The sequence below is a fragment of the Lagenorhynchus albirostris genome, chromosome 10 (genome assembly GCF_949774975.1).
Source record: "Lagenorhynchus albirostris chromosome 10, mLagAlb1.1, whole genome shotgun sequence".
In the NCBI taxonomy this organism is placed as follows: Eukaryota; Metazoa; Chordata; class Mammalia; order Artiodactyla; family Delphinidae; genus Lagenorhynchus; species Lagenorhynchus albirostris.
In genome coordinates this window covers 36,407,128-36,529,023 of record NC_083104.1, presented here as the reverse complement: position 1 = coordinate 36,529,023, position 121,896 = coordinate 36,407,128, and the positions used below count along the sequence as shown (strand labels likewise).

General features: G+C 53.6%; 5 protein-coding genes and 1 pseudogene across 11 annotated transcripts; 2 read left to right on the top strand and 4 right to left on the bottom strand.

Annotated features, from left to right (window-relative positions):
- The first annotated feature begins 219 nt into the window (after positions 1–219).
- Positions 220–73,373, top strand: DNAH1 (dynein axonemal heavy chain 1). The gene is made up of 77 exons (XM_060163845.1): positions 220–558; positions 1,573–1,645; positions 3,878–4,052; positions 4,499–4,655; positions 5,589–5,721; positions 8,018–8,179; positions 8,749–9,001; positions 20,626–20,783; positions 22,069–22,280; positions 22,971–23,269; positions 24,669–24,819; positions 25,533–25,726; positions 25,822–26,047; positions 26,532–26,651; positions 27,032–27,114; positions 28,168–28,309; positions 28,954–29,109; positions 29,516–29,714; positions 29,794–30,047; positions 30,635–30,847; positions 32,391–32,555; positions 33,276–33,397; positions 33,556–33,661; positions 34,245–34,424; positions 35,070–35,210; positions 35,830–35,993; positions 36,223–36,336; positions 37,092–37,280; positions 37,564–37,669; positions 38,379–38,492; positions 38,954–39,103; positions 40,817–40,903; positions 40,996–41,182; positions 43,756–43,847; positions 44,226–44,380; positions 45,840–46,017; positions 46,812–47,006; positions 47,095–47,214; positions 47,435–47,593; positions 47,753–47,857; positions 48,971–49,111; positions 49,264–49,424; positions 49,827–49,984; positions 50,342–50,515; positions 51,318–51,356; positions 53,847–54,025; positions 55,029–55,259; positions 55,955–56,151; positions 56,588–56,723; positions 57,643–57,851; positions 58,062–58,233; positions 59,228–59,419; positions 59,810–59,920; positions 60,726–60,911; positions 61,349–61,540; positions 63,025–63,192; positions 63,282–63,473; positions 63,652–63,783; positions 64,259–64,384; positions 65,028–65,147; positions 65,270–65,419; positions 65,514–65,674; positions 66,506–66,731; positions 66,869–67,064; positions 67,373–67,524; positions 68,052–68,248; positions 68,496–68,640; positions 68,898–69,056; positions 69,140–69,271; positions 69,661–69,831; positions 69,921–70,100; positions 70,169–70,345; positions 70,973–71,143; positions 71,262–71,392; positions 71,741–72,092; positions 72,411–72,645; positions 73,206–73,373. Exons 1-77 carry the CDS (start codon positions 220–222, stop codon positions 73,325–73,327), a joined length of 12,801 nt encoding a protein of 4,266 aa, XP_060019828.1. The 3' UTR covers positions 73,328–73,373.
- Positions 14,501–14,983, bottom strand: LOC132527997 (peptidyl-prolyl cis-trans isomerase A-like; annotated as a pseudogene).
- A 1,054-nt stretch (positions 73,374–74,427) lies between the features above and the next one.
- On the bottom strand, positions 74,428–82,611 carry BAP1 (BRCA1 associated protein 1). 4 transcript variants are annotated; one of them, XM_060161665.1, is made up of 17 exons: positions 82,498–82,611; positions 82,370–82,399; positions 82,206–82,260; positions 81,082–81,214; positions 80,636–80,755; positions 80,103–80,164; positions 79,875–80,017; positions 79,529–79,607; positions 78,944–79,067; positions 78,485–78,632; positions 77,828–78,012; positions 77,251–77,384; positions 76,278–76,756; positions 76,004–76,164; positions 75,587–75,730; positions 75,432–75,504; positions 74,428–75,218 (listed from the first exon to the last, which is right to left on the bottom strand). In XM_060161665.1, the coding sequence occupies exons 1-17, from the start codon at positions 82,532–82,534 to the stop codon at positions 75,085–75,087; spliced, it is 2,241 nt and encodes a 746-aa protein (XP_060017648.1). In that variant the 5' UTR covers positions 82,535–82,611; the 3' UTR covers positions 74,428–75,084. The 4 variants fall into 4 exon arrangements, with proteins under 4 accessions (XP_060017648.1, XP_060017650.1, XP_060017649.1 ...); XM_060161667.1 differs by having other exon boundaries at positions 81,154–81,214; XM_060161666.1 differs by having other exon boundaries at positions 75,638–75,730; positions 82,498–82,610.
- Positions 82,612–82,860: 249 nt separating this feature from the next.
- Positions 82,861–94,787, top strand: PHF7 (PHD finger protein 7). The gene is made up of 11 exons (XM_060161664.1): positions 82,861–83,561; positions 84,740–84,843; positions 85,602–85,654; positions 86,054–86,145; positions 90,996–91,097; positions 91,473–91,597; positions 92,055–92,214; positions 92,782–92,888; positions 93,320–93,436; positions 93,861–93,985; positions 94,206–94,787. The coding sequence occupies exons 2-11, from the start codon at positions 84,800–84,802 to the stop codon at positions 94,322–94,324; spliced, it is 1,044 nt and encodes a 347-aa protein (XP_060017647.1). The 5' UTR covers positions 82,861–83,561; positions 84,740–84,799; the 3' UTR covers positions 94,325–94,787.
- LOC132527996 (translation machinery-associated protein 7-like) lies at positions 87,890–88,098 on the bottom strand. The gene has a single exon (XM_060164016.1). It carries the CDS (start codon positions 88,082–88,084, stop codon positions 87,890–87,892), a length of 195 nt encoding a protein of 64 aa, XP_060019999.1. The 5' UTR covers positions 88,085–88,098.
- A 2,768-nt stretch (positions 94,788–97,555) lies between the features above and the next one.
- SEMA3G (semaphorin 3G) lies at positions 97,556–114,283 on the bottom strand. Of its 4 annotated transcripts, none has more exons than XM_060161663.1 (16): positions 114,114–114,283; positions 112,174–112,334; positions 111,997–112,059; positions 111,686–111,805; positions 111,321–111,411; positions 111,083–111,199; positions 110,702–110,847; positions 110,387–110,501; positions 110,226–110,295; positions 109,802–109,946; positions 109,254–109,485; positions 109,068–109,159; positions 108,381–108,422; positions 107,417–107,645; positions 106,965–107,104; positions 97,556–97,762 (listed from the first exon to the last, which is right to left on the bottom strand). In XM_060161663.1, the coding sequence occupies exons 1-16, from the start codon at positions 114,220–114,222 to the stop codon at positions 97,616–97,618; spliced, it is 2,019 nt and encodes a 672-aa protein (XP_060017646.1). In that variant the 5' UTR covers positions 114,223–114,283; the 3' UTR covers positions 97,556–97,615. The 4 variants fall into 4 exon arrangements, with proteins under 4 accessions (XP_060017646.1, XP_060017643.1, XP_060017644.1 ...); XM_060161660.1 differs by lacking the exon at positions 97,556–97,762 and adding an exon at positions 102,917–105,645; XM_060161661.1 differs by lacking the exon at positions 97,556–97,762 and adding an exon at positions 102,917–105,642.
- Between the last annotated feature and the right edge of the window lie 7,613 nt (positions 114,284–121,896).

Genomic DNA, 121,896 nt, shown 5'->3' with positions numbered 1-121,896 from the left:
TCTCCTGGCAGGACCTTCCTGGCACTCTGTGTCTGTTCATATTAGAAGAGTACTCCCTCCCTCCGTTATCCATGCCTGGGGGCTGGGGCTTGTTGTGGGCTGGCAGACTAGGCATCTCTGTATCCTGGTGGCCCTGGGGGATGAGCAGAGGTTGGCAAGGGCCCAGTGACACCAGTATCTTCTAGGAGCTCTGGCTGGGACATCACCCTGAGAAGCAGCATGGAGCAGCAGCCTAACAGAGAAGGCCACAGCCCAGGAAGGACCCCTCAGGGCCCAGAGTGCAGCAGTACTCCTGTGGGCCAAGAGTGTAGTCTGAGAGACCTGGAGCATAACCTGGGGAGCATTCTTCAGGGACCAGATTCTGGGTCGGAGAAGCTTCCTCCAAGCCCTGACCCCAAGACCCCACCTTTGCACCTGACTGCAGCCCCATCCACATCCTCAGACTTGGGGCAGCCCCGGAAGTTGCCCCTGACGGGCACTGATAAGAAGTACCCGCTGATGAAGCAGCGTGGGTTCTACTCTGACATCCTCAGCCCTGGAAGCTTGGATAAACTTGGGGTGAGTGTGGCAGCCATACCCTACCAAGCCTGAGCCTTCCTTGTGGGTTCTTTTTGCCCTTTCTTCCTTTTATCCATCCATCCATCCACCAATCTGTCTAGCAATTTTCCACCCACTCACCCATCTGCCCATCCTTCTGCCCATCCATCTCTGTCCATTCATTCAAAAATTCATTACTGAGCACCTGCTATGTGACAGGCCTTGGGCTAAGCCCCGGTGACAATACACCAGGATTGTCATCCATATGCCTATTGTCATGGGGCAATGGCTTTGGTGGGGAAATACTCCCTCCCCCGGCCCCAGCTCTGGTTGGGGAGGGGGTCCTGGGACAAGGTGGTATACTGCTGAGATTTACAAGATAGGTATGAATTTGCTGGGTAAGATAGGGGCTGGGGGGAGTGTTCCAGGCAGGGGGAACAGAAGATACAGAGCCTTGAGATCCCTGACAGAGGCCATGGCCCACATGGAGGAGGAGAGTAGAAATAAGAGGAGAGAGATGGAGGGCAGGGGAAGACGGAGAAGGGATATAACTAGGGGAGAGTTCAAAGAGCCCTGTGCGTCCTGGACAGCCTTAGGATGGTTTTAGGCAGGGGAGGGGCCAATAGAGATAGGGCGAGGACCCATTGATACCCACTGTGCCAGAGGTCCCAGAGTGCCCTTGGCAGTGGAGGAATACACAGAGGCACCTGCAGGCCTTACAGTACCTCTGTCTTGTGGCTCAGCCCCTGGACACACACCAAGAGTGTTCTCAGAGTGAGGAGGGGGACTGTGCACGACCAGAATGGGGTTGGGCCAGGGGTGTCCCAGGTGGCCACAGCTTGTCACCTACTGTGGCCTCTGAATGAGGAATTGTGCAAATTCCTCTTCACTGATTCTTCCTCATCCCTGTCCCTGTGCACCCCTGGGATGCTCTCTGGTGGGCATGGGGGAGACACCTGGCCTTGGGGGCCCTACCAGATCCTGCCTGTCCTTGGGATGTTTACGCTCCCTCAGGGCTATGGGGTTTGGTTTCAGGAGGTGTGTCGTGGCCCCTGCACGAACCAGGACCTCCTGCGGCAGGCCAACCTTGACAAGTTCACCCCAAGAGGTCAGTGCCCAGGGGGCTGGGTGGGAGGGTGCCTTTAGAAGCAGGGCCTCTGGCCTTAGGGAGATTGTCTCCTCTTGGCTGAGGGTTTCAATCTCCTCAACTGTGAAATGGGGATAACAAGAAACAAGGTGCTTTGCAGGGTCCCAGCTCATGGTGAGTGCTCGGTGAAGCACAGCTGCTTAATTGTGACTCTCGGCAGAGCTGTGTGTGACAAGGGCACTGTGGTGTGGTGGGGCTGCTGAGGGCCAGGTCCCCAGTTCCCTCTGCCTGGCTGGGGACAGTAGGACATTGACATGTGTGTTTTCTGGTACGTGGAACGTGGGCTTGGAGGAGGTCAGGACTGTTGTTACCTGGCTCGGGCTGCAGCACCTAGAACAGGGCTTGGAGCAGGAAGGTACCCAGGATTTCATTGCCAAAGAGGGGAAGGAAGACGCTCCTCTCAGGCTCCATGATGAGTCTTGTAAGGTGTGGGGCAGGTCTGCATGGCACAGACCAGTCCCCAGTGGCAGAGGGGAGGAGAGGGTGGCTCCAAGAAAGGCAGCGAGCTGGTTGGGGCCCTGAGAGGCAGTGAGACCTTGGGGGCCCTCCTGGCTGGCCAGTGGACAGGACGCCCTTTCGATCAGGTCCAGAAGCTCCATGGTCCCAGCTGTCTGCCTTTCCACTCTACCCCCAGGAGAGGCCTGGCTCTGTGCTGGCACTGTCCAGATTTGTCTTCTTGAGACCCACAGTCCTCCTGGGGGCCTGTGAATCCCCAAAAGTGGCACAGGAAACATCACATGTACATGCCTCTGTGCAGTGACCTGAGGATCCAGCCTATTGTGGTCAGCAGTTTCACAAGTATCTGTGGCCCAGAAAATGGTTACAAACCACAGATCAAGGGCTGCGGGGGAGCTGGGAATGGGGCTCCTGCTATCCATGGCAGGGGCGGGGGGTAGGGCTGGTCAGCAGCTCTGCGGCCCCACCCAAGTGAGGAATAACAGCCCGGCAGGGTCACAGGGTGGCGGCAGTCAGGGCTCATGGCCGTCAGAGCTCTTGGCAGAAGGCTACGTGAAGGCCTGGGAAGCCTGCCTAGGGCTCCTGGACCAGCAGGGGCGGGGGCCAGGCTTTGCTGTCCTCACCCTGGCTCCTTCTTGGCTCCTGAGACGCAGGGCCAGGCCCAGGAATTCATGATCCTGGGTGTGGAATGTGTTATGGATCCATAGGCTCAAGAGCAGATGATTAGGGATCTGAAAACTGCCCCTGGGCCAGACTGTTCTGGTAGCGTGGGGTTCCCCGAGCACCTGACAGCTCTGGTAAGAGAGCCGACTTAGCGGCAGGTGGATGGCCTCTGCTCAGCCTCTGGAAGCTTCTGTAGAGCCCCAGTGGGTACCCCCAAGGTAGATCCTCCTCTGGTGTGACTGCATCTTGACCCCAGAGACGTGAGGCCCAAGGAGGGGGTTACTAGGGCCTCCCAGGGGAGTTGTTCGGAGCCATCACTGAGCTGTCCAGAGCCCACCCAGGCCCTGGGAAAGGTGGCTCATCCCCGAAGCACTTTCCTGCACTCCCGTCCCCACCACTATGGTCTTGGCTTGTCTGAGACTTTCCTTCCCATTTAACATCCTGAGTCCCAGGAAACTGGAATGTCACCCTATCAATGGGCCTCTCTTCACCAGTTCCCTTGCCCTCAGACCTGGAATGGAAGCCTGTCTAAGGAGGTGTGGCCATTTTGTGACTTGAGGGTCCCCTGGGGGTGGGGTGGTGGTGCCACCCACTCCTACAGTATCCAGGATGTCTTGAGTCTGGAAACAGTCCCAGTGAGTGAATGGCATTCAGACCCCGAGATGCTTGGGAGGGCCTCTGGGGTAGGGATGGCAGGAACCCATCCCAGACATGCAGGGAGCTACCGCTTCACCTTCCTATCCAGCTGTAATCCTCACTGGTAGTTTGATTCAGCATCTGGCTTGAGCAAAAGCCGCTGGCACCGGGGCTGTGGGCAGAAAGGAGGGGAATGGTCGAGCATGCTGGCTCTGGGCAGGGCGAGCAGGACCAAAACAGACCTTCTGGAGGCCCTTGTCCTCCAGGCTCGTGACCCCTTGGGAGCCCGGTGCACATCTGGCTTCTCACTGCCACAGGCCAGCTCTGAGCTTCCCATGCCCCAAAGCTGCATGCCTGGTACCTGCCTAGCACTGTGTTTTGGGGGTGTTGGGCCCCAGCCTGAGCCCCTGCAGCTCCTGCCCCTGCCCCTGCCCACAGTCAGAACCTTTGAGGTTCCTGAGGACTTCGAGGAGCGCCTGGAGCATCAGCACATCGGGTGTACCACCAAGCTGCTCACCCAGACTGACTTCCCGCTGCAGGCCTACGAGCCCAAGGTGCAGGTGCCCTACCTGGTGCTGCCGGGCCAGTGCCCCCGCAAGATTGAGATTGAGAGGTAGGTATGGTTGCGTGAGCAGTGGGAGGGCCTGCCCTCTGGGAGGTGGCATCCACCCACCTCAAAGAGTGAGGGATAGTAGACAACTAGGTGATCATCCTCATGGCAGAGGTTACTAAGATGGGTCTGTGTGCAAGTGTTCAAATCTTCTAGCCCTTTGGTTTCTTAATAGGAACGAGTTACTTTCCTTGCTGTGGAATCAGGGAGGGTGACATTTAAGTCAACGTGGTGAAACTGACAGGCAGGATGCAAGGGCAGTTGGAGCCCAGGACACCAGCCCCAGCCACCATTCCACTTCCTGATAAGTCCCAGAAGGGCAGAGGGCCCTGGAGGGGGTCACTGGGCCACACCCCTACTGCCTTAACTCCCTGGGCCCTTGCTGACCCCCATGGAGACACCTCACATGCGCCGAGCTGTCGTGAGATTTCCTTGTCTCCCTCGGCCAGGAGGAAGCGGCTGTACCTGAGCCTGGACATTGAGCAGCTGCTGGCCAGCGAGGGCATTGACTCCGACAAGCTCATGCCCAGGCACCCAGACCCCCACCACCCCCAGACCATTGAGCAGGGTCATGACCCGCTGTTCCCCATCTATCTCCCACTGAAGGTGAGTCCAGCTTCCACAGAGGGCCAGTGGTCAGGAGATGGGGGTGCAGGACTCCAGCGGAGGGATCAGACTCAAAAGGGGATCCCATGGCAATCACAAGCACTCACTTGTCAGACAGGACAACTGCATAGTCAGGGTGCTACCCCCACTCCTGGGGTTTCAGGCATCCTAGGCTGGGGCAGGAGGGGCCCCAGGACCCCTGGGACGCTGATTCCCTGCTTCTTCCCTGGGAGCCTGGGAACCCTGTGTACATGAGCTCTGTCCCCACCCCACCCACGGGCACCAAGAAGCAGCCCAGTTGGACTGTGGAGTAGTGTTCAGGCCTCCCTGACTACTGCGTCTGGTGTCACTGGGATGGGGAGACCTGTGGTGGAGGAAGGCACCATTGTAGCCCCTTTGGGGTACCAATGGGGAAACTGAGTCCAGAGGAGAAAGAGGGAGCATAGCCTGCCCTGGTTTTCACCCGCTTCCCTGCCCTTCCTCTCCATGGTCCTGAGTATCTCTTGCCTGGTGGTCCCTATGGGGAGACAGAGTTGCATATCACCCTACTAAAGATGGCCTTCTGACAACCTGAACTTGCATTGTTTCTGAGTCTGGGTGGGTGCTCAGGAAAATCCAAGGGCCACCACTTCCCTTGGACCTGAGCTGGGTGATCCTGGCCAGTGGTGGGGGAGAGCCCATATCCTGCTCTGAGTCCCCAGATACCCCTCTGCCTGAACCTCAGTGTGGCTTGGTTAGACAGGGTTTCATAGAGCCAGACTCCACAGACCCCTGTGAACAGCAGAGGAGGCACTCAGGCCCCTGGGCCCCAGTCTTCAGCTTCTGCATCTGGGGAGGAGCCTACTCAGGCACCCCTACCCTCTGGCATGCCCAGCCCACTTGGGTCCACCAGGGGTGAGCCGCCTGCTCCCAGCATCTACTGTTTTCTTCCAGGTATTTGACAATGAGGAGTTTGACTGCCGGACTCCCAGTGAGTGGATCAACATGGGCTTGGAGCCAGGGTCTCAGAACAGGAAACCTGTCCCCGGAAAAGCCCTCCTGCCCATCAATGACTTCCTGGGGCACGGTGAGCAGGGCCAGCAAGGGCAGGGGGACAGGATCTTGTCTGCACCATCCTGTCCTGGCAGCCCAGCCATAGACTCCTAGACTGCCCTGGGGCCTCAACCATGGGAGGTGGGGGCCCCACCTTTTGAGGCCTCGCAGCTGGGATACAGGCCAGCGGGCTGGCCGCATAGAAGGAAATGCAGGGACCAGGGATGACATGGGTGGGTGGGCTGAGGAAGGAACAGCTGGATGGTGTCTAATGTTAAAAAAAAATGCTTTGATTTATTGGCAATGAAAAATATGCAAGCTTATTAGACATGTTCAAATGTGTATAAGGGGCACAATTCAAGCGGTTCCATCCCGTGCCCCAGAAACCGCATTGCTCCACCTATAACTGTGGCCTCTTGGCTTTCACCTCTGCGTGGACAACACACACACTGTCACACACTCACACTCACATACTTGCTTTCAAACACACACGTTCATAAGCCCACTGTCACACTCACCCACCATCCCTCACACACACACACAGCTGTACTCATATGCAAATTTTAAGCACACAAACACACATGCCTACTGTCACCCATTCACAACCGCTATCACACCCACATACACATCCTCACACTGATGTTGCACAGACTTGCCAAATCTTGCCCTTGTCTGTGTCTGCCCCTCCTTTGGCCCCAGGTCTGCCCTGGGGGCTGTGGAAGCTCTCTCCAGTTTGTTGCTGTCTGCCAGGCTGACCTTCCACGGTCACCACCCTGGCCTGCCACCATGGCTGGCATGACTACTCTCTATGTAGGCATCCTAGGAAGGTCTGGGTTATGAGATTGGAGGTGGCTGTCCCCATGTGCAGGGCGAAGGCCTCTCTGCTCCCTGCCCAGTGCATGGAGATAGGATTGTGAGAGCCATGCTGGTTTTCAGACTGCTCAGCCTCCAGGGGGCCCACAGCGAGTCCGTTGTGCAAGCTGTAAGTTTATGTTTCAGTTTAAAAACATGTAAATGCTAGAATCAATTTCTTTGAACTAGGTAAGAAACCCAGAATGTTCCCTTTACTTTGGACTTAATTACAAAAATAATTTAACTCAATTGTTCCCAGATCTCCAATTCCTGGTGATAAAACCAGAAGGTTTGGGGCTGTATTAACCTTAAATGTACCAGGTAGTGGCTTCCCTGAAGTGCTTCTGCTTGCACTGCTTCATATGGGCCCTGGCCCTGGGTGGCAGCACTAATGGTGGAGCGTTTCTGCCAGACTCTGCTTTCTGCTAGGGGCTTCTTGTGACATCTTTTCCTTTAAGCTGAGTCAAGACAAGGTCAGCATTTTCAAAAAGGAAACTAATTAGGAAGAGGAGGGAAAAGCAAAACAGAGCCAAAGCTGGTGAGGTATATCCCACAGCAGCCTCCTTTACTTATATACCTGGCATCAGTCAGTGGGAGCATTTCTTTGGAATTCCAGCCTGGAGAAGATGCATACACAATATGACTTTAAGCTCTGTGAGACACACAAGCAAGGTAACAAATCAGAAAGTGCCTGGGGCAAAGGTGCTATTTTAGGCAGAGATGCTTCTACAAGGAGAAGCCGCTTGAGCAGGGAACAAGCCAGCATCGAGGTGACCTGGATGAAGACTGTTCCAGGCAGAGGGCACAGCCAATGCTAAGGCCCTGAGGCAGGAGCAAGCTACAAAGTCATAGGAATAGCCAGACATCCAGTGTGGCTGGAGAGGAATGAGTGAGGGAGGCAGTGGCAAGAGGTGAGCTGGAGTAGTCAAAGGCTTTCAGCCCAGGGAGAGGGTGGGAGGCCCATCCTGGCCAAACAGCCCCTGAGGCCCACTTTGAGGCCATTGCAGGGAAGCAGTCTTCTACCCTGCCCTGCCCTGATGGGAGCAGCCCGGGGGCTCAGCTGCCACATGCAGCCTAAGGGCTTCCCTCGGGCCTTGAAGAGGTCCAGTTCAGACGTGATGAGCTCTACACCTAGATCCTCAACAGGGCTAGGCAAACAAGGACTAAGCAAACAAGCCCCTGTTTGCTTGGGGCTTTCCTGCCTCCTGTCCCAGCCCTGCTGGCCTGTGTCTCTCTCTGCCCTGATGGAGTCATGCAGAGCATCAGGGCAGAGAGACCTGCCTGGTTCCCAAGAGTCAAGCTCAGCTGGAAGGAAGTAGGCTCCCCACTCTGCTGCAGCCAGAGGGTGGGGGTCAGCATGGTGGGAGAGAGGCCAGACTAGTGACCACTGAGACCTTTCCTAGCATCCACTGCCCACATGCAGGGGCCTTTTCCCACCCTATGGCAGGGAGCACTGATGGGCACCCCTCCTGTTTCAGAGGACCCCAAGAGTCAGAAGCTGACATACAAATGGTGCGATGTCGGCGTCCTGGACTATGACAAGGAGAAGAAGCTGTACCTAGTGCACAAGACGAATAAGGATGGTTTGGTGCGAGATGAGATGGGGAAGCCCATCCTGAATGGAGGGGTAACGGCCGAAGGTACGAGGTCTCTGCCCCTGCCTCAGGCAGACCCCCAGCTCAGGCCCGGCCTGGCCTGTGACTGAGGCCAACCCCTGCGCAGGGTATAGCCAGCTCGGGTCTGAATGCCCCCTTGCTCTGTTGTCCTGGGGCTGTCTGTCCCCCAACCAGTGAGAACCAGAGGACGCATCACTCAGAGACCCCAGGAAGGGCAATTGGCCATTATTTGATATGCCAACTCTGAGCAGCTGGCAGTGCTGCTTTCAGTGTCATCTTGAGAAGGAGCCTGAGGCCCAACAATTAAAGATGTCTGCCCTGGGTGTCGCATCAGGAATGGGCAATTGAATGGCCACCCCTGTATAACTCCTTGTCTGTACACAGCTTTTTACAGTTTACAAAGAACTTTCACATCCATCCATGACAACCTGTGACGTGGGCAGTTCAGGGAGTGTTGTCATACCCATTTCACAGATGTGATGGGGTCACTTGCTCAGAGCCACCATGCATCAGTGGCAGAGCCAGCCTGGAACCCAGTGCTCCTGCCCAGAGGGCCCCACTGCATGTTCCTTTCTCCCTCCACCCGACCCCAGGAAGGCCGCCCCTCCTGATCTGCCAGTACTGGGTGCCAAGGATCCAGCTTCTCTTCTGTGCTGAGGACCCACGTGTGTTCACACAACGTGTGGTCCAGGCCAACGCCCTGCGCAAGAACACAGAGGCGCTGCTGCTATACAACCTGTATGTGGACTGTATGCCCTCTGAGGGCCAGCGGCTCATCAGTGAGCAGAGCCTGAGCAAGATCAAGCAGTGGGCCATGAGCACACCTCGGATGCGCAAAGGGCCCTCGTGAGTACCTCCCCCAGACCCTTTCCCACACCAGAGCAGCACCTCCTCCAGGGAGCTGTCCAGTGGAAAAGTAGTGCTGCCCAGTGGGGGAGGGGGGATGCTCCCTCCATGCTCATCTGTTTGGGGCTGTCTTGCCCACTGCATTATGGATTTCTTGGGCCCCAAACAATTTCTTGTTCATCTCCAGATCTCTCATATCAATATGGACTCATGGATTCTTAATTTTATTCCAAGGGTTATAATCTGTTACTACCATTTTTAATTTTGATGATCAAATTGTCCCAGCTTTGGCCAGTGGGAGCCTCTTCAGGCTGATTCCTGTGTCCATTTGATATGTTCTTATTGTTCATTGAGTATGCTTTTACTTTCTGGCACAGCAAGAAGTTCCAGGCTCATCTTACTTTCCCAGACCCAGCCCTGAAATCAGCTGTTTTCCCAAGGAACCCTGGTTCCTCTTGGTGGGGAATGGTATTTAGAAGCTAAGATTTTGACATTAAGATGTGCTCATTGCTACTGGGAAATCAACACTTTGAAGTCCTTAGAGCAGATAGATCTAAGATATATACGTTATTTATTTATTTTATATCATATCATATATTCTTTAAACTTTTTTTAAAATTTATTTTTGGGGCTTCCCTGGTGGCACAGTGGTTGAGGGTCTGCCTGCCGATGCAGGGGACACGGGTTCGTGCCCCAGTCCAGGAGGATCCCACATGCCGCGGAGCGGCTAAGCCCGTGAGCCATGGCCGCTGAGCCTGTGCGTCCGGAGCCTGTGCTCCACAATGGGAGAGGCCACAACAGTGAGAGGCCCGCGTACCGCAAAAAAAAAAAAAAAAAAAAAAAAAATTTATTTTTGACTGCGTTGGGTCTTTGCTGCTATGCGCAGGCTTTCTCTAGTTGTGGCTAGCAGGGGCTACTCTTCATTGAGGAGCACAGGCTCTAGGCTCTCAGGCTTCAGTAGTTGCAGTGCGCGGGCTTCTCACTGCAGTGGTTTTTCTTGTTGCAGAGCACGGGCTCTAGGCACACAGGCTTCAGTAGTTGCGGCACATGGGCTTAGTCGTTGTGGCTTGCGGGCCATAGAGAGCAGGCTCAGTAGTTGTGGCACACGGGCTTAGTTGCTCCGCTGCATGTGGGATTTTCCTGGACCAGGGCTTGAACCCCTGTCCCCTGCATTGGCAGGCGGATTCTTAACCACTGCATCACCAGGGAAGCCCCTCATACCATATATTCTTATATTACATTATGTTACATATAACCTCCATGCACATGTCTTTATCTATTATATATCTATCTGTTAAAAAACATGAGTTCATACTGATATCTTCATATTGACTTCAAACCACAGGGCTCATTCGCACTTGTACATATTTGGTACTTCTTTTTCTAAAAGAAAATTGGCTTTTATTCCTCATAGTATATTTACTTATTTGCTCAGTCCTGGAATACACAGAAAGTAGTTTCAATTGCTTAATCCATACCCTTTGGAGGAAAAACTCTACAAAGTAATCTTTGATATTTGTTTAGTTTTCTTTTTCTCTTTAAAAAGAGAGGGGGTGCTTCCCTGGTGGTGCAGTGGTTGAGAGTCCGCCTGCCGATGCAGGGGACATGGATTCATGCCCTGGTCCGGGAAGATCCCACATGCCACGGAGCGGCTAGGCCCATGAGCCATGGCCACTGAGCCTGCGCGTCCGGAGCCTGTACTCCGCAATGGGAGAGGCCACAACAGTGAGAGGCCCGCGTACCGCAAAAAAGAAAAAAAAAAAAAAAAAAAAGAGAGGGAGTATATAGTCCAAATACTATGTTCAAAAGTTACTTGGTTTAGTTCTTCCCACCCTGCTCAGTGGGATATATTCATTTGATGAATATATATATAGCTTGGTCTGTTTGTTTTATAAATATATGTGTATATATATAGAAAATACATGTAAAGTATACATATAATATGTGTATTATATTGTAATATATACGTATATATTGTTATATATTACATTATATATAATATGTATGTATAAAATTTAGAGAGAATACATATACATATGTAAATATTTCTTTATGTGTATAATATATACACACATATATAAAACATACTCACTAATATATGTTACTCAAAAAGGTATACTCAGAGATTTGTCCCTCTTCACTCTCATTCATTCTATCCTATCCACATCTCCCATCTTTTCCACTCTGTTCCCACTCATAGGTAACCAATATCACTAGTTTCTGGTTTATTTTTTCTGTGTTTCTTTTTGCACAAATGATATTTTCATGTATATTTTCTTATCCCCCTTCTTACATGCAGGGTAGTACACTATAGATATTCTTTTTATTTTGCCTTTTTCATTTACAATACATCCTGGGAATCAATCCTTATCAGTTCATTGAGTCTTCCTTCATTCTTTTTTATAGCTGCATAGTAATCTATTGTGTGGATGTACCATGTATCATGGTTTATTCAACCATTCTCTAATACATAGGCATTTAGGTAATTTCCAGTAGTTTGCAATTACAAACAATGCTACAATGAATAATTTTGTGCACTTGTATATTCATATTGATGGAGGTATAGCTTTATATAGTGTATATTCTGAGAAGTGGAATTGCAAGGTCAAAAGATGAGTACTCACTGTACTTTTGTTAGGTATCACCACATTTTCCTCCATAAGGATTTTGCATGCCCACCAGCAATGTGTGAGAGTGCCTGTTTCCCTACCCCCTTGCCAAGAGTGCGTTGTTATACAATTTAATTTTTTGCCAGTCTGGAAGGTAAGTCTGTAAGTATTATAAATGAGGCTGAATGTCTTTTCAATCTTTTCATATGATTAAGGACAAGTTTTATATCTTTTTGTGACCTGTCCATATTTTTTGCCCATTTTTTTCTCTTAGGTTTTTGGGGTATTTTCCCTCTAATGTTATGAGTTCTTTATATATTAAGGATATTGGTTCTTTTAAAAATTAATTAATTAATTAATTAATTTTGGGCTGCGTTGGGTCTTCGTTACTGCCCGCAGGCTTTCTCTAGTTGTGGCGAGCGGGGTCTACTCTTTGTTGCGGTGTGTGGGCTTCTCACTGTGGTGGCTTCTCTTGTGGAGCACAGGCTCTAGGTGCGTGGGCCTCAGTAGTTGTGGCATATGGGATCAGTAGTTGTGGCTCACGGGCCCTAGAGCACAGGCTCAGTAGTTGTGGCGCACAGGCTTAGTCGCTCTGCGGCATGTGGGATCTTCCCAGACCAGGGATTGAACCATGTTCCTTGCATTGGCAGGTAGATTCTTAACCACTGCACAACCAGGGAAGTCCCAAGGATATTGGTTCATTATCTGTGATGTATGTTGTAAATGTTTTCTCCTGGTTTGTCAGTTGTATATTGACTTTTCTTATAGTAATCTTTGCAATATAACTTTAAAAGTATGTAAACAGTTTTATTAATCATTTCTTCTATTGCATCTGGATTTTGAGTCATAGTTAGAAAGTGCTTCCCTATATTGAGGTTTTCTTCTAGAACTTGTATGGTTTCATGTTTTTGCCTTTTATATCCTTGATTCATCCTTATGTATGGTATGTGGTATGGATCCAATTTTATCTTTTTCCAAATGGCTAACTAACATTTATTAAATGGTTTATTATTACCCATCAACATTTATTGAAACCTCCATCTATGACACAGATTTGAGAGGCCACCTTTATCATACACTAATTTCCATGTGTACTTGGGTCTATTTCTGGATTTTCTGTTCTATTCCATTGTTCTGTTTGTCCATTTATGCACTCGTACTACAGTTTTCTTTTCTATAATTTTTTAAATAGATTTATTTATTTTTATTTATTTATTTTTGGCTGCATTGGGTCTTCGTTGCTGTGTGTGGGCTTTCTCTAGTTGCAGTGAGTGGGGGCTACTCTTGCAGTGTGCGTGCTTCTCATTACAGTGGCTTGTGGAGCACGGGCTCTAGGCACGCAGGCTTCAGTAGTTGTGGCTCACGGTCTCAGTAGTTGTGGTGCACTGGCTTAGCTGCTCTGTGGCATGTGGGATCTTCCCAGACCAGGGATTGAACCCGTGTTGCCTGCATTGGCAGGCGGATTCTTTTTTTTTTTTTTTTGGCAGGTGGATTCTTAACCACTGCGCTGCCAGGGAAGTCCTCGTACTACAGTTTTTATTTATTTATTTATTTATTTATGGCTGCACGCGGGCTTTCTCTATTTGCGGTGAGCGGGGGCTACTCTTCATTACGGTGTGAGGGCTTCTCATTGCGGTGGCTTCTCTTGTTGTGGAGCACAGGCTCTAGACACGCAGGCTTCAGTACTGTAGTACGCGGGCTCAGTAGTTGTGGTGCGTGGGCTCTAGAGCACAGGCTCAGTAGTTGTGGTGCACGGGCTTAGTTGCTCCGTGGTATGTGGGATCTTTCCAGACCAGGGTTCGAACTCGTGTCCCCTGCATTGGCAGGCGGATTCTTAACCACTGCTCCACCTGGGACGTCCACTACAGTTTTTTTATTTTTATTTTTTTGCGGTACGCCGGCCTCTCACTGTTGTGGCCTCTCCCGTTGCGGAGCACAGGCTCTGGATGTGCAGGCTCAGTGGCCATGGCTCACGGGCCCAGCCGCTCCGTGCCATGTGGGATCTTCCTGGACCAGGGCACGAACCCTCGTCCCCTGCATCGGCTGGCGGACTCTCAACCACTGCGCTACCAGGGAAGCCCCTACAGTTTTAATTATAGATATTTTACAGTATATTTTAATCTCTTGTAGGGCCATTATGTATATGGTAAAATATACATAATATAAAATTCACCATTTTAACTATTTTTAAGTGTACAGCTCAGTGGCATTAAGTACATCCATATTGTTGTCCAACCATCACTACCATCTATCCATAGAATATTCATCATCCCAAAGTGAAACTTTGTACCAATTAAACTATAAGACCCATTCCCCTCTCCCCCAGCTCCTGGCAACCACCATTCTATTGTACTTTCTGAATTTGACTACCCTAAGTACCTCATATGAGTAGAATCATATATACTTATCCTTTTGCGAATCCTTTCTTCACTTAGCATAATGTCTTTCAGTATCATCCATGTTGTAGCACGTGTCAGAATTCTCTTCCTTTTTAAGGCTGAATAATATTCCATTGTACATATATACCACATTTTGTTTATCCATTCATCTGTTGATAGACACTTGATTGCTCCCATCTTTTGGCTATTATGAATAATACTGCTGTGAACATGGGTATACAAAGATAACTTCATGTCCCTGCTTTCTGTTCTTTTGGGTATAAACCCAGAAGCAGAATTATTAGATCATATGGTAATTCTATTTGTTGTTGTTTAGTTTTTGTTTCATAATCATAAACTTAACTCCGTAATCCAGCTAGACTTGGAAGGGGATAAGGAAAACTTGGAACCCAAAAAACTGCAGTGAGAACACAAAGATTATAGGCTATCATGAGCAAATGAGAGAAGGAATGGTCTGGTAGTTAAGATACAACACAAGTCAAATTTATTAGTTATCCACAGTCAGAAATGGTGAGCTTCTTGCTGGTCTTGCCAAACCTGGACCCAAAGCACTCCATGGTTTTCACAATATTCATGCCCTCTTTCACCTTGCTAAAGACCACGTGCTTGCCACCCAACCACCCAGTCTTGGTAGTGTAGATGAAAAACTGGGAACCATTTATGTGGGTCCACAATTTGCCATGTACAAGATGTGAAGACCCATATGCTTCAGAGTGATGCTTATTATCAAATTTCTCCTTGTAGATAACTTGCTGCCAGTGCCATTATGGCATGTGAAGTCACCACCCTGGTACATAAACCCTGGAATAGTTCTGTGAAAGTAGGGACCTTTATAACCAAATCCTTTCTCCTCAGTGCTCAGAACACTCAAGTTTTCTGCTGTCTATGGAACTTTGTCTGCAAACAGTTCAAATGAGACATGGTCCAAGGTGACATCAACAGTGAATGTCAAAGAACACTGTGGGGTTGACCATGGTGGGGTAGTGCAGGGTGGCTTCGGGTGGCATCGGCAAAGCCCTATTTTTAATTTTTTGAGAAACCACCAACATGTTTTCCATAGCAGCTGTACCATTTTACATTCCTAGCAGCAGGGCACAAGGGTTCAAATTTCTCCATATCCTCACTGACACTTTCTATTTTCTGTTTTTTTTTTTTCCTTAGAGTAGCCATCCTAAAGGATGTGAAGTGGTATCTCCTTGTGATTTTTATTTGCATTTTCCTAATGATTAGTGATGTTAAGCACTTCTTTTCATGCGCTTATCGGCTATTTGTATATTCTTCTTTGGAGAAATGTGTATTCAAATTCTTTTGCCTATATTCAAATCTAGTTGTATTTATTTATTTAGTTAGTTAGTTATTTAGTTATGGCTGTGTTGGGTCTTAGTTTTGGCACGTGGGATCTTTCGTTGCAGCGCATGGGCTTCTCTTTAGTTGTGGCACACGGCCTCTCTAGTTGTGGCGCACGGGCTTAGTTGCCCTGTGGCATGTGGGATCTTAGTTCCCTGACCAGGGATCTAACCCATGTCCCCTGCTTTGGAAGGTGGATTCTTAAGCACTGGACCCCCAGGGAAGTCCCCAGTTGTTTCTTTGTTGTTGCATTTTAGTTCTTTATATACTTTGGATATTAATCCCTTATCAGATATGTGATTTGAAGATATTTTCTCCCATTCCATGGGTTGCCTTTTTATTCTGTTGATAGTGTCCTTTGTGTAACTAGGACACAAAGGTTTTCATTTTGGTGACGTCCAATTTGTCTATTTTTCCTTATTGCTTGTGACTTTGTGTCATGTATAAGAAATCATTACCAAATCCAATGTTGTGAAGCTTTCTTCCATGTGTTCTTTTAAGAATTTTACAGTGTTAGATCTTATGTTCAGATCTTTGATCCATTTTGAGTTAAATTTTGCATATGGTCTTAGGTAAGGGTCCAAGTTCATTCTTTTGCATGTGAATATGCAGTTTTCCCAGGACAATGTGTTGAAAAGGCTGTCTTTTTCCCCATTGAATGATGTTGGCACCCTTGTTGAAAATCATTTGACTATATATATATGAGGTTTTATTTTTGGGTTGTCTTTTCTATTCCATTGGTCTCTCAGTCTGTCTTTATTCCAGTACCACATATTTTGATTACTGTAGGTTTGTAATTAGTTTTGAAACTGAAAAGTGTGAGTCTTCCCACTTTGTTCTTTTTCAAGTTTGTTTTGGCTATTTGGGGGTCCCTTGAGATTCCATATGAATTTTAGGATGAATTTTTCTCTTTCTGCAAAAAAAGTTGTTGGGATTTTGATAGGGATTTTGCACGCTTATTTCCTCATGTGAGCTTTAGTATCAACTTGTCTAGCTGTATTTTTAAAACGCTTGGTATTTTTATTGTGATAGCATTATATTTTTAAATTACCTTAGGTATAGCTGACATCTTTGGGATCCTGAATTGTACTATCCAAGAACAAGGAATGTTTGTCCATTTGTTCAAGTCTACTTCTGTATCTTTCAGTAGTGCTTTAAAGATTTTTTCATATAGGTTTTGCATATTTCTAAGTATTTTATCTTCTTTGTTGCTATTATAAATGGGCTTTCTCTACTTTTACATCTATTGATTGATTTCTTTATGCCAATTTACATCCTGTTACCTTCCTAAAATCATTTAATGTTTGAGTTTATCATTGATTCTCTGGGACTTTCTAAGTGCACACTATCTGTAGATAGAGATAGTTTTACTTATTATTTTCCAATTCTTATTCCTCTAATTACTTTCTCTTGTCTAATTGCATTTTCTAATACCTCCAGTACAATATTGAATAGTAGTGGAGACAGTAGGCTTCATTACCTTGTTCCTAAAATTAGTGGAAATACCTCTAGTGTTTATGCCTTAAGAAAAATGCTAGCTTTAGGGTTTTGTTTATTTAATAATGTAGCTGTTGATTTCTATTTTCTTAAATTTTTTTTTTGTCACAGGCTATTTAAGTACCCGTGGAGATAATCATATGTTTGTCTCCTTAGATCTATTCACATGGTGAATTATATTAATTGATTTGCTAATATTGAGACAACCTTGCAATCCTTTAATAAATCCCACTTAGCCATGGTGTATCATTTTTTTTAACATCTTTATTGGAGTATAATTGCTTTACAATGGTGTGTTAGTTTCTGTTTTATAACAAAGCGAATCAGTTATACATATACATATGTTCCCATATCTCTTCCCTCTTGCGTCTCCCTCCCACCCTCCCTATCCCACCCCTCTAGTGTATCATTTTTAATGTGGTATTAGATTTTGTCCATTAATATGCTATTTAGAACTTTATCATTGATATGTGATACTGGCTTGCAATTTTTTTTTGTATTTCTTTATACAGGTTTGAAGCAAAGTTATACTTGCTTCATATAAAGAATTTTGACATTTTCCATCTTTTTCAGTACTCTGGAGCAATTTATGTTGCATTGGGGCTGTGTGGTCATTCTTTTGTAAAACCATTTGGACATGGGGCTTTTCTAGTTTTTCTATAACTTTATTTTTCTACAGGTATTTGATCTTTTTAAGCTTTCTTTTTTCTAATGGAGTCAATTTTGGTACACTTTGTTTCTCTAGAAAATTATCCATGTTACCTAGTTTTAAAAATACATTTGCATAGACAACTCTTGTTGTCGTGCTTTGTATGTTGCTTTTGAGACATCTGATGTCAAAGTCCCCTTCTCTTGTAAGTTGTTTGATTTTTTTTTTTCTTGGAGACCTTGGAGATTTTTTTTTTTTTTCGTCTTTAAAGTCTAATCATTTTACTAGGGTATGTCCTAGAGTTGATCATTCTGATATTTTTTCCCAAGTACACAATGGGCCTTTTAAATGTATAAATTCAGATATTCTTTTATTTCTGGAAAATATTCTTGAATTGTAGTTTTAAATATTAGTTCTGTTCCATTGTTTTGTTTCTCTTCATCAGAGACTCCATACTATCTATCTATCCATTTATCTATCTGTTGTGTTGCTTCTTCTTTGTTTCTAATTCAACTACTTTCTGATCCTTTTCTGTTCTTTCTTTTTCTAATTTTCATTCTCTTGGTTTTATTCGTGACTTTCTTAAATGTATTTTATTAACTTTTTAATTTGACTGTATTATTCTATGGCCAACTTGTAATTTAGCTTTCCTTCATAAGATAATTTAGTTTCTTCCATTTTTTTCCCGAGTCCAATTAAATATCGTTTCTTTTCTTCCTGTTATTTGCCTATTTCTATGTTTTATTTTTCATATGCCCAAATACTTTGAAGAGATTTACTTTAGTTTGAAGTGTTGTGTTAGTTTTCTTCTCCTTTGTCTTTTTTTGCGGGGTGTGAGAATTTTCATCAATTAAGGTGTTTTCTTTCTTTTTCTTATAGTAACTTTATATAAATGTAGCCTTTCACCTACCTATTTCATTGATTTGTAAAGATTTACAAGATTTCTAGTCCCAGGGCGCCCTCCTCTGTTAGTATAGCAAACTGTTTTTATTTATTTATTTATTTTTTAATAAATGGCCATGTAGGGGGGCGGGTGTTGGGGAGAAGGGTCATGTGTCCTCCAAATTTTTTGTTCTCTCTTGCAGGACTCTACTTTTCACTTTTGTTTCTTTCTCCCTCACCCTCCAACCTCCAAAGGATTCCTATTCTTTCCTTTTACCTTCCCCCCTCATAAGTCATGCCTTTCAGAGAATCCTACCATGAACGCATGCAGCTAAATCCCTTCCTTTTAGTAAGTGCTGTGATTTACCAGGACTCTTGTTTTTGCAGTTAGGAGAGACTTTCTCTTTCTGGAAGGATTTTAGGTCCATATGGGGGCTACCATACACCACTCTTCTGCACAGTTTTTCCCAGACTGCCCTTGTTCTCCATGAAGGCTTGCAGCTGCAGTGTGAGTGAGAGTGCACTGGGAGTTGATGTTTATTTTTCTACTTGAAGATAATGTGAGTTTGGACATTCTCTTTATTCTAGTTATGCTAAAGGTGTACGTTTTGGGTAGTGCTATTTGTTTTTCTTGCTTTTCTTTTCCTCTTCTCTTTTTTTAAAAAGTGTGCTGGGAGAGTTGAATTGATGTGGCCATTGTTATCATGGTTGTCCAGAATTCCATTTCTTGAATTTTATATCATTTAGAGTATCTTTGGCTATAAATTACAAAGATGCTTGGCTCAGATTGGCTTAGAAAACAGGGAAATTCATTTCTTTACATGTAACAAGAAATCTGATGCAGGACATCTCAGGCTTGGACCTCAGGGCTCTGTCTGGTGTCTGCTGGCTTTGTTCTCAGGGAAGATGGCAGCAGCAGTTTCAGAAGCACAAGGTCCAGAGTCCATTGACTCCTGCTGTGGATTAGATTCCCTAGAAATAGAGCCTGTTTCAGGGATTCACGTACAAGTGATTTTTTGATGCAGTCCTCTCAGGAGAATCTACAAGCAAGTGAAGGAGGCAGGATAAGATGGAGGAAGCATCTAGGCAGAGGTGGGGTTTTAGGAGAAGCTAGCCTCTGATCCCACAGGGAATTCTGGAGCATGAATGACAACACAGAGTTTGTCTTGAGGGAGACAGGACAAGGGGGCTTGATTCTATATCTCTGCATCGGTCACTGGTCAGTCACAACTGGGTCCTGTAGCCACTCCTAAACAATTACAGTCGGGACCCAGCCCCACCAGGATTGACGTAGACTAGTTGAGATATACCCCTGGAGCTGGGGATGGTTCATCTTCCCCTGAGTCATGTGAGAAAGGAATAAATCTGGAGCAAAAGTGAGGTGCAGTTAGGAGGCAATGGATATCCCTCAGGCGGCCAGCCACGTGTGTGGCAGGTACCTATCTTGTGCCAGGACTGGGGCACAGTGGTGAGCGCCCCCAACAAAGGGCTCTCGGTCTAGCCAGGAAGACAGGCAGTGAGAAAGCTGGGTGTCTGGGTTCTGATGGGTACTGTGATGACAGAGCAAGGTAAGGGAATAGAGATGTCTTGGAGGGGCTGCTTTACATCAGGTGGTGAGGAAAGGCCTCGCTGGGGTGAACATTTGAGCTGAGGCCTGCAGTGCAAGGGGAGAAGAGAATTCTGGTTGAGGGAACAACGGTGTCGAAGCTGAGAGGTGGAGACACGTCTGGGGGATGTGAGGAGCAGTAGGGGGTTAATGCAGCCGGAGTGGACCAGAGAGGGTGCTGTAGCCTGGGAGACACTGGAGACGGAGGCCGGACGCCATGAGGCAGGCACAGGTGTTAAGAAGGAACGCGTTCACGGGCCTGCAGTGTGAGAGGAGTCAGGGAAGGGCTTTGAGCAGAGGACCGGCTTGACCATTTACATGTTTAAAATATCTTTTTTTTTCCTGCCAAGTGGAAAATGGGTTTTAAGGGGGCAAGAGGGGGAGGCAGAGAGGTCAGTGAAGAGTGGGAAGCAAAATGGGCAGACTCAGGGACTGATGTGATCCTGGGGGCGGGGGTGGCATAGAAGAGGCACGACGGGTGCTGGTGGCTGGGGGCCAGGTAGGAGGTGTGCCCAGGAATGCAGAAGGGATGCCCCAAACTCATGTCCCCAGAGCCTGGGGCCCAGCTGGCCCACAGTGCTGTGGTGGGGGGGTGGAGCCCTCCTGATTCCGCCTTCTCTGCTCCACATGGGCAGGGTTCTGGAGCACTTCAGCAATCTTTCGAGAGAAGTGAACCTGGACTACGAGCGCAGCATGAACAAGATCAACTTTGACAAAATCGTCTCCTCCAAGCCCAAGACGTTCTCCTATGTGACCCTGCCTGAGGAAGAGGAGGAGAAGGTGCCCAAGCAAGGTGACGCTGGCTAGACAGAGGCAGGCCCACAGCCACCCACGGCCAGAGCCCCTCCTGCCCCTCCCTCTGGGACCTCCCCTGTCCCCAGCATTCATCACCTTCTTTTCCTACCTGTCTGGAGAGCTGGGGGTTGGGGTTGTGGGGGTGGGGTAGAAGAAGGCTCTTTGATTTATTATTTTTTTAATTTTAATTTTAAAATATTTATTATTTATTTATTTATATGGGCTGTGCCCGGTCTTTTTTTTTTTTTTTTTTTTTTTTTTGGCGGTACGCGGGCCTCTCACTGGTGCGGCCTCTCCAGTTGTGGAGCACAGGCTCTGGACGTGCAGGCTCAGCAGCCATGGCTCACGGGCCCAGCCGCTCCGCAGCATGTGGGATCTTCCCGGACCGGGGCACGAACCTATGTCCCCTGCATCAGCAGGCGGACTCTCAACCACTGTGCCACCAGGGAAGCCCTGTGCCCGGTCTTAGTTGTAGCATGTGGGATCTTTTTAGTCGCGGCATGTGGACTTCTTAGTTGTGGCACGCATGTGGGATCTAGTTCCCCGACCAGGTATCGAACTTGGGCCCCCTGCAGTGGGAGCGCAGAATCTTACCCACTGGACCACCAGGGAAGTCCCCGAAGGCTCTTTTAAAAATAGTAGTCTGAGCAGTGCAGAAGTGGCAAGGTAAACATGGACTAGGAAAGCAATTGTCCAGAAGTGGATGAAAAGTGCTCTGATTTTCTGACCTAGGGACATGCAGTCCTTTTCTTCCTCCAGTAGCAAGAGTAGGTTGGCACTGCTGCAGCTCCATTTGACATGTGGCAGACCGAGTCTCAGAGCTCCTTGCTTGGAGCTCTCTGATCCCTGCCCCAGCTTCCATGTGTGTGAGGTACCCAGGAAACTGGGGTGGGGTGCAGACCATGGGCACTCCCAGGGGCCTGATGCCCACGTCTTCCTTTCTTGGTGCTCCAGGGCAGGCCCCAGATGGGCCCCAGGGGTTGTGTGCAGGTTGGCTGGGAGGGAGTGAGGAGGGAGCCCATGGTTCTCACCCACCTTCAAGGGGCCTGTGATCCAGAGTGACCTGGAGGGAATTGGTTTACCCACCCCAGAGTGGGCACTTCACTGTGGAGCCTTGGGGTCACCCATGTAGGCCATGGGGAAAGAGGGGTTCCAGGGACATGGGTGTCTCTTCCAGGGAGGAGGCAGGAGTTGTTCCCTCCATCAATACCTGGTAGATCTGCCCTGACCCCTGGTACATCCAAGGCCCATCTGACACTGGCCCTTGACCCCCATCCCTGCAGGACTGGTGAGTGTCCCCCAGTACCCATTCCAGGAACAGAAGGCAGACTTCACCTTCGTGTCCTTGCTCACACGGTCGGAGGTCATCACGGCCCTCAGCAAGGTGCGGGCCGAGTGCAGCAAGGTGACCGCTATGTCCCTCTTCCACTCAAGCCTCTCCAAGTACAGCCGCTTAGAGGAGTTCGAACAAATCCAGTCACAGACCTACTCCCAGGTGCGTGGGCATCCAGGGCACAGAGGGTGATAGCGGGCCAGGGCCTCGGAGCTGATGGGCACAGACAGGGGCCCTGGGAAGCCCGGAGTTGATCAGCCGAGAGCCCCTGCTTTCCTTAAAACCAGGCCTTGCCTCTTCCTAGACCTTGCAGGAAGCTGGGGCGGGTGCCAACCGGGTGTTTCATCTTAGAGAGAAAAGGAAAACCAGGCTGGGCTCCCTTTCTAGTCCTTTTCCATCCCAACACTGGTGGCCTCTGAAGCAGACTCCCAGTCTTGGAAAGGGGAGCAGGAACCCCATGCACCCCCATATCTACCTGAGCATGGGAGTGTGAGGGGGAGAGGTGTAGCCTCATGGGAGACAGGCACCAGTGGGCCCAGGAGGAAGGCTCCTTTCTGCTCCACTCTGTGCCTCGATCTCTCTCTCTCAGCCTCATTCTCTGTATCTCTGTGTCTCTCCCTTGGCTGGAGGGAAAGCCCTGCTTTTGCTGCCCCTCCCTCCCTCATCCCCCCACCTCCAGAAGCCCTGGTCCCTGGGGGTCATAGGGGGTGTTGGTTGGCAGGGCTTGGCAGTAAGTTGGGGTTGTGGGGAGATCCCTTCATGGTCATCTGAGTCTGGAGAGTGCCCGAGCATGGTGGCTGTGGGCAGTGCGCCCCGCAGGCAGCCGCATGATGCCACTTGTGGCCACCGCAGGTGCAGATGTTCCTCAAGGACAGCTGGATCACCACGCTCAAGGTGGTCATGCGCAGCAGCCTGCGTGACATGAGCAAGGGCTGGTACAACCTCTACGAGACCAACTGGGAGGTGTACCTCATGTCGAAGCTGCGCAGGCTGATGGAGCTGCTCAAGTACATGCTGCAGGACACACTGCGCTTCCTGGTGCAAAACTCTCTCGCCAGCTTCGCGCAGTTCATCAGCGATGCCTGCTGCAGCGTGCTCGACTGCGCCGATGACATGGTCTGGGGCGAAGACTTCATAAACAGCCCCTATAGGTGGGGCTCGGCTGGGCAGAGGCACCTGTCGACACCAGAGCTGTTCCTTGTCAGGCGCTGACGGCTAGGGCGGTAGGGTCAGGGGGCCAGGGCAGCCAGGGGCAGGGTGCCCAGCACTGCTGGGTCCTGGACACAAGGGTGGGCCTGGCTCCTGCCCTGGTTGCTGGGGAATGTCCCAGCAGCTCTGCCTGGCATGTCTTCTGGTGACTTCCATCTCTGTCACTGAGTTCCTCAGTTGAGAAATGTTTTTTGAGCACTTGCCATGAACCAGGTGGGGTTCTAAGGGAACAAGAGGGGTGCGGCCCCTGCTCTCACATGAGCACAGACAGCAATCAAAGAAATAAACAGATACAGTCATTGCTGATCTCGGCAGGGGCTCTGACATATCCAGGAGAGGGGACGTTGCCAAGGGGGTCAGGGATGAGGTGGCATCTGAACCAAGAACTGAGACAGAGGAAACCAGCCATGAGGGGATGGTGGGGAGGGGGCACCAGCTGGAGGGCCTGGAGGCACGGAGGGAAGAGAAAAGTTGGGGCCGTCATGGAAGGAAAGGCCAGTGGCTATGGCTGGAGAGGGAAAGGCAGGGGGGGTTGGTCAGGATGACTCGGGAGAGGTTGCGAGGACCAGGCCAGACCATGTAGAGCCTCCTGCGGTCATGGTTGGGGGCTGGATTTATTCCGATTGTGGTCAGCAGCCATCAGAGGGGAGTAACAATCCAAATTATATTCCAAAACCATGCTCTGGGTTTGTGAGGATGAGTGAGGCAGAAGAGAAGTGAGACCAAGGCTCTTACCATTGTCTAGAAAAGGGGTGATGGGGCTGGGTAGGGCAGATTTGGGGCAGTGAATAGGCTGTAGTGCTGGGGAGAGGATGTGTAGGAGGAAGAGGGCAGGGGAGGAGACCAGGCTGACTCCTGGGGTCCACTGAGCCCTGGTGGGAGTCAGGGAACATGGAATGTCTGAAATGCTCATTTGAGGTCAGGGTGGTTGGCAATCCAGAGTGCGGAGGAGGCTCGGCTGGGATCTAGGCTTGAAGGTCGTTGCATGTAGTGGGTGTCTGGAGCCAAGGATGGTGGGCTCCCAGGGAGAGCATGGACGCCACAAGTGCCCAGGGCCTCTCCAACCTTCCCTGATGACCTCAGGACCGCGTGGAGGTCGTTCTCCCTCTCCCTGGTGCCCATGGGCCTCTGGGCAAGTGGCAGGAATGGAGGAGCCTGTCTGGTTGGTGTGGGTCTTTCTCTCTGGTAACTTGGAGGTTTCTGGGAAGAGGGCAGAGGCAAGTCTCGTGCATGAAGAAGCTCCAGAGCCATAATGCCGGCAGCAAGGGCAGGGACTGGGCTTCCTGTGCGCAGCCCTCTTCAGGCCCCTGCCCACAATCCGCCCGACCACTGTCCCCGCAGGCCCCGCAAGAATCCCCTGTTCATCGTGGACCTGGTGCTGGACAGCTCAGGGGTGCACTACAGCACGCCGTTGGAGCAGTTCGAGACTTCTCTGCTCAACCTCTTTGACAAGGGCATCCTGGCCACCCACACGGTGCCCCAGCTGGAGAAGGTACAGTGGCACTTATGCCAGGGTGCTGCCACAGTGTCAGAGCAGTTCAACTTCATCATGGCTGGCAGTGTGCTCAGCCCTTTAATTCTTGAATAGCTCATTTAGTCCTCACCACAAGCTGAACTGGGTACCATTAACATCCCCATTTTGTAGATGAGGCTTGGAGAAGTTTTGCCCAAAGTCACATAGCTGCTAAGGGTCAGACCTGCGATTGGAACTAGGCTTGCTCACCCACTCCTGCCACAGCCACGTCTGACCCAGATCCCATCCAGCTCCTGACCTCTCTCTTCCACTCAAGATGTAGACAGAGACTGACCTCCACTCTCGGGACCCCTTCTCAAAGGTCCTCATTCGTCACCACAGCACAGCCTGCTACCCCAGGCCCCACAGCTGCTGTAACTCTAGTCCCCTCTTCTGTCCCTTGCTGGTCAGTCGGAGACATCAGTGACCTGGTTGTCCCATTGGCCTTGAGCTGAGCCAGGCAAGGCAGAGGAAGATGCTGTCCCTTGGTGGGCCACCTGGGCCTCCCGCCTTGTATTAGTCCACAGCCTCATCTAAGAGACGTGGCAGCAGACCCTCTGCCCTGCCCCCACCATGCTGTCTATGCTCGGCCACGCTGCCGCTCACTCAGTCTTTGGACCACACTCCAACCCTTCTGCCCGCCTGCCCTGTGGCTCATCCAGCTCTGTGCGCCTCCCCACCTTGCCCCACAGCTGGTGATGGAGGACATCTTCATCAGCGGTGACCCCCTGCTGGAGTCGGTGGGGCTTCATGAGCTGCTGGTGGAGGAGCTGCGGGCCGTCATCGCCAATGCTGTGTGCAAGGCCATAATCCCACTGCAGGCCTACGCCAAGGAGTACAGAAAGTACCTGGAACTGAACAACAATGATGTTGGCACCTTCCTCAAGTGCGTGGGTGCGTCAGAGTGTGTCTGCCTGTCTGTGTGACCCCCACTCACCCTCTCACCACCCTCTGCCCCTCGTGGGTGCCCGCTGTCCACAGGGCCTTCCAGACGCAATGCCCGTCGGCCGAGGAGGTGCGGGAGGTGGTGCTCACCCACCTGCAGGAGAAAGAGATCCTGGACAGCTCGTTGCCCAGCATCATCATCATCGGTCCCTTCTACGTCAACGTCAACAACGTCAAACAGAGCCTGTCCAAGAAGTGCAAGGCCCTGGCCACTTCCATGCTGGACATCCTGGCTAAGAACCTGCACAAGGAGGTGGATGATGTAGGTGCCCACCTGCCCGGCCCCAGAGACCGCACCAGCACACACACCGTGCATATGTAGTGAACTCCCATGAGTGAGGCTCAGGGGTGTCTGCAGACATCCAGGCCAATGGAAGGGTCTGGAAGTCACCCTGCCTCGACCCTGCCTGGGGTCATATGGGAGGTCCCAGGAAGTGGGGGCTTCTATCTTTTCCCCTGGACTTGTAAAGAGCTGGGAACCCCTCACAAAGAACACCCTGAGATGATCATTTCGCAGAGCTGAGGGTGTGCAGGTGCAGGCGGCTGGGGAGGGGGAAACGCACTGGGTGACCTTCAGCTCCCCAGTGTGCTGGAAGGGAGCACCTCTTTTCAGAATGCACCGTAGGATGTGGTGGGGTGGGGGCAGTTCCCTGTTGGGAGATACTGGGACCAAGAAGGAGGAGCAGGCCCCTGGGAAGGCAAGGGAGGGGCACACGGCCTCCCCAGCACCCTCCCCCTCCTGCCAGATCTGTGAAGAGTTCCGCAGCATCAGCCGCAAGATCTACGAGAAGCCCAACAGCATTGAGGAGCTGGCTGAGCTTCGTGAGTGGATGAAGGGCATCCCCGAGAAGCTGGTGGGGCTGGAGGTGAGGCGGGTACACGGGGGGCTGGGGGCTGGGGACAGGCAGGGGCTGGGAGAGCAGGAGCCGGGAGGCTGGGAGTGAGGTAGACACACAGAGGACAGTTGGCCTCGGAGGGTTATGAGGCTGGGTGCACGATGCAGATTCAGAGCTATGCTGTTTGGGCTGTCAGGAGGGCATGAGTGGGGGGCTGGAGTTTGGAGGTGTGGTGGCCCAGGCCCTTGGAGCCCTGAGCCCAATGCCAGCACCTCCTCCACCACCCTAGGCCTCCCCTCTCTGGAAGAGGGCACCCTCTCCCTAACACCCAGCCACTTTGGGGAGCCTGGTCCCAGTTACCCTCCCACCTCCCAGGTACACATAGTTCTCATCAATGCCTGTACATGCAGGATCGGATTGCGAAGGTCATGGATGACTACCAAGTCATGGACGAGTTCTTTTACAACCTCAGCACAGATGACTTCAATGACAAGTGAGTGTGAGGTCGGTCCTCACTCCAGGCAGGTGGTGGATAGCGGGAGGTGGGGGAGGAGGTGCTGAGCCATGGCGGCTGCAGGCTGTGCAGTCACACGTCTCCACGTGGGCCAGGGCCACGTGGCCAGTGGGGCAGAAGGAAATCATTTGGCCCTCTTGGTCTAGGGACCCTGCTGCCCCCCACTCTGTCTCCATTCTCTATCCCATCATTGGCCTGACACACACATGTTCACCGGGCCTGGGATCCCCTTGTTTGTGGTTGAGGCCCTTGGGGGTCCTTGGGAGCATGGCGAGAAGGCAAAGCCCAGCGTGGTGGGCGGTCCCTGGGGAGGAGCACTTGTCCCCACCCAGCTCGAGAGCCTCATAGGAAATAGCCTCAGGTTGGGACTGCCTTACTGAGGCCAAGAGACCCCTTGCCCAGCCTGTCTTATAGCCTGGGGCTGGCTCCAGGTTGCCAGCGTCTGGCAGAGACTAGCACTGTCTCCTGGGAACCCTGCCCAGGAGCCCTAAGTCACCTGCTTTATGGGACATCCTGGTGCTCAGGGTGGCCTCCCCCACGATCTGCAGCCCAAGGCCAACTGCAAGCAGAATCTCTGAAGCCCACAGGGTCACCAGGTCAGCCAGGCAGAGGGAGTTGATATGAAGGAAGCTGGTCTGGTGGCCCTGTCTGGTCACCAAGGAAATGCAGGCCAGAGGCTGTCACTTTGCCTCATCTGAGCTGAGGCCCTTTACAGACCTGGGGAACTCAGGATCGCTTCTCTCATTTTGGACACCATTCCCTTCTTGTCCTGTCACTGCGCTGGGCACATTGGGTGTGCATCTCCCTGGAAGCTGCCCACAATCCCAGGGCGGGGACTGCTTTCCCTGCCAGGCAGCCCCACACTGCAGTGGTGGCAGTGGCTGCCTCCAGGCTCACTTCTACCTCCCGGTTGCCCAGCCCCGGCTGCTCCAGCTGCCGCCTGGATCCCCCATTCTCCCCTTCACCCTGGCCTGCACACCCCATGATTTCAGTGTGACATTCCCCCCCATAACCCATCCCTTCCCCATCCAGATGGGCTGCCAGCAACTGGCCTGCTAAGATCCTCGGGCAGATAGAGATGGTACGGCAGCAACACATGGAAGATGAGGAGAAGTTCCGCAAAATCCACATCATGGATCAGAACAACTTCCAGGAGAAGCTGGAAGGGCTGCAGGTGGCGCTGGGTTGAGAACACACACACACACACACACACACACACACACACACACCACACACACACCATACACACACACATACCACACACCCACCACACACACACACACCACACACACACACCACACACACCCACCACACACACCCACCACACACACACCACACACACACACACACCCACCACACACACCCACACACACACACACACCCACACCACACACACACACACACACACACACACACACACACACACCACACAGCTCTCCAGGGCCAGGACTTGCCCCTTGCAGTCAGGAGGTGCTGTGTCAATGTTTGCTGGGCGAGTGAACAACTAGCTAAAAGAATGAACTGAAAGGCCAGAGAGGTGCCTGGGCAGCAAGTTCCAGGAAATTTCAGAGTAGCAAAGAGCCCCAACCCCTCTGTTGTGTCCTCATGGGCACTGTGTCTCCATCGGACCTTGCTGTGTTACCTTGGGGTGGTCAGCTGCCTGTGATAGGCCAGGAACCTCTCACTCCAGGAGAAAGTCCCCTCAGAACTGGGAGATGTTGATGCTCTGGGGACCTCAGTTTCCCTGGGTGTGCACAGGGATGCATGAGCATAGGTGGGCCCACAGAGGCCTCTGATCCCTTGCTCCTTGGCCTGCAGCTGGTGGTAGCTGGCTTCTCCAGCCACGTGGAGATTGCGCGAGCGCATGAGATTGCCAACGAGGTGCGCCGGGTCAAGAAGCAGCTGAAGGACTGCCAGCAGCTGGCGATGCTCTACAACAACCGCGAGCACATCTTTGGCTTGCCCATCACCAACGTAGGCCTCCTCTGGGTGCACTGCCCCCCAGCCCTGAGAAGGGCTTGAGGAGGAGCCCATGGCATTTGCGGCCACATCTGGAGCCAGCTGCCAAGTAGCAGGGCCCTGGCATTTGGGGGGGGTGCAGGACTGAGCAGGCTGCAGAGAAGAGCTTACCCCCGTCTCCTGGCCCCTAGGGCGAGGAGGCTGCCTGGACCCAAGCAGGAGGCTGGAGGCTCAGTGCAGGCCTTGCTCAGCCACTCAGAGCCCAGAGCCCATGGGGGGAAGGAAGAAGGGAGGCCAGGCCTGAGTCCATGGGGACAGGATCAGGGACAGCAGCCAGGAGCAAGGAGAGGCCCCAGAAGGAGCAGCGTGGAGAGAGACTGGGGAGCACCCCGACACAGCCCCAGCTTTTCTGCCCCTGCAGTATGACAAGCTCTCCAGGATGGTGAAGGAGTTCCAGCCCTACCTGGACCTCTGGACCACAGCCTCCGACTGGCTGCGCTGGTCAGAGAGCTGGATGAACGACCCCCTGTCAGCCATCGACGCAGAGCAGCTGGAGAAGAACGTCATCGAGTCGTTCAAGACCATGCACAAGTGCGTGAAGCAGTTCAAGGACATCCCAGGTAGGCAGCCCAGCCAGCCCGTCCCCTCCTTCCCTGCCTGTGCCAGCTGCCTCTCACCCCTGCCTGCCCTGCCCGGCAGCCTGCCAGGATGTGGCCTTAGACATCCAGGCCCGCATTGAGGAGTTCAAGCCGTACATCCCGCTGATCCAGGGGCTACGCAACCCTGGCATGAGGACCCACCACTGGGACATGCTGTCCAATGAGATCAACATTAATGTCAGGCCCAAGGCCAACCTGACCTTCGCCCGCTGCCTTGAGATGAACCTGCAGGACCACACTGAGAGCATCAGCAAGGTGGCCAAGGTGGCTGGCAAGGAGTACGCCATCGAGCAGGTGGGCCACCACCAGCAGGCCCGCCCTGCCCCACCCACATGCTGCCCAATGGTGTGGGAATGTGACAGTACTGGGCCCCATCCCTGGGGCCCCATTCACCAGGCCAAGAGGTTGAGGTGCATCCTATTAAGTGCGTTAATAATGCATATGAAGTGCTTGGCATGGTGTCTACCACCCCTATTATTATTCAGTTATTCCTCTCAAGTTATTCCTCTCTCAGGAAGGTGCTGATAGCATTACCTCATTTAACAGATGAGCAAATTAAGGCTCAGAGAGGTTCAGCAATTGGCCAAGGTGGCATAGCCAATAAGGGCTGGAACTGGGACCAGAGCTCCTAACCAGTGCCTTAGCTGCCTCCCAACATGCTTGTTCATGCATGTTGTACACATACACCACATGTGAGAGCGAGTCAGCCTTGGATTCCAATGAGGGTCCATGGGGGATTTGTTGACCAGACAAGCTGAGAGTTTGTTGAGGGGGCCTGAGTGAAGATCATGGCCGGGTAGAACCTGCCCTTCCCCGCCCAGTGCTGCTCAGTGTGGGCCGGCTCTTTCCCGGGACCCAGCCTTGACTCATTCCTACTCCAGGCGCTGGACAAGATGGAGAAGGAGTGGTCCACCATCCTGTTCAACGTGATGCCCTACAAGGAGACAGAGACCTACATCCTCAAGAGCCCAGATGAGGCCTCTCAACTGCTTGATGACCACATCGTCATGACCCAGAGCATGACCTTCTCGCCCTACAAGAAGCCCTTCGAGCAACGCATCAACTCCTGGGAGAACAAGCTGAAGCTGACCCAGGTGGGCCCTTCCTGTCCTCCCCTCCCCCATCCCCCCACCCTCGCAGCACCCTGTCCCAAGGCTGCTCTTTATGGTGTCTGGGTGGGGCTGGAAGTGCTGGAGTGCCTTGCTGAAGGTTTGCACAGCTCCTGGCTCTCTGCCAGTCCCCTCACAAAGAGGAGGGGGACTAGAATGGCGCTCTCCGTCTCAGGTTCGGCTGCTGGAGGAGGCAATTCAGAACGTGCCGGTGGGGCCAGTGTTTGGTCCAAAGCTGCAGCTGAGGAGGGGTGTGAGAGCTGCCAGCAGACCCCCAAAGTGATGCCTAGGCTTGGGACAGCTAGGACCTCCAGTCTCAGGACTTTCTGGGCTGGACACCACAAGGCCCTGAGGCTCCTCAAAGTCCCCTCCTACTCGGCCCTGAGCTTCTCACTCGCAGCTTCTCACTTGGAGCTGGCTTGGGGTAAGAGAGCCAGGGCACTAGGGACCGCTGCTCTTTGGGGCTCTCAAGGCCAGTGGCCGGCACTATCTGCAGAACCCTGAGGTCAGTGCCAGGGCCAGGCCTACTGGTATGATTCTGACAGCCCCTTTCTGGGAGCTGTTCAGAAACTTCCAGTGAAGGCCAGAAGCTGAGCGAGCAGGGCCTGCCTGTATGTTCCTTGGGTCACCCAGAGAGGCCTGAGCTCATCAGCATTGTCCCTGGGTCTCCGTCCTTTGCTCACACTGTCCTCTCTACCTGGAGTTCCATCTCCTCCAGGGCTCAGCATCGAGCGGCCCTCATTGATTCCCCCACACCTGCCTGCAAGGTATTCCCATCGAGGCCCTTGGTCGGTGCCTCTTACAGAACCCATCACACACACTGGGCCCTTGGTGATTCAGAGGCAGAACTGGCTGTTTAGAGGATTGTGGGCTCCTCAAGGGCAGGGACCACACCCTCCTCTGTTTCCTCTGGAGCCCACATGGACTTGACCTGGGCCTGACACAGGCTGGCCACAGCACACTGTCTCATGAAGAAGAGAATGAACGAATGAATGAATGGGTTTGCACTGATAGGAAATGGCAAGAGATAAATTTGGAAAGGGGAATCTGGAGGCAGAGGGGAAAGTGGCTTGAAGAGGTCTCACTCTTGGACTGATGTTTCACAGAGTATTTTAGGGGATCTCAAGCTCAAGTCCCAGTACACCTCAAAGAATCGAGGGGTCATAGACCCAAAGTCCTCCCAGGAGAGGAGACTGGTTTGGTCTTCCATGCACTGGGCTCTTTCCTTGTTACTTTAGGGTTTGCTGGTTGGGGCGTGGTTCTCTCATAAGAAGAGTGGCTCCCCTGGCTCTGTTGGAGGGTTGGGCATCCTGTGGGGGATTTGCGGTTTCTCTGGAGGGTAGACATCCATGCAGCCTCTTTGTTCCCTGGAGTACCGTGGCTGACAGCGCCATCTAGAAATTTTCCCGTGGACACTGGCTCTGGTGCCCAGTGCTCTGCCTAGAACTCTAGTGGGATAGAATGTCTAGGTCATGGGGGACAGGACCCAACTTGGACCCCAGGCCCTGACAGTCCATGCCCTGTTCAGGAGGTGCTAGAGGAGTGGCTGAACTGTCAGCGGGCTTGGCTCTACCTGGAACCCATCTTCAGCTCTGAAGACATCAACCGGCAGTTGCCGGTAGAGAGCAAGCGCTACCAGACCATGGAGCGGATCTGGAGGAAGATCATGAAGAATGCCTACGAGAACCGGGAGGCGAGCTCACCCGGGGATGGGAGGGGGAAGCTGGGACTACCGGGGAGCCTCGTGGTCTTGTCTCTACTGAACAAGAAAGACTGGAGGACAAGTCCAGGGCTTTGGTCTTGGCCCGTGTCCCCCTGGGTGGGCTCCCCAGTCTTGAGAGACATTCCTCAGAAACACAGCAGTTGATGATTTTCCCCTTGGAGATTTGCAGTCCACAGTAGTATTTTTATTATTTAATTAAATTAATTAATTAATTTTATTTGCGGTACGCGGGCCTCTCACTGCTGTGGCCTCTCCCGTTGCGGAGCACAGGCTCTGGACGTGCAGGCTCAGTGGCCATGGCTCACGGGCCTAGCCGCTCTGCGGCATGTGGGATCTTCCCGGACCGGGGCATGAACCCGTGTCCCCTGCATTGGCAGGCGGACTCTCAACCACTGCGCCACCAGGGAAGCCCCACATTAGTATTTTTAAAGACCCTGACAAGTCCTACAGCAAATCAAATTACTTGGTATTGGTTAACCCTATTTATTTTGATCATAGACTTCTTTTCTGTGGGGCTGACAGGGGTGATGGAGGCAGCCCCTGGCTCGGGGCAATTTTCCTGCCCCCATTTCTTCACGGGCCCCACTGAAGGTCTCTACGTGGCAGGCATGGATCCTCTCTGAGCCCACCTTGCTGTTTCCCAGTCAGACCGCTCTTACTTCCAGTTTCTCTCTGACCCGGGCCATCCAGGTGATCAATGTGTGCTCTGACCAGAGGCTGTTGGACAGCCTGCGGGACTGCAACAAGCTGCTGGACATGGTGCAGAAGGGCCTCAGCAAGTACTTGGAGACCAAGAGGAGCGCCTTCCCCAGGTGGGCACCACTGGCCCATGCCCACTGTGTCAGTGCCTGCCCACGAGGCTGGGGCCCCAGTGCCCCTCCAGGCTGGGGTGCAGGGATGTCAGTGGTACTGGGGCAGCTGGGACCCAGTGGCTGCCTGACCCACTCCCTCACCCCTGTTCCCCTGGCAGATTCTATTTCCTGTCTGACGATGAGCTACTCGAGATCTTGTCCCAGACGAAGGACCCCACAGCTGTGCAGCCCCACCTGCGCAAGTGCTTTGAGAACATCGCCCAGGTGGGTAACTGGGCCAAGGGCTCAGGGCCAGGAGCACTGGGGCACCTTCCCAGGGAGCACACCTCTTCTCTCACCTCAAGTCTCTTTAGCAGGAAATGAGGTGGCAAGTGAGATTCCTGGCTCTTAGAGACATACCTGGGGCCTGTGGGAGGAAGGTCAGCTGCAGAGCCCTTGGCTCAGGGTTGGGGGACCCTTGCTCCCAGCTCACCCAGGGGATCCCTGGCCCCTGCCATACACTGAGGTTCTGGCTAGGCTGAGAAACCCATGAGGCCAGAGGCTCCTGACTCTCCTTGCCCTCATCTTCGTCTACGAGGGAGGCCACACAGGCTTGCGCAGGAGGGGGACATGCAGGGCAGGCTTAGTCTCCTTCCCCAAGTGGGCTGTGCCACAGCTGGGGACAAGGCAGTCTCATCTTGCCCACAAGCAGTCAGGGAAGACCCAGCCAAGGTGGAGCTCTCTTCTAAATGTGAGAGCCACCTTCTGAAGGTGGAGGGCACAGGCGGGGTCAGCACTGGGGCTCTGGTGGGCAGGGCTTCTGGGCACACTGAGGGTAACCTCACTCTTAACTGCCCCCTGCCCACAGCTGCTCTTCCAGGAGGACCTGGAGATCACACATATGTACTCGGCAGAGGGTGAGGAGGTGCAGTTGTCCTTCTCCATCTACCCATCCAGCAACGTGGAGGACTGGCTGCGGGAGGTGGAACACAGCATGAAGGCCAGTGTGCGGGACATCATCGAGAGAGCCATCAAGGCCTACCCCACAGTGAGCCATGCCTCCCCTCCCAGCACAGTCTCCCAACCTACTCGTTCTTCCGTTTGCTCCTTTCTCAGTGCCTCTGTGCTCTATCACGGGGGCTGGGCTACCTGTCTACCTCATCCTCAGTCAGCCAGAGTGTCTCTGGGGGCAAAGGGTCCTTGGGGCCCACTCAGGGAGGAATCTGAAAACAACCTCTAAAAAGTGAGACTGGCTCCTAGTGATAATCAGTTGCTATGGTTATGTTTCATGCACTCACTGTGTGCCAGGCCCTGGGATGGGACTTCACCCCCATTACCTCTCTCAGCCCCACAATCAGTGGCTAGCCTGGGTGTTAAGCCTTATCCTACAAAGTAGCCGAGAGATGTTTCCTGCCCAAAGGGCATGTGGTTCATAGGTGGCAGTCAGGATTTGAACCCAGGACTGTGTGTTCCCCAGTCCTGGGCTCCCACCCCTCTGCTTCCAGGTCTCCTCTGCAGAGGAAGTAATGGCTCTGCCCAGCCCTGAGAGGCCCAGAGCTTAATGGCTTCTCTGCTTTCGAGGTGGAATTAACAACCTGAGACCAGAAGCACAGATGACATTTAAGGGAAAAACAGTGTGCAGGGTCGGGGCTGGCAGCTTCCTGGGTCAGCCCCATCTGTGTTATCGTCCCAGATACTCAGGACTCAGTGGGTTCTGAACTGGCCTGGCCAGGTGACCATAGCTGGGTGCCAGACCTACTGGACCATGGAGGTGGAAGAGGCTCTGGAGGCCAGCAACCTCAGTACCCAGCTGTTCCCCCAGCTTGCCCGGCAGGTGAGACTCAAGGGGGTCACCATCTGCTCCCCACAAACACCCTACACCCTGGGAGAGCCCAGGCCCTCCAGGAGCTTTGTTGTGTACTGATCCTGGAAGAGGCCTGTGGTTGGAGCCAAAGAGTAGAAAGTTAGACACCCTTGAAATGAGTGTCTCATGACCAGCCACAAGTGGGAGGTATTGGGGCTCTGAGGGGAGCTCTGAGGACAGGCAGATGCCCCTCTCCCGAAGGTCACAGTGGGAGCCTCCTCCTGGAGCCCTCCTGGGCTACCCCGCAGCCTGCGCTCACTCTGTGCACTAGCTCCTCACCACACTCCTTCCTCAAGCTCCTCGCCAGGCCCCACCACCTCACCTGGCCCTTGACACCATAAGCTGCAGGGAGGCAGATGCCATGCATGTGCCTCCGTTTTTATCACTTCCCTGCCAGACTTCCCATGTGACCAGTGCCCTGCCTGCCTTCCTCCTGCCTGGTCACTGCACCCCACCCATCCCAGACCATCAGAAGCCCCCAGAATAGAGGGGTTGTTCCTGGCGGAAGCCCACCCTCTCAACAAGGGAGGGGAAGCCTGCCTGCAGTGTGGCCCTGCCCATTCCTTATGGTGTCCCCTGACTCCTGCAGCTCAGTGACCTGGTTGCACTGGTGCGGGGGAAGCTGTCCCCCATGCAGCGAGCTGTGCTGTCAGCGCTAATCGTCATCGAGGTCCACGCCAAGGATGTGGTTAACAAGCTGATTCAGGAGAACGTGGTCAGTGTGAATGACTTCGAGTGGATCTCACAGCTGAGGTGAGGAGGCAGGTGGTGTGGCCACGTCCAGGGCCAGAGCAGCAGCAGGAGGGGTCAAGGGACGTGGGGAGTCAACTACAATAGGGTGGTCCCAGCCCTCGGGGCCCTGGGGCAAGTTGGGCGCCTAGATGACTTCACTCCCCAAAATAACTGCCTCTCCCCTACCACATACCCTGCACAATGGCCCGTGGTCCACATGGCCTGGGAACCTATCTCCCTGCAAAACCAGGTACTACTGGATGAATAACAACCTGTACACCCGGGCTGTGAATGCCAAGTTCATCTATGGCTACGAGTACCTAGGCAACAGTGGGAGGCTGGTGATCACGCCCCTCACAGACAGGTGAGTGCCCCCCTCCCCACGTACCCTCCCACACTGGGCCCCTCCCTCCAGTTCTGACTGGCCCAGGAGTCCAGGGCCCACAAGGCGCAGTCAGTCCATCAAAGGTTAGTAGCTCAGCTTTCGGGTTTAAAACTGGCTCTGCCTGTCATGGGCTGGGCGACCTTGGGCAGGTGGCTCAACGCCCCCTATGCCTCAGTTTCCTCTGCAGCTTCCTCAGGGTGGTTATGAGAGTTTTGTGAGCTGATGTGTAAAGCTCTTAGCACCTGTGTGGTGCTCAGTAAGCATCTAATGGGTGTGGGCTTTACTGATTTTATCAGTCAGATCCTCCTTTCAACACGAGAGAGGAATTGATCTTGAGAGAAACAATGGGCGAGTCCCTTTACAAAGTGAACACTTCTCTTCTAAAGCAATCAGTTGTTTCCTCTGGCTGTCTGTATTTAGTAGCAGCTGGATTTTCAAATTGGGTTTTGAGGAAAGGAAGGGAAGAGTGGCCACAGGTCAGCCATCCTGGCAGGTCCCTGAGCCAAGCGCTGCAGGGCCATGGGGTGGGGGAGCACTGGCCAGGTGGCTGAGGGCTCCAGTCCTGACCCTGGCAGCCAGGGCTGGGCCCGCCTGGGGCCCTGAGAATGGGGAGGAGCAGGAGCTGCCCCTCCACAGGGCCCAAGACGGTGGGGGATGGGGGCTGTCTCTCCTCGTGCCTGTGGGACTCCTGAGGAAGGTGCACGGCCCACACCCATCTCCTCTCACTCCCGCAGGTGCTACCTGACCCTGACTGGGGCCCTGCACCTCAAGTTTGGGGGTGCCCCAGCTGGCCCAGCTGGCACAGGGAAAACTGAGACCACAAAAGACCTGGGCAAGGCCTTGGCCATCCAGACCGTTGTGTTCAACTGCTCCGACCAGCTCGACGTCATGGCCATGGGCAAGTTCTTCAAGGGCCTGGCCAGGTAAGGCTGGGTGTGCAGGTGGCACAGACAGGGCAAGAAGGCTGAGCTCTCCCGGGACACTGCCGAGAGGAGCCTCACGGTTTGGGGGAGGGGAGGGGATGGGATAACAGGAGTCAAAGGCTCGGCCCCTGGCGGCCACTGGGACGGGGTGGTGGGCGGTGGGATTGTGGCTGAGCTGACAGAGAGCGCCACTGAGGGCTTCCTCCCCTGCAGAGTCAGCGGGGGCCCTTGGAGGTGCCAGGGGGCTCTGAACTCATATCCCCCCTCAACATTCTCCCCTCAGTGCTGGGGCCTGGGCCTGCTTCGATGAGTTCAATCGCATCGATATCGAGGTGCTGTCTGTGGTGGCGCAGCAGATCACCACCATCCAGAAGGCGCAGCAACAGCGGGTGAGCCTCCCGGGGGCCACCCCCGTCCACGCCTCCTGCAACTGACCACGTTTTTCCCTTCAGCTATACCCGTCCCGCCCATGCCGCCTTGCAGCCCCCCACACTGGTGGGGTGAGAAGCCAGGTGCTCAGGCCTGCCCTAAGCCCAGCCTCTCTCATCTCACAGGGGACTGGGCAGTCCCCCCTACCCCAGAAGAGCTGTCTCTGGGGGACTTCTGAAGCCAGTCGGGGAGCCCCATATCCTTACCCCACTCTGGGTACAGCTCCTAGGCCAAGCTGCAGTAGATGAAGCGGTCCCTCCCCACATCCTGACCGTTATGGAAAGTCCCAGCCATTTGTCCTTCTAGTTTTGTTCAGGGTGGTCAGAGGTCTTCTCCTGGGGATAAGAGCTGGGAGGCTGGCAGGTGTCCCAACCCCAGTAAGGCCCTGGGTCCTAGTAAGGGCTGAGTTTGCCCAGGTCTAAGGAGAATCAGTGTGGGGAAATGGGGGTGGAAGAAGATATGTGAAGGGAAGGGGAGCCGGGACCTGGGAGGCCACGGGTAGCCAGTGGGACCAGAGGTCTTAGGCCAGATCCTGAGAGAGGAGCCAACCCATGGTCAGGGGTCCAGTCCAGGCTGACCGGTTATAGTCAGGACAGGGACATCAAGAGGGGATGAGGGGGAACATCCAGAGGATGCGCCAGGTGAGCCAACCCCTCCCTACCCCTGTAGGTGGACCGCTTCATGTTTGAAGGTGTTGAGATCCCACTTGTGCAGTCCTGCGCTGTGTTTATCACCATGAACCCGGGATACGCTGGTCGCACGGAGCTGCCCGATAACCTGAAGGTGAGTTCGGACCTAGGTTTGTCCAGGAGGCTGCTCAGGGTATTGGGAAACACCAGAGCTGTGGCCTGGGCTCAGAGATGCTAAAGCACTTATGCAAGTACACACAGCTGCTGGACATCAGGGACTGTGCTTCCCCATGGCAGCCCTCCTGCCCAGGGGCCCTGAAGCCCACCCCCAGCCATGGAGAGGAGGGCCCAGGCTTGTCCTCAGGGCTTGGCAGAAGGGAAGGTAAGGGGCAGGTTCAAGTCAACACAAAGGACTGGTTTCTAACGGGCAGAGGGATCCACTCATAGGGGCGTATAAGCCTCAGCTGTGGTAGGCACAGTGGAGGGAGGATCCAAGCGTCGGTGGGGGAGGAGGGCAGTGAAGCTTCCTTCAGAGGACCAGACAGTCCAGAGAGCAGGTGGTGCTCTGGGAGGGGAGGTTGGCCTCTCCATTCACACGTACACCATGTGCCCCAGGCACTGTTCCGGCCTGTAGCCATGATGGTTCCAGATTACGCCATGATCGCTGAGATCTCCCTCTACTCCTTTGGCTTCAACGAGGCCAATGTGCTGGCCAAGAAGATCACGACCACCTTCAAGCTATCCTCCGAGCAGCTCAGTTCCCAGGTGAGGTCATGCCCTAACCAGGTTCCAGGGTCTGAGAGCTGCTGCCTTCCCCTAGCAACCCTAGGAGATAGGTATTACATCCCCATTTCTCAGCTGAGGTCACTGAGGTCCTAAGTAGGCAGGAGCCTGGCCAGGCTCATGTGGTGCACAGGGGAGCTGGAACAGGAGCCGGGAACAGATGCCCACCTGGGCCAGTTCAGGTGCAAGTGAGGGTCAGCCAGTAAGAGACCAAGAGCCACACAATCCAAGGCTGGATAGCAAGTGCACCTAGGTCTCGTGGGACCAGAGTGGGACAACCAGCACCCGCTCCACCCGAACCTCCCAACACCAGGGCCTTCCCCTCAGTGAGCTGAGCCCAGGTTCTAGGGCACATGCTGTTGGTATAGGCACCAGCACTGGCGGATGAGCTTTCCTGTTTGGCTCCAGTCTCAGGCAGGCTCCCCCTTTGCAGTGGCAGAGATGAGCCCTAGCTCTGGGCTTACATGCTGCCAGCTTAGTTTCTTTTTTTTTTTTTTTTTTTTTTGCGGTACGTGGGCCTCTCACTGTTGTGGCCTCTCCCGTTGCGGAGCACAGGCTCCGGACGCGCAGGCTCAGCGGCCATGGCTCACGGGCCTAGCTGCTCCGCGGCATGTGGGATCTTCCTGGACCGGGGCACGAACCCGTGTCCCCTGCATCGGCAGGCAGACTCTCAACCACTGCGCCACCAGGGAAGCCCCCCAGCTTAGTTTCTTAATGGTTCCAAAAAGGTCCCTGGTGTCACCCTAATGGGCCCTCTTTAGGTGACCTGCTCATGCATGAACACCCATCACTGTGGCTTGGGAGACCATACTGCCTTTGACCAGGTGGGGCCCACCGAAACCCATGGGCTAGAGGAGCATTCTGTTACTGGGAAAAACGGCAGCTGTCCACAGAGTGCACCATAGGTGCCAGCGCTTCCACACGCCCTTCTTTCTAACCATCCACTTTCAACAATGTACCCCCTCAATAGAGCAGCTATCCCCACATTGTTCTGGAAATGCAATCAACCCTTCCCAAGTGCTGATGACCCAAAGCCAAGCCCAGTCTCTTCATCCAGCTCCAAGTCCAAGATTTCTGGGAAATGTGCTGGTCTGTGGGTCAGGTCCAGATGTAGCTTCCTGGTCTGGCACCATGAGGCAAAATGATAAGTTTAACTATTTCCAACACACCTGCTATATAATGGAGAGAAACAGAACCAGAGGCAAAAGCGGGGAAAGCCAAGGTAGTACGGCCGAAAGGGTGGGTCTGGAGAGATATGATGAATGTTAGAAGGAAGCTTAAAGGCCATCGAGGCAAGTCTGCTTGTGGCACAGATGGGAAACTCCTTCATCCCCTTTTTGAACAAAACTTGAGTGCCTCCCTGCCCTTGGCGCTGTGCTGGGACCACAGGGATTGAGCCATGACCAAGGCAGACTCCTCACCCTCAGGGGCCAAGAGGCAAGCAGGGGTGCAGGATAGGTAACCTGGTAAGGGGAGTGGGCCACTGGGGCAGTGAAGTAGAGGGCACCACAGGAACCCAAAGTGGGGCACCTGGCCCAGGCTGGGGAATGCAGGTGGGTGCGGATGGCCTGCAGGGGAAGTGACACTTCAGCTATGATGAGGCACGGCCAGGTGTCAGGTGGGAGACAATGTTCCAGACAAAAGACCCGAGAGGGACAATGCTCACTCACCCCTCCTCCTGTATGGTGGTGACAGGATCACTATGACTTTGGGATGAGAGCTGTGAAGACTGTGATCTCAGCTGCCGGGAACCTTAAGCGAGAAAACCCCAGCATGGATGAGGTGAGCTGCATCCAACGAGGTGTCTGGGGAGTGGGGCTCTAGGGAGGCTCTGGAGCAGCTAGAGGGGTGTCTGACCTGGGCCTCTGCTGCAGGAGCTGATTTGCCTCCGGGCCATCCGAGACGTGAATGTGCCCAAGTTCCTGCAGGAGGACCTCAAGCTCTTCTCTGGGATCGTGTCTGACCTGTTCCCCACCATCAAGGAGGAGGTGACTGACTACGGCAACCTAGATGAGGCCATACGCAAGGCCTGTGAGAAGAACAACCTCAAGGATGTGGATGGTGAGCCCCTGGCCCTACCGTCCTGTGGTGCCAGAGGAGGGCTGGGTCCAGCCACCCCAGGTTGCAGTCCAGCCTCAGGGTCCCTCCCGCCTGGCCAGGCATGCTGCAGGCTGGGGCTCTCTGCCCCTATCTCCGCTGGGACACTTCAGGTGGTGGGAGTCTAGGGAAAAACTCTCCTTCACTCTCACATCAACACTTCTGACACCAGATGTATGGGGTTTTACCCACGCTCATCAATTCTCGAACACAGCTGTGTTCTACAATTCAATTCAATCCTGACATTAATCAGAGTTAGCATAGACCCCACAGGTTACGGGCTCAGTCCCACAAGACTGCCCCCACTTCAGATACTAGTCACAAGTACTGGGTCCCCAGGTTACCCACAACCTCTGTCCTATTTGGCTACAAATCAGAGGTTCCCATGACCCCGCCCCCCTCTGGCTTGATCATTTGCTAGAACAGCTCAAAGAACTCAGGGAAACACGAACGCTTGCTGATTTATTATATAATAAAGGATGTGATAAAAAGGATACAGATGAACAGCGGGATGAAGAGATACATAGGGCGAGGTCTGTCCCTGTGGAGTGGGGGTGAGTCACCTTCCCAGCCCGTGGATGTGTTTACCAATCCAGAAGTTCTCCAAACCCTTACTTTTGGGATCTTTTTCTGAGGATTCATCATGCAGGCATGGTCACTTATTAACTCCACTTTCAGACCCTCTCCCATCTCCGGAGAATGAGGGTGGGCCTGAAAGTTCCAAGCTTCTTCCGGTGACCAGTCCCCTCCCAGGAGTTCACCACCAAGAGTTGCCTCATTAGAACATAAGATGTTCCTAACACTTGGGAAATTACACAGTTAGGAGTTCTGTGTCAGGAACCAGAGACTAAATATTGGAACTTGAAGGTTCTCCAAGCACCCCTATTTACAAGGGTTTGAGGAGCTATGCATCAGGAACCAGGAACAGAGACGATACAGAGATTGCCTATTATTTCACAGTGGGGAAGCAGGTGCTGCCCTTCCTCCCCGTGGAGGAGCAGTCACAGCTTGGACCACACCCTTGGCCTTGTTACTCCTTGACAGAGGCTCTCCTCTGCCTCATCCTCACCTGCTTGGGGTGGGAATGGGGTTTGATGTCTGGGATGGGGGAAGATGGTGAGCCTATCCACACCCCTGCCCTTCACCGTTCTTCATTAAATATGCGGCCCTAAGCACCCCCCTGGCCTGCTGAGGCCCCAGCAGGCGAGTTGAATGAAGCCTCAAACTCTTCTCTCCCTCACGGCCTTGGGGCAGCTTTGCCAGCACCAAATAACTGGATCTTGTCCCTTTGGCAGGGGCCCCCAGACCTGCATCGCTCTCCTGGACCCCTCTTCTTGGGCTAAAGTGATGTGCTCATTCCCTACCTGTGTGGGTCTGGCCTGCCACTGCAGCAGGCAGCTGCCCCTACAGCTCTGGTCTTGGTCAGTCAGAGACCCTGACCGACACTGGATCTTTTATTTATTTATTTATTATTTATTTTTGGCTGCATTAGGTCTTTGTTGCTGCGCGTGGGCTTTCTCTAGTTGTGGTGAGCGGGGGCTACTCTTCTTTCGGGTGTGCGGGCTTCTCATTGCTGTGGCTTCTCTTGTTGCAGAGCATGGGCTCTAGGCACGTGGGCTTCAGTAGTTGTGGCATGCAGGCTCAGTAGTTGTGGCTCACGGGCTCTGGAGCACAGGCTCAGTAGTTGTGGTGCCAGGGCTCGAACCCGTGTCCCCTGCATTGGCAGGCAGATTCTTTTTTTTTTTAAAGTTATTTTTAGCATTCAGGATTTCTTTCTTTTTTAAATTTATTTATTTATTTTTGGCTGTGTTGGGTCTTCGTTTCTGTGCGAGGACTTTCTCTAGTTGCGGTGAGCAGGGGCCACTCTTCATCGCAGTGCGTGGGCCTCTCAATGTTGCAGCCTCTCTTGTTGCGGAACACAAGCTCCAGACATGCATGCTCAGTAGTTGTGGCTCACAGGCCTAGTTGCTCTGTGGCATGTGGGATCTTCCCAGACCAGGGCTCGAACCCGTGTCCCCTGCATTGGCAGGCAGATTCTCAACCACTGCGCCACCAGGGGAGCCCGGCAGGCGGATTCTTAATCACTGTGCCACTAGGGAAGCCCCTGACCCTGGATCTTGTCCCTGGGATTTTGCCTCATGTTGGCCAGCACTTCCCTGGGGCCATGCTCTCAGTAAGCTGGGTGGTAGCTTTGGAGCTGAAGTTGATTTTGAGGCCTGTGACAGTTCCTCACTGAGCAAGCCTGTGCCAGCTGGACACCCGACCAGTGGATGTTAGGGAGTAATAGTCACAATGTAAATAATGGCTGGCCATTAGCAGAGAATTCCTGCTCTGTGCCAGGCTGTGTGCTCAGGGCTTCACCTGCCTCTACCTATGAGGTAGGTACTACTGCCATCCCCACCATCCCCATTTTACAGATGAGGAAACTGAGGTGCAGGGAGTGAGATAACCCATCACAGGTCACACAGCAAGCTAGTGTCAGGACCAGGATCTAAGCCCCCACTCTGATCCCTGGGCTCCCTGCCATGTCCTTCCAGGATTCCTGACCAAGTGTATCCAGCTGTATGAGACCACGGTGGTGCGGCACGGCCTCATGCTCGTTGGGCCCACAGGCTCTGGCAAGAGTAACGTAAGTGTTCCCTGTGCTATACAGTAGGTCCCTGTTGGTTATCTATTTTAAATACAGCAGTGTGTACATGTCAGTTCCAAACTCCCAATTTATCCCTCCCCCCACCCTTTCCCCCTGGCAACCATAAGTTTGTTCTCTATACTCCAGTATAAAATAAAAATTAAAAAAAAAAAAGACTAATATAAGTGGAGCCTAGCTGGGCAGCCCAGTACCCAGACAGTGGACCTGAGGGTAGAGCAGCCTCAACAGGGGTCTTGGCCCCCACTTGTGCCTCCTTGGCCTTTAGAATACCGTCCTGCCCGCCGTGGCCCACAGCCCACTTCAGCCCTTCTCTCCAGCGAGCTTGGAGGCTCACTCTTGGCTGGCCCTTCTCTACAGTGTTACAGAGTCCTGGCAGCTGCCATGACGTCGCTGAAAGGGCAGCCATCCATCAGCGGCGGTGTGTACGAGGCCGTCAACTACTACGTGCTCAACCCCAAGTCCATCACAATGGGCCAGCTGTACGGGGAGTTTGACCTGCTCACCCATGAGTGGTGAGTGGCCTGGGACCCCTCCAGTGACTGCCCTGCTCCCAGACCTTTGCAGGCTATGGGCCGTGGGCCGCCTCCCTCCCTGAGCCAAGTGGAAGGTCGGGAGCTCTGGCTTTGAAGCCCAAATACCTGGGACTCTACCCACCACTGCACTTCCTCACTGAGTGACCCACCTCACCCCCTGGGCCTTTGTCCCTCATCTGCAAAGTGGGGAAAAAAATGACACCATTATTATGGAAGATGGCTGGGACAGTGTAGCACATGCTGAGCTCTCAGTACATGTTGACTTTTGTTAGTACCCACGAGAGGCTGGTGGTCTCTCTTGGGGCCTCTGCTCCTGGGCTGAGATGTGCATTTTAGGGGAAGTGCACCAAACTGGGAGAGATGTCAGCACCTGAGGGTTTTCTCCAGGGCTATTCTGTCTCTCCAGAGAAGCCTCCAGTCTCCTGCTGGGGTGTCTTCTTGGTCCCAGTGTTCTGGAACCCAATGGAGGATGGGCACTGGAGAGGGGCAGTCACCCATCTTTCTGAATGTGGGCCTGTCCAACTTCCCCCATTTCTGGTAAAGGGCCTCACCCATGCCTACTCCAGGCTCTTGTGTGGTTAGGTGGCGGCCTGGGGATCAGACCAGAAAAATGCCCTCCTACTCACCCCCTTCCCTGGCATTTGGTGCCTCTGAAGTCTGAGGCTTCTTGGGTTCTCTGGCAGGGACTAGATATATCTCATGACCCTGCTTTCTCTACGAGGTCATTTACCCCTTCTCCACCTCTGTCCATCTTCCGGGACTGTGTGGACCTCTGTTTCTGTGTTGCCTCCTCCCCCATCTTCCTTTTCTTTCTTTTTTTTCTTAAATTCCAGGACACTATAGTTTTTTTTGTTGTTGTTTGTTTTTTGTAAATTTATTTATTTTTGGTTGTGTTGGGTCTTCGTTGCAGTGTGCGGGCTTCTCATTGTGGTGGCTTCTCTTGTTGTGGAGCGTGGATTCTAGGCGTGTGGGCTTCAGTAGTTGTGGCACGCAGGCTCAGTAGTTGTGGCTCATGGACTGTAGTGTGCAGGCTCCGTAGCTGTGGCGCACGGGCTTAGTTGCTCCGAGGCATGTGGGATTTTCCCAGACCAGGGCTCGAACCTGTATCGCCTGCATTGGCAGGCGGATTCTCAACCACTGCGCCACTGGGAAAGTCCCCTCATCTTCCTTTTCTTTTGGGGATATTACTTTTCATTCTCCTTTAATAGAACTTTAGTGAGGACTCAGCAGGGAGAGAATATAAGCACACATTTTCATTATATTTATTATACCAAAAAGTCCCATTTTCCCTGCTATAATTTTTAAATGAATGAAGATATTTAAGAAAAAAACAAAAGCAGAGCAGGGCCAGCATGGATCCAGGTTTCCCTGGGAGCCAGCTGTGCTTGCCGCCCTGCCTCCCCTGCACCTACAGCCCTTTCCACCCTGGTGGCTGCAGGACAGATGGGATTTTCTCCTCCCTCATCCGGGTGGGGGCCATCACCTCTGACACCAACAAGAAGTGGTATGTGTTCGATGGGCCGGTAGACGCCATCTGGATTGAGAACATGAACACGGTGCTGGACGACAACAAGAAGCTGTGCCTCAGCTCCGGGGAGATAATCAAGCTCACAGAGGTGTGTCCGCCTGTCTGCTCACTCTGCTCTCCTTCGCAGCCAGGTGGGCCCAGGGCACACCATGCTAGCCAAGCCTCATCCCCCTCCACCCTTCCCTCTTGGGGCCACAGCGCCATCCCCATCCCCAGGCTCCTGTACCGCAGGCACGTCCTACACAGCTGCTCAGTGCTGCCCTTTCGGCAGACCCACTTTCTGTGATGCTCCGAGCCTAGGGCCAGGACAACTACCCCAGCTCCTGGTTGATGCTGTGCCTCCCAGGCCTATTTGCAGTCATGTCGGCCCATTCTGGGTTAGGCATACTGGCAATGTGCCTGGAGTCTGGAGAACATGGGAACAGCTGCCTGGTGGGAAGTGTGGGGCAGTTCTTAGAAAAGGAGGGGTATTGCCTGAGCCTAAGAGCAGCCAGTCTCTTGAGTCCTTCTGAGAACACCTGGATGTCAGTGTGACCCTGTGTCCATGTACACAGGTGCGGGGCTTTGGAGCAGAGCACACAGCTCCCATCGGATATCCCCAGGGCTCTAGGGACCCCAAAATGCCCTGACCCGAGGCTGGCCAGAGGGCTCCCAGGAATCTCCTTAGACTCCTTCTTGGCCTCTGGGGAGGGCTGTGTTATCAGCTGAGGGCCAAAAGGTTCCTGCATTTGCCCCCACCCCAGCCCTGTTCCTGGCCCAGCGCCTGCCCCGTGGCCTGCCCAGAGTTGCAGGATGGGCAACACCTCCCCATGGCCCCGCAGCCCTTTCCCCTGCCGTGGAGGCTGGCGGCTGGCCCACTCACGCAGTTCATCTTGGCACCAGGCGATGACCATGATGTTTGAGGTGCAGGACCTGGCAGTGGCCTCCCCAGCCACAGTATCCCGCTGCGGTATGGTGTACCTGGAGCCCAGCATCCTGGGGCTCATGCCCTTTGTCGAGTGCTGGCTGAGGCATCTCCCTGCTTTACTCAAGCCCTTTGCGGAGCAGTTCAAGGCCCTCTTTGTCAGCTTCCTGGAGGTGAGTGAGACTACGGTGTGCCGGCCCAGGTGGGGCAGCCGGGTGCTATGGCCACCAGCCACAAGAGCTGGGTGTCCATCCCCTGTAGGGGTCCATCACTTTCGTCCGGTCCTCAGTGAAGGAGGTGATCACCTCAACCAACAGCAACCTGACCATGAGTCTCCTCAAGCTGCTGGACTGCTTCTTCAAGCCCTTCCTGCCTAAAGAGGTACGGCTCTGAGCAGTGGGCTGGGGGCCTTCTCTCCTCATCTGAGGGCCCTGAATCCCAAGTCCAGCTTTCTGGAAGAGAGAATCAGATTGGCTCACATGGGTCATGGGACACCCTGTCCAGTCTGCTGCAGACACAAAACTACGGCAGAGGCCAAGGGATGGCCCCCACCCCCTGGCTTCCTCAGGCCACTTAGTTCTGTCCCCGCCTCTGTCCCCAGGGCCTCAAGAAAATACCTCCCAAAAAGCTGAGTCGCATCCCAGAGCTGATCGAGCCCTGGTTCATCTTCTCCCTGATCTGGAGTGTGGGTGCCACAGGGGACAGCGCCAGTCGCATCAGCTTCAGCCACTGGCTCAGGATCAAGATGAAGACAGAAAACGTGAGAGGCGGCAGCTCCTGGGCTGGGGTCCAAGGTCTGGGATGCATACGCTGAATGCTGGGTGTTTTGGGGCCGTCCCCCAGGCCCCGGCCCCCAGAAACAAGTAGCCACACAAGCCACCGGGTCTCACCGCCTGGTTTTCTCCCTGGTCCTTCACAGCTGACCTTGCTCTTTCCGGAGGAGGGGCTGGTGTTTGATTACAGGCTAGAGGACGGCGGCATCAGCAGCACCACTGACGATGAGGACGATGATGAGGGCAAGCAGGTGACTGCAGACCTGCCCAGGGAGGGCCCCACTGGGTGGCGGCTGTCCTCCTCGATGAATAGTGACTGCAGAGAAGAGGCTGCATTGACGGTCACAGGTCTCAGACTGGGGTTATTCGCATCATCTCCTGAATCCTCACAGACCCACAGCGTGGTTATTATTGTGCCCATTTCCCAAACAAGGAAATTGAGGCTCAGAACTGTCGCGCCCAGCTAGTCGGTGGCAGAGCTGGACTTGAACCTGGGACTGGGAGATGTCAGAGTGCCTCCCTTCCCAACCATACACACTGCCTCCCCTGTGTTGATGCTGAGCCCAGGTATTAATCAACTCGGTTCTACTTAAAAGCCCCATTTGCCCAGGGGCTGGGCTCCTCAGGGGTGGGGGAGTAAGCCCCCATGGCCTGTCTTGATGTCCCCATTTCCCCTCTTAGCCAGCGAGGGTCCCATTAGCCTACCCTCACGGGATCAGGACTCCAGCCCAGAAGGAGGAGGGGCCAGAGAGGCATCTATAGAGATGGTTACTGCACAGGGTCCTGCTGGGGGTCTCACGGGGCATGTTTGAGTCTAACCATCAGTACCGTTCCCAATGGGACATGTGGGTTTGACCACAGTGAACACCCCCATCAAGGGAGGTCTGCAAGTTGAGTCAGGGCTGTGGGTGAAGGGATGCATGCAGGTGGGGATGGTGGGGGAGAGCGGGCCAGGTGACCTCTCAGCGTCTAGGCGATGCCAGCCCCATGGTTCTGGCCCTCACATGCTTGGGTAGCCTAAACTAAACAGCAGAGACCTTTGCATTCTGGGTTGTCCAGTTCCCAGAGTACTTCCTTCAAGCAGAGGCCCAGAGACTGGCCCCACTGAGGTAGCTGGATGCAGGGAAGCCTTCACTTGGGCAGCTGTGTGCAGAGAGCCCCCCATTCCTGGAGGTTTGTTCTGGGAGTCCCCCACCCTGTGTGGAGAGTGGGCACAGGGATTCCTGTTTCTGTCAGAAGCAGCCCTTCACCTGGACCCTCTTGCTGAGTCCCAGCAGTGCTGCTCCTTGCCCTCCTGGTGCACTTGGCCAAGGGTGAGACGGGGAGAAGGTTCCAGGCCCACCCTGTGCCACCTGTGGTTCCAGGTTGCCTGGGTGAAGTGGATGGACTCCTCAGCTTCGTTCACCATGATGCCAGATACCAACTACTGCAACATCATCGTGCCAACCATGGACACCATCCAGATGTCCTACCTGCTAGACATGCTACTCACCAACCACAAGCCTGTGAGTGCCCCTGCCATGCCCTGCTTCCAAGTGCCCCACACTTCCAAGGCCTAGGTCAGGAGTGGCTGGCTCCCACACTGACAGGGCGGCAGCTCGTGCTGCATGCTGGGCCCTGTGAGAGCGCTCTGACCCTATGTCCCCTGCTCTCCTAGGTGCTGTGCATCGGGCCGACGGGCACAGGGAAGACCCTCACCATCTCCAACAAGCTTCTCAAGAACCTGCCGCTGGAATACATCAGCCACTTCCTCACCTTCTCTGCCCGCACCTCAGCCAACCAAACCCAGGACCTCATCGACAGCAAGCTGGATAAGAGGCAGGCACCCTGGTTCCTTCCTGGGTCCGATGTCCCCCAGCCTGGCTCGGCCAGCTGCTGTCCCCCCTCCCCTCCCGGGTGGCCCTTGGGCTCCCTTGCAAACTGCTCTGGAGCCTTCTTCCATCAGGAATTCCCACCGAGCCCTTCTGTGGGTGCTCTCCCTGGGCTGAGCACTCGGGAGGGGCTTGTTATCTATCTGCCTAGAGGCAAGGCTCAGAGCAGCCAGGTGTGATGTCCCAGGACGCTCAGAATGGGACAAGGAGTTGCTCAAGAGGCTCAGCAATTCGGGGGAGCCTGAAGTTAGTGAGGGCTTCCCAGAGGTGAAGCTGCCATCCTGCCACCCTGGATTCCCTGAGGACCTGGTACCCGTGGGTGCTGGGCTTACACAGCCCCATCCCACAGGCGGAAGGGCGTGTTCGGGCCGCCCCTGGGGCGCAACTTCATCTTCTTCATCGATGACTTGAACATGCCGGCCTTGGAGACATATGGCGCCCAGCCGCCCATCGAGCTTTTGCGCCAGTGGATGGACCACGGCGGCTGGTATGACCGCAAGATCATCGGTGCGTGCTGGCCGCCTGGGGCAGCGGGGCAGGGCTGGGTGTGCTGGGCAGGGCCAGGGCCTCACCCGTTAGGCACAGTAGGCACAGGGCCTGGGCCCACAGGACTCACAGAGAGTCCATGGAAGTGTTTTAATGTCTTTTAAAATAAAGGGGAAAATGAACTTCTAGGTCAAAGAACATTTAAAATGCGTAATATTAATATATTTGTCTATGTACCAATACTGTGGTAAATTATAATTTTTAATATATATATTTTTTAATGGAGGAGGAGGCCCAAGAAGGCAAAAGTGCCCAGGGCCTACAGAAGTCTTAATGTAGCCCTGGGCAGGGCCTTCTGACTTCCTGCCCTGACTCCAGGAGCCTTCAAGAGCCTGGTGGACATCAACTTTGTCTGTGCCATGGGCCCCCCCGGTGGAGGCAGGAATGCTATCACTCCACGGCTGACCCGCCACTTCAACTACCTGTCCTTTGCTGAGATGGATGAGGTCAGCAAGAAGCGCATCTTCTCCACCATCCTGGGCAGTTGGATGGGTGAGTATCGGGCAGGAGTGGGGTAGGAGGCCACGGGCTAGGGCAGAAGCCCTGGCCAGGTAAGCCACACCAAGGACAGCTGGGCAGCACTGGGAAGGGCCGAGTGGCTGAACCACTGACATCAGTGACATCCACTGACATTCACCCCTTACTCAGCTATGTTACCTTTGGCCAATTCATGAACCTCTCTGAGCCTCAGTTTCTTCATCTGAAATGGGTGATAATATCAGTGCCCAACACCCCGAGTTGTGAAGGTTAAATAAGACACTGCATGTAGAGCATCTAGCAAGAAGCCCGGCATGTGGTAACTGTGGAATATATGATTTATACATATGTATACATGTATTTTCATCCGTATAAGTACACGCATATGTGGTAGAAAGGCTAGTGAAAGGATGTTACTTTTGTAAATCAGGAAGTGCCACCAAGATAGAATGGACAAAATGGCCCTGATTTTCCATGGAGCTTGAAGAAAAGTCTGTTCCAGGATGCAGTTTTCCCCAACCAGTCCACTTCTTACATAACACACACTCTGACCTTTAAACTCCACTTGGCACTGTGCCAGGTGGTGGGTGATGGGAGTCAGGCCTTCCTTCCTCTGGCCTGGCCTGCCCTGCCCCCAGGGGCTATAGACCAGAACTTGCCCCCATGCCCAGCTTGGAGGTGGGGGCCATGTGGCTCTGAGGAGGGGGGTGATGGTCAGTGGCTGCTCTGGGGCTGCCCAGCTGAGCACAGCCGGTCAAGGTGGGCAGCAAGGGACCCACCTAACTCTGAGCCCCGTGTCTCTCCCTCAACCTTCTAGATGGACTCCTTGGAGAAAAGAGTTACCGGGAGCCCGTGCGTAAGTGCAGGCCTGGGCAGGGCCTGGGAAGGCCTGGATGGGGCAGGGGCACTGGTTCCAGGGGGAGCCCTGGACTCCAGTTGGATGTCGTTGAGGCCGGGTCCCAGGGGCCACAGTGAACCATCCTCAGACTCCTGAGGGGACCTCGGGCCACTGCTAGAGCAAAGGTTGCCCAGCACCGACGGTCTGCATGGCTCACTCACCGTTACATGGCCAGTCAGTCTTTCAGTGCCCGGGTGAGTGTCCGACCCATAGTAGAAGCAAGGTGAATGCACGTTGAATGAATGAATAAGGAATCCAACAAAGTCCCACCCTGTGTGAAGAAGCAGAGGCTCTGAGGAGAGGGCATGAGCCTGGAGCCAGGAGCAACCTGAGTTCGTGTCGGGCGTCCCCCGTGTGGCAGCGGATCTGCTGCTCATTGCAGCAGGGTGACTGGCCGCTCCAGACCTCCTCAGGCCTCCGTGTCCACTGCTGACCTGCACCCAGGCCTCCCTGGGCCCTGTCTTCTCTCCTGTTCCTGGGAACAGATTTCCCTGCTCCCGTATGAGGCCAAGCCCTCCTCTTAGGCCTGAGTCCCATCCCCTATTGTCTGCTTGACAGCCACCGACATCAGTGTTCTCTTCTCCACTGGGCCATTCCATCAGCGAAGACACGCCCCGATTTCTCCCATCTTAAGAACAAAACACAAAACAAGCCCCTCTTTTCTCCCCTCCCTACCGCCCCCCCCCAGCCTTGGCGCCATTTCTCTGTCACCTTGAGACCAAAACGCTCCAAGAGCGTTTTCTCCTCCTGCGGGCACCAGCCCTCCCTCCCACTTTCTCTTGAGCCCCACCAGTCCCCGGAGAGGGCTCTTGTCACCAGCAGCCTCGCAGCGTCCAGACCAAAGGTCAGCTGGGTCTTCACCTTTCCCGGGCTGTCAGCTGTCTGTGGGGGTCACCCCTCCTCCTCCCAGTCGCCTTCCTAGGTGGACGGGGGGCTTACTCTCAGCCTCTACTCCCTCTAAACACACTCTTCTGGGACATCATCATCCTGCCCTGGCGATAAACCCCTTAGTGCGGATGCCGCTGAGTCTGTGTGTTCAGTCCAGACCTCTTGCCTGAACCTCGGACCGATGTCTCCTCTTGAATGTCCACTGGGCGTCTCAGGCTGAACATGTCCAAACCCGAGCCCCTGACCCACCAGCACCTGGCCCTCCATTCTTCTCAGCTGATGGCCACTGTGTCCTTCCACTCGCTCAGGACAAGGGCCTTGGCACCATCCGGACTTGCTCGCTCTCTTTGTCTCTCTCTCAGGAGGTCCTGCTGCCTCTCCCTCCAGAACCCCCCCTGAATTGCGCTGCTTAGCACCCCAGCCCTCACTCATAGGCCACTGCAGCAGCCCCCCCCACGCCGGTCTCCCTGATTCTGTCTTCACCCCCTGCATCTGTCTGTCTGTCTGGAGGTCTATCCATCCTTCACTTGCAGCCAGAGGGACCCATTCAAACGCTGAATCAGATCACATTCCTCCTCTGCTCAACCATCTCATGCAGACTAGAGCCCAGGTCCTGGCAGTGGTGGGCACCCCTCATCACTGTCTGCTCTCACCACCCCCTTGCTAAGTCCTTAACCCCCCCAGACATGCCTGCCTCAGGGCCTTCGCCCTGGCCACGCCCTCTCTGGAACACCTTCTCCAGTTCTGAACCTGCTTGGCACCTCAAGGCTTCGGGTCTCTGCTCAAGTGCCCTCCTCCGCAAGGCCTCCCCAGCATTTATGTCAAATCCCCCAACGCTGGCTCTCCCCAAACCTCTCTCCACACATTTTCCATCCCCAGTTTACTGTCAGTCCCCCAAAGAAAGTCAACTTGTTGGGGGTGAGGAGCGTGTCTGCTGGGGCTACCCTCTGTGCCCAGCACCTAGAACAGTCCTTGAGTTAATGGATGAGCCCGCTTTGGGGCTAGTGAGTTGTCCTGCCCCTTCTTTGCTTTTTTCCCTCTTCTGGGGGCTCCCTCTGCCCCAAATTCCCACTGACAGAATTTTGGTTCCCAGCAAAGAATTGCATTGTTTTCAAAGCACAAGCAAATAGGTTATGTTAATGGTGAAAATGCAAGGGGGTGATAAGCCCCCAAGGTCACGGCTGAGTCCCAGGCCTCCACGTCCACTGTGGTGCACTCCTGAACCCCGTGTGGGCCATGCAACCCTCCCCATGCACAGCTCAGAGTGGCACGTTTCAGGTCTGGCCCCATTAGTGTTCTCAATTCCATGAATGTGTCCCAGTGCCCCAATATATGGACAGGCTATATCAGTGATAAGGATGTAAAAGGGGGGAGCTCCGGGTGAGAGATTCCTCACCCCATGGTGGGGGATACCAGGAAAACCTTGCTGGGGAAGTAGCATCCGAGAGGGCTGCAGAGTGGGCAGAATCCAAGCATGCAGGCTGGGGAAAGGTATGTGCAGAGAACACAGCACCGGATCTGCAAGGGCTGTGACTCAGGGCCACTCTCCTGTTCCCACAGCCGGTGCCCCCAACATTTCCCACTTCACGGATCCCCTCGTGGAAGCCACCATCATGGTGTACTCCACCATCACCTCCCAGCTGCTGCCCACCCCAGCCAAATCCCACTACACTTTCAACCTGAGGGATCTCTCCAAGGTCTTCCAGGGCATGCTCATGGCCGACCCGGCCAAGGTTGAGGTGAGGACCGGTAGGCCCCCTCCCCAGTGTCCAGCAGTGGAGTGCCCACACTGCCCTCACAGTCCTTCCTGGTTTTAGGCCTTCCTACCCAAACACTCCTCAGCCTTCATCTGGCCAGGCCCTCGGGCAGGGGGTGGAGCTGGGGACACGGCAACAGGTACCAAGCCCCCAGGAGCCCTGCCTTCATGCAGCTGAGCCCTATCTTGCAGGTGAAATCCACACCTAGAATGCTGGCTGTGATGGGATCACACAAAAGCAGGAGCCGGGGCATGGCAAGGGAGGGAGGGTTCCTGGTGGAAGCCCTGTGTGTGAGAAGATTGAGGGGAAGAGTGAATGGTACCAGGTGGAAGGAGCATGAGTGCAGCACGGAGCAGTGTCAGCTGTGCTGGGCAGGCTCTGGGGGCTGCAGGGGCAGAGAGTACTGAAGGTGATGGGAGCTGGGGGGTGGGTAGGGGGCACATTTGCACTTTGGGATGGGGAACGGATGGGTCAGTGTGTGGGCCCAGCGTCAAGGGCATAGTGTGAATAGGACAGATGCCAGCCCTGGCCCTGCCTAGGGCCCTGCCAAAGGAGTCGAGAGAAGAGCTTTGGGGCTTCCTGAGGGCGGTCCTGTCACCCAGGGAGAGGCAGGGAGGTCAGCATGGAGGTGGCAGCAGGATGGGGGTAGAGTCAGAGGGAGCTTTGTGGTCAAGTGAGTGGTTAGATGTGAGGTGTCAGGAAGGTATAAGGAGAATCGGGCATTCCTCTCGGGCTTGGGGTTTGGGGAGCTGTGGGGACCCTAAGAGGGGAGAAGCTAATTGAGCTGGGAGCCCTGCAGGCACAGCTGCGCCTGGAGCTGGGGGTGGAGAGGCCCAGGCGTCAGCGTGTGGACTCCACGCTCTGTGGAGACAGCAGACACCCAGGGCCCTGGCAGGGTCTTGGTAGGAGAGCCAGGCCCAGGTGCTTTGAGAGGTGGCTGAGGGTGCGGGGCTGAGACCGGGCCCTGACGCTGGGGCGGCCGCAGGACAAGGTGCAACTGCTGCGCCTGTGGTACCACGAGAGCTGCCGTGTGTTCCGCGACCGCCTGGTGAACGAGGAGGACCGCAGTTGGTTTGACAAGCTCCTGGAGAGCTGCATGGAGCAGTGGGAGGTGGCCTTCGAAGAGGTCTGCCCCTTCCAGCCCATCCTCTACGGGGACTTCATGTCGCCAGGCTCCGACGTCAAGTCCTATGAGCTCATCACCAGCAAGAAGAAGGTGAAGGGGCCTGCTGGGGCCCTACCCCTGACCCACAACCCCTGACCCCCGAGACCCCAGCCCTCTGCAGCCACTGCTAAGAGACCACCATGCTCTGACCAGAGGGTCGGACACTGGTCTGGAAGGCCAGCTCAGGGACTTCAGGCCAGAAGTTGCCTCTCTGAGTCCCATCTCCTCGCCTGTCAAATGGGCGCAGTAGGCCCCCCTTGGCCCTTTCCTGAGGACAAGCCTAACGTTCAACTGAGACAGGCTCTGTAAGGAGGAACACGCTATGCCCATTTGAGGGACTAGTATCCCACCCACAGATCCACGGCAGGGCCCTGGGCACCGCGAGTCTTGAGTCAAGACCCCAGGGTGGCAGGATGAAGCTGGAGTGCGGGGGGCCTCCTGTTGGTTTCTTCACACAGACCCTCTCCTAGCTCCCAGGAGCTCCCACGGGGCCCCAGGTCGGTACATCCTGTTGAGCCCTCAAGGCAGCAGGCAGGTCTCTGACCCGACCCTCAGGCCTTGGCGTGTCCAGCGGGTCAGGCCTCATCCAGGCAGACCTGGCATCTTAAGGCCAACATCCCTCTGTGCACAGAGGAGCAGGGCTGGCTGGGGGGATGGGGTGTTGTGCTCCCTTGCGGGGGGGCACAGTGCACAGGGACAGAGGGAGGACCCAGCTCTCCCCGTGCCCCCCCACCCCCCGCTGCCAGATGATGCAGGTGATTGAGGAGTACATGGAGGACTACAACCAGATCAGCACAGCCAAGCTGAGGCTGGTCCTCTTCATGGATGCCGTGAGCCACGTCTGCCGCATCAGCCGCACCCTGCGCCAGGCGCTGGGCAACGCGCTCCTGCTGGGTGTGGGCGGCAGTGGCCGCAGGTCCCTCACGAGACTGGCCTCGCACATGTGAGGGTCCCCAGGCGTGGTGGGCAGTGGGCGGCCGGTGGCAGACTCAGTTCCATTCGTGTTCTTCCACATGTTCTATGCTGAGGCAGACGCACCTGGCCCATGGGCTTCTAAACCTGGGAGGGTAACCTGGGGTCCAAGGAGAGACAGCAGCAGTGCCCTGTGATGCTGCAGGGACGGGGGAGGGGTAGCTGCAGGCATCCAGGAGAGATTCCTAGAGGAGGTGGCCATGGACCTTCTCTTCTAATCAAGGCTGGGAGGATGGAAGGGAAGGGCATTCCAGGCCGAGGGAGCAGCCTCAGCAAATGTCTGGAGGCAAGAGAGCAGGTTCAGGGTTGGGGGAGTCAGCAGGTCTGCCCAGGATGGGAGCAGATGGCTGGGGTGGGGCGCTTGGCCTCAAGCTCTGGCATGCCTCCACCCAACCACCTGTCTCCAGGGCCGAGTATGAGTGCTTCCAGATTGAGCTGTCCAAGAACTATGGCATGACCGAGTGGCGTGATGATGTCAAGAAGGTCTTGCTCAAGGCTGGCCTGCACAGCTTGCCCATCACCTTCCTGTTCTCAGATACCCAGGTGCCACCACACGGGCAGTGAGGGGGATCTAGGGTGGGTTGGGTACAACCCACCCCAGTGTGGCATCCTGGAAGGTGGTCAGTCCTTCATGCCCACATCACTGTCAGTTGGGGTGGATCTTGGGAGGAATGGCTGGGACCAGCGGGAGGGGGCCAAACCTAGCCTGTCAGGGCTGGTGGGGGGCATAGATCATTACTATGCCCCGAGGGTAAAGAAGGCCCCTGGCACCATGGCTGACCACAAGCAGCACCACACTCACTGGCCAACGGCTTCCTACCTCAAGGACCACAGGACTTGTGCCTGAGGTGCTGTGACTATGGCCCCCTTCTTGGGGCTGCTCCGTCTGGAGCTCCCTAGATGAGGCCTCGCCCCAGGTCTGAGAGAAGGAGAGGTCGTGGGTCCAGGGTCTCAAGACAAACAGGGCAGTGCTTAAACCTGACTGGTGGTCAGGACTGGGCCGAAGCTGAAGCCCTGGAAGGCTTCCAGCCCTACTCCTATCCCCCAGGCTCCCCTTACATAGTCAGGCAAGTGAGGGTGCCCTCTGGCACTGACTAGGCCCTGGCCATATGAGATGGGCAAGGACCCGTTTCTGCCTGTGGCCTGGTTTTCTCCTGTGAGTAAACTGAGACGTAGAGAGACCTGGCAAGAGAGGAGGAAGACACCACATCTCCCACCCAGGACCCAGGGCCCTTCCACAGCCCAGCAGTGATGTTCAGAGTCTGCTGTAGGGCAGGCCTGGGTGTGAGTCCTGGACCACAACTTGTGAGGTCACTTGTGTGACCCTGGGCTTCTCTGAGCCTTAGTGGCATGGTCTGTGGAATGGGGCTCCTGTGAAGGTCCAGTGAGACCATGGTCATGGAGCCCAACACCCAGGGGTCATCATCAAGACTCAGCTCCTCCATCCCCATCTTCCCCCCAGATCAAGAACGAGTCCTTCCTAGAGGACATTAACAATGTCCTGAACTCAGGCGACGTTCCCAACCTCTACAACACGGATGAGCAGGACCAGATTGTCAACACCATGCGGCCCTACGTCCAGGAGCAGGGCCTGCAGCCCACCAAGACCAACCTCATGGCTGCCTACACCGGGCGTGTGCGCAGCAGCATCCACCTGGTGCTGTGCATGAGGTACAGGTGGCCACTGCAACCTCGCAGGGACAGGGGTTTTAGGTGGGGGAGCACCTGGGCCTGCCACAAGGGGAAGTGGCCTGGGCCTGGCCACCGTGCCATTGGGTCCAGGCTGCCATGCCACAGGGCTGTGAAATGACCCTGGGTCCTGGGTTCCTGGGGGGTGTAAGTCAGTGTCTCAGGGCCTCATTTGGACCCCCACCTCCCCAGCCCCATCGGAGAGGTCTTCCGAGCTCACCTAAGGCAGTTCCCCTCCCTGGTCAACTGCTGTACCATCGACTGGTTTAATGAGTGGCCGGCAGAAGCCCTGGAGTCTGTGGCCACCATGTTCCTGAACGAGATCCCAGAGCTGGACGCCACTCCCAAAGTAATTGAAGGACTGGTAGGTATCTTGGTGAGGAGCAAGACCTTGAGGGGGACTGTGTAGGTTTGGGCTTGGGGTCACCAAGGCCTGGGTAAGATTCCCAGGCCCACGACTGATGGGAAGCCTTTGGGCAGACAGATTTATCTGTCTAAGCCTCAGTTTCCTCACCTGTATAATGGGAATGCCACAAGGTTGTCACGGTGATGCAGGAGGCTGGGCACACAGTTACACAGTCACTGTTTATCTTATTCTCTGAGGGCTCCACGGAAACTTTCTTTAAAGAGTTGCCTGATATAGGGACTTCCCTGGCAGTCCAGGGAAGATTTCACCTTCCACTGCAGGGGGTGAGGGTTCAATCCCTGGTCGGGGAGCTAAGATCTCACATGCCTTGGCGACAAAAAACCAAAACGTAAAACAGAAGCAATGTTGTAACAAATTCAGTAAAGAGTTTTTTTTAAAACATGGTCTACATTAACAAACAAAGAGCCCCCTGATACAACCCAGAGACTACAGATGGGGTGGGGGGTAGATTTGTCTGGTCCAGCCTGAGACAGTGATGGTCACCTGGGGGCCAAGAGCTAGGGTGAGCCCATTTCTGCCCAGCTGTGCTGAGGCCTTGGGCCCTCCCTCCCCACATCTACAGCCTCCGAGAGGGGCCCCACCTTAGGGCTTTCTGAGAGAGGCAGGTCATAGGGGCTGTGATAAGAGCACTGGGCCAAGAGCTGGGACACACCTGGGTCCAAGTTCAAAGTGAACTCTGCCCTTGACAACTGTGTGAACTTGAAAAAGCCCCTTGATTTCTCTGGGTCGTGGGATTTTTCATCTGCAGAATAGGTGACCTTTACCTGGAGGTCGTGAGGATCATAGGAGAGAGTGAGTGTGAGGGCCGTTGAGGTTCCTGCACGTGGCTCCCTCCGCAGAACCAGGCTTCAGTGGCTTCAAGGGCACCCTGGTGCCCCATCTTTGCTGGGGGGCTCTACAAGACTGGCATCAGTGGTCTGCTCCCTCACAGATTCAGGTTTGTGTGTATATCCACCAGTCGGTGGCCAAGAAGTGTGTCGAGTATCTGGCCGAGCTGGCCCGCCACAACTATGTGACCCCCAAGAGCTACCTGGAGCTGCTCAATATTTTCTCCATCCTCATCGGGCAGAAGAAACAGGAGCTGAAAACTGCTAGGAACCGCATGAAGAGTGGCCTCGACAAGGTGGGCTGGAGTGGGGCCTTGTGGGCAACGTATAGCTGCCCGTGGTTCTGCCCATGCAGTCTCAGTCCTGACCCCAGAGGCCCAGCCTGGCCTTTCAGTTGGCAGCCCACAGTGTTTAAATGGGTGGCTTCCTCCCTCACCAAAAGAGCTGCTGGCCAAGGGCAAGGCCAAAGCAGGTCACCCCAAATGTTTTTAGGGGACTGCTCCCTTCCTCTGGGGTCCACTGGGCAACCTGGGGGCCACTGAAGCTGCTGGCCACAGCCTCTCGTGAATGAGGGCGGCCCTGCAGGGACCTCTCCCCTGCCCCCTCCAGGCCTAACTCACTCTCTGGTCCCCATCACACTGTCACACCGGATTTCCTCTCTGTGCCCCACACCTCCCACCCCACAGCTGCTGCGCACTTCGGAGGACGTGGCCAAGATGCAGGAAGAGCTGGAGATTATGCGCCCCTTGCTGGAGGAGGCTGCCAAGGAGACCACGCTCACCATGGAGCAGATCAAGGTTGGGAGTGCTCCTGGCCCCCTCCCTGACGGCTGACCGTGTCTGAGGATGCTCGGCACCCCCATGCAGCCACAAGATCCCTAGCTGCCCAGCCTCACAGGTTGCTTAGCCTCTTGGTGCCCAGTTCCCTCGTTCAGTCATGTGTTCATTCAACAAATGCTTGCTCAGAACCTATTCTATGCCAAGCGCTGCACTGGGCAGAGGATATGGTGATGAGCAAGACAGACAAATCCAAACCCAATAATCACAACACGGACTGAGCAGCAGGGCAGCCACAGGTAGTGGTGCAGAGTCTGCCTGAGTCTCCCTCTAAGATCCTCTGAGTCTACAAGAGGGCCCACATTTGAGGGCCGGTCGTCATAGCAGCCTCTGCAGGTTTGCATATTCACAATGGCAGCTTTCTGGCAGAAGCAATCATGTCCTGCTCTACAAAGGCAGTGGTATTGAAAATTTTTCCAGCAGATGGAAAGAAAGTGACTTGTGGGAGGAGAGTGCCTTTCTCTGTTCTGCATGGAGGTGCCCTGTGGGTTTAGGGGGTCCTGCCCATGGGGTAGTTATGCTCAAGCATGTAAAGCCCTGAGCCCCATGCCAGGCCCATGATGAGCATTCAGGATTGGAAGGAGTTCCTAGCACTCCCAGGTCTCCGTGGGCTGTCACAGCCGAGATGGTCCTTAGAGAATGGGGCATCCCAACCCTCATTTCCTTCCACCTGGGGAGACTGAGACACAGAGAGGAGAAAGGGGAGGAGGGCACACCTGTCCCTGACATGGGCCATCCCTGGGCCCTCCCTACTTCTGGTCCCTAGGTGGACACAACCATTGCTGAGGAGTCCCGGAATTCAGTGCAAGCAGAGGAGATCAAGGCCAATGAGAAGGCCAGGAAGGCACAAGGTATTGCTGACGATGCCCAGAAGGATCTGGATGAGGCTCTGCCCACCCTGGATGCAGCCCTGGCCAGTTTGCGCAACCTCAACAAGAATGATGTGACCGAGGTGGGTGGCTAGGCACCTCCCAGGCTTTTCTTGACATCCCTCCCTGGAGCCCTCTTGGGTCCTGGCCCCTAGGCCCTCCCTCTACACATCCCTTGAGGGTCATATGTCAAGAGATGAGGGCAGAACTAGGGCTTGAATCCAGCTGCCTGCCCTTACCTCCTTGTATCAGCCCCCAGGGCCCGGGCAGGTGCACGAGGAGGGCTTTGGGCCTTGAGAAATGAGCGTACAGGACCTCGTGGCCAGGCCTGGGTATATGGGGGAGCAGTAGTTGCCATAGGCTAAGGCAGACCTTGGGGGATCCCCGGGTGTGCCCTTGGTCTGTAGTGGTAGGGACTTGGCTGGTGGGGCCCACCCTGTCTGGTGGCTGTCCCTGCCTGGAGGTACCGTACCACTCCGTGATGGACCTCCCCCTTCCCCACTCTTGGCCTGGCCCACAGGTGCGTGCCATGCAGCGGCCACCCCCAGGCGTGAAGCTGGTCATAGAAGCTGTGTGCATCATGAAGGGCATCAAGCCCAAGAAGGTCCCTGGAGAGAAGCCTGGCTCCAAGGTGGATGACTACTGGGAGCCAGGCAAGGGGCTGCTGCAAGACCCCGGCCGCTTCCTGGAGAGCCTCCTCAAGTTTGACAAGGTGAGCGTGCCAGGCACCCAGCCAGCTGGGAGTGAGTGAGGGCAGGACCCAGCTGGGCAGAGAAGTGAGGAGAGGAACCGGCCCCCTCCCCGCCACCAGCGCTGGGGCCTCCATCCTATCTCACTCTGCCTGCAACACACACAGCCCTGTGGCCACAGAGCTGATGGGACCAGATCCTGGCACAGAGGAGCTCTCCAGCTGGTGGGGGAAACAGACGGACCGACCAACAGATGGGTGTTGAGGAAATCAGGACCTGGGAAGGCTCCTATGCCCATAGGACATCACCCACAGTCACTCCAAGGCTCCGCAGCCTGGAGATTCTCTCTCTTGCTCTTTTTTTCCTGAAACCCCCATGGCGCTGGCCGAGACCTTCCCTGGCTGCTCAATCATCACCTCTCCCTCAGCCTTAACACCTGAGGTTTAGTGCCTGTCTGTCTCTGGATTTCTCTGCCTTCCTGTCTATCTGGGGTTCTCAGTATCCATGGGCATGCTCTCTCATGGGGCTGCTTAGGGTTAGGTCAGCCTGGAGCCTGCAGCCCTCTTGGAGGGCCCCTTTCCAGCCCAGAAATTAGTCCCACGCGGGCCGCTCCCCCCCTCCCCCACCATGTGTCAGTGTTGGAGCCCTGGGCACGTCCCAGACTGCACTGGGAGGGCAGAGGCAATGGCCCATCTCAGTGACAGCTGGACTCTATGGGCTTCCCCATCCCTCTAACTGAGCCCAAATCAGGAGGCTCACGGCCAGCACTCAGGTTCCCCTGGTCCCAAGCTCTGACCTCTGGGAGCTCATGAACAGTACAGATTCCTGGGCTCATCCTGAATTACAGAGCTGGATTCTCCCAGGGTAGGACAAGTGCTCCAAGAGTATGGTGAGCTCTTGGGGTAGGGATTATTACATTTGAACGTGAGCCGGGTTGGGCATCAGAACCACTCACTCATCTCCACATCAGCCAAGAAGGAGCCCTTGTCTCTAAATGGGTTTTAAATGGGGCCTGCATATTATCAGGTCTTCATTTTTTAAATTTTTAATATTTATTTATTTATTTAGGCTGCGCCGGGTCTTAGTTGCGGCACACGGGACCTTCGTTGCGGCATGCGGGATCTTTTTAGTTGTGGCGTGTGGACTTCTTAGTTGCGGCATGCATGCGGGATCTGATTCCCTGACCAGGGATTAAACCCGGGCCCCCTGCATTGGGAGCGCGGAGTCTTACCCTCTGGACCACCAGGGAAGTCCCTGTATTATCAGATCTTGAGGTTGTGTCATTTCTTGAGAAAGAAAAATCTCTGATCATGTTATTTGAAATCTTAGAATACAGAAGATCCTCTTCTGGCCAGCTTTTGTGGGTTGTGTCTATTCCCTAGGGAGGACACCTGTACTGAGGCCTGCACGGGGCATAGCGGCAGGAGCAGGATGCCCCTCAGCCCTGCAGAGCCTTCTCTGTCCTCCCTGGGAAGCAGTCCCCTGAGCCCATGGTTCCCATCCCCAGGACAACATTGGGGAGGCGGTGATCAAAGCCATCCAGCCATACATCGACAATGAAGAGTTCCAGCCGGCCGCCATCGCCAAGGTGTCCAAGGCCTGCACCTCCATCTGCCAGTGGGTGCGCGCCATGCACAAGTACCACTTCGTGGCCAAGGCCGTGGAGCCCAAGCGGGTGAGGGCTGGGTAGACCTAGGGGGCAGGGGAGAGGGCGTGGGCTCCTCTGGGCACCAGGAAAGCTGGTCCTGCGCCCTCTGCCCGCAGCAAGCCCTGCGGGAGGCCCAGGACGACCTGGAGGTGACACAGAGGATCCTGGAGGAGGCGAAGCAGCGCCTGCACAAGGTGGAGGATGGCATTGCCACGATGCAGGCCAAGTACCGAGACTGCATTGCCAAGAAGGAGGAACTGGAGCTGAAGTGTGAGCAGTGCGAGCAGCGGCTGGGCTGCGCCGACAAGGTGTGAGGGCCTGTGGTGTGGCCTGCCCCCGACAGGCTGGAAGGGCCCGGGTGGTAGGGGGGTCCCAGGGTGGCTGTCCACACCCCCCACACCGGCCACCTCGGGGACTGCGCCAGGCAGGGTCACCCAGGCCCCCGGCCCAGCCTCCCAGAACCCACCCCATGGGCTGTCCTTGCAGCTCATCAACGGGCTGTCGGACGAGAGGGTGCGCTGGCAGGATACGGTGGAGAACCTGGAACACACGCTCGACAACATCTTCGGGGACGTGCTGGTGGCTGCAGGCTTTGTGGCCTATCTGGGCCCCTTCACGGTAAGGAACCCCCGGCCCCGCCTTGAGGCCTCACCTCCATGAGGGGTGGCCTGAGGGGCGTCTCTTTTCTCACTCATTCAACAAGCACTTCTCAGGCGCCCCGTCTGAGCCAGGTGCTGTTCCAGGCACTGGGGATATGGCAGCTCACAAAACAGCCAGAAAACCTGCTCCGGTGGGGCTGGCCTTCTAGAGGGAAGTGTGAGTTCACACTGCCGTGCTTGCTGTGTGCCTCTCATTCAATCCTCACAGCTGCCCTGATGGGTGGGCATTGTTGTTCTTATGCTGGTTCCACAGATAAGGGGCTGAGGATTGTGGAGGCCAAGGATGTTCCCCAAAGTGGGGCTAGAGCTCAGGCCTCTGTCTCCATGTCTGAGCTCTGACCTCTGCACAACTGCTGAGCGTTGGGGTGCAGGGGGAAGTGGGAGGGCATCACGGCTGTCTCAGTGGGGTGGCCCTGAGCCTGGCATCTCCCCAGGGCCAGTACCGCACGGTGCTCTACGACAGCTGGGTCAAGCAGCTCACGACTCACCATGTCCCACACACCTCCGAGCCCACGCTAATCGGGACTCTGGGGAACCCCGTGAAGATCCGCTCGTGGCAGGTGCCCACCCTGGGGGGCTGGAGCAACTGGGCTGGGCCTGCAGTGTGGTCGGGCTGGGCCAGGAGCCTCCTGCCTCCCTCCCACCCTCTTTCCTGGGTCTGCTTAGAGATGCGTCTCCTGAGCCCGCCCGGGGCCAGTCAGAGGCTGGTGGGTAGGAGAGGAGAAAGCCGAGCGAGTGGTACAGATGCTGGCTAACTGTGGGCAGAGAGGTCAAGGGGTGCTTATGAGAGTGGGGGTGGGGTGGGAGAGCAGTGTCCAGAGTGAGGGTTACGAGGTTGTGTCTGAGCTAGACCCTGGAGGACAGGTAGAGTTGGCGCAAGGAGAGAACCAAGAGGCTCAGGCAGAGGCTAAGCGTGAACACAGTCCGGGAGGGCTGATGGGCTTTACTGGCTCCGTGAAGATGGTCTGACTGAGCAAGGACTCAACAGGCATGAGGAACGACTGGCCCAGCGAAGGAGGGTGTCGGGAGCCAGCCAATAGGAGGGAGACCAGTCCTGGGGGCTGAGACCTCAGGACTGCCCTTCACCCTCAAGAGGGTGCAGTAAGGAGAAGGGAAACACAGCCAAAGCACAAGGTTGGGAGTGGCTGATGTCCCAGCTGAGCCTGCTGTGTGAGACCCCCGACCCAGCCCGGTCCCCCACAGGTTGCTGGCCTCCCCAACGACACACTGTCAGTGGAGAATGGGGTCATCAACCAGTTCTCCCAGCGCTGGACCCACTTCATTGACCCTCAGAGCCAGGCTAACAAATGGATCAAGAACATGGTGAGCCTACCCACCGGGTGCCACCACTCCACCCAGCGGGGCTTAGCAGGTGCAGGGGGAGTAGCTGAGCCTCAGGCTGGTTCTCAGCTCCCGCGGCCCCCACCCGCCCCCTGTGCCCACAGGAGAAGGACAGCGGGCTGGACGTGTTCAAGCTGAGCGACCGCGACTTCCTGCGCAGCATGGAGAATGCCATCCGCTTTGGCAAGCCCTGCCTTCTAGAGAACGTGGGCGAGGAGCTGGATCCCGCCCTGGAGCCCGTGCTGCTCAAGCAGGTGGGCCTGCAGCAGTGGGGGTGGGGGCGGCCCCCTTCCCCTGCCTCACTGGTGAAGCCCAAGCCACAGCGCTTGCCCATCCCACCTGCCACAGACATACAAGCAGCAGGGGAACAAGGTGCTGAAGCTGGGAGACACGGTGATCCCCTACCACGAGGACTTCAGGATGTACATCACCACCAAGCTGCCCAACCCACACTACACGCCCGAGATCTCCACCAAGCTCACCCTCATCAACTTCACCCTGTCTCCCAGGTAAGCCCTTGGTCCCTGGGACCCCCAGCATCAGCTCTGCCTCAGCCTGCCTGGCTGCCTCCTCCCACCCCCAGGCAGAGACTCAGTGGGTTTCCCCCTGAGGCCCCGCCAGCTTCCTCCCAGGCACTCTGCATTTCAGGTCTTTCTAGCCCCTCCACGAACTCCCTTTACTTGCCACTGTTTCCACCTGAGAAACCCCACCCTCAGATCATCCTGATCCCTGGTCAGGAACCCCTCCCCCAGCCTGCCTGGCCAGCACTAGCCCCACCTCATCCGGATACCCTTTCCCCACAGCCCTTGCTGAGCCCTTGTGTACTCACCCCTAGAGCTGTCCTGGAGCCCTGTGGGGGGCATACTCTGGCTCCTTGCACCCAAGCCATTTCCTGCCCTTGCTGCCCTAAGCCCAGGCACTATAGCTTTTGCTGACCACCCACAGAGAGTGCTAAGGCCTCCATGCCAGTGGCCACTATGAACCTCTCCACAGACAAGGGGGTGAAAACATCCTTAAGTCCTGTCCCTCCCCATCACCCCCAGCCCCCTCCTGCTGAGAGGGAGTTTTTCAGACCCCAGCAACTCACATGTTCAACTGCCTGGCCCCTGCTGGGATTCCAAGCTGCCACCTGAGGTCTCGCTGAGAACTGGTCACTTTGAAGCCAGGCTCTGCCTTAGCCCTGCAGCCTGAGACAGAGGCCAGGCCTCCCAGGCTGACACCAACAGGGATGCTAGGCTCTTTGGAGCCCCAGGAGCACAGGTACATAGGTCAGCAGGCTCAAGGCTGGCCCTCCAGGGCCCACCAGGTGTCACAGACATAATGTCCCCTACCCCTGGCAGTGGCCTAGAGGACCAGCTGCTGGGCCAGGTAGTGGCTGAGGAGCGGCCTGACCTTGAGGAAGCCAAGAACCAGCTGATTGTCAATAATGCCAAGATGCGCCAGGAGCTGAAGGACATTGAAGACCAGATCCTGTACCGGCTCAGCTCCTCTGAGGGCAACCCTGTGGATGACGTGGAGCTCATCAAGGTGCTGGAGGCTTCCAAGTTGAAGGCTGCTGAGATCCAGGTCAGCAACTGCCGGCCCACCCCTGCCTGCCTCTCCCCACCTGCCCCAGGCCTGCCCCCTATCGCCACCCACCTCTGCCTGGTGCCCTTTGACAACCTACCTGGGCCTGACCAGCACCCCCTGTACTGCACCCCCAGGCCAAGGTCAGGATTGCAGAGCAGACAGAGAAGGACATTGACCTCACGCGCATGGAGTACATTCCCGTGGCCGTCCGCACCCAGATCCTCTTCTTCTGCATGTCTGACTTGGCCAACGTGGACCCCATGTACCAGTACTCCCTCGAGTGGTTTCTCAACATCTTCCTCTCAGGCATCGCCAACTCAGAGAGGGCAGGTAGCCCTGGCACAGATGCACATGTTGACATAAACACCAGGCTCTACCCTGGCACAGGTGTGACACACCTGGATGCATTTCCACAGCGGGCACACACACGTAGACTCACACCCATGTCCACTCATACACATCCTCGTCAGGCTTACACTACGTAAGAACACACGCCCCTCCTACCCTCCTCGGAGCAAATGCCCCAAGCGGGTGCCCAGACTGCCCCTTTGGCTACTGGGGAGATGGGCTGGGCTGGGCCCCAGGGATCTTGCTTCCCTCCCTTCTCCCTGCACTGCCATCACCCCTCTGCCCTGCAGACAACTTAAAGAAGCGCATCGCCAACATCAACCGCTACCTGACCTACAACCTCTACAGCAATGTCTGCCGCAGCCTCTTCGAGAAGCACAAGCTGATGTTCGCCTTCCTATTGTGTGCCCGCATCATGATGAACCAGGGCAAGATTGACCAGGTGCGTGATGGAGGGGCGGCCAGGTCCTTTCTTGAAAACAGCCAGGAGGCTCTGGGTTAACTATGGCCCAGCAGCTCCTGTGCACATGTCTTCTCAGAGCCTTGAGAGTGCTGGTGAGCACAGACAGTCCTGAGCCTCCCGGCTCATGGTCTCATGAGCCCCAGGTATTTCCTGGTGCGTTGGAAAGCACTGAAAGTCACAGCCACCACTGCTTGAGCCTTCACTGTGTGCTGGGTGCTGGGATCACAGCTACCCTCTGACCTACCCCCACAAAACCCCTGGGAAGCAGAGTTCTGATTCTTCCTACTTTCCAAGTGAGGAAACAGAGGCTCAGAGGTCAAATCCTTTGCCTAAGGTCACACAGCCAGGGAAAGGGAAAGAGGTGATACTAACCCAGACCTGTGCAACTGCCACCCCTAAGGGGAACTCCATTTCTCTGGCTGAGGATGGTAGGGGAGGCACTGCTAGGTGGGGCGCTGGAGACAGGCCTCAGGGCCTGGGCACTAGCCTCCCCTGTCCCTTGCCAGAGCGAGTGGCGCTACCTCCTGTCCGGGGGCTCTGTCCCTGTCATGAGTGAGAACCCTGCCCCGGACTGGCTGTCAGACCGGGCCTGGCGAGACATCCTGGCACTCTCCAACCTGCCGGCCTTCTCCTCCTTCGCCCTTGACTTCACAAAGCATCTGTCGGAATTCCAGGCCATCTTTGATAGCCCTGAGCCCCACCGGTGAGCTGGGACCTGGGGCACAGCAAGGTGGGCACATCCAGGGGCTGAGACCCAGGAACAGGCTTGCCCTGGAGCCTTCTCTGAGGGGCCACACAGGGTTGCCCTGCAGCTGTGACTACATCTCTTCCATGCCCCCGGCCATGTACCCCTGGACACCCCATTCTCCCCTGCTGTCCAGCAAGCAGAGACCCTGTGGCCAGTGCCCTCCCACAGGTTGGCTCTCAGGGGGACGTGGGCACTGTTGCAGGGAGCCCTTGCCTGGCATCTGGGACCAGTACCTGGACCAGTTCCAGAAGCTGCTGGTCCTCCGCTGCCTACGTGGGGACAAGGTTACCAATGCCATGCAGGACTTCGTGGCCACCAACCTGGAGCCACGCTTCATTGAGCCCCAGGCAAGTGCTGTCAGCCAGCACCTGGGCTAATCCCCACCCTGGGTCCCAGGATCCTAGCTGTACCTGGACAGACCACTTTGCAGCCTTGGTCAGGCCAGGACCCCTAACCACCCCAAAAAGCTCTGAGAGGTTCCAGGTCCCACCAGGAAGCCCCTCTGGGACTACTCTGGGGGCCCCAGGACCCCCCTACCTTGCCCTGGTCGCCTGCCCCTGAGGAGAAGCTCTAGGTGGCCCCAGCATCTCTCCCTGCCCTGCAGACAGCCAATCTGTCATTGGTGTTCAAAGACTCCAACTCCACCACGCCCCTCATCTTTGTGCTATCGCCTGGCACTGACCCGGCTGCCGACCTCTACAAGTTTGCCGAAGAAATGAAGTTCTCCAAGAAGCTCTCTGCCATCTCCCTGGGCCAGGGCCAGGTAAGGGCGAGGGGGTGGGGGAGAAGGGAGCTGGTGGGCTGGGCCAGCTGGTCCCCCACCACTCAGCACTCCTGTCCCCACAGGGCCCTCGGGCGGAAGCCATGATGCGCAGCTCCATAGAGAGGGGCAAGTGGGTCTTCTTTCAGAACTGCCACCTGGCACCGAGCTGGATGCCAGTCCTGGAGCGCCTCATTGAGCACATCAATCCCGACAAGGTACACCAAGGGAATACAGTACATCCATCCAGGACTGATAAGGCTAAATGAGATCGTCCCACAGAGCACTCAGCCCAGCCACCAGCACACAGTGGGCGCTCAGGAAGTGACATATGTAACACGTATCAACTAGATTAATCTTCCCAGTGGCCCCCTCAAGTAACTGCTACCAGTGACTCGCCCAAGGGCACCCAGCACAGACGGGTGACCCTGGAACTTGCCGAAGCCCATGTTCTTTACCAGTGGTCCCTGCAGCCTGGTCTGGCCCAGCCCAACCCAGGGGTGGAGTCAGGCTGAGGGTGGCTCAAGGTCCTTGGGTAGGAAGGAGCCTGGTGTTGGGGCAGCCACCAGGTACGGGTCTCAATGCTCACGTGGAGCGTGGCCACCAGGTGCACCGGGACTTCCGCCTGTGGCTCACCAGCCTGCCCAGCAACAAGTTCCCAGTGTCCATCCTACAGAATGGCTCCAAGGTGACCATTGAGCCGCCACGCGGGGTCAAGGCCAACCTGCTCAAGTCTTACAGCAGCCTCAGCGATGACTTCCTCAACTCCTGTCACAAGGTGAGACACACTTGGCACATGCACCCCCAACCTGCCCCATCTCCATCACCACCCTTCACACCCCTCCGCCCCGCCCCCACCTCTGGCAGGTGATGGAGTTCAAGTCCTTGCTGCTGTCTCTGTGTTTGTTCCATGGGAATGCCCTGGAGCGTCGTAAGTTTGGGCCCCTGGGCTTCAACATACCCTACGAGTTCACGGATGGGGACCTACGCATCTGCATCAGCCAGCTCAAGATGTTCCTGGACGAGTATGACCACATCCCCTACAAGGTGGGCTGGGGATGGGCTGAGGGCGGGGAGCTGGGCGCCTGTGGGGGCCTGACCTACCCACCCCGTAGGTCCTCAAGTACACGGCAGGGGAGATCAACTACGGGGGCCGCGTCACTGACGACTGGGACCGCCGCTGCGTCATGAACATCCTGGAGGACTTCTACAGCCCCGCCGTGCTCTTCCCCGAGCACAGCTACAGTGCCTCGGGTGTCTACCACCAGATCCAACCCACCTACGACCTCAACGTGAGCACACACCGGGGCTATGCTTTAGGCAGCCTGCCAGGCTGGGGTCCTGGGGTGCCGTGAACACCTGGGTGCTGGAAGACTTGGCCCCAACCGGCCAGTAGTTCCTTTTCATTGATTGATCCATCCCACAAAGATAGCCCTGGAGCTCAGGTTCTGTGGGCAGAGGCCAACTCCCGCCTCTCAGCCCCTGCCCGAGAGGACTTTGTGAGGCTGGGAGGGGCCGGGCGGCTCCTCTGAGGCTGCCAGGTGAGGCGGTGAGGTGGGAAGCAGCCCAGACCACAGTCAGAGAGGGCTCCCTGAGGAAATGATGCTTCAGCTAAGATGTGTGAGGAGCAGGCAGGTGCTGGGTGGAGCACCCCAGAGTGTGGGTCAACAGTGTAAAGGGCCTGTGGCAGGAGGGGCTGTGACAGGTTTGAGCAGCTGAATGAAGAAGCAGGGAGCTAGGCAGCAGGGAGAAGTGGGCTAGGAGGGAGCAGAGGCCATGGAGTCCTGAGGGTAAGAGGGACATGCGTAAAGCTTGCGACCAGGGGTGACGAGTAGTGGATGTGCTCAGTTGGAGGGCTGTCCCGCAGGCTGGAGGTAGAGCAGGGCAGGGGCTTCAGTCGCAGCGCTCCTACCCTCCAGGGCTACCTCTCCTACATCAAGACCCTTCCACTCAACGACATGCCTGAGATCTTTGGCCTGCATGACAATGCCAATATCACCTGTGCCCAGAATGAGACCTACACCCTGCTTGGCACCATTGTCCAGCTGCAACCCAAATCATCCTCTGCAGGCGGCCAGCACCGGGAGGAGGTTAGTGGCAGCAGGGGAAAGGGCCCAGTGGTTGAGCAGGACCAGTCTCCTATCCACCATCATGCCTGTTCCCCTGTGGGAAGGAACTCTGTGCATATAGAATTCTTTGCACCCACAGATAGTGGAGGATGTGGCCCAGAACATTCTGCTCAAGGTGCCTGAGCCCATCAGCTTGCAGCGGGTGATGACCAAGTACCCTGTGCTGTATGAGGAGTCAATGAACACGGTGCTAGTACAGGAGGTCACTCGGTAATCCCCTGCCACCCCCAGCCCTGAGTCAGCAGGCCACTGGGCTGTAGAGTAATGACAGTAAAAGCTACACCAAGTGCTATAAACCCATTCTCTAACTCAGCCATATTTTTATTCCATTTTACAGATGAGTAAACCAAGGCCCAAAAAGGTTACATGACTTGTCTAAGGTCATACATTTACTAACAGCCAGAGCTGGAACTGGTACTCAGGCCACTCGACCCCACTCTATGCTCTTAGCCCCTATGTTCTGCCATTGGTTTTTTGTCTACTGCCTACAACTGGGGAGTGCGGATATGGCCACACAGCCCCAGACCACTGCCTTCCTCCTTGCCACTGCCTCCATAGGTACAACCGGCTGCTGCAAGTGATCACACAGACGCTGAGAGACCTGCTCACAGCACTCAAAGGGCTGGTGGTGATGTCCTTGCAGCTGGAGCTGATGGCTGCCAGCCTATACAACAACACTGTGCCCGAGCTCTGGAATGCCAAGGCCTACCCATCACTCAAGCCACTGTCCTTATGGGTCATGGACCTGCTGCAGCGCCTGGACTTCCTGCAGACCTGGATCTCCAAGGGCATCCCAGCCGTCTTCTGGATCAGCGGCTTCTTCTTCCCCCAGGCTTTCCTGACAGGCACCCTGCAAAACTATGCCCGCAAGTCTATCATCTCCATCGACACCATCTCCTTCGATTTCAAGGTCTGGACTCAGCCAGGGCCAGGTCAGGTGACAGGCTGGGGTGTGGCCCAGGTAGGAGGAGCACGGAGGCCACAGCTGGCTGGCGGAATCAGGGGAGCCCCTGAGAGGGGGTTGGGGGACAGGGAGAGCCAGAAGAGACCATAAGCCCCAGGGAAATCCCTAGGGGCAGAGCACAGACTGTAGGCTACCAGCTGAAACAGCAGGTGAAGGGGGGAGGCAGGCAGAGCCCTCAGGAGGGAGCTTGTGCCTCCTGACCCAAATCCTAACCGAGATTCTGGGTGTTTATATGTGAGGGGGCATCTGTGTGCCCGACCACAGGTGATGCGCCAGTCGGTATCAGAGCTCAAGACAAGACCCAAAGAGGGGTGCTTCATCCATGGACTGTTCCTGGAAGGTGCCCGATGGGACCCTCTGGCCTTCCAGCTGGCTGAGTCTCGGCCCAAGGAGCTATACACAGAGATGGCCGTTATCTGGCTCCTGCCAACGCCCAACCGCAAGGTCCAGAACCAGGACTTCTACCTGTGCCCCATCTACAAGACACTGACCCGTGCTGGTATGGGGCCCAGGGCGGGGAGCCTACACCACAGGTGGGGGCCCAGGGTTGGGCCAGTTAGGCTGACCCAGGTTAGCTGAACAGGATGGCTGACAGAGGTCAATCAGCACTCACTCCTGAGACTGACTGGGCCAGGACAGAGCTGGGCCAGTAGTGGGCAATGTGATGCCCAGGGGCTGGGCCCAGTCTGTGGGGAGTGGCCCCTGAGCTCACCATCCTCTTGCTTCCCTTAGCAGACCCACCTTGGGTCCTGGGAGGCCCAGCCTGCCAATGGAGGTTCAGAGGGGGTAACTGAGGCCTGGAGAGGTGGGGTGGGCCTGGGCTGGGTCCACAGGGAATGAGCAGGGGCGTCAACTCTCCCATTCCCATCCTCAATTGTCAGTGCAGTAACTTAGGGCAGGCCTGAGCCTTGGCCACACTCCCCAGACAGGCTTCCTCTTGGGTCAGGTCCCCTTCCTTGTCCCAAGCTCAGTTTGCCAAGTCCACTGCCTTTCTTTATACCCTGTTCCTGCCCTAGCTGAAGCAGACAACTTAACCTTCCCCCTTCTTGCCTGCTCTAGGAACACTATCAACCACAGGCCACTCCACAAACTACGTCATTGCTGTGGAGATCCCCACCGACCAGCCCCAGCGACACTGGGTAAAGCGTGGTGTGGCCCTCATCTGTGCCCTGGACTACTAGACCCAGACAGAAGGGCTGGGGCCATTAAAGCTGCATTTCCTAAACAGTCCAGCTGAGCCTTAGCTGCTTACACCAGGCCCCCTCTGTAGAACCCACTGCCAGGGAAACGGTGCGGGTGAGAGGCTACAGGGGCCTCAAGAGAAAATGTGGTTAGCAGGGGGAAGAGTGGCACAGTTGGCAGCTTTTACCTGCAACAAGGGAAGAGAGGTGAGCCTTGCAAGGTCCCAGGGCCCCTCCAGGGACTACACACCAGGCAGGACTAGACACAGAGGTGCCACCTCCACTGAGTCCCAACACCTCTCCAGGTTGCAAAGCTGTCAGATCTGGTGAAAGCCATGGCCCTCTCCTCCCACACTACACCTTGCACACAACTCCTCAGGTTCCACAGCCCACCCGAAGCCCCTCCTCAGTTCAGACCCTAAGTCCCAGGCCTAGGGTCCCAAGAACCTCTGCCCCAGAAGGCTGAATGCCCGAGAATGCACTCCCCTTACCTCTTTGGTCACACACAGGGCGCTGGCCCAGGTCTGGTTAGGTCCTCACTCCCACCACAGCCCTGGCCTACAAACCTCAGGCCAGCAAGTACAGGAGGGCTAATTTTTTAGGAGAGTTTTATTCATTCATTAGTCCAATATTTACAGGGGCCAGAGGGGTCGGGCTATGCTTAGCGCAGAGGCAGCTGGCCCCCACCCTGGTCACTGTGTACACATAAGGGGCCCGCCTGGATCACCTTCAAAGCCACCTAGAAGAGGCCATGGGGCTGTTTGGGGCCTGAGCTCCAGAGGCAGTGCTGGGCCCATCAGCCATTGGCATCAGGCCCTCTGGGAACATGGGGCTCCAACTGGTTGTCTTGGTCCTATTGTCCCCCACCCTGAGTGCCTTGCAGAAGCTGAGAAAGCTGGCATGGCAGGGAGAGCTGAGTGGTGCCAGCTTCCTGCAAGCAGCCCTGTCTCTGCTGTCTCTAAGAAGAGGGAGACGTGGTAATACTGAGGGGCGGGCAGAGGCTCCTCTGAGCCCAGGAGCCCAAAGCAGGCCCCTTGCCAGGGCCACAACACTGAAGACAAAGAGCCCAGGGCCTTGCCACAGAGAGCAGTCTTACCAAGCCTGGCCAAAGCCAGGCCACCAAACAGCTCAAACACTCCTCTCTGCTCAGGCCATGGGACCCAAGCAGGCTGCTCACCCTGCCCCCGCTGGAATACCCCACTCCCAGTCTAGCCCAGCAGCCAGGTCCCTGAGTTTGGAGCTCTCCCAGGAGGAACGGAGAGCAGACCTGGCTTTCTCGCAACAGGGACAACTGGGGCCAGAGCAGCAGGGCCCCCAGCTGTGACCCTGCAGGAGTGACCCCGGCCCTCCAGGATGACAGCTGTTAGGAGAGAACTCAGAGTCAGGAAGCTGACTATGTCAACACAGTGGTGGCAAGATGGGTTAGAGCCCAGAAAAATAGACGTCTCTGTAGGTAAAATATATATTCTGCTGCCCAGGCAGAAAGGCCAGGTCCTGCCACTCCACAGCCGGCTGTGGAGGAAGCTGCAGCACCTCCCTGTGCCCCAGCTCCTGCTTCCAGAGCATGACGGGGCAGCCCTGCCCTGGCAGGCACTGGGGTACCGTGCAGAGAATCCTGGCCTGGCTCCTATTCCCAGGGTCTGGGCTCTCTGACTGGAACTATTCGGTAATACTGGGAAGAGGGAGAGTGGGGCAGGGGAGGGCCCTGGTGAGGGCCATGTGGCAAGAGTGAGCGGCAGGGTCAGGGCCAGCAGTCCTCACTGGCGCTTGGCCTTGTAGGGGCGTGAGCGTTTCCGCCGGTCAGGCTTCCGCTGCTTGTGGAGTCGGCCAATGCTGACCCCCTGGCGCCGCCGCACCGAGATGTTCTGCTCCACCAGGTTGGCCAGCATGCCTGTGGAGAGGCGCAGGCCCTTGAGCGGGTGGCTGGATGCCCAGCAGCCACTCGCTCAACGGGCCACAGCCTCCGGTCAGAAGCTGAGGGTCTCTCGGCCCTCCCTGAGACTACAGTCTGCTCAAGCCCCAGCAGAGGCCTGAAGGAGGGGGCCTGAGGGCCAGGGCTCTGAGCAGGGCATGCCAGGTAAGGTGCAGCAGCGAGACCCCTCACCTTCCTGAGCCAGCATGGAGATGAAGGTGCAGATGAACTCATCGTAGTTGTGTGTTCTTCTCTGGTCGTCGATCTGTGGGAGAGAAGAGTGAGGACATGAGGACGCTGCAGCCATCTCCCCAGAGCAGCCACCAGCTGACCCCAGCAGGTCGCACCTCTGGGAAGACAGGTGGGCAGAGGACCAGGCAGCTGGAGAGAGGGCCCACCTTGAATTTCTTCCTCTTCTCCACCTCTTCCTTGAGGCAGGCCTCGTAGTTTGCAATCTCAGCCTCCACACACTTCAGCAGTGCCAGCAGCTCCTGCCAAAACCCAACAATTGCACCCGTGGTGCAGGGGCTGGCCAGCACCAAAGCCCCACTACCAGCAGGCAGCTAGAGGCAAGGACGAGCAGCCAGAGTCCCGGGAGCCTACTGAGGCCCCAGCCACCACCCAACCCAGACAGGCTTCCTGGCACCTGGCTTCAGCCACCACCCTTCACACCAAAATACCAACTAGGAACCCAGCACCTGGGCAGCAGTGCCCTAGGCCCTTCCCTTGTCAGTATTAGAAGAGAAAGCTGCAGAGGGGCTCACCTTGGGTGAGTACTTCTCCCCGCTCAAGGGCTCACTAGGCCTGACCAGCCCAGGCTTCTCTCTGCTATCCACAGCCTCCACCACCTCTTTCTCCTCTGGGCTACCAGACCCCTGGCTGCCTTGGCTCGGTCTGATGGAAGGTGAGGAACCCTTCCCACTCTCTGGAAGAGAAGGCACGAGAAGACCCATCAGAGTGCAGGACACGTGGTGGTCACTTGGCCACCTCCCTCCTCAGTACACCACTGGGAGGCCAGTGAGCCAGCCCAAGGCCCACCTGTCAGGGCCAGAGGACTCAGCACACCATCCTCAGCCAGGTGCAGCAGGCCCGTGCTGATGACAGGACCCAGGTCGCGTACAGCACGATTGTAGCGTATGCAGTCAACACGCAGCAGGCTGTCGTCCTCTCCAAAAAGCACCTTGGAGATGTGGGAGGTGACGGGGCTAGAGGGCCGCGTGGGGTTGGCCGAGCGGATAGGCGAGCGTAGTGGCGAATTGAAAGCGCTGCCGATCTCAGAGGCTGTGTCAGTGCTCTCATTGCTGGGGGTGGGCGAGGGCTGTGAGTGCGTGGGCACTGCCACAGCTGGACTCCCGGCCCCGCTGCTCGTCTTGATGGACAGAGGAATTGAGAGGTCTTTCTGGGACTCTTTGAGCTTCTCGGCCAAGACGTTGATGGTGTTGGGCTGCAGCACCGACAGCTGCCCATCCCCAGAGCCACTCAATGGCCCTGGTTTCCCCGGCCCCTTTCGCTTATACCTGTGGGGCCCAAGGAAAGGTAAGCCAAGGGAATGGGCCAGGTGACCACGTTCAGCAACGCCCAGAATGACCTGAACACATCTTGGCCTCCAGGGACTGACCCTGAAGCTCCAGCAGCCTGACCTGGCCATGCCAAGGCTGGCACACTGAGCTTCGACAGCTGCAGCCAGGTGTCCTCAAAGGACACCTCCTCTATTCCAGCTGTCTCACTTCTGGCCTTTTGCCAATGCCAGTTCTTCCAGCAAAGATATCCCCCACCCAATCTCCCAAGGCCTAGACAAAAGGCCTTGATGTCTGGTTAAATGTGCACGGCCCTCGCCCAAGCCCTCCAAAAATTTCTTGGGACCTGGAGTCGGTCCCTTCACGTCAGCCTCCCTGGGGCCCTGCACTCAGCAGGCATTCAGCATTATCTGCTGAAGGGCATTTTCTGGGCTGGAAGATTCAAGATAGGATCTGCAGCACTCAGCCTCCAGCCTTACAGAGCTGGGGCTAACCTGATGGCGGAGTTGGTGTTCTGCACGTCATCCTCCTCGTCATCCTCGTAGTCGTCCTCGTCATCTGAGTACTGCTGGGGTGGGCGGACTGGAACTCGGCTGCGGCCCACACCTGCTGCCAGGTCTTCCTCCTCCTGGGGCAGAGACCCAGGGCGGCCATGAGCCAGGCTGGACACAGCAGCCACAGCCAGGAAGCCAACATGGCTCTCCGGGTTCAGTCCACTGATTCCCTCCAGGTGCTCCAGAGCCCACCCACACTACCTGCCTACATAGGGCTTCTAAGAGAAACAGAGTGCCCTGAAACACCTGCATTTATTTTGCCAGTAGAACCCAACCCACAGAGCTGAATCCAACCCCATGCCCTAAACATTTAGCCCCACAGCCATGAGACTGAGTTTAAAGTCAGAGGAGCTCTCTCTGCCTCCCTCAACCCCTGCCATCATAGGGGCTTCTGAGAATCAGACAGAGGAACGTGGTTACCTAGGCCCCGACAGAAGGCAAACACCAATGAATCACCTGAGGAAAGTGCCTGTTGCAACCTCTCAAAAGAATCCTGGAGGGAATCCTCCCAGCTTACCTGCATGGGGGACTTGGCATAGTTGTGATTGTCCAGAAAGGCTGGCAGCCGCTGGACGATAGGAGTGGGGTTTGGGGGAACCCCATTGATGCTGCTCCCTGGAGGCTTCACCACCAGCTTGGGTTTGCTGGGAGGGCTGTGGGTCAGGGCTTGTGGGCACGAACCAGCCACCTCCTCCACACCATCTGAGAGGGCAAGGGGCATGGGCAGGACTTTCAGCCAGACCCTCAAGAAAAGCTGTCCTCAGCCCACTGTCTCCCCAGTCCTGGGGCACAGTACTGCTCCCCTTCCCTTCTCAGAGAAGAACAGCAGAGACAGCTGATGGGTGGAGTCAGCAAGCTCTAAGTCATGGGGCCACAGTGAGAAAGGAAAAGGATGAGATGAAAAAAAGGAGGCAGAAAGAAAAAAACTTCTAGAGAGGCTAGAAAGGGAATATACATTAAGGAGAAGGCTTTGGGGACTGTGGTAATGGCAGCCCTTTCCAGGTGCCTTTGTTTAGGGAGGGACTGCTCTTCCTCCATGTTCCGAGGGGAGAGGGCTGTAGGTACCAGGCTTCAGACCTCCTGCAGGAGCCTCTGAACCACTGCCCAAGTGCCTCCACAGAAAAAGACTTGCTCTGCTTGGGGTGGCTCTGAGGCCCATGAGAGGCTCCAATACCTGTGTGGGTGCCCTCAGAGGCCGCTGGGGCCCTGCTTGTTTCCAGGGCCAGAGGGGACTTGCTGCTGACTGCTTTGGTCTCTTCAGGCAACTGTGACTCTTGAGACTTGTGGGTCTGAATCAGCTCTGGCTGCGTTACCCTAATCAGCTGAAATCAAAATCCAAGGTGCAGAGGAGTGAAGGCAGACCCTAGCTTCTACCTTGGACAGCTAAGGGTCTTGGCTCTACTCACTCACTTAAAGGGAAATAACAACAGTCAAACCTCCTTTCAGAGGCTATTCTCCCCTTCCCCATGCCAAGTCCCATCACCTTTCCCACAAAGGGAGCAAAGGAAAGGAGTGGTTAATTGAAGCCCAGATCCACAATACAGAGTAATGTAGGAATCAGACACCGATGACCCAGTGGAGGGAAGGAGTGGGTGGCTGGGCTAGGCAGGGCCTGGGCAGGAGGGGTACCCACCTGCTGCAGGGCCTCCAGTACTGTCTGACGGTTCACCTTCAGAACGTGCAGCCTGGCCTCATACTTGATCCTGCGGTCAGGCACCACCGCCATCAGGTTGAAGCGGATGTCATGGTAGGGCTCCCTGCAGTCACAGCCGTGGCCGTGAGAGCAGCTCTCACCCTGGCCCCGCCATCAGGTTGAGGCAGATCTCCTGGCAGGGCTCCCTGAAGTCACACCTGAAGCCACAGGTACAGACCCCACCCCAACAGGCGGGCAGTAGCTGGCCATGCACACCAGGCACCTGAGCTGCTGCCTTCCAACAAGCTGCCTGAGGGGCCTGTCAGGAAGTGAGCCAGCACACGTGGGCCACCCGGGGCTCCACCAGGGCCTGCCCCTCCCCAGGCTATCCTGAAGCAGGCCACACGCAGCCTGAGTGGGAAATAGGGCAAAGAGTTGGGAGCACAAGATCTAATCCTGATCTTGCCAGATTCATCACGTGGCCTTGCACAAGCCATCTGGCCTCTCTCTGCCTTGGTTCCCTCTTCTGTGTCCCTCCCAATGGGGGCACAGCTCCAGAAGGTAGGGCAGGCTCAGGGCCCTTACCCTGCAGTGGCGAGGCCGATACGCTCCATGATGACCCTCCGGGCCTTGTCTGTCCACTCCTCATCCTCCCCCCAAGGCCCTGGGGAAACCAAGACAAGGAGTCAGTAGGTAGGAAGCCCGGAGCTCGGGCAGGCCAGGAGTTGGAAGGATGATGGAGAGAAGGTGACCCAGAGAATCAGGGGCTAGTTGGACAATGCAGTACAGGGTGCCATCCTGCCAGAACCACGTCTTCAAGACACCCCCGCCACGCCCCACCACTGGGTCCCAAGTGCTTGAGGACCTTGAGCCCCACCTCCTTAGGAGGTAAGCAGAGAAATCCAATGGGCCCCCAGCTCAGAGTGCCTACCATGGTCAATGGGGTAAACCTTCAGCCCATCCAGCTCAAAAAGCCGGCCTGTGATAGGCACATAGCTGACAAAGTGGAATGCCTCCATGGTCCGCACAGCACTAAGGCCATTCTGCTTCTCGGGGAGATGGCGTGGCTCAGGCCTGGGGAAGGACACAGTCAGTGCCCAGAATGGTACAACCCCCTTCCTTGCCCCCACCCCCATCAGTTCCCACAGCTCCCACACACCTGGCATGGCTATTATGTGCCTTGGCCAACTCTGGAGCATTGCCAATCGCATATCCTTTGCTCTAGAGGGAAGAAAATAAGGCCACATCAGAGCAACTTCTCAGGCAGGCCTCGGGTGGGAAACAGAGCTCAGGAGAGCAGGCCTGGGGGCATTCCAGGAACTTGAAGAAGCACAGGTGGCCTCTCCTGAAGGCCTAGTGGGGGCAGAAAAGAGCTCTGGAGCCCCCAAAAGATGGGCTGTACTGGCCTTGCACAGTAATCAGTGGACACTGGAGAACAGCATTGCCTGATAAAGTCCTAATAAGGTGTCACTTAAGGAACGTTCCTCTCTTCCCTAGGTCTATCTCCTTTTCTGACAATTGGGCCTTAAAAAAAAGTTGACTTACACAATTAATTTACAGGTCAAATATAATGTAAATATCATTTGAAAAAGCCTCATAGTGCCAAATGCTGTGTAGTGGCATTATCAGTGGTAGATCTGGTGGTCACATCTGCCTAGTCAGCTGAGTCAGGATTAAGGCACTGTGGCCTACCTCAGGGCTGAAGCCTTTGGTGAAGTCCTTCATGCGACTCAGGGTGGGCCCCAGGTCCACATTGCTGCAGTTCAGGAGCACGCTCAGCAGGGCATGAGTGGCACAAGAGTTGGGGATCAGCTGTGAAACAAAGAACAGTCACCCATCCACAGCATCCCTCACCCCAAGCCCATACTCATCAGGAATGGGGACTCAGAGAGGGACAGTCATGTCTGGACAATCCTCATCAACTCCCCTCATCTTTACCCAACATTTGTTCACTCAACTAAGTACCCATCAGGAGTCTGGGGACATGGAGAATGGACTCAGACATCACCCTGCTCTAAAGAGACTCCCTTTTTTAGTGAATAAGAGCTCAGTTCCTTCTGCCTTTCCCCACTTCCACTTTCCAAGCGAAGAAAACGGCAGCATCCCACCCTCCAGAAAGAACACAGAGCCCAGCAGACCTGGTGGGCAAAGAACATGTTATTCACAATATCATCATCAATCACAGATGTATCATCCACCAAGGTAGAGACCTTGCGACGGGATCGGCGCTCTTCGATCCATTTGAACAGGAAGATGAATCCATACACGGGGCTGGGGAAAGTAAGGGACAGAGCTAGACCAGTCAAGTGGGGGTAGGCAATCTGCATTCCCTTTCCTCTCCCCTATTCCTTTGCACTGTGTTACCACTCAGGTGCCCTTCCTGTGATCCCACCTCTCCCTTGGCTTCTTCCCAACGCTGCCCAAAGTGGCCCTGCGCCCTCGCACCCCAGAAGCCCACTGCAGGCAGAGTCAAGCATCAGCCTCTGGCTGTGATGCTCCAGGAGTCACCCAGTATCCTTATGAAGTCTATGGTTCTGGGATAAGAAAAGCTGGAACGATGGCTCAGGACCGGGTAGGAACAGAAGGTAAGGCGAGAACAATAAATGTGATGAGGAATTTAAACACTAATTCTCACTTGTGAAGCCCAGGGCCTGGGCCCCAGTGCAATCAGGGAAGTTAATGAACACCCATATCAGTCTGTTCTTTCCTGAAGGGAAAGAAGCAGACTTCTCCGTTTAGTCACTGTAGCAGTTCCTCCACACCTCTATTCTGTAGGACCACCAAGACAAGACCCTGACCTTGGTCACCCAGGAGAGTCCTTGTCAGATGCCACAAACCAACCAATCAATATGAGATCCCTGTATGGGGATTAAAACCACTGGCACATGGGCACAGTAAAGCAGTCATTAATAAATTACAGCTGCACAAAAGGCACAGTGTGACCCGAGTCAAGAGCAGGGGGTTTCTGGCTGGAAGGCCCCAGAAAGCAGATGAATTTAATCCAAGAGATGGTTAGAATTTGTATTGAGGGGAAGAGGCTACCACATAAAGGGAAGTGTTGAGGGAAAACTGGGAGAAACAAAAGCACAGCACCAGCTTCATCAGGAAGGCACCCAAAGAGGAGGAATGCTTCCTTATACGAGATTTTACAATTTGGAGCCTCTGATACTTCCTCCCTTGAGGAGCACTCTCTCCCGGGTCCCTCCCTAGCCCTCGGGGTGTAAGGGGCGACCGAAGCCACGCCGCGTGCCAAGCCACTCACCCCTGGCATTTGCTCTGAAGGTCATAGATCTCCTCCACTTGCACCCCTTTGACACCTGCGATCAGGTAAGGAAAGAAGTCGGGAAGGGTAGCCTCTGGCTGTGGAGCGAGGGCCCAGGAGTGGGCCCCCACAGCCTGGTTCCGGCGCGTAGGAGAGGCTCTTACCGAAATCTTCCACCAGGAGGGTGAAGAGGCCTGGGTGGGGCGACAAGAGGAGCGGGTAGTGGTCAGAAAGGCGCGTCTCGGACCCACCCGGCCTCCCCAGCTCCGGGCCTGCCCGGTCCCCTCCTCACCAGGGTCGCTCTCCAGCTCCAGCCAGCCCTTATTCATCTTCCCGCGGGGCAGCCCCTCAGCGCCATGTCCAGGCCCTCCCGACCCACCGCCGCCCCCCGCCGGGAGCCCCCGCCGCCCCCGGGGCCCCTAGCCCCACACACAGACAACGGGCCCCGTCGCGTCACCCGCCCTCGCCGGCGGCACTACGTCACCTCTGCGCGACGATCGCCGCCCCGCCTCTGGCCTCGTCTTCTGCAGTTTCGACTCCAGACGCCGGCGAACTCGCGCGGGAGTGCAGGGCGAGAGGTCGGGGCGGAGCTAGAGCGCCGGTGGCGCGAGAAGGGGCGGGGCAGGCGCGCGGCCGTTAGCGCGCTACCGTTAGCGGTCCCACTCTACGCAACTGTCAGCGTCGCTGTGCTCCCTGCGGCTGCAGGCTCTGTGGGTCGCAGTCCGCGTGACCCAGTGTCCGTTTGCGTTGTCACTCCCTTTGCCGGCGCAGTCACCGCGCGGGGCGGCGGCCCGTGAGGTAGCTACCACGGCTTGCGGCAACGAATAAAGCTCCGGGACAGCGGCGCCCTGGGCGATAGCTGGGCGGGCGGCCCTGGCCGGGAGCGGCCGCCCGTGCGCTACCGTGAGGAGTGAGCGGCCGAGGCGACCTCCGGCCCGGCCTCGCACCAGCAGCCCGGCAGGCGCGACATGAGCCTGGTCTGGCATCTGCGGGATGCTCCTTGAGCCCCTTCTTCGGCTGTTACCTCTGGGGGATGGTTGTGGCCACACCGACTCGTATTTTCCAAATAAATCATTGTTTATTCTTGCGGTGGCGGGGCCGAACACGCTTATTTATTTTTAACTTTCTCAACAAGTTTTACCCAGCACTTACCCAGTGAAACAACTCGGTAATCGTTTCAAGGGAGCATCCGCTCGGTTAGGAAATCTCAGACTGAGCAGCTTGTGGAAGCCAGCATTTGCAACGTCCTCCTCGCATGCTTTGAAGATCCTTGCGTCTTCCTGTAACTACCACTGTGTGTAGGATCCCGCTCAAGGAACGTCTTGGTCCAGCGATTCAAAGAACTGACGTTTCAAGGTTTTATTTCTATTGCTAGATCTGGATTTCCCCAATGACTCGGAACTGTTCAGTAGCCAGCTAAAGTGGATCCCCTAGTGCACGCCCTTCTCTCTCCTCTTCCAGCCTGTCCAAGTGCTTTTGTTGAGTAAAAAGCCATCAAGTGTCATTACCAATGCAAGTGCAACTCATGGGTTAGAAGAGGAGATGGAGCCTTAGTTTGCAGAACAGCTAGTTGCCAGAGTAGTTACGTTCATGCAGAATAGTTGACAGTCCCTAAAGATGTTCATGCTCTCCAGCTGTGGCCTGAGGACATGGGTACTGGAGTGTGTGTCCCTGGACTGACTTAATTCACTCAATTCTCCTAAGAAATGCTATCCTTCTCCTCTCCCCTGACTTGACACAGTCCTTCTTTCCGAGGAGTGCTTTTTATTTCTTTTGTCCCCCTTCCCATTCAGGGATTTCCCCCTTAACCAATGAAAACTGAATTTATAGCCAGCTGACATTGGTCGGGGGAGGAGTGGCAGGGTGTCTTTTCCACTTCTGGGCCTTTTAACCTTGGTTCACATCTAGAGGAAGGCTGAGAACAGGCCAGACCTCAGTGATCATCTGAGCCTGGTGAAAAGAAACAATAGGAGCCAAGGGGTGATTTGTCAGGGTTATATCTTGGCTCTCACTAGAGGGAGTTCTCGCTTTAGGCAGCCAGAATCTCACAGGCTCCTTTTCCTAGGAAAGAGCTACCTGATCTAGCTTTTCCTGGGTGGAATTAAGGAACTTAAACTTGGGGGCAGAAGGAGGCATTTTTCCTGAGTGCTACCTCATACATTTAGTAGGCACAAAGAGAACAAAGAACAAGTTAGCCAGTTCAAGCAATAGTTCCAAGTTCTCATACCCCTGTGGTGTATCAGTAACTGTGATCTTGAGCAAATGCCTCTGTGTGACCTCTCTGTGCCTCAGTCTCATCTTGAAAATAGGGATAAAATGGTACCTATTGCCAGGGGGGTTTTCGAGTTGAATGTAAAATGCCCAGAACAGTTCTGGGCATGATTTAATAATTATTGGCTATTACTGGCATTGATACTGGGCGTGTCGCTTTTATTCTGTCACATGGATGGGGAGGTGAAGCGCACTGTTGCTTTGACCCTGTGGAACTTGATAACCAAATGTAGAATTAATTGCTGACTTGTTTATACTTATAGCTGGAAGAGCCGGTATTGTTCTCATTATAGTATAGAAGAATTCAAGATAGGCAGCAGCAAATGAAGACTATAAAAGGAAAGAAGAAGCAACATCAAAGATTGAGGTAGAGTAGGCAACTTAAGAGAGTTTGGGAGAAATTGTCCAATGGCCTGTAGTATATGCTTCATTTTTTGTCCCCTTTGCTTGGTCTTGGAGGCTAAGGTTGGTTAGTGTTGAAGCATACACCAGTGGTCCCTGGGAAGCTGCCCAGTAACCTATCCTCCCAGGGATGTCCCTACTGGCAAAGTCCTGGCTGTGGAGCCCTTCTGCCTAGAGTCATATCCTGGCTCTAACACTTGCTAACTAGGTGACCTGGGACAGGTTATTTCATTTCTTTAGGCCTCAGTTTCCTCATCTGGAAAATGCATAATAATAGCACCCACTTTTTAGAACATTCTGTAGGTTCACTGAGCTAATACATATAAAGAGCCAAGAATATTGCCTAGCAATAGGAAATTCTTAATCAATTTTAGTATCATTTTATTATGCCTTGTGAACATGGTACCACCTGAGATTCAGGGTAGGTGACAGGAGAAACAGTAAAAGAATAAAAGGGGGTTTGTTCTTGCATTCATTCAGTCAACACAGGCAATAGAGGCACTAGAACAGAAAGATGGCTATGATCTCACTTAATTCACATAATTCCATGGGCATGTTTTGTGCTTTCAAAAAATATGAAAGGGAAGAAGAAAACTGATGTCTTAGTCTTTAGCTATTTTGGTCCTTCATCAGACCCATGGATAGCATTTTGAGGGAAATGTTACAAGAGATGCCAACAGGATCCTCAAAGACTACCTTGTACTTTTTCCATCTCTTGTATAGAAAATCTGCCAAGACAAGGAGAGTAACCCAGAGGAAGCCTTCTTCAGGGCCTGGTAAGAAAGACTGGAGGTTCTGTTTGGCTGCTGCCTCCCGACCTCAGCAAAGGCCATTTGTGTAGGGCAGCAAACTTGCTCTTCTCACTGTCAGTTCCTTCCCAGAATCTCTAAGATCCTGAAGAACTCAGAGACTGTGATTTTTAAATGTCATGTCCAAAGTTCAAGGAACAAGTTAATTAAAGCCACTTGAGATAAAAGTATATCTTTTATCTCAGTGAGCAGTTGCAGCCAACTCCCTCAGATGTGGCTAAAATTATATGAAAACCTAACTGATATCAAATAACACTTCATCCCAACTTCCTCCTTGTCAAAATGACCCTCTTCCCAGTACTGTACTCCTCCTTATACTTAGATCGTTATGCTCCCAAAATGAATTCCTAACATCCTTTCTTCCAGTTTGCCGGCTATGCCTTCAAGAACCTGGGGATCCCGAAAAATTAGGGGAATTTCTTCAGAAAGACAATCTCAGTGTGCATTATTTCTGTCTTGTGAGTATAAGGCCCCCTTTGTTTTGAATGTCCTATGGCTTTGCTGTACAGTCTGTGCTCTGTTTTTGCATCCAGCCTCAGATCCATTGCCCTGTTTGCTTGTTTTTCTTAATGGCTTTTTTCTTTTAAAATCTAATTTTTAAAAAGTAATGTGTGTACCTGGTGTAAAATCCTAACAGTATAAAGTATGTACAATAGAAAGTCTCTTCCCCTAGTAGTATTCCCAGTCCTTCTCCCTCTCCCCAGCAGCAAATTCTACCAACAGTTCTTCCAGCTATTTTTTCCTGATATTCTTTTAAAATTACGTATAGTTTGTATGCTATAGAATGTACCCATTTAAGAATACAGTTTGATGAGTTTTGATAAACTCATATATCATGGGGATATAAAGTATGTCCCCATGTAAACACTACCCCCATCAAAATAATTATTTCTATCAGGCCAGAAATTCCCTCCTACCCTCTTCCAGTCAGTTCCCTCAGAGGTGATCACTGTTCTGATCCATAGGTTACTTTTGCCTATTCTTATACTTCATATAAATGAAACCATACAATTTGTACTCTTTTGTGTCTGGCTTCTTTCACTCAACACAGTGTTTTGAAGACTGATCCATGTTGCATGCGTCGGTAGCTTGTGCCTTTTTATTGTGTAGTTATATTCTGTTGTATGAATATATTATAATTTGCTTATTTATCCACCTGCTGATGGACATTTGAATTGTTTTCATTTGGGGTCTATTATGAATAAAGCTGCTACGCATATTCACGTACAATTTTTTGTGTGAAAACATGTTTTCACTTCTCTTGGGCAAATGTCTAGGAGTGAAATTACTAACTATGTTTAACTTTGTGTGAAGTTGACAGATCACTTTCCAAAGTGGTTGTACCAGTTTACAATCCCACTAGCAATTTATGAGATTTCTGTTTGCACAATATTCTTGTCCCAACTTGTTGTTGTTAGTCTTTTTAATTTTAGCCATTCTACTAAGTGTGTTTTGGTATCTCATTGCTGTTTTAATTTGCATTTTTCTGATGACCTAAAATGTTGGGCTTCTTTTTGTGTGCTTATTGGCCATTCACATATTTCCGTTTGTGAAGTGTAGGTACAAATATTTTGTCCATTTTAGAAGTTGAGTTGTTTTGGGATTTCCCTGGCAGTCCAGTGGTCAAGACTCCGCACTTCCATTGCCGGGGGCACAGGTATATTCTGGCTACAAATCCTTTTTCAGAGATGTGTGTTTTTACTGTTTTCTTCCAGTCTGTGATTTGCCTTTTAATTTTCTTTTTATTTTTCAAATGAGTTGGTTTCGTTCCAGGTGATGCAGAATTCAGGATAGAACAAGGACTTAGGAACACACTTTGGCAGGATTCTGCGCTGGGTTATGCGGATCTCATAGCTAAGGTAGAAAATGGCTGAGAAAAACTATAGACAAGATGAGCCACTGTATGATTTTCTTTTTTTTTTACAAAAATTTATTCTTAAATGTACAAAAGGTTCCAAGCTATAGCTATAGGTGGTGACAGATGTTATGGCAGGGAATCCAGATGTTTAAACAGGAATGGAATCATCATTGCCTCAGGCACAAGGAACAGCTTACTTTTTAAAAATTTTATTTTACTTATTTTTTGGCCACGCTGTGCAGCTTGTGGGATCTTAGTTCCCTGGCCAGGCATCGAACCCGGGCCCGTGGCAGTGAAAGTGCCAAGTCTTATCCACTGGACCACCAAGGAATTCCAGGAACAGCTTACTTTTTGCCAGATTTCTTAATTCCACCTGTGGCCAGGGGGCCTTTACCCGCACCCTTCCCTTTTAGCTCCTCGAGTTTCTTCTGCTCCTCCTCCTTTTTCTGCTTGAGTGCTTTATCTTCCTTCCCCATCTCCTTGGCTTGCTTCTTGGGCTGCTTCAAGGACTTCTTCTTGCCACCTTCATGGCCCAACATGGTGCCTGCTGCCCCTTCCCCCTGCCTTTTTATTTTCTTAATGATGTCTTTCGAAGAACAAAAGTTTTTAATTTTGATGAAGTCCAGTTTATCTATTTTTCCTTTTATGGTTAGTGATTGTTTGTGTGTCCCAAGAAATCTTTGCCTACCCATTGAATTACCTCAGTGCCTTTGTCAAAATCAGTTGACCATGTATCTGTGGATCTGGATGATTTATTTTATGTCATAGATCTGTGTGTTGATCCTTACCAATACCACACTGTTTTGATTATTGTGGCTTTACAGCATCTTGAAATTAAGTCTTGTTCTGCAGTCTTTTCCAAGATTGCTTTGGCTATCGGGTGCTTTCCTTTTCCATATACATTTTATATTTAGTTTGTCAATTTTTCGTTTAAAAAAAAGCCTGTTGGGGGCTTCCCTGGTGGCGCAGTGGTTGAGAGTCCGCCTGCCGATGCAGGGGACGTGGGTTCGTGCCCCGGTCCGGGAAGATCCCACATAACACGGAGCGGCTGCGCCCGTGAGCCATGGCCGCTGAGCCTGCGCGTCCGGAGCCTGTGCTCCGCAACGGGAGAGGCCACAACGGTGAGAGGCCCGCATACCACAAAAAAAAAAAAAAAAAAAAAAAGCCTGTTGGGATAGTGATAGGGATTGCATTGAATTTATGGATCAATTTGGGAAGAATTGACAAACAATATTGAATCTTCCAGTCCATGGACATGATATATTTCCCCATTAATTTGTGTCTTTTAAAATTTATCTCAGCAATTTTTTTTTTTAGTGAAGAAGTCTTGCACATATTTTGTTAAATGTATTCCTAAATATTTTGTGATTTCTATGCTATTATAAATGGTATTTTAAAATTTCATTTCAAGTTTGTTGCTGGTGTACAGAAATGCAGTTTATTTTTGTACATTGATTTTGTATCTGCAATCTTGTTAAATTCACTTATTAGTTCAGTAGTTTTTATTTTTTAATTTTTTTGTAAATGCCTTAGGATTTCCTGTGTATACAATCACGTGTGAATAAAGGCAGTTCTTTCTTTCCAATCTTTATGTCTTTTAATTCTTCTTCTTGCCTTATTGTAATAGCTGGGAACTTCAATCTAGTATTGAAAAGAAGTTGTATGAGTGAATATTGTGTCTTGTTCCTAACATTAGAGGACAGCATCCAATTTTTCACCATTAAATATGATGTCAGCTGTAGGTTTTTCTTAGATGCTTTTTATCAGATTGGAGAAGTTCCCTTTTATTTCTGGTTTGCTGAGGGTATTATGAATGTGTGCTGAATTTGTCAGATGCTTTTTCTGCATCTGTTGAGATGATCATGATTTTTCTTCTTTATTTTGTGAATGTGGTTTGTTACATTGATTGAATACTTCAATGTTAAACTAATCTTGCATTTCTGGTACAAATTCTGCCTGGTCATGATGTATAATCCTTTTTATATGGTGCTGGATTCAATATTTTGTTTCATTTTTGTATCTATGCTCATAAGAAAAATTGGTGTGTGCTTTTACACTCCTGTAAGTTCTGTCTTGTTTTGGTGTCAGGTCTTGTTTAATTTCAATGCATTTATAAGCATATAATTTTCAACATACTATACACAGTGTTTTGTATTTTACTTTTTTTTACCTCATATATTTATGGAGCTGTTTCCATATGGAACACTTTTTTAATAGCTAATTGGTATTCCATGGTACAGGTGTACCAAAAAGTATTAAACTCCTGTTAAAGGACATTTAGATTATTTTTAATCTTTCACTACTGATTTTTCTGTTTGTAGAAATTACACATGTTCATTGTAGAAAATATTAATAACACTTAAAAGGACTCATATAGTCCTAAAGCCTTGAGAGACTGTTAACATAGATATGTTTTAAGCCTAATTGGGATATAATTCAAGCATCCTCAAGTCATCCAACCTTGTAGGCTCACTTTTTCTATAATGTTAAAATAAGATAACCTTGTAGGCTCACTTTTTCTATAATGTTAAGATAACCTCAGCCCCCATTACATATTACATGTAACTGCTGCAGTAGGTCCAGCACCCTCCTTAATATTTTTGGAAGCTTCTTGGGGTGGGGCTCAGGTATGACATTCTTCCAAAGTATGTACACATTCATTGTTCATGGGTACCTAACAGTTTAGCTTCTTTTCCCTTGATTTCCCATTCTAGACTCTGCTTTGGGGGCTTTTCAGAAACAAAAGGTCCTTTAAAGTATGTTTTTAAAGAAAAGTTCAATTCCTCCCCTTCCCCTATAAGGCAGAATGACTACAGTCAGGAGATTTGAAAGCCCTGTTTCCCTTTCTGTGGAGAATACACTCTGAGAAGAGTATTTATTCTGTACTGAGGGGCAGTACAGCGGGAGAGTGAGAGTGTGGGTTCTGTGGGCTCACATGTGAAGGCGACTCTGCTGCCTCCTTTCTGGGTGACCCCAGCCGGGTCACTTGCTGCGCTACACCTCAGTGGGCTCTAAGATGAGGATCACAATGGCATCTGTATCACAGGGTTGTGGTGAGCAGACAATGAGTCACTACACAGGGAATGTTTCTCCAAAGTGCTCAGCACACAAAAGTAGTGCTCAGTGAATGAAAGGCAGAGTAGCACAAAGGTGGGTAAGAGCCCAGGTTCTGGGCTCTTGATCCTGTCACGTTATTTCTCCTATAAAATGGGGATGATGATAGTACCTACCTCTTAAGGTTGTTACAAGGATTAAATGAGTTCATACTTGAAAAGCACTTAGAGCACCCAACACTTATGCTATGTAAGGGCTTGTTAAGTAAATAAATTACCCTGTAAATGCATATATATTCCACCAAGCTCTGTTTCTCAGCTCTCTTACCCTGTCATCACTCACTGCACTGTTTCACTGATCATCAGTGTTGACAGCCTGGTTCTGCTGACCTTCTAGATCCTATCTAGCAAGCTGCCTCAGAGGGGCCAGTCCAATAGAGGTTTCTATGGATTCCTGCCTGAGGACATCAAAAAGGAGGCATCCCGGGCCTCTAAGAAGGTTAGAATCCCCTGAAATGGGGGCCTTGGGGTAGGCCTCTTCTCATACTCCTCTCATCATCCCTGTTTCTATTCTTTTCCCTAGTTGCTAGTTTAAAAGTCAGAGGACTCTTGAATTTCCCACTGGTCCTTCTCTTAAGTTCCATGCTTCTCTAGGGTGTAGTATCCTAAGTGAGGAGAGGGAGCAACATCCTGAGAAAGCCAAAAAGAATTCAGTGCTGCTTGGAGCTCAGCTTCGGCATACCCTAGAGCTTCTAGGTCCACTGAGGAAGAAGAATGGCTGTTGCTTCAAAAAATTTCCGTTCCGTAGAATGATGTGCCACAGAATGTCTGTCTGTTTTAGGGCCCTGAGCACTGCCTGGGATCTCATTTGCAGATCTGCTTTGTGTGCAAGAAAAAGGGAGCTGCCATCAACTGCCAGAAGGATCAGTGCCTCAGGAACTTCCATTTTCCTTGTGGCCAGGAAAGGGGTTGCCTTTCACAATTTTTTGGAGAGTACAAGTGAGTGATGAAGGAGGAAAGTTGGGCTGCCCTTTTGCTATTTGTTATTTAGCATCTAATGAAATCAGAGTCCAGTTCTCATGTTTTGATTCACCAGAGAATCTGTTCCTCCATTCAATAATGAGAAACAGTATCTTGACTTGGCGATTTCACAGGGGTTGCTTCTTGCTTCCCATCCTCTCCTTAAATTACAAACAGCTGGGGTTCTTAGCTGCTCAGAACTAAGTGGGGCTTTCAGGAGCAGGAGGCTGTGGAGACAGTCCCGGGAGCTTTGCTCAGTGGGAAAGCAGCTATGAGAAGGAATGTGGCTGTTCTTCGCCCTGCTTCTCCTCCTCCCCCATTAGCGTGGAGGTTCAGTGGACACTGGCCTGGGTGGTTGATTGCCCTTCCTAGGCCGGGCAGCTGGAAAACTGCATCAGTGACAAACCAGAAACCAAGTCTATTTACTCTACCACAGATCATTTTGTGGGAAACATCGCCCAACACAGGACATCCGATGGGAGAATGTGGGGGAGGAAAGCTGTGTCTTGTGCTGCGAAGACTTAGCCCAAGCAAGTGTTGAAAACATCCAGAGTCCGTGCTGTAGCCAAACTATCTACCACCGCAAGTGCATACAGGTGGGGCTTTCCCTGGACTGGGGACCCTCCACAATGGCCCAGTTCTGAGCACCCTGGGAATGCACAGGCAATCTCAGCTTTTGTGCTCTGTGCTGCAGGCCTGTATACAGGACTGATTCCAGAGGAAAGTTAGCCTGGTCTCTGGGTATCCTTGACCTGTAGGACTTTATCATAAGATTTAGACTGAACAAAATCCTCAGGATGGCTGGAGCGAATGAGTTTATCCTAGAATGAGTCAAGTAGCCTCAAAATCAGCCATGCTTCCTGGGATTGAAGGAAAGGGAAATGTGTATTCTTGGTACCTGACCCCTACTGGGTCGAGCACTGCCAGGCCCCATGACTGGAGATGACAGCTGAGGCACTCCTGGGCACTCTCTTGAGCTTTTGGTCCCTGGTCTGACGCCTGGATTTGCAGCCCTCTCCTCAGCCCATCCATATTCCTTGTCCTGTAACCCTTAGTCAAGCTCTCCTAGCAACATCCTCTTTGTGAGACGAGGGTGCGGGGTGGGAAGAAAGTGTGCAAAGATAGTGTTTTTACAAACACTATCTTCCATGTTTATCTTACAGAAATATGCCCACACATCAGCAAAGCATTTCTTCAAATGTCCACATTGCAACAATCGAGAAGAATTTCCTCAAGAAATGCTAAGAATGGGAATTCATATTCCAGACAGGTAGTAGAAACTTTACAGCAGGAATTGAGCCAGGAAGTGGGTTGCCTAGGTTTCTAGAGAGAAGGTGAGTGTGAAGATAGTTCAGAGAATGAGGAAGCAGCAGAAGCACTGATGTACAGTGAAGAGGGAAGGGTGGAGGGAGAGCTTTTCAATTATAAAAAGAAATGGGGGGAGGGTGAAGCAGGAGTGGTGGGCGTGTTTCTGAAAAAGGTGCTTTGGGGGTCAGAATTCCTTCAGTTCTTGAATTCCAGTGTGGAACTAAGGAACACCTGTGTTCCACTTATCTGCTTCACCCCTCTCCCACTGCCAGGCCACTAGCCCCGCCTTGCTGAAAGTATTCAGGCAATCTGTTGAACTTCTTTGTTCTGTTGAACAAAAGTTTTACCACCTGATTATATGTCCCTTACTCACTGTTTCTTCTCCCACTGCAGAGACGCTGCCTGGGAACTTGAGCCAGGGGCTTTCTCGGAGTTGTATGAGCGCTATCAGCATTGTGATGCCCCCATCTGTGTGTATGAACAAGGCAGAGACAGCTTTGAGGATGAAGGGTAGGAAAAGCCTCATAGCCAGAAAGATCTCTCATCAGGGCCATCTTAGATCTTGCACAGTTATCAAGCGCAAGAAATTTACTTTTGTCTACAGACCTCAGGATGAACATAGCTGCTGGGTCCCATCCTTAATCAGCTCAGGACTCACTCATGTACAAGTGAACAGGTCTCTCTGCAGGGTCTACTCTCCTTGTGCCCCATGGAGAGACACTCAGGGCCAGTTCCTTCCACGATCTACCTTGCGAGTGGCTGTGCCTGACGGCAGGTCTTGGGATCAGCACTCAGCCACATCTCTGTCACGGGTAAAATGTGTAGTAAAGATACCTAGGGAGCCCTCATCAAAGGCCTGGCCTGCAGCGAACATTCCAAGAGTGGTAGTGAGTGTTAAATTTGTCCCACAACCCTCCCTTGGCTCTTCCTATAGGAGGTGGAGCCTCATTCTGTGTGCTACATGTGGATCCCACGGAACCCATAGGGACTGCTCCTCTCTCATATCCAGCTGTAAGAAATGGGAGTGCGAAGAGTGTGCGCCTGCTGCTGAAGCCACAGGTGGGACTGGAGGGGTGGTCTGGTCTCAGAACTGGGGTGGGGGGCAGGGGTCCGGGGGACTTATGGTGCCTGGGAAAGGAGGAGGGTGTGCTATCAGATGGGGACTTTTAGTTGGTACTTGAGTTTGGGGAGGAAAGCGGCTAGGGAGGGGCATAAGGACCTTTGCCTGGGAGAGAGACAGAGGGTCGAGTTTGCCTCTCCCACCTTTCTTTCACCACAGACTACACACCTGAAAACTCAGGTGACATCCCCTGTTGCAACAGCACTTTCCACTCCAGGGGGCATTTTTGCAGAGACACCAGCCTGGAAGAGAATCCGGGCCCTTCTTCGACTGACTGACCAGGCTCTTCCTCATTAGAAAAACCAGAGTCCTCTGGTTGCAGGACGAGGGGCCACTCCTGGCGATCCAAGGGTGTCAAGATCACTAAGAGCTGCAAAAAGTCCAAGTAACAGTTTCTGATTAGTCGCTGCCAAGCACATTTGAGTACAAAGCTGTGTTCCTCCATCAGTTTGAGGAAGGGAACACTTTGGCACTGTGAGCCAAGGAAAGGGGGCTAGCAGTGAGACTCTGAACCAAAGAAAGAGAAGTCCCAGGGGAACTTGAGTTCAGAGCAGAGTCCTGATGCCAACCACAGGATGCATTTGTGGCTTTGAGAGCACCTCTGCTCTTTCTGCCTGATTCCCAGAGGGCCTTTTCTACTCTTCTTTTTCCAGCAAGATTATTCCACCTTGATCTTGTTCTCATATACCTCTTCTGACTTCACCCACGTTTGTTATTATACAAATAAACGTTTTCTCTCCATTGGTGTCTCCTTAAGCATTCACTCTGGAATTTATCTAGCATACTAAGGAATCTGGAGGTTAGAGTGAAGGAATAGGAAAATGCACCTTTCTACTCTATAAAATTCAGTGAATTAAGTGTAGAACTTTCAATTAGACATGTTGCTTTGGAGGGAAGTATTTTGCAGATAAATCGACTTTGCGGGGACAGAAATTTCATCGTTGTGCAAATAAACACACAGGATCTCATCAGGAAAGTGAGCCAGCAAAGGAGAACACACTGGACTGAGAATAGGCCACTATTGCAAGGCTTGGCGCCCTGGACTCAAAGGCCAGGGACTGCCGTGCTCACGTGAGACAGAAGGGGCTCCACTCACTCCAGGCAGCCTGGTCTTTAGCATACCTTCCTAACCCTAACACACCTCCACTCAAACCCTCCTGTCTGGTGGCTCGGGCATTTCTAGCTCAGGTAAGGGGGCCATGCCAGGACATTAAGCAAGACAGCTAGGACAGAAACCTGGCAGAAGGTCTTGGGATAAATTGAATAGAACATTTGTTTGTTTTTAATGATTTTGTGGGATTTGGATTAGTGGGGGAAACTCAGGACCATTGCCAGGTGCCGAGTTCGCAGGGTCTCGCTGCGAACTTGGTTTAAATGTTGCTGACCCCCGGAGACTTACATCTGAATGTGCACAGTGATTTGGATTTGACCAGATTTATTTGGAATCACAAGGAGGCGGTGGGGGTCAAAATAATACTTTAAAAAGAAATCAAGAAATACTAAAGGGATTATAATGAAAAATACTCTCTTGATTCATCCTTCACTACCCCCAGTCCTATTCCCTAAAGGCAACTACTCTGCACATTTTTTAGCCATTTCTTGATATATTAATCTTAGACATTTTTGACGTACTATCATATTACATAAAGATCTAGCACCTTTAAAACCTTCCCATGTTCATTCCTTCCATCTTTTATAATTGCATCACAATTTTTGTTAAATTAACCTTCAGTGCTGAGTCAAGTGGTACACTATGACTATTTTTCCTCACCTGTACATTTCTTTTAAAATTTACTTATTTTTGCTGCGTTGGGTCTTCATTGCTGCACGTGGGCTTTCTCTAGTTGTGGCGAGTGGGGGCTACTCTTCATTGCAGTGCATGGGCTTCTCATTGCGGTGGCTTCTCTTGTTGCAGAGCATGGGCTCTAGGGTGCGCGGGCTTCAGTAGTTGTGGCACTCAGGCTCAGTAGTTGTGGCTCACGGGCTCTAGAGCGGAGGCTCAGTAGTTGTGGCACACGGGCTTAGTTGCTCCGCGGCATGTGGGATCTTCCCAGACCAGGGCTCAAATCCGTGTACCCCGCATCGGGAGGCTGATTCTTAACCACTGTGCCACCAGGGAAGTCCTCCTGTTCATTGTTTATTCCCTTTTTTAAAAAATAAATTCATTTACTTTATTTTTGGCTGCGTTGGGTCTTCATTGCTGCACGCAGGCTTTCTCTAGTTGCGGCGAGTGGGGGCTACTCTTCATTGCAGTGCGCAGGCTTCTCATTGCGGTGGTTTCTCTTGTTGTGGAGCACAGGCTCTAGGCACACGGGCTTCAGTAGTTGTGGCACGTGGGCTCAGTAGTTGTGGTTCACGGGCTGTAGTGCACAGGCTCCGTAGTTGTGGTGCACGGGCTTAGTTGCTCCGTGACATGTGGGATCTTCCCAGACCAGGGCTCAAACCCGTGTCCCCTGTATTGGCAGGCAGATTCTTAACCACTGCGCCACCAGGAAAGCCCTGGTCAGGTGTTTTGTAGAGTGCCCCTCAATTGGGATTTGTCTGATGTTTTTCTTTTCTTTTCTTTTTAAAATTTATTTTTGGCTGCATTGGGTCTTTGTTGCTGCATGCTGGCTTTCTCTAGTTGCGGAGAGCAGGGGCTACTCTTTGTTGAGGTGCACGGGCTTCTCATTGCAGTGGCTTCTCTTGTTGCTGAGCACGGGCTCTAGGCGCGCGGACTTCAGTGGTTGTGCCTCATGGGCTCTAGAGCACAGGCTCAGTAGTTGTGGCACACAGGCTTAGTTGCTCCATGGCATGTGGGATCTTCCCGGACCAGGGCTCGAACCCGTGTCCCCTGCATTGGCAGGCGGATTCTTAACCACTGGGCCACCAGGGAAGTCCTTGATGTTTTTCTTATGATTAGACTGGAGTTATGGGTTTGAGGGAGGAAGACCACACAGGTAAAGTGCCATTTTCATCGCATCAAATTGAAGTTACATACGATCAACATGACTTATCACTGTTGATGTTGATCTTGGTCATCTGGCCAAGTTAGTGTTTGCCAAGTTTTTCCAGAAAAAGTTACTCCTTTTCCCTCTTTATGTACTGTAAATTTTGGAAAGAAGCCACTCTGTTCAGCCCACAATTAATGAGTGGGGATTTATGCCCCCTCCCTTTTTAAGGACAGATTATCTACATGTATTATTTGGAATTCTTCAGCATGGGAGATTTACCTATCCTCTCCCACGTATTTATTTATTCAACCATGTATATCAGTGTGGACTCATGGATATGTATATTATACTTTGGTTTATAATCCAATACTACTTTATTTTGTTGCTCAGATTGTTCTAGCTTTGGCCATTGGGACTCCTATTCCTTTTCACATACTGCCATTATTGTGTGTTTCATTTTTGTTTGGTTTGGTTTGGTTTTGAGCACTTCTTTACTTTTTGGCACTACAAGATGCCCCAGGCTCATCTTGTATATTTTATTTTATTTATTTATTTATTTATTAATTTTTGCGGTATGCAGGCCTCTCACTGTTGTGGCCTCTCCCGTTGCAGAGCACAGGCTCCGGACGCGCAGGCTCAGTGGCCATGGCTCACAGGCCCAGCCGCTCCGCGGCATATGGGATCTTCCCGGACCGGGGCACGAACCTGTGTCCCCTGCATCGGCAGGCGGACTCTCAACCACGGCGCCACCAGGGAAGCCCTCATCTTGTATATTTTAAATACCTGTTTTCACAAATGATGTGTCTATTAGAATTAATTACCATTTTATAACCTAGGACCTAGAACATATAGTTCACTTGGGGAGGGTAGGAATAGACATCAAATAAAAATTCCCCAAAGCACCTGCTCCGCTTCCTCTAATTCTTACCTTTGTGGGAACCATGAACTAGGGCCAGAAACCTCAGAATCTCCTTATGTTTCCTTTTCTGCTCAACCACCCTCTTTCTTGTCAATTTGACTATTTTTCAAATGTTTGCCTTCCTCTCCATCCCACTGCCAGTGTTGAGCTCAGACCCCTGTGCCTCACAGGACTGCAGCAAAAGCCTTCTCTCTGCATGGTTTCCTATATCCACTTGCTTTGCTTGGCATATCCATCCTTAACTCTTCTGTTAATTGCCATAAAACATCTGCTAGCTCTTTACTTAGGATGGCTCCCGCTGAGATGGACATCTAAGCCCTTCCATGGGCACTCTGCCATGGCTACCCTGAAATACTGGGCCCTGAGCATGAGCTTTGCAGTCTGGAGAGCCATAACCTCTATCCTCAGCCTGATGGATCCAGCATAAGGGCCACTTCTTCATCCCTAGGCACTCTCCCTGAGCTCTGCTTATACCCCTATTATAGCCTATGTCATTCTCCATCTGGTCCCATAATTGTCTCTCCCTCTAGATTGGAAGCCCCTTATGGGAAGGGACCTTTCTGTCTTATTAACCTTTCTCCCCCTCATGGTGTCTGGCTCGGGACCCCACATGCAGAGGCAGTCTGATGTCTACTGAATTGTTGGATGTGCTCAAACCCCGCGTTCATAAACCTGATGTTTTACTGTCAAACACCAGAGGGCACTGTGAGCATGTTGAGGAAGAAGATTATAGGTGTGGAAGGTTGTGAAGGGCTTATGAAAACTTGCTTCTATTTGGGGATTGCACAGGACTTACTGCTATTCACTTGTTCTAAACACATCCATTCAAGTTTATCCATGAGTTGTGCTCCTGTTATATCTAGAGGTTAGTATAGATGTTACTAATGACACTTCTATCATAGGTCAGGTCCTCAGATAGGACTGCCTTCATGGTCTCCCAGACCCAAAGTGATCCTCCTAACCCCAGCTGCCCTCCTCTCACCCCTAAAAATGGGGACTGCCAGTCCCAAGGGGAATGGGTAATATGATTCTGTTCCTCTTCTGCCCTACTCTCCTGCTACACACACACACACACACACACACTCTCTCTCTCTCTCTCTCTCTCTCTCTCTCTCTCTTTCTCTCTCTCTCTGACATCAGGGACTTTGGTTGGTGGTTCAAAGGCTCTAACTTCTTGTTGGCAGGGCAGGAGGTTGCTATGAGAAACAGCACCTCCATTGGCCCTGACCCCAGGGACACAGCGTCAGCTCCCTGTGTGCTTCCAGGCTGACTGGAGGTGAATTGCAGTATCACAAGGGCTCCTAGGTATGAGAAGGCTCCCTAACAGACTAAGCCAGGGAGCCCCATTCCAGAGGCGTTGGCTATTTGCAAGGGTCTCATGCGTTGTACATTTTTTCCAAAAAGCAACATGGCAATTGCAGGCCATAAACCAAAGAGTTGATGTTTTTCAGAAAATAATCTCACTTTTCCCTAGCAAACCACCTCTAGCCCTGGGGTCTCTGAGCAGTGTGACAGCATGAGGCCTCCACAGAGGGAGTGAAGCCCAGGAGCTTCTCCCCCTTGTCTTTGGTATAAACTTGTTCCTTGGGCCTGCCCTGAAGTGCACCTCTAATAAACAGGAAGACATCTGCGCCATCAATGTCTGTCCCTCACAGAGCATCTGAGACCTGTCTGGGCCATCAAAGCCATCCCCAGCCCCCAGGAGCATTCTGGAGGGGAACCTAGTCTCTCCAGAAACAATTCCCCATTGTGTCCCCTCACTTGGAAATCATAGATATGTTAACAGGCCCTTATATTTAGGCAGGTCCTGCCCTGGCTTTGTGCTAGTGTGTTGTTTTTTCTTCCCTGAACAATGGTCCTTTCCAGTAGGGCCAGCCGTTCACACCATTGTCTGAGACCCTTGGACTACAGGAAACAGCACCAGATTCTTATCAGCTGGGGGGGTGGGGTGGGGAGGGGGCAGAGTGAACAGATGAGGTCATGCCCATAAAGCAAGCTGCTGGTCTGCCATGTCATTCTTCTATACCTTTATCTGTGAGAGCAGAGACCCCTTGTCCTTCTAACAGGCAAATCTGGGCTTTAAGTGTCTCTTAATACTGTCTCCTCCATTTGATGGCAGACACTTGGACTCTGCTTTAGGTCTCTTGATTCACTTCGGAATCCTCTCCAGCCCACAACTGTCCCCTTGCCCTGGTCTTCCCTCTCTGCCCAATGGGATGTTCTTGGCGGTGAAACACACCCCATTGGGATGGCTTAGGGTGTGCTCCAGTCATCTTTGTCCCTGGGGGAAAGGGGTCAAGACTGGTCACCTGAGTCCTCCTCATAGCAGAATCCCTGAGTACAAGCTACTATTTGACTGCTGGGGGCCTGGTGTGAGGGTGAAGGTGGGCATCCCTTTCAAGGCCTCCCTAGAGACTGTGCAGCATTTCCAATCCTCAGTGGAGAATGATTTTTTTAAAGGCATCATTGAGGAACCAGGAGTTTCCTTAATGAAAATCCAGCAGGGAAAGTGAAAGGCTTCATTAGGACACAGCCTCTAAGGAAGAGGGGGCCAGCAGTGGTACTCACACAAAGGCAGGCTGGGGCTGGGCAGTGGGAAGTGGACACAGGGCCACAGCTGCTGTTACTTCATCTCCTGTGCACCAGGAGGGTAGGTGAGTCTGGAAGAGGAGCCAGGGTGGGGGTCCAACAATCCTTGAGCTCTTTAGCAGGTATTATATCCAAACCTAGCCCCACTCATTCCTTCTTTCTGCACACCAGGGCCAAGTTTGTAATCTCAGAAATCCCTGGGGATTTGATCCTGGCGTGTATTGAAATTGTCTCCTTGCCAGAGCCCCTGCAGACTAGTACTTGGGTGAGGCTGGGGTTAATCCTTAACTTGGGTGGAAATTGGTCTGTTTCTGAGCAACTGTCTGCTACTTATAAGGAGATGTGGCTAGCTGGAGACACCTCAGTTTGCTGGACTGCAGAGGCACGAGAGAGTTCTCTGCGACCTACCTGGCTCTAGCTGCATCTGGGGCCATTGTGAGCCCACAGAGAAGATAACCTGGCAGGAGACAGACCTGCCTCCTGATGGCTGCTGCCTGCCCACTCCTGAAGCTGGAGGATTCTATGGGTGTCTGGGACCTGACCCAGGTTTAGCTGAATGAAAGGGAAACACAGAAGCCATTTGAGAAAGTGAAAAGGGCTGTTTTCTGCCCTTATTCTGCCCCTACCCTGCCCCTCACCTTTCCTTAGAAACTAGTCTTTTGGACTGCAGGACAGCCACAAGCTTGGGGTGAATCCCAGCCCTCCACAGTGGATGATGCCAGACACAGGAGGAGTAGGAAATGGGCTGGGGAGGCAGGCTGGCTGTGGGAGAACAGGAGCCAGAGGCAGGGCAGAGTCCAGGCCCAAGGGACAGCAGACTGGCAGCTTGGCAGCCCTGGTCCTGGGGTGGCAGGTCCTGCTCTGGTGCCAGCCATGGGAAACCAAGATGTGGCTATTCCATCTGCGAAGTCAGGGGCTCCAGAGTTTACAGGCTTAGAAGGCAGAGATTAATAAATTAATCTCAAATGTAAAGGGAGGGAATTAATCTAACCAGCATTTTCCCAAAGTATGCTCTTCAAAACATTAGAAACATGAGGTGGTAACTGCTCCATGGGAAAAAAAAAAGGATAGAGGGCCACATGTTTTGGAGGATCATGTAGCACATAGTAGGCATGCCAATTAACGAGAAATCATTGTGAGCTCCTCAGGGATTTCACAGGGCAAGCAAGCAGGCAGTGCACAGCTCTGTAGGGGCTAAGGGGAGAGAAATCCCATGTTTATTTGACCATTGTCGAGGATCTCATGAGACAGTTGTTCCAAAGGACAACTTTTGACTAGCCCCTTTCTCGAAGCCCCTTTCCAGTTCTAAACCTGTTTGGGAAATCATGAAACAGGACCAAAGACCAGGGGAAGTATGAGACTTAGAGGAAAAAGCTGGGAGAGGAAGATAGAGTGAAATCCCTGAGGCAGGAAATAGGGCTGGAGATGAGGGTGGTGGTGAGGGGCTGGGGGAAGTCCATGCCCAAGGGGTCTTCAGGGTGTGGGGGGTGGTGATGTGGGAGCAGAGGCACCGTGCACCAGAGGAGAGAAGGGGGCTCTGAGGTTGCATTCACACAGCCTCCCAGCCCAGCATTCCATACCAAATGGTGCTCTGATGATGCTTCTCAGATGGGTGGTGATTGCCCGAGGCCGGGCAACAGGGTTTCACTTTCTGTGAGGCCTGGGTGCTTGTGCAGGGTCCAGGAGGTGAAAGCAGGGGTCCTGCTCCAGGGCCTGGGCTGCAAGATGGGACTGATGACTGTTAAGCCCCCTAGTCCATAGCACAGATTGAGGAGGCCATCCAAGCAAGAGGCTAACCTCTGTGGTGAGGTGGGGTGATGTCCCTCCCATCTTTAAAGCATCCCTGCCTTTACCTATCTCCCTCCAGCACCAGTGGAGTCTGCTCTTTGGGCAGGATCATGATGTCACTGGGGGAGTGGGGCTGGGGGAGAGGCGTCTCCTGCATCCTGCCCCGCAGGCCAGACTCTGGGGCTCCCCCTCCTCTGCCAAAGCTGCAGCTCCCACAGCACAGCCTGGCCCCCCAGGCAAGAGCACAGTGGTCTTAATATACGTTGGTATGTGGCTGATGAAGACAGGCACCAGGCCAAGTGTCGCTATCACAAAGTCAAGTGTTATTGTGAAAAAGGAGCAGTGCTGCCTACGTGCCCAGCTGCCCTTCGCCAGCATTTTTTACCCCTGGCTCAAGGTTTTCCTGAAGTTCCAAGAAGTCTCAGAAGCCCGCGGGACAGGATTTTCCTAATTTAATAAGCAATCTCAGCTTCATAGGCAAAGCCCTCTGACTCCTTCCTTCCTCTGATACCCATCTCCTTCCCGTCTAGAAAATGCCACCCAGGGTGGTTTCTCCCTCCTGGAAAGGACAGGGAAAGCCCCTCATTTCCAGCTCACACAAATGGCATCAGTTAATTTAGTACAGAAATACACAGATACAATAGTGGTAATAATTATGTGATGTAAGTATTAACTTCATTCCTTTCCTTGCAGGTTGTGTGGAAAACCCCTGTGCTATCCTCACCAGCTCTCAGGGGTGGTGACGATAAAAAGAATAGTAATTATGAGAAGCGTGCTTTGAAGACAGAAACCACAAGGCTCATCTCAACATATGAATACAAAAATAGAATTCACACATAGAAGCATTTCCAGGAGTGAATAACACACGGTACCGTGGAAGCGGGGCGGGGGTGGGGTATGGACCAGTAGAAGCTGTCCATAATTTTCCAAGCGCAGGTGTTCCTCGTTCAGGATTTTTAACTCCTTCTCCCTCTGTTTTCCAGAGTAACTTCCCCAGGGGATCCAGCCTAGCGGCCAGCGCAGAGCCTGGGATAGAGGGGCAGAGCTGGCTGCAGCTCTGACACCCATTCCTGGGGCTCTGCGCTGTCTCCCCACCCTCTTCCATGACCTCTCTCTCCTCCTCCCCCCCACGGTCCTCCTCCTCTGCTTTTACGTGCTGACATCCCAGCCACAGCTACCCCAGGCCAGAGGCTTCCCAGAGTGCTGTCAGGTTAACCTCAGTGCTTCTGGTTCACTCACTCTGCAAAGATGGGAAGAGGGGCCTTTTTCGGACTCCAGTTCTCTAGAGGTGGTAGGGGCTGGGGGGGTGGGGGGAAGGAGTGCGGGGGTGGCTCGGATAAAATCCAAGGCAGACAGAGTCTGGGTTTGAGTTCAGTGGGGCAGGAAGCCCTGTCTTGCTTTTTATCTGTTTTTTCCTCCTTCCTTCATCTTGGTTTTTAATGGAGGGAATCTCAAACCTGATGCTCTTGTCTCCCTCCTGTCGGTTTTGTGCGTCACTGACTTGTTCACATGCAGGCTGGGAACAACTTTTCATTTAGTCCTCTTCCTCCTCCTCCTCCATGCTCCCCAGCCCAAGAAACACATTACTGCTGATGGCAAAAACACCTCCCTACACGCCCAGACAGATTGCGTCCTGGCCACCTGAGCCAGCAGCACCCCCCAAGAACCAGCAGGACTTAGAAGCTTCCCCCTACATTTTTTTTCCCTTAAAAGAAAAAAAGGCTTCATAAATGAACCATCCGTGACAAACCCTTATTTAGCAGAAACCAAAGATCCCAGGGTGGGAAACATCTGGCTCCTGGGCTAATTGATGCCTTCTGGAGTCCTTGAGAATGCCCGCCCCTGGGTCCCATAGGCGGTCCTAGGGTCTCCCACCCTCTCCCCATCTCAAAAGCCTCAGTCTTCTGTGGCCTCCCAGGCAAAGCCCTGCCCCTTGTCCTGACCACCAGCTGCAGCTTGCTCCTAGAGCTGCCACGTCCCCACCCTCCCAGGCTGTGGGTCAGCTTGCATTGCCCTGGGAAAGACAGCCCACTCCTCGAAACACCCCACCCTTCCCCAGCTCCCCTCTCCCTATCTCTAGTCCACAGAGTTGGGGGATAACATTCTCCTAGAATTCACCCCCTCCCTGCTCATCAACATGGAGACCCTGATGGTGGGGAGGGGCAATCCCATCAGGGGGTGTGGGCATCCCAGGAAACCTGGCCTGGCTGCTCCGAGACCCGATGAAGGGATGTCAGGCTGGGAGGTCCAGACCATCCCCAGGTCCCAGGGAGCTCTAGTAGTCTATGCTTCTGTGATTCTGAGATGCAGAAGAGGGGTTGTGGAGTGGCAGGGAACTACCAAGATATCAGGGCACAAAGCGTGAGGGGGTCTTGCGGTTCCACCTTCTCAGCGCCTCCACTTTCCCTCCCCACCTCAGTCAGGGTAGGTCTTCTTAGCAGGTACTAGCTTAGAGGCAACTTCCACCCTCCTCAGCTGCCTGAGGGCCCCCTGCCCAGACACCTCCTCAGCTGCACCCACACACCCAGTCTAAGGGTCACTCAGAATGGCCATTGTTCTGCAGGCTGGGTAAAAATCACCCAGCCCTCTTGCCTCCGGCACAAGTGGAAATGTGCTCTGGGGGCCTCGTTCAAGAACAAATAGCAGGCCCACTGGAGTTGCCAGCAGCCCGAGGGTGCTGGCTCCAGCCTGGGACTGAGAGCACAGAGAGCGGCAGGGAACAGGCCCAGGACATAAGGCCCTCCATCAGGCCCCAGCCTATCCTGTGGGTTGCCTGGTAGGGGTCTGGGGGCAGAGATTCCCATCTCTAAGAGGCAATCAGGCATGTTGGCCCCCTCTGCCCTAGCTGGGTGGGTGGGAGAGGCTGGGGGCTCCTGCTGGCCGCTTGGCCCATCCCGACCACGCCCTCCTCCTCACTCTTCTATGTGGCCTCCACCTCCCGGGGTGTCCGATTACGCTCGGCTTGCACCCGGCTCTTTACCTTCTTGCCTAGTTCCAGCCCCACCCAGCTCTTGCCCTTGGCCTGTTTGCTGCGGCCTCGGCTGCGGGAGGGGCACCACACACGCTCACAGTACTCCTCCACCCGGGGCAGGTTGGCGAAGCCGATGAGCTGCAGGATGTCCTTATACCAGGCCTTGGAGGGGGTGGAGGCCGGGCCTCCTTGGGCTGCAGGCTCCTCTGGCCTCGGCTCCCCGGGGAACAGAGTGTCAAGCTGTGCAGCCATGATCACCTCCAGAGCCAGGCGGACCACCACCTGGGAGAAGCCGTGCTCCAGCGTCATGCAGGTGTAGGTGCCCGCATCCAGGCGGTTGAGCCTGCGGAACAGCAGCCCCTGTTCCGTTTGCAGGATGCGCTCATCTGTCTTCACCTGCTGGGGGTGTGGGAGGGCGTGAGGGCACCTGGAGCAGGGCCTGCACCATCAGCTTCTCTGCCCCTGCTTTTCCAAATTTGCCATCTCAGGGCTCATTCTCCCCTCCCCAGCAGCTTGGCTGGCTCAGCATCCTCGACCGTGAGCTAATTGCAGGCAGGGACTCACCTTCCCATAATCCAGGATAGGGCCTTCTCAAAGATTTGACTGACTGGTTTCTCCCCTACTCAGAGCTCTGGATCCCCTGTCTTGGCCTTGGGGGGCCCTGGCACATATTCCCAGGGAACAGAGTGTTAAAGAGTATTTATGGGCTTTTACTCAGGGGGGCTATACCCCCAGACCAAGGACAAGAGCTCCCCTCCATTCTACACACACACACACACACACACACACACACACACACACACAGCCCTCCCTGTCTTGGTCTGCATTGCCCACTCCCCCCACAGTGCAGGGCCCACAGCCCCATCACAGGTGGAACACGGTTCCGATCCAGCCCTGTCTCTGGCCTGGACCCTGTCTGGGCTTTAGTCCACACATGTGTACTTTGAGGCAGCACTGCTTGGGTGGTGAGTGTTGTGTAACTCCATCTCATCGCTCCCCTGTCCCTTCCCCACTGGGGGAGACTTCTCAGTGCCCAGCCCAACAGCTGGCCCAAGGCTGGCCTCCTCCAGTTCTCAAGCTGGAAGGAGAGCCCCTCCTGTAATCAACCCACTCCCTCCTCTTCCCTACCCGCGGGAGTGGCTTGTGAATGGTTCTTCACCCTGCCCCCACCCACACCCAGCCTCAGGCCCCAGACTGAAGCCATCTCTGGGCTTGACAGACTTTTCTGGATGGGGGAGGAGAGGGCCTAGGCAGACAGCTGGACTCCAGGGAGGACGTGTGGGGCCAGGCAGTGTGTGAGTGTTTGTGTGTGGTAGAGGTGTGTGTGCAAGGGCCAGTGATCAGGGGCCCAGGCCTAAGGCAGAGGAGGACCAAGAACCCCTGCGGAAGAGACCCCTTCGAAGATGAGCCATATGTGTAAGCATGGAGGCATTCCTGACCAGCCTAGACCCCTTTCCTCTCTTCTATCTCTGCTACCCAGCTCTCAGACAGAGCCTAGCTCAGTGCCCAGGAGTTTGTGGGCTCCCTGTCACTGGAGAAGTTCTACCACATCTGGCCTGGGTGTTCCCAGATGGCAGGAACAGGGGCACCTCCTTCTAGGCACCCCAGGGGCTTTAATACATACTTTTCTTAAGTTGATCTTGGCAAGTTCCCCCCAGAGTTCATGGAGGGGTATGACCTCAGGACACAGGCAGGCTGGAGCCAGGGTCCTTGCTCACCTGGTCAGGCCTCTCGTTCCCTGGCCTCTGTAAGAACCAGCGCACAGCGGCCTGGGGGGACTTGGGCAGGCACTCCAGGAAGGTGCTGTTGTGCTCTGTGCCGTAGATTGTGGTGGTCGCCACGAGTCCCGCAGTCTCCTCTGGAAGGATTTGGAGGTGGGCTCAGCTCAGGAACTATAGGACCCCTGGGACCACCCACTGACTCCCTCAGTCCAGGAGCCCCCATGAATGCGACAGGGACCTAGGTGTCTACTGATCCCTAAGCCGCTCACTCTGCCCAAAGACCCTAACCTATATGCTGACAGGAGCTGCCCACGTACGGAAACTGAGGACTGCCTGTTACTACAAGAACGGCCTGAGGCCATACTTCACAGGGGTCAAGCCCAGGCCACAGGGGTGAGTGGGGGCCCTGTGAGAGCCCAGCTGGCGCCCCCATGCCCGCTGCCACTCACCCTCCTGGCTCTGGCCCAGGCACTGCAGGGCAGGGTTGCCATGCCGGATGTCCTGCCGGCGGAACCGGCGCTTGCTGGTGCCAGGCCGGTAGCGGGTACAGGAGGCACCATCCCAGGCACAGTACGGGTCCCGGGCCAGGCAGCACTCTGCACAGGCACTGCCGTAAGTCTCACACTGGTGCAGCTGCAGCCGGGCCACGCCCAGCCTCGAGCCCACATACAGCATTTGCTGGGAGGAACATAGGCAGAGCCCAAGGTGAGCCTGTGCTCTGCCTGCAAGCAGCTAGGCTCTCAGCTCCCTTGGCTTTCCTGAGACCCCTGACATTTGCAAGAGTCTTCCAGAACCTCCCGAGTGCATTCCCAGAAGAAAAAATGTTTATCACCCACCTGATCTACATCAGATCCTATGTTAGGACGTGGAGGGAATGGGGCACACCTGGGGTCTTTTCTCTAAGGGGCTTCTCCAGACCCTCGCGGCAGCAGACCTTTGCCCTCTACCCCAATGGCCTTTATCCTGTCTTGCCCCTGACTTTGGAGGTGAGCTCTGCTTTAAGCAATCCCAGTACAAAAGTCGACATTTACCCAAAGATGAACTGGGGCAGATGAACTTGGGGAGATTTTGCCACTTGCAAAAGGACACACAGCAGGCCTCTAAAGTCTATTTGATTTAAAATCTGCATCTTGTTTTCAAGCACGTTTTTGTCTCCCCTGAGGAAACGGCCTTTGTGGATCTCCCCTTATCTGAACACATGCTCACTTACTCCGGGCCTCCCACTCCCACTGGTTTCATGCGTGGGAATCTCAGCTCCCAGCTGAACTCTCAACCCTCATTGCAGGGCTTAATCAGGCAGCCCCAGGGCCTGCTGTGACCCAGCTTTCCATCAGACAACAGCAGTGCTCAGGGAAACTTCAGGAGACAGGTGGAGAGGAAGGAGGAGTGGGGAGAGATGTCAGCTACTCTTACCCTTTTGACGGAGATCTCCATCTCAGTGATGGGTGTTGGCACCTGGGAAAGAAGGAAGACCTCCCCTGCGTCCCTGTTTTCAGCCTCTTCCAGACTCTGGGTGGAAACCATCTTTTTCCCAGGTCAGTGCACTCCCTGGCAACTAAGGCCAGACAGTCTCTCCTACGTTAGAAAGGTCCTCTCTCCCTGGCTGGCCTCCAAGGCTTGGCTACAAGCACAAAGCTCTGGCGTCCCCTCCCACAGTCCTGTTCCCCAGCAATGAGGCAGCTGTCCCAAATCACCCATCCCATGTGGGGAAGCACAACAGTTCCCCAAACACAGATGATGCCCTGTCTGACTCTATAGAGGGGTCAACAGAACCCCTTGGGGACTTGGGGTGTCAGCTGCCCCTCAGTGCAACTTGGCAGCCCCTGGCAGGGCTTTGTCTAGGGGTGATCGCCTTGGCCATCCGTCACTGGGCCCCCCAGCTCTCAGCTCACAGACTGCGTCTCCAGGCCCTGCAGTCATTTTGAAGCATTGGCAAGGCCTCTGCAGTAGTGAGCGTCATCACTTTCACTCCCCACTGGCCTCAGGTTCAGTACAGCAGGCCCATCTCCCTCCTGTACTTTGCTCCTGCTTTCTCGTAGCCAGGCCTAGACGCAGGGACGGGGCTTGAGGGGACCCTTCCCATCAGTTGCCCCCACTCACCTTAAACACCTGGAGCTCCTCCAGAACCACCTCCTCAGGTTCATCAGGGTCCCCCACCTGGAGGGCAATGACCTTGAGCACGGAGCCTGAGTCTGGGGCAGGGGAGGAGGTGTCAGTGGGAGAGGAAGGGGCAGCATAGGTCCTCACACACCTCCCCTGCCCGGCCACCCCACTCAGCCCACCCACCCGTCCCCAGGAAGATGACGTCATAGGACCCGTCCTCTGCCTCCACGCGGTCCACCACGATCTGACGCAGCTGCTGGGCCAGGTGGGTTTTGACGAGGACGGGGCGACCCCGCCGAGGACGCACTGGCCGGAACATAAGTGGGTGGGCTCGGGCAAACTGCAGCACCTCATCCGGGTAGTCCTTGGTGCTGCCAAAGGGTCGTCCTGGCTGCGCGGTCATCTTGCTGGGGCACTGTGGGCAGCAGCAAAGGGAGTGCCTGAAGCTGCCTGTGATGTCACATTCCCCACCCCAGTCTGTTTCTAGGCTCCACTGGCTGGGCACGCCAACCTCAGAGGGACCACTTGTGGACCCTTCATGCTGTAGGAGAGACTCCTTAGTGTGGTCTGGGCTCTGCTCCCATCCTCACCCCACCCAGCCCAGCTGCTCTGGAGCCCCAGCTCAGCCGCTGCCTTGGGGCTGCATGCAGACACAGGCCTGTCCTCAGGCAGAGCCCCTCCTGGCATCTACTCAGCCCTCTTCCCTGCCCTGGTCCCAGGCAGATACTTACCACACCAGGACGGGGAAAGGGTACCTTGCCCGCATAGGCCCCCCACTGGTGCTGGGGACCATCTTGGTGGGCAAAGGGCCCCTTGAAGACCTCCCAGATATCAGCCATGTGGTACACGCAGACGGCATAGCCCTGGAACACAGCACTGCCAAGGGCGGACAGGGACAGTCAGGCCAGGGAGGCTGTCAGAGGCGGGAAGGGGGCAGCCTGGTTCCATAGGTAGGACAGAGGATGATGGTGCCTGCAGTCAGCAGAGACCAGAAAACGAGGACCCCCAGGCAGAGAGTACAGCCACGGAGTCACCGAGTCAGGGACAGAGACGGGGACCCATGGCGAGGCCGGACGTGAAGGCAGGGGCTCAACAGGGGAGGCTGCAGTGCAGAGACGGGGCCGGGGTGGAGGGGAGGGGAGGCCGTGTGCCCACCTGACTGTGCTGAACAGAGCGTACACCTCCAGGCTCTTCCCTGAATTGGGCCACAGCAGGAACACGTCCTCTGAAGACAGAAGGCCACGACCAATGCCCGCCACTCACTGGCTCTGAGCCCTCCCCAGCCCTCACCCAGGCTGTCCTGGCCATGCCCTTACCCAGCTGGTCAAAGTGGGTCTCGGCACCTCCAGGGCCAGGCACGGAGCAGAGCAGCCTGGCCTTGAGGAAGGTGCTCCATTTGCTCACCAGCACCCGCTGGCCGCCTGCGTCATTCTGGGGAGTGGGGACCAGTCAGCCTTGTGTCCCAAGGACAGGCCCCTCCTCCTGTTCCTCCACCCTCACCCTTGTGGGGGAGGCATGGATGTTGGCTCTACACCCTCGCCTCAGTTTGCCTACTGCTGCAGTTTGGGACAGGTCTGGGAAGGCACATACGGCCAGGATGTGAACCTCACTGTCCCTGCCACAGCTCTCACCACACAGACGCGGCCCACGCGGCTGACAGTGACACGGCCCGGGCCTCCATCAGGTGAAGGGACTGTCTCCGAGAAGAAGAAGTACACCTTGTCATCGTCCTGGTCGGAGTTGTCAGGGATCCGGGTGGCCATCACAAACCTGGGCTCTGTGAGTTAACACGGTGAAGCTGGTGGGGGCCTCACAGAGGAGGAACAGGGTGGGGGGTGAGCCAGTGAGGAGGGGAAGAGGTGCAGGGACCCCACTGGAGGCTGGAGTCCCAGGCAGTGAGTGGGGATGGGCTGCCCCTCTGGTCCCCACTCCAGCGTCAGCTCTCCCACCTCCCTGCCAGTGCCAGGGGCAGACCCCAGCCAGCCTTGCCCTCAGCAGACCCCTGGGCTCACCGTGCAGGAGGTTCTGGTCAGAGTCAGAACGCAAGGCCGGTCGGGGACCCCCACTCCGGAAGATCATGGCTTCACGCCCCAGGAAGTCGGCATTGAGGCCCGTGTACAGCTCCCCTCCTAGGGTGAGGGTAGGATCAGGGGAGGAGGGCCAGGCCCTGTACCCAGACCCCATCTCATCCCAGTGACATTGGCCGGCTCCCACCCTTGTCATGCCCGCCCTGACCTGGGCATCACCCACCTACAAAGGTGCTGGCGAAGGGACGGCTGGGCTCGTGTGGGCACCTCCCCCGCCCACTTTCCACACTGCGGGGTTCCAGACGGAGCACATGCTGGAGAGAGGGAGGGAGGGAGGGAGAAGAGGCGTCACCTAGGAAAGCAGAGCCAGCCCCAACCCGGCTGCTGCCCATCGCTTGCGGCTGGAGAGTGGGGGTGGGCGGAAGGCGCCCTCATTCAGGACCTTGCCGGCAGGGTCAGCTCCCTGGCACAAAGGTGCCTTTCAGGCTCTGACCCCTCTGCCCTGACCCAGGCTCAATGGGGAGCGTTCAGACAACAGGGAGGAAATGTCACTGCTTCCCAGTCCCTTGCGGGGCCGCGCCGGCTCACCTCTCCACGATGCCCAACGGCAATGAGGGCGCAGGTTGGCTGGAAGGCACCAGTGCCACACGCCAGCAGGTGGGTCCGGTTGTGGGGCTGCAGCACCCGCACAAAGTTGGCACACTCCACCTAGGGGGAGGAGGGGGGTGGGAGGATGATCTAGGGCGGGGGGGGTAGATTCTTCAGCACCGTCAGGAGCCTTCAAGATCTGCTTAAAGTGGCCCCAGAACAGGCACCTGGGGAGCAGCCCCAGGCTCTCCTGGGGCTCAGGGGCTGGGTGTTGGTCATGGTGGGGGGCAGTCACTCCCGACATCACTCACCGAAGGATCTCTTCCCTTGCGAACACACTCCTCCCTTTGTCCGGGCTGCGGTGGCCACAGCACCTGAAACACAGCCTGTATGACCCCTGACCTCATAGCCTCAGTTGACCCAGCTGGCCTCCCATCTGGAGTTGCCCAGCTCTCAGACAGAGCCGCTTCCCGGTCAGTCCAGCTCACCTCCCGGGGATCCAGCCATGCCTGGTCCAGCCGCAGTGAGTAGATGGCATCGCGGCCGCCCAGAAACAGGCGGTCCCGGTACTCGTCCAGGTAGAGGGCCCGAAGGTCCAGGGAGCCCCGGGGACCGAGAAAGACGGCAGAGCGGTTGGCAGAAAGGAGGTCTAGGAGGGAGGGAGGGAGGGGGTCAGGGCCTGCTGCTCAGCCCACTTCTCTAGCCAATCTGTGGAGGTGGAGTGTCCCAGCTGTGCATTCACCATCCCCGCCCCCACTCACATCTGGAAAATGTTTCCATGCAAGGGGTGCTGGAGGGCTTCAGGGAAATGACTCCTGGGGGTGGGTGGGACAGGGGGCTCTGAGCCCCTCACCCAGCCCAGACTACCCAGGGGCCTGCCCCCTACACCTTCACTCCGTGGCCCCCAGGTATTCAGTTAACATCTCCTTCCCCCTGGCCCATCTGTGCTCTACCCAGTCCCTAGGGAAGATGGCCCCACTGGCAGAACTTATGGCAGCAAGCTGGGTGAAGTACTGGGAGAGCCTGGAGCAAGGGTGGGTGGTCTGAGAAGCGTACAAGGCTGACTCAGTGGGACAAGCAGATGGACAGGGGAGAGCGTTCCATCAGAGGGAGCACCTGGCTAAGGCCTGGGTGTGGGAGAGGCCAGGTATGGCCAGGTGGATCTCTAGGCTCTGGTCCAGCGATATGGCTAAAGAGGGTTTTCTCTTCCATAGACGCTGCCCACCAGGCCCCAGGGGTGGGAGTGGCTCTCTGGGTATGGTGACCCCAGGAGGTGGGGATTCTGAAGTAGGTCCTTGGGGTCCAGCTAGGTAGCTGGAGATGATGGGTGGGCAAGGGCAGAGCAGCAGGATGTGGTGGGAAGGGGCGATGGCCACCACTGGGAAGGTGAGGTATCCAAGCCCAAAAGGTCATCCTCTCTATCCCCAAACACTCACTCTATCCCCAAACTCATTAACAGCCTCTTCCAGGAAGCCCTCCATGCCTGACAGTACTTTGGAGGAGATTTGCCCTATTTGAACCTTTTCTTGTAGCCAGACTTAGCCCAAAGCCACAGCCCCAGGGCAGGACCACATTCCACAACCACCAGCCCCCTCACCCCCCGCCGTGACTCCCTTCAGACTCTCCAGAGTGGAGCCATGTCTCCTGCCTCCGACTCTCCAGAGAAGGCCTGGGTCTCCCTCCTTGGACTGGGGTTCCTGGGGGAAGGTGATCACCCCTCTGGTTTCCCCAGGAAGAAGAATCTGTGGAGAGCCTTTGTCTCATCTGATTCAGAAGAGGCCTGTGCCAGCTGCAGCACAACATATCAGGTTAGATCTGCAGAGGAACCTCCTGGGCCAGGATGGGCAAAGAAGGGAGGCTACAAAGAGCCTCGTGGATGGAGGGGAAGAGGAAAGGCCAGCATTGCAAAGTGGGCTGCAAGAGGCAGGAGGGGGAACAGGGCTGGGGCATAGGGTGAGGGACCCCACTTCAGGGCGGACGAGAGGGACAGGATGCTGCCCTCTTCTCCACTGTCTGCCCTGGGCAAGGGGCCCAGCTGAGAGCAGACAGATGCTCCAGACCTGCCCTCTCTGCCCCCTCCCCATCTCTCTCTGCCCATCTCTGCTGAGGTCTCTCTCCTTTTCTCAGCAGTCCCCTCAGTTTCTCTTCCAGTGTGTCTCTGTCTCTCCCACCTCCACCCTGGCCATGTCTTCCAGGACCTGTCCCCCTCCCCCTGCCTTTCTCCCAGGCTCCTGCCTCTGGCGGCCAGCGGGGAGCACATGCCAGGGAGTGACTGTAAAGTCCTTCCCACAGCCTGTGCTGGGAGTGAATGCATCCCTCCTGCTGTCAGAACAGACTGCCCTGGGCTGGCTGGAGTCCCATAGCTGGGGTATGGCAGGGTCTGGGGCTCCCAGGGACACACACACAAACAGGGTACGCACTGCCCTACCTCGGTAGGAGAGCCGCAGGCGGGGCACGCTGGGGCCAGGGCTGAGGCTGCCACCGCGGAGCAGGAGGCCCCACAGGAGGCAGCAGATGGCCCAGGCTGAGGGGGCCATGCTGGGGAACTGGGGCACCAAGCTGCTTGTAGAGCTGCCCTGGGTCCTGCCACTGCCGCTGCTGCTGGTTGTAGTTTGCTCCGTTGCCGCCAGGCCTGCCACTTATAAGGCAACAGCTCCACCCCGTCCCAGGCCAGGAAGGCGGGGAGGAAGAGGGAGGGAGCAAGTGCCCTGCCATCTACCTGCAGCCTCTCATTCCACCTCGGCTGGCCCAGCTGATGCCTCTGTGTCAGAATAGCTAGTTCCCCATTTTGGGAGACTCCTTCCCAGCTGCGCTGTGGGTGGTTTATACAGAAATGTCCACAAACCCAAGTCCCTAAGCTCTAGCAAAATGTCAAGGGGGGAAATAGCTTGGAAGGGAAATCAGAGGTTGATGGGCTGGGTAGGGGGGTCTAGCTGGGCTCTCTTTTGCTCCTTGCCCCTCTGGTGCCCATGAAAGAGACCCCTACAGACTGATTCTGGGCCCTGGGCCCCGACACCAAGGGCCCAGCCCCCTGAAGTCTTGGTCAGGCTCCCCAGTTCCCCAGGCAGGGCCCGATTGCCTGGGGGGAGTCATTCCAGCCCAAGGGGCTGGATGGGGGGCTTGAGGTCTGGCCACACTTCACAGATCTGCAGTTGGCAATAGATGAATGCCCAGACTTCTCCACCCTTGGTGTCTTGGATCAATGGGCCCAGCCAAAGGCATCTTGTGCCATCTAATGGACAAAGTAGGAACTGCAGGAGGTCCCGCGGCTGCCGGCTGTTCAGGCCTGTCCGTGTCTGGCCTCCAGGCCCCATCCCAGCCCACTGGGGCAGGGAACAGGATTCACCCTGTGCCAGAGAAGCCCTTATTGCCCTGCTTCCCTCAGTCTCTAGTCCTCACTGAGCCTCAGGGCCCAGAGCGTCACCAGGGAAGTGGTGGGTTCTTCCCAAGGGTGAAGGGTGGGTGCTCATGCCCCAACTCCCTCTGCTCTGAGCTCTGATCCAGGGGACAGGAGAGTCACAGAAGAGGCACAAGGTGGGAGATGGAGCTGAGGGGTTGAGTAGGGCAAGTGGGGAGACCTCCCCCCCCTCAACAGCAGCCCCTGTCTCCACCCTCCACAGCTGCCACCCCACCCCATTCCAGACCCCTACACTCAGAATCTGAGGCCTTGGGTGCTAAGATTTCCACCTTGAGCAAGAATCCTGGTACTCCCAGGATTCTAGAAACTCCTGCAAGTTACCAGCCCAGGTCCTCAGATGGTGGTCAGGAAACTTGGGGGCATCAGAGAATGAAGGACGTGGCCCAGGCCACACAGCAGCCTGAGAACAGGTCTTGCTCAGTCCTGCCCCTTCCTGGGACCCTCTCTTGCTTCTCAGGCTCCTGAGGGTACTGGGACTCCACCTCCCTTCCTATCTCATTCCTGAAAGAGAAACAGCTCAGTCTCTGAATCAGCATGAGAAGGACCCAGGGACCTGGGACCCTGTCTCCCTGTCCCCATCTCCCCTCAAAATATACATGCCTCTTGACCTGGGATTGGGCAAAGTGCTACTCAGGGAGGCCACCTTGCCTCTGGATTCCCTGAAGAAACTTGGCCAAGGCCTTTCCCTCTCTGGGTCTCAGTCTCCTCCTTCCAGAGCCAGGGACCAGCCACCTTAGGTGTAACAGGCTCTATAAACTGGTGAGGGGTGCTTGTGCAGCAGCTGCCATGATGATGATCATACCCTAGGCCCTTGGAGGGGTGGAGCCCCTCTGCGTCCATCTCCCTGGGGAGATGTTTCAGCCTAGTAGCCCGGGCTGGGGGCCAATGTCTGGCTAGAGATTGAGCCAGACAGACCCTCAACCAGCATGTGGCCACCAGCTGTGGGTGGGAGGCCCAACAACTCCTCAACCTGCCAGCTCACCCTGGGGATCTAAGCTCAGCCAGCCCCCAGCTGTGACTGCAGGGGAGGCCTGGGTCTACTGGAACAGGATGTGGGGGCAGCCCGTTCCACACCGCAGAAAAGCAGCCTGTGGCAGGGGCTAAACTTGTTGTGTGGCCTCGAGCAGGTGCTCTTCCTCTCTGTGTCTGGTTCCCAGTCTGGGAAGGGGATAAGAATCTTCTGTGAAGATCTCTGCTTGCAGGGAATTCCCTGGCAGTCCAGTGGTTAGGACTCTGCAGGACTCCGTGCTTTCACTGCCAAGGGCCTGGGTTCCATCCCTGGCTGGGGAACTAAGATTCCACGAGCCGCGTGGCACAACCAAAAAAAAAAAAAAAATTAAGATCTCTGCTTGCTGGTTGCAGGTGGGAAAAAGACCCCATGTGTGCCCTTGGTGTCTTGGATCAATGGACCCAGCCAAAGGCATCTTGTGCCATCTAATGGACAAAGTAGGAACTGCAGGAGGTCCCACAGCTGCCGGCTGTCTCAGGCCAAGTGATGGGCAGCAGGGCCACCCAGCAGAAACCACACCCTCTTAGGACAGCAGGCAGTAACCAGGCAACCTCAATAGAAAGAGGCAGGGACAGTGGGAGATGCTCCAGTGATTGCTTCTTTTTAAAAATTTGTAAAATTTATTAATTATTTTTTCCTAAGTATAGTTGATTTACAATGTTGTGTTAGTTTCAGATGTACAGCAAAGTGATTTGGAGATATACATACATATATATATATATATATATATATATATATATCCTTTTTCAGATCCTTTTCCATTGTAGGTTACTACAAGATATTGAATATAGTTCCCTGTGCTATACAGTAAATCCTTTTTATTTTATATATAGTAATGTGTATCCCATACTCCTAATTTATCCCTCCCCCTTTCCCCTTTGGTAACCATAATTTTGTTTTCTACGTCTGTGAGTTTGTTTCTCTTTTGTAAATAAGTTCCTCTGTATTATTTTTTACATTCCACATATAAGTAATATCATTATTGTTTGTCCTGCTCTGTCTGACTTACTTCCCTCAGTATGATCATCTCTAGGTCCATCCATGTTGCTGCTAATGGCAATATTTCACTCTTTTTTATGGCTGAGTAATACTCCATTGTGCATATATATGTATATATATGCCATATTTTCTTTATCCATTCATCTGTCAATGGACATTTAGGTTGCTTCCATGTCTTGGTTATTGTAAGCAGTGCTGCTATGAACATTGGGGTGCATGTATGTTTTCTTTTATTTTTTCATTTTTTTAATGTTTATTTTTTATTTATATATTTTTTCTTATTAGTCATCCATTTTATACACATCAGTGTATACATGTCAATCACAATCTCCCAATTCATCCCACCACCCCCACCACCCCCCGCCGCTTTCCCCCCTTGGTGTCCATACGTTTTTTTCTCTACTTCTGTGTCTCAATTTCTGCTCTGCAAACCGGTTCACCTGTACCATTTTCTAGGTTCCACCTATTTGCGTTAATATATGATATTTGTTTTTCTCTTTCTGACTTACTTCACTTTGTATGACAGTCTCTAGATGCATTCACGTCTCTACAAATGACCCAATTTCATTCCCTTTTATGGCTGAGTAATATTCCATTGTATATATGTACCACATCTTCTTTATCCGTTCACCTGTCGATGGGCATTTAGGATGCTTCCATGACCTGGCTATTGTAAATAGTGCTGCAATGAACATTGGGGGGCATGTGTCTTTTTTTTTTTTTTTTTTGTGGTATGCGGGCCTCTCACTGTGTGGCCTCTCCCGTTGCGGAGCACAGGCTCCGGATGTGCAGGTTCAGTGGCCATGGCTCACGGGCCTAGCCGCTCCGCGGCAGGTGGGATCTTCCCGGACCGGGGTACGAACCCGTGTCCCCCGCATCGGCAGGCGGACTCTCAACCACTGCACCACCAGGGAAGCCCCCGCATGGGTCTTTTTGAATTATGGTTTTCTCTGGGTATATGCCCAGTAGTAGGATTGCTGGGTCATATGTTAATTCTATTTTTAGTTCTTTAAGGAACTGTTCTCCATAGTGGCTGTATCCATTTACATTCCCACCAACAGTGCAAGAGTGTTCCCTTTTCTCCACACCCTCTCCAGCATTTGTTGTTTGTAGATTTTCTGATGATGCCCATTCTAACTGGTGTGAGGTGATACCTCATTGTAGTTTTGATTTGCATTTCTCTAATAATTAGTGATGTTGAGCAGCTTTTCATGTGCTTCTTGGCCATCTGTATGTCCTCTTTGGAGAAATGTCTATTTAGGTCTTCTGCCCTTTTTTTTTTTTTTTTTTTTTTGCGGTACGCGGGCCTCTCACTGTTGTGGCCTCTCCCGCTGCGGAGCAGAGGCTGCGGACGCGCAGACTCAGCGGCCATGGCTCACGGGCCCAGCCGCTCCACGGCATGTGGGATGCTCCTGGACCAGGGCACGAACCCGTGTCCCCTGCATCGGCAGGCAGACTCTCAACCACTGCGCCACCAGGGAAGCCCTTCTGCCCATTTTTTGATTGGGTTGTTTGTTTTTTTAATATTGAGCTGCATGAGCTGTTTATATATTTTGGAGATTAATTCTTTGTCCGTTGATTCATTTGCAAATATTTTCTCCCATTCTGAGGGTTGTCTTTTCGTCTTGTTTGTAGTTTCCTTTGCTTTGCAAAAGCTTTTACGTTTCATTAGGTCCCATTTGTTTATTTTTGTTTTTATGTGTGATTTATGTCAGAGTGTTCTTCCTATGTTTTCCTCTAAGAGTTCTAGGGTGTCCGGTGTTACATTTAGGTCTCTAATCCATTTTGAGTTTATTTTTGTGTATGGTGTTGGGGACTGTTCTAATTTCATTCTTTTACATGTAGCTGTCATAGATTAGTTGAGCATAGGTGCATGGGTTTATCTCTGGGCTTTCTATCCTGTTCCATTGATCTATATTTTTGTTTTTGTGCCAGTACCATACTGTCTTGATTACTGTAGCTTTGTAGTATAGTCTGAAGTCAGGGAGCCTGATTCCTCCAGCTCCGTTTTTTTCCCTCAAGACTGCTTTGGCTATTCGGGGTCTTTTGTGTCTCCATACAAATTTTAAGATTTTTTGTTCTAGTTCTGTAAAAAATGCCATTGGTAATTTGATAGGGATTGCATTGAATCTGTAGATTGCTTTGGGTAGTATAGTCATTTTCAAAATATTGATTCTTCCAATCCAAAAACATGGTATATCTCTCCATCTGTTGGTATCATCTTTAATTTCTTTCAACAGTGTCTTATAGTTTTCTGCATACAGGTGTTTTTTCTCCCTAGGTAGGTTTATTCCTAGGTATTTTATTCTTTTTGTTGCAATGTAAATGGGAGTGTTTCCTTAATTTCTCTTTCAGATTTTTCATCGTTAGTGTATAGGAATGCAAGAGATTTCTGTGCATTAATTTTGTATCCTGCAACTTTACCGAATTCATTGATGAGCTCTAGCAGTTTTCTGGTAGCATCTTTAGGTTTCTCTATGTATAATAACATGTCATCTGCAAACAGTGACAGCTTTACTTCTTTTCCAATTTTTATTTCTTTTATTTCTTTTTCTTCTCTGATTGCCGACACTAGGACTTCCAAAACTATGTTGAATAATAGCGGTGAGAGTGGACATCCTTGTCTTATTCCTGATCTTAGAGGAAATGCTTTCAGTTTTTCACCATTGAGAATGATGTTTGCTGTGGGTTTGTCGTATTATGTTGAATTATGTTGAGGTAGGTTCCCTCTATGCCCACTTTCTGGAGAGTTTTTATCATAAATTTGTGTTGAATTTTGTCAAAAGCTTTTTCTGCATCTATTGAGATGATCATATGGATTTTATTCTTCAGTTTGTTAATATGGTATATCACATCCATTGATTTGCGTATATTGAAGAATGCTTGCATCTCTGGGATAAATCCCACTGATCATGGTGTGTGATCCTTTTAATGTGTTGTTGGATTCTGTTTGCTAGTATTTTGTTGAGGATTTTTGCATCTATATTCATCAGTGATATTGGTCTGTAATTTTCTTTCTTTGTAGTATCTTTGTCTGGTTTTGGTATCAGGGTGATGGTGGCCTCATAGAATGAGCTTGGGAGTGTTCCTTCCTCTGCCATTTTTTGGAAGAGTTTGAGAAGGATGGGTGTTAGCTCTTCTCTAAATGTTTGATAGAATTCACCTGTGAAGCCATCTGGTCCTGGACTTTTGTTTGTTGGAAGATTTTTAATCACAGTTTCAGTTTCATTACTTGTGATTGGTCTGTTCATATTTTCTGTATCTTCCTGTTCAGCCTTGGAAAGTTATACCTTTCTAAGAATTTGTCTATTTCTTCCAGGTTGTCCATTTTATTGGCGTAGCGTTGCTTGTAGTAGTCTCTTAGGATGCTTTGTATTTCTGTGGTGTCTGTTGTAACTTCTCCTTTTACATTTCTAATTTTATTGATTTGAGTCCTCTCCCTCTTTTTCTTGATGAGTCTGGCTAATGGCTTATCAATTTTGTTTATCTTCTCAAAGAACCAGCTTTTAGTTTTATTGATCTTTGCTATTGTTTTCTTTGTTTCTATTTCATTTATTTCTGCTCTGATCTTTATGATTTCTTTCCTTCTGCTAACTTTGGGTTTTGTTTGTTCTTCTGTCCCTAGTTCCTTTAGGTGTAAGGTTAGATTGTTTACTTGAGATTGTTCTTGAGGTAGGCTTGTATAGCTATAAACTTCCCTCTTAGAACTGCTTTTGCTGCATCCCATAGGTTTTGGATCGTCGTGTTTTCATTGTCATTTGTCTCTAGGTATTTTTTGATTTCCTCTTTGATTTCTTCAGTGATATCTTGGTTATTTAGTAACGTATTGTTTAGCCTCCATGTGTTTGTGTTTTTTACGTTTTTTTCCCTGTAATTCATGTGTAATCTCATAGCGTTGTGGTCAGAAAAGATGCTTGATATGATTTAACTTTTCTTAAATTTACTGAGGCTTGATTTGTGACCCAAGATGTGATCTATCCTGTAGAATGTTCTGTGTGTACTTGAGAAGAAAGTGTAATCTGCTGTTTTTGGGTGGAATGTCCTATAAATATCCATTAAACCTATCTGGTCTATTGTGTCATTTAAAGCTTGCGTTTCCTTATTAATTTTCTGTTTGGTTGATCTGTCCAATGGTGTAAGTGAGGTGTTAAAGTCCCCCACTATTATTGTGTTACTGTCGATTTCCTCTTTTATAGCTGTTAGAAGTTGCCTTATGTATTGAGGTGCTCCTATGTTGGGTGCATATATATATTTATAATTGTTATATCTTCTTCTTGGATTGATCCCTTGATCATTATGTAGTGTCCTTCCTTGTCTTTTGTAATATTCTTTATTTTAAAGTCTATTTTATCTGATATGAGTATTGCTACTCCAGCTTTCTTTTGATTTCCATTTGCATGGAATATCTTTTTCCATCCCCTCATTTTCAGTCTGTATGTGTCCCTAGGTTTGAAGTGGGTCTCTGGTAGACAGCATATATATGGTTCTTGTTTTTGTATCCATTCAGCAAGCCTGTGTCTTCTGGTTGGAGCATTTAATCCATTCACGTTTAAGGTAATTATCAATATGTATGTTCCTATGACCATTTTCTTAATTGTTTTGGGTTTGTTTTGTAGGTCCTTTTCTTCTCTTGTGTTTCCCACTTAGAGAAGTTCTTTTAGCATTTGTTGTAAAGCTGAATTCTGTTAGCTTTTGCTTGTCTGTAAAGCATCTGATTTCTCCATTGAATCTGAATGAGACCCTTGCAGGGTAGAGTAATCTTGGTTGTAGGTTCTTCCCTTTCAT

Bases quoted from the DNA above. Each gene is read 5' to 3' on its own strand.
- DNAH1 (XM_060163845.1), top strand. From the start codon at position 220: ATGGAGCAGCAGCCTAACAGAGAAGGCCACAGCCCAGGAAGGACCCCT. The intron at 55,260-55,954 runs GTGAAGGGGCCT...CCCCGCTGCCAG, and splicing joins TCATCACCAGCAAGAAGAAG to ATGATGCAGGTGATTGAGGA. The intron at 69,272-69,660 runs GTACACCAAGGG...CGTGGCCACCAG, and splicing joins AGCACATCAATCCCGACAAG to GTGCACCGGGACTTCCGCCT.
- BAP1 (XM_060161665.1), bottom strand. From the start codon at position 82,534: ATGAATAAGGGCTGGCTGGAGCTGGAGAGCGACCCTG. The intron at 80,165-80,635 runs GTAGGCCACAGT...TCTTCCCTCTAG, and splicing joins CCAAAGGCTTCAGCCCTGAG to AGCAAAGGATATGCGATTGG. The intron at 76,757-77,250 runs GTTAGCCCCAGC...TGGGCCCCACAG, and splicing joins AACACCAACTCCGCCATCAG to GTATAAGCGAAAGGGGCCGG.
- PHF7 (XM_060161664.1), top strand. From the start codon at position 84,800: ATGAAGACTATAAAAGGAAAGAAGAAGCAACATCAAAGATTGAG. The intron at 92,215-92,781 runs GTGGGGCTTTCC...TTTATCTTACAG, and splicing joins ACCACCGCAAGTGCATACAG to AAATATGCCCACACATCAGC. The intron at 93,986-94,205 runs GTGGGACTGGAG...CTTTCACCACAG, and splicing joins GCCTGCTGCTGAAGCCACAG to ACTACACACCTGAAAACTCA.
- LOC132527996 (XM_060164016.1), bottom strand. From the start codon at position 88,084: ATGTTGGGCCATGAAGGTGGCAAGAAGAAGTCCTTGAAGCAGCCCAAG.
- SEMA3G (XM_060161660.1), bottom strand. From the start codon at position 114,222: ATGGCCCCCTCAGCCTGGGCCATCTGCTGCCTCCTGTGGGGCCTCCTG. The intron at 112,335-114,113 runs GTAGGGCAGTGC...CCTCCCTCCTAG, and splicing joins CCTGCGGCTCTCCTACCGAG to ACCTCCTTTCTGCCAACCGC. The intron at 109,947-110,225 runs GTGGGCACACGG...CGCCCTTGGCAG, and splicing joins GCTCTGTTCAGCACAGTCAG to TGCTGTGTTCCAGGGCTATG.